Source organism: Muntiacus reevesi, chromosome 1 (genome assembly GCF_963930625.1).
Source record: "Muntiacus reevesi chromosome 1, mMunRee1.1, whole genome shotgun sequence".
Lineage (NCBI taxonomy): Eukaryota > Metazoa > Chordata > Mammalia > Artiodactyla > Cervidae > Muntiacus > Muntiacus reevesi.
The window spans coordinates 178,872,446-179,016,624 of record NC_089249.1 but is presented as its reverse complement, the minus strand read 5'-3'; positions in this window follow the sequence as shown (position 1 = coordinate 179,016,624).

Genomic DNA, 144,179 nt, shown 5'->3' with positions numbered 1-144,179 from the left:
CCACATGGAGTTCTCTCCTTAGGCCGCCGTGGGGAGGCCTGTGTGGAGTCCTGGTCGGGGGGTGGTACGGAGGCCCCGAGACGGGGTGTCATGGCTGGGCTGGTGCGCTCTACTCGCTGGTGGCTCAGGGCCAGTGCGGCAAAGAGGGTCCCTGCACAAGGACAGTTCTTAGTGACGTGGGCTGAGCACGCACCACTGCCATAATGGTAATTTTATATTCTGTGAGTTTGTCACAGCTAGAAAGAAAAGAACTTGGTTGGGTGTGTGTGTGTGTGTGTATTATAATGGCCTAGAAAGGAAAATTCTCAAGTCAAACAGAGGAATGAATCCTGTGCTAAGCCATAGATGAGTCTCAAAGACATAGCACCACGTGTAAGAAACCAGCATACATGGCCGCTGTTGTACAAACCCGTGCACTTTAAACATGCAGAACAGGCAAGTCATTGGGGACGAAAAGCACACAGATTGTCAGAAGTGGGGGGAAGGTGGGGGCGGAAGTGACTGCTGAATGGAGAGTGCCTTTCTTTGTGAGGAGATGAAATGCTCTGATTTAGGTAGTGGTGATAGTTGCACAGCTTCGTAAACAGATGATAGATCATTCAGTTGTACTTTTTACAGAATAAGTATTGTGTGAATTAGATTTCAACTTAAAAATTGTGATAGATAAAGGATCTTTTTTTTTCTTTTTTAAAGATTTAACACAAGCAGCACTTATTGTTCTGACTTTTATTTGGTTCTCTCTTCTAACATCTGTAGGCAAACAAAAATCACCCTAAAGAGAACGAGCACTGTTTATTGCACTCTTCCTCCATCATGTGAAGGACTCAGTTACCACCCCTTTTCTTCGGCAGAGACTCGGGCATTGAGGTTGCTGTTGTTCAGTCACTAAGTTGGGTCCAACTCTTTGCGATCCCATGGACTGCAGGAAACCAGGCCTTTCTGTCCTTTGCTATCTCCCAGAGTCAAGCATAGGCATGGGAAAGTTTTCTGGTAGAAAAAAGGAAGCATATTGTGATCAGAGATTGTGATGCAAGAAAGCTGGGGGAGGACTGGATAGAAGATGGGTCTCCTCTATGTGAGTTTGAGGGACATATTTGGTTTCCCTCTTTTGCTTCTAAATAGGAAAGATGATTAAAAATAAGGAAGCTGTCAGTTAGTGATTAAATTCTGACTATTGAGGTTTAATACTGTAGGGGTTGTGACTGGGCTTTCTGGGTTGCTTGCTACAGATTATGGATTATGGCTTCAGAGATTGGGCTGAGAAGTTCCTTGGCTCCAGGTGGGTTTAGAAAATTCTGTGTATTGAAACTGTTGTCAAAAGCCAGAACTAAGAGTGTTCCCAGAAACAAAAATGAGCCACACTTCCTGCCTCTCCACCCATATCCAACACACATCAACTTCAATTATCCAAAGCAGGAGTGGTGGCCACTTCTGTATTTTTATACTGACTATAAAATGTCTGAAAGCAAAATTATGGGATTATATTTAATGTATATACATTTGGTGTATGTACATCTTGGTGACTCTAGTGGTAAAAGAACCCACCTGCCAATGCAGGAGTTGTAAGATATACGGGTTTGATTCCTAGGTCAGGAAGATCCCCTGGAGGAGGGCACCCATTCCAGTATTCTTGCCTGGAGAATCCCATGGACAGAGGAACCTGGCGGGCAACAGTCCATAGGGTCACACATAATTGGACATGACTGAAGTGACTTAGCATATGGGCACAAATGTACATCTTGAAATATAAAACAATGTTTGAGAGAGCATGCTGAATGTTTCTTAAATAAACAAATGTATTTTTTATCTTTTCAAATATTCAAAAATTTTTTCTATTTCAAAATTTGAAAGAATTTTTAGTTTATTTTCTAATCCATAATTGTGTAAGTTAAAGTTACTCACTGTAGCATATAAACAAGAAAGTACCAGTTGCATGAACATCATAATATCTTACCTTTACTTGAACAGATGCTTTCAAATATCAAGTGACTCTGCTTGTTGATTTTCTTTCAACATAAGGATTCAGGGGCCATGGTAACTTTGAGTTATAGGTTTGTCATCAACAACCTGTGGCTTCAAATCTGGCCCTGGCACTGGGTCTATTCCGCTCAGCTAGAAAGGGGAAAGGATGCCTTGTGGGACATTTTCAGAGGCCAGGCCTGTTCAGAGCCAATGGAACTTCTACTCAATTTAGCTTGGCCAGAACTCACGGGCATGGCTGTCCCTGGGAGCTGGGTGGCTACGACAAGAGTCTATTGCATGTTGAGTTGGAAAGAAGTGAGAAGCTTGGTGACTAGGACTCTACACTCTGTGTACAAATATTAATGTTAAAACAAATTTCTTTCTTATCCACATTTCATCTGATGAAAAAGGTGACTCACTATCTGATTCTACTAATTAATCCTGGGGAAAAGATCTGTGGGAAAAGAACAAGCATATCTAATAAATCTCTCTGAAAGGAAAAGTCACACTGATTCCCAAGATTAAAGCTGGAAAATATCCAAGATTAAAGGTATCCAAAAGATTTTCCAGATATTCAAGCTGGATTTAGAAAAGGCAGAGGAACCAGAGATCAAATTGCTGACATCTGTTGGATTATCAAAAAAGCAAGATAGTTCCAGAAAATCATCTGTTTCTGCTTTATTGACTGAAAGCCTTTGACTGTGTGGATCACAACAAACTGGAAAATTCTTCAAGAGATGGGAATATCAGACCACCTTACTGCTTCCTGAGAAATCTGTATGCAGGTCAGGAAGCAACAGTTGGAACTGGACATGGAACAACAGTCTGGCTCCAAATCGGGAAAGGAGTACATCAAGTCTGTATATTGTCACTCTGCCTATTTAACTTATATGCACAGTACATCATGCAAAATGCAGGGCTTTTGCATAATTTAAATATGAGTGAATAATTATTTATTTGTAAATATAACTTTTTTTTTTTTTTTTTTTTGCTGAGTGCATCATGCAAAATGCCGGGCTTTTGAATAACTGAAAGATGAGTAAATAATTATTTATATAATAAGATTGAGATAAATACACATAACCTAAACTTTAGCCTCTTAGACACTATAAGTGGCCAGCTCAGCAGTGACCTATACCTTCACATTATTGTGTAATCCAGCTCTAGAACTCTTCTTGCAAAACTCGAGCTCTGCACCCACTGAACCAGTCCCCATTTCCCTATTCCCAGCCTCTGCCCACCACTATCCCACTTTCTGTGTCTATGAATGTGACTACTTTGAGTCATTAAGTACCCTAGGTACCTCATGGGCTTCCCTTGTGGCTCAGCTAGTAAAGAATCGCCCTGCAATGTGGCTGATGTGGTTTCAACCCTGGGTTAGGAACCTCCCCTGGAGAAGGGAAAGGTTACCTACTCCAGTATTCTCGCCTGGAGAATTCAGGCCATGGGGTCTCAAAGAGTCGGACATGACTGAGAGAATTTCACTCCCTGGGCACTTTATATAAGTGGACGTAAGTGTTTACCCTTTTGTGTCTGGCTTATTTCATTTAGCATGATGTCCTCAAAGTTCATCCATGCTGTAGCCTGTACCAAAGTTCCCTTTATGTTTTCAGTCTGAACAATATTCCAGGTTATGCATACACCACATTCTGTTTACCCAGTCATCTGTTACTGGACACTTGGGTTCCTTCCACCTGTGGGCTATTGTGCATCATGCAGCTATGAACCTTGCTGCACAAATATCTTTTCAAACTTCTGCTTTCAGTTCTTTTGAATATACACCCAGAAGTGGAATTCCTGGATCATGTGGTAACTTCAGTTCCAATATTTTAAGGGCTGGCCATGATGCTTTCCACAGTGGCTGTATATACTATATTGTCAGCAACTCTGCACAAGATTCAGTTTTCACCTACATTCTCACCAACACATCTTATTTCTGTCTTTTGATAATTGCTATCCTAATGGGTAACAAGTGGTATCACATTGTGAGTTTTATTTGCATTGAGCATTCTTCTCTGTGCTTGTTGGCCATTTGTATATCTTCTTAGAGAAATGTCTATTGAAGTAAGTCCTTTCAGATCTTCTGTGGATATTATATTTAAGTTGTAGTGAGAACTTTCAACAGTAGTCTAGTGAGATCTACACTCTGAACAAATTTCTAAGTGTAGAACATAGAGTCACTGGGGCTTCCCTGGTGCTCATGGTGAAGAATCTGCCTGCCAGTGCAAGAGACTTCAGTTCAGTCCCTGGATTGGGAAGACACCCTGGAGAAGGAAGTGGCAACCCAAACCCAGTATTTTTGCCTGGGAAATCCCATAACAGAGGATCCTGGTGGGCTATGGTCCACGGGGTCACAGAGTTGGACATGACTGAGTGACTACACAACAACATAGTGTCATTAGTTATAGACAGAGTATATACAGCACATCTCCAGAAGGTGTGTATCTTGCAGAACTGAAACGTCTTACCTGGTGAACAGCAGCTCCCTATTTTCCTTCCCCTGCCCCCGGCAACCACAATTCTACTCTCTGTATAGATGAGTTTGACTATTTTATTCATCATATACATTATACAGGATTTCTCTTTCTGTCTCTAGCTTTGTTCATTTAACATAATGTCCTTCCTGGTTCATACATGTCCCTGCAAAGAGCAGGATTGACTTCGTTTTGAAAACTGAATAATATTTCAGTATATGTGTGTATGAAGTGAAATGAAGTGAAAGGCACTCAGACGTATCCAGCTCTTTGAGACCCCATGGACTATGCAGTCCATGGAATGCTCCAGGCCAGAATACTGGAGTGGGTAGCTGTTTCCTTCTCCAGGGGATCTTCCCAACCCAGGGATTGAACCCAGGTCTCCTACATTGCAGGTGGATTGTTTACCAACTGAGCCACAAGGGAAGCCCAAGAATGCTGGAGTGGGTAGCCTTTCCCTCTTCCATTGGATCTTCCCGAACCAGGGATCAAGCTGGGGTTTCCTGCATTGCAGGTGATTCTTTACCAACTGAGCTATCAGGGAATATGTGTGTATGTACATTATCTTTCTGCATTCATCGGTCAATGGACAATTTGGTTATTGTGAATAATGGTGCAGTCATTTGCCCATTATTTTAGCTCAGTTTGGCCACTTGTTTATTTCCATTTTTAATGATCAACCTGTTAAACACTTTCATAGATTTTGTGATGATGAAAACTAGGTTACAGTAATGTAATTCATGTTAGTTTTAAAACGCAGGTTTGTTGGGGAACTGATGGAGAGTAGCATCTGGGGAAACACTGGACAGAGATTAGAGCTCAAGTCTTTCCTCCTTCAGGGACAAACTTTTCTGAGATCCCCTTCACCAAACAACAAGGGTCCTCAGCCTCTGTAGGAGCTGCTCTCCATGTTCCTGCTGTCCTGCCTCCTCCTTCTCCTCCTCCAGGACTGCTCTGTGGGCTTCCTCCCTCCAGCTCTCCGCCTCCTGAGTTCAGTCTGGGCACCTCTCACTGGTGCTCTTGCTGGGTTCCTGACCACCCTATGGCTGCAGCCTCTCTGCCTCCCGTTAACTTTCTCCCTGTGATAACTCATCTGCTTTAACTGGTTCTCTACTCATAGCATCTGAGTGACTCGTATCTCCCTTGGAAGCAGAGTGGCATCCACGGCCAGGCTCTGACGGCCTTTCACTCTCTCCCCTGCCCCCTTCCTCTGCCAGCCTTCACCCCCTGCATCCACCCCGCAGTCCACACCACCTTTGACATCATCCAGGAGTTTAGATGAATGCTCTGCCTTCACATCTGCCTTCTATGGGGTCTTTCTCTCTCTGCTGCACCTACCGCTGGCCCCTGGCTCTGGGTTCCTGGCTGCTGAACTGCATTTCTCTGAGGCCTTGGCTTGAAAACCAGCGCTCTGCTGATTCCCTCTGACTCCCCCAGGCTGTGCTGTCACTCCTGGTCTTTCCTCTTGTCCTGAGTGCCTTTTCTCGGTGAGCACCTGCCACAAGCTGGGGCACTTATGTCTTCCTGACGCCCCTCTTAGGCCCAGGGCTTCCTGAGGGCTGGAATCCAGTCTCCACACCTCGCTCAGGCCCAGAGGTGCTCACTGCTCACCTGCTCAGAGACTGAGGCCTGTGGCTCCCCTGTCAGGCCTGCAGGGCCCTCTGGGTCTCATCTCAGGCTCTGTCCATGCTGTGGGGGAGCAGCTTTCACCCTAGGAAGCCCCCCTCCCCATGTCCCCATCTCCCAGCAGAGCCCCTCGCCCTCTACTGCACTCACCCCGGCTCCCTCTCCCGGTCACTCTCCAGGGTCTGCTGCCGCTGGGGTGTCGGCGGCCCAAGATCACCGTGTGCAGAGCTCACCAGCCCTGCCTTCCAGGGGCTTCAAACCCAGGGAGGAACAGAGAAAGGACCAAAGGACGTAAATGCCCTGTACCGCTTCACACAGACCCCGTTTACAGGCCACATGGACTTCGGAGCAAGGACAGGCTCCATATCTTGCCCCCTTCCAGCCTGCCGGCGGAGGTGGTGGACAGAAAGAGAGCAGTCCTCTCAGGGTGTCATGGGCCAGCTGCGCCCCGAGCCCCACGGCACCTTCGTCTGTGGAGACGGCCTCGGCCAGAGCCTCCCCACGGGCTCCAGGGGCTGCTCAGGGCCCAGAGCTCACACACCTCTTCTTTTTCAATAATTTTGTTTGTTCATTTATTTTGGCTGTGCCGAGCCTTCACTCCCGTGGGGGCTTTTCTCCAGCGCTGGGGCACGGGCTTCTCTTCGCGCGGCTTCTCGGGCTACAGAGACAGGCTCCGGGAGGCACGGGCGGCAGGAGCTGCGGCTCCGCGCTCTACCGGCGACAGTCGCGGTGCGCGGCCTTAGCTGCTCGGCGTGTGGGGGCTTCCTGGGTCGGACCTGTTTCCTGCGTTGGCAGGCAGATTCCTTACCGCTGAGTCCTGCCCGAGAGCACACACTTCCGACACCTGCCAGCTTTGTTGGGGCCCAAGGACTGTTGAAGCATCAAGGGACCCAAGAAACACCCCAGAACGGCGGGACCGCTCATCTTACCCCCGTGGAAGCTGACCCCAGCGGAGCGCGGGGATGGTGTCCCTCGGCGCGTGGCCCAGCCCGAGCCCGGGGCCCTCACTCCACGCCCAGGGTCTCTCCTGAGCCCACCGCTTCCTCCCCCAGGTCAGAGGAGAACACCGGGGCCCACACCAGGCCTCTCAGGACCCGCGGCCATCGGGAGGCGTGTCTGAAGGTCTTGGGGGTCAGACAGAGCCTTTATCAGAGGAGCTGAGAGGGCGAGGAGCTCGGCTGGCTCCTCTCCTGTGACGCATCTGCGTCTTCTGCAGGCTCACTTTCTACTCCTCACGGGGACCAAGAACTTATAGCTTCCCAAGGAAGTCTCTGCCATATTTTAACAAGTATAGTAAAGGGTCCTTCCTATGTCATTTATGTTTTATTTGTCACCAGAGCTTTGGATAAGCAGTGACACACTCAGTCAAGCCCTCATGTAATTTCAGACACTTCTAAGAAGGGTTCCTGCTGAGCCCTCCAAGATTAATTCAAGATAAAACTTGAAAATAAATAAATAAATAAAAGATTAGACACAATCCAATTAAAAATAATAATAAAACCTGAAAAAAACTCCCAGGCAATTGAACCACTTGAGCTGTGGCATAAAGTCATTTTGTTTTTATCTAGTTTTTTAATTGTGGATAGCATTTCAAAATAATAATTAAAAAATCATAGTGTTATTTTAGTCTTTATTTCTGAAGGTCTTTGCTACTGGGCTCCATGTGTCTGTAGATGTCGGTATATGAACATGAAACCACATCATTTCTAGACTGATGAAAGTTGCCATCTTCCTCTTCTCTGCACAAGGAATCGCCACCTCAGCTCACCCCGCAGCTGTTCACACTGTCAGGAATGGAGGCCAATAAAGCCCCTGTGCTGTGCTCATCATAATTGTAACCGGATCCCTTAGAAGCCAGCCCAGTTCATCTCCAACCTCAAGAGCTTTAACACCTTGCTACTCAAAGTGCAGCCAGGAATCTGCAGGAATTGGCATTTCCTGGGAGCTTATGAGAAATGCAGAACCCCAGGCCTATCCCATCTGCTGTATCCAAGGCTGTATGTACCCTTTCCATTGATGAGAGGAAGGAAGACTGCAGACCCTGATGCAAAGCTCAGTGCTTAATCTTTCTCAGCAATTGTGAGAGTGCATATCATCCTTCCACCTTTTTCGTGTTTTTGTTAATTGATGCATAGTTGACTTTTATCTTTATATTAGCTTTCTGTGTGCAACATAATGATTCCTTACCTGTATATATTCTGAAATGATCACCATGATAAGTCCATCTCATGTCCATCATCTTGCATACCTACAACTTTCATGTGTGTGATGAAGACTTTTTAGATCCACTCTTTTAGGAACTTTTAAGTGCACAAAGGAAAAATAAATAGTATTATTAGCTATAGTTGCCATGCTACACATGATGACCCCATGAGTTACTTTTCTATAATTGCAAGTCTGTTCCTTTTGACCATCTCCGCCCACTCACACCCCCACAGCCTGCCCCTTGCACCACCATTGATGACCTTGGTGCTCTCTTTTATATTTATTTATTTATTTTAAGATGCCATGTGTAAGTTGGATCACCCTTTTTCTGTCGGCCTGCAGGACTAGTGCAGGTCTTCGTAGGTCCTGGATCAGTTACCCTCCCAACATTCCATGTGGAGTCTTGGGGCTGCCTGTGAGAATGATCATTCAGTGGATGGTAAACTTGCTGAGATAGGAATGTGATCTCCTCCCACCGCCTGTCGTGGGGCAGATTCTCCCAGCCCTAGTGTGTGGCTCTGGGGCATTTCCACTCCACATCAGAAAAGGGTGTGGTCATTCAGTAATGACTCTGAACATCATCAACAATGGTGATAATGGACATCACCTTTGATAAACACTGCATTAATTAGAGCAACTGTTTGGAAACACAAATCCAGACTTGAACCTCTCTCCTTGGAGTATGAAACATCTGGCAGGAAAACAACTCCCAAAGAGACTTTCCCCAGATTTTAGCCACAGAGTCAGCTGACCATGTGTTCTATAGGCCTTTACAGAAGGTTGTTTTTACATTAAACCACAAGAGTGGGTTTGAATCTGCCCTAATCCTAGGTGATGCAGAACTGACTTCTGTAACTCAGGAAACATTAATTGTGATCTTGGAATCTATGGACAGATATGAATGAGAATCCACTCATATAAAAAGCCAAAAGCAAAATTTTAATTGCAAGTATAGCTGGCAGAGTTTTGCCCTGTATGTTCCCCATTTCAGAGGATGTTGAAAGCTTTGAATAAAGTGACATTCCCATGCGGAGGATCCCTTTCATTTCTAGAGTACAAGTTTTAACCTGCTTGATTAGTCCCCTTGGAGGGTCATCTATCACTTTCCAGTGTCTATATTTAGCAAAAGATAAAAACTGCCATAAGTTAAGTTCTCCATTGGCCAAATGTGGCTAGTTCCCCGATCTTCAGAGACAACACTTGGTTCTTTGGCTATGGTAATTTAGTACCCAGGAAACTATCTGGCCAAGTGCATGACTATGTGATTGTGGTGGCTATTCTCTGAATTGTGTAACTGAAAGAAGATCACAGAAATTATGTAGATTATTTTATGTGTGTACTTATCTGCAACCAAACTGTTGTCACTTTTAACTTTTTTATCCACAGCCTAATCTTGAATCTCAAGTCACCGAGTACAACCAATTTTCAGCCAAATATCCAGGAGCAAATGGAAGAGGCTGGGGCATAATACCAAATATTAATACATGTCAGAGCTGATGAATGTTAGAGATTACCTAGGTCAATCTCCAAATCCTCCGAAGATATGTGGCATCTCCAGATCATTGCAGAGCCAGGCCCTTTCCAGCACACCCCTGTCACTCTCCTTCAATCATCCATTCAATAGTGACTGAGAATCAACTCATGTCAGGGCCAGGAAAGGACCATGAGCAAGACACAGCCCTGCTTTCATGAAGTTTTCAGTTCAGCAGGAAATCACATAAGAACTGACAATCTGATGAATGCTACAGAGGGTGAATACAGGTGCTCTGGGAGCTGATGGAAGGGTTAGGGAAGACGCCCCTAAACAAGGGGTATTAGACATGAAGGTGAAATGATGGGGAGCTGGTGGAAGAAGGGGTAGGGAGAAGAGCTCCCCAGGCAGGAGGAACAGCATAGATAAAGTCTTGAATCAGGGGGAAATGTATAATGCCAGGTACTAAAAGTCCAGAATGGCTGAAAGAGTAGAGTGAGGACAAACGTAGGGGTCCTTCATGGAAGTTCCTAGAATCTTGGGCCTGGTGGTAGTGAGAAACAATTGAAATTTTTAAAGGAGGTTTTGGTGTTTTCTATCTTTTCTTTGTTTCTTTTTTTTGTTTGTTTTTTTTTAAGTAACATTTTCTGTTGTAGAAAAGATAGATTAGAAGGAATGTAGAAAGACCCTTTGGGGGCAGGGGAGAGGCAGATGTGGAATATTTGACAAATCAAGGCAGAAAAGGGTGGGAGATTCAATTAAGGATTGACAGTTGAGACAGAAAGTAGAGTAAACATCACTCTGAGAACTTGATTCAACTTGACCATTCTCCTAAGAGGTTTTCCTGGTGGCTCAGATGGTAAAGAATGAGGGAGACCTGGGTTTGATCCCTGGGTTGGGAAGATCTCCTGGTAGAGGAAGTGATAACCCACTCCAGTATTGTTGCCTGGAAAATTCCGTGGACAGAGGAGCCTGGAGGGATACAGTGCATAGAGTCACAAAGAGACACAACTTAGCAACTGAGTGGCAACTGAGTGCACAGGCTCGGTGTTTGTTCTGAGATTACTGAGAGTGATGTAACCAGTTTTACATCTACCTAGAGGAGGTTTGTCTCAAAGGACAAAATTCACAGTGTAACTGTTTCTAAAGTACAGCTCTCAGCATATTAAAAAAAAAAAAAAAAAAAAAAAAAAAAAAACTACCATATTTTTAGAGCAGAGGTTGGAAAACATCTGTAAAGATCCAGAGAGTAAATATTTTAACTTTGCCATATGACATCTGTTGCATCTACTAAGTTCAATCAGTGTATCCAAGAAGCACCAAAGATAAAAGGTACATAAAAGAGCCTGTCTCAATAAAGCATTACTTATAGACAAGGAAATCCAAATGAATATAATTTTCATGCTGCAAACATTATTTTTAAGAATTTTTTCAACCACTTAAAGATATAAAAACCAGTTTTAGCTTTCAGGTCCCAGCAGCACAATCTGGGAGCAGAATTTGGTTCATGGGATGTGAGATGCACGGCCTATTCTATCCAGTTATAGTGGAATCTCCCACCCGTAGAGCCAACCATTCCAAGACAGAGTGATTGTACTAGCCATGTGCTGAAACTATGAAACCTATTATCAAAAATCAAAAACCATACTACCAAAAGCTGCCTGAGGCGTGAGGGGACCAAGTCCTCCCCCTGGGGATGCTCCATCCCCCGGCCCCTCCCCTACTCATGCATGGCCACCTTGTTACTGCCAAAATCTCGCCTTTCTCTACCCACCTCATTAAAAAATACGGACACGAAATTTTGGAGGAAGTAGCTGGCTTTACTCCTCAGCTGGCCAAGGGGCACACAGTGGGCTAGCACCCCAGGAACAGTGCCCTGTCCCCACCTGGGGGAACTGAGAGGCTGTATACCGCCTGGGTCTCCTGGGTCCCTCAGCCTGCCACCTTCCTTCTGAGATGCAAACAGCTCTACGGGGTGACTTGCCACAAGAGGGTGCAGGGAGAGCAAAAATGTGGTACAGGATGAACATTACGTAGAATTAGGGGACTTCTGGTTACAAACACTGCAGGCTGGTAACACTTAAAACTAGGAGAGATTAACTCTTTGACGACCAGTCATGTTTCTTCTCTAGTCTCTTCGCTGTTTACTTTCCTTGTTCTCAGGAGAGGGGAAGCTTCATTTCTATTTTTGCTGCAACAACCTCATCTGTGCGTCCCCAGACTCCAGCAGGGGGTGAAGCTGCCCCGTCCGGTCCCCCCTTTCCTGCTGCGCGCTGGGCGCCCATCGAGTTCTGAGCAGCAGTTCCTCTCTGGGCACAGTCCCTCAGCCATCAAGTCACCAGTACCTAGTGAGGCTCCCAGAGGGCCAGAAGCCGCCTTTCCAGCCCCAGCCCTGGAGCTGGAGTCCAGCCCTGAGCGTCTGACTCGCTGGTGGCTGATGACCAGCCGTGGCGGCAGTGTTCTGTGCCCGCGCACCCAAAGGGGTCGGGACTGACACCTGCCTTTCAGGCTCACCGCCAACAGTGGGTGACCGTGGTGTTTCAAATCACACACCATCTTATTTTGGCAGCGGAAAGAACGCCTTCTACAAAACATTTATAAAGAAAATTTTTTCGGCCCAGGGTGGGAGATCTGGGCCCTTTCACACGAGAGACATGGATAACTGCGCGAGCAGTTAACCCCAAGTCGTAGTTTCGGGGCCGCGCCTGAGCTCCACGAGCAGACGGTGAAGCGGCTTCGCGCGGTGTCCTCCGGCCCTCGGGCTGCAGACGGGGCGGCCGGCGAGGTCAGGAGAGGAGGCGGCCCCATGTCTCCGCCCGACAGCGCCTCCGGCGGTCGCGTCTCCGCTACTGGGGTTGCCGCTCGGCCGGCCGCTCCGGGAAGCCGCGCCCGCGGGGCAGACGACTCGCACGGAGGGCCCGGGAACGGGCGGGATCCGGAGTCCCGTCCCCGCAGGAGCTACGGGTCCCTGGCCGCCGCTGCGGGCGCGGGAACCCGGCAGCCAGGTGCGCCCCGGGAAGCCGGGAGGAGGCGAGGAGAGAGCCGCGCGGCCTCCGGGCCCCGGAGACGGTCCCAATCCCCCGCGGGCCGGGAAGGAGGACCCGGGGACCCCGCCGGCGGTACAGCGGCTCCTTTGTCGGGCTAAGGACTTCCGATCGAACGGGCTCGGCCCCGCGGGGAAAAACTGCACCTGCTCTCCGCACGCGACAACCGACGGGGCCGCGCGTCCCTCGCCCGCTCACCTCCCCGGCCCGACCTGGGGCCTCGGCCGCCGCCGCGGAAACGTGCGGGCGGAGGAACGGGAGAACCGGTGCGCGGCCTGTCCCCGAGCTCGGTGGCTGGGCTCAGGGCTCAGACGTGCGGGCACCGGGGCCTCCCCCGCAGAGGACCCGAGCGGGTAGCTCCAGGGCTGGGGATCACCGAGGGGCGGGGCGGGAGGAGTCCCCCCGGGCTCCGGATTCAGCGGCGGTGCTCCGTTTCTCACGTGCTTCTTGATCTCAGCGGCCCGGACCTCCCTCTGCAGTCCCTGCCACGCTGCTGTTAAAACGTTGTGCTTTTGTGTTGAATGGACGCTACAGATCAGGACATCACGCGGTAACTAGGAGTTAAAGACGGTGGGCACTTGCACAAATAGGTGGTGAGAAGCCTCAGCATCTCAGGGACCCCCACACCGGCAGTCACATCCTGCCCAGCCAGCTCCCGCCCTGGTGTCTGGGGTCCTCCTGCCTGAACCCGCTGCAGGCCTCGCTGTCCGGTGGATTCTGGGCCTGCGGTCACTGGCACCTCTCCGGGCTCAACCCTGTCTGTGCGGACCCCACACACCCTCCTCGACCTCATGCTTCAGGACACGGCCCTGAGAGGTGTCACCCAAATACAGTCTGATCATTGTTTCTTGCTGGTGAAAATTTAGGAAAGCATTCTTCCAGGCCTGTTTATTCTGACCCGCATTATGACCCAATTCTTTTATTATCTGTATATCATATTTTAGTAGTTGATTATACTCTGAGCTCTTGTGAAGCTGCTTTGCAATTGTTTAAAGTAATTTTCTTTCAAGTTGTGCAGAACGAGTAGTGTGATCAACAGCTCCCCTCCCCCCAAAGATGTCCGGGTCCTAATCCCCAGAACCTGTGACTGTGTTAACTCACGTGGCAAAAGGCACGTGTGTGGGTGTGGTTGCAGAAAGGACCTACACCTGGGAGGCCCTTCTGGGTTACTGGTGCGAGTGCAATGTGGTCCCAAGGGTCCTCAGAAGTCAGAGCGGGAGTCAGGAGGGTCACAGCTGGTGAAGGAGACGTGCGGACACGAGCCACAGCGGGACCGAAGTGGTTGCTGGGCCCACAGGTGAGCAGTGCGGTGACCCCTAGGAAGAACAGACCCCGATCCTCCAGAAGGAGCGCAGCCCCGCCGACGCCTCGATGCCCACACAGCGAGATCCATATTGGACCTCTTCCTAGGATGAGAAAATGAGCTTGTGCTCCTTTCTTATACCAGCAATAAGAAATGAGCAGGTAGGGAAATGTATCTTTTTAAAGATACATGGGCTCATACTAGTAGGAAGAATTTCTTCAAAATTTAACATTTTTTCTTTAAAAAAATGTATCTTTTTAAAAGACACATGGCCCCCCTAGTATTAGGAAGAATTTCTTTGTATCAGGGAGTTAGAACGAGGAAAGGTAATTCGATAATATGTATCCTCTGAAAAGCAATTCAGAAGCCACTCTCCTGAGAGAGAGGGAAGGGAAGATGTGGGTAAATAGGAGAGGCCCTCCGTGTGGGCAAGAAGGGACTGCAGGCAGAGGCGCCTCAGGGAAACAGTGGGAGGGCTGTGTTTTAATGATCTCACTTAGATCTGGAGATGCTCTGGAGACAGCTGAGCTGAGACGGTGATGCCCAAAGTGGCTCCTGGGGCCTTGCACCTGCATCTTGACCACCAGCCAATCACCGGCCGACAAAGATGAGCATCCAGAACTAGGAGGGATCACCACTGGAAGAAAACAACACTAACCAGGGGAAAATGACCTGATATTGCAACATGTCCCATGTAAACTTAGTTTTCCATCTTTCTCTTCCTTCTGACACCTAGTTGAAAGTGACAGCAATATGCTGTCAAATGCTGAGGTAAGAAGCCAGTCATTTTCAGCCCCCAAGCCTGAAGTAAACTGTGCTTGTGTGAGTCAGGGTGAATGCATTTAGAAACAGGGATGCTGGGCGGATGGACACAAGCTGGCTCTGAGTTACACAAACTTCCACATCCTATCGCTACTCTGTCTACTTGTGTGATTTTGAACAGGATACCTACTGTCTTTAATCACCTGTTTCTTTACTTCTAGAACAGAAATGACAATCGTATTGCATCATAGACCTGTGTGGGAAATTACGTGAGATAAGACATATATTGGCACTCATATGAGGGTAGCTCAGTTCAGTTCAGTCACTCAGTCATGTCCAACTCTCTGTGACCCCATGGACACCAGGCCTCCCTGTCCATCACCAACTCCCAGAGCTTACTCACACTCATATCCATCGAGTCAGAGATGCCATTGAACCACCTTCTTGCCTGTCATGCCCTTCTCCTGCCTTTGATATTTCCCAGAAGCATCGGGGTCTTTTCCAATGAGTCCATTTGTCACATCTGTGAGGGTAGCTAGTAGAATGATGGTTTCCTCGCATAGTGAGGGTAGCTAGCAATCCCTCAAATCCCAGAGAATGACTCGTGATACTGAGCACAGGGTGATCATGCTTAGCATCCTTTGGATTCTGGTCCTGCTTTGGATTCTTTCCATCTCTCTGGCCTGTTTCTACTTCTGCATCTCCCCTGATTCAAAAAGACCTTATTACTCTCAATTTTAAAAATCTCTTCTTTCTAATTGTACAAGATTGGAGGAGTTGGTGAGAAGCAGCCTTTCTCTGTGCCCACTCTGACACCTTTGAGTTCTGGCAACAAGGTTCTGAGGCAGCTGACTGAACTCAGACTTCAGTACTTTCAGAAACCCAGCCAAGGTTGGAGAGCAAGTGAGAGTGCCCACGGTTCAGATGCAGATGGGCCTGTCCTGGCCTCAGACCCCCGGATGTCCACTTCCCAGCCTACTCAGACCCCTCAGCAGTTGCTTTCATGCTGCTTTTGAAGTGATTTATAGACTTCTTGGGCTTCCCTGGAGGCTCAGCTGTAATAAACCTGCCTGCAGTGCAGGAGACATGGGTTCCATCCCTGAGTCAGCAAGATCCCCTGGAGAAGGAGATGGCAATCCACTCCAGTGTTCTTGCCTGGGAAATCTGTGGACAGAGGAGCCTGGAGAGCTACAGTCCATGGGTTCACAAAGAGTCAGACACAACTTAGTGACTAAACCACCACCACATTATTATCAAAGCAATCTATATTTTATCATACCAAACTTTGAAAAATATTGGTGACAATGAAAGACAACATTTAAATTTACCTGCATACAGCTCAGAAAATCTACTATCAGAGATGAGCTTGCTTCATATTCTGGTTTATGTTCTTTCCAGTTTAAACATTTCCATGGTGTGAAAGCTGCTATACTTTCTTGAACCAAATCTTTATGTTGAGAGTAAAGATTATAAAGTAAAATAGTCAAAATTTTTACCTAATTACTTGGTATAAATTCCCAGAGGTAAGACTTAAAATTTCGATGCCAAATATAAATCATTTTTACAGCTTTTGATCTGTATGTGCTGTCAAAGGACCAAACAAGAAGGAATACTGAATACTTAGATCTGCTAAGGATGATAGCTACAATCTTTGTTAAATGTGTGTGCTATTATTTTATGAGGCGTTTGTCTCTTAATAGAAGACAAAATAATATCTCAACCTTAATTTGTTGATGGAAATTACTCTTTTATTCTATTTTCTAACAAACATTTGTATTTTTTTATATGAACATTTCAGCCTATGTATCTTGCCAAACTTTTTACTAGATTACTTGTTTTATTACACACTTGTAGGAGTTATTTATTGGTAATGTCAGGCTTTTGTCAAATGTGTTCTAGTTTTCTGAGTTTGTAATTTTCCTTTTATTTTTTGATGTGTAAGTGTTTAGCAATGTTGTAGTAAAACCCATAAAGACTTTTCTATTTAGTTTGGCATTCAATGTAATGCTTATATATTAGTTTTCTGGGGCTGCCATAACAAAATAGTATATCCCCAGAAGCTTGAACAACAGACATTTGTTTTCTTACAGCTCCAGAGGCTGGACATCCAAGATCACAGTGTGGTTGGGCTTGAGTCTCTCGAGGACTTGCTCCTTGACTTGCAGATGATCACTTTCTCTGGGTCCTCACTTGCCCCTTCCTCTGTGTGCACCCATCCCTGGGGTTTCTTTTTGTGTTCAATTTCCTTTTCTTACAGGGACAAGAATCATATTGGATTAGGGCACAACTTAAAGGCCTCAATTTATTTACCTCTTTAAGAACTCTATCTGTAGATAGAGCCACATTCTGAGTCTCTGCAGGTTAGAACTTCAAATCATCAACCTGGGTGGACAAACCCAGTCCATCAGAGTTTATCAAGGTCTTCCCCATCCCAAGCTTGCATATATATTTATATTTTATTATCAAGGTCTTCCCCATCTCAAAATTGCATACATATTTATGCTTTATTCTTAAGGTTTATGGTATCAAATTTTATATTAAATGCCACTTGGAATTTATTTTGATGTGTGGCACAAATCTTTCTGAGAAATAAAGTATACAAAGAAAAGCTTGTAGGTAATATAAGTTCACAATTTGCAAAATAATAGTAAAGCAAATTCTCATGTTCTCAACATCCACTCTCATTTAAAAAGATTCTAATTTTTCCATATATCTCAATTCTATGTCATTCCCTGCCTTTTATTTGAGAGTTGCACATGCATATGAGTTCCTAAACAGTACAAAGGATTTTTCTCTTTTGTCCCTTTATGTAAGTAGAATCACAGTGATTATCCTTTTGTGAAATAATATTTATTTTGTGTGTGGTATTGGTTTCTGAGGTTCAGTTGTTCGTATGCATGCTATGGAATTACTTTTACTGCTATATAGTAGTCCATATTTTAAATGAGCCAAAATGTATCCATTCTATTGTTGCTGGATGTTGGAACTGTTTACAGCTCTTTGCTGTTAGGAATATCATTCACATGCATCTACTTTATGAGCTGGATGGCAATTAATGAAACTAAAGGTGTGAACTTGTCCAGCTGAGCTATGTTACAGCAGTCAACATTCCGATTAACAAGGAATGACAGTTTCTTTTGTTCCACATCTGAGTCAGCCTTTTCATAGTCACTCATAAATGTTCGCTCAACTGTGAGGTATGAGATGGTGTTTTGTTGCAATTTTAATTAGTATTTACTTTATAACAAATGAAATTGATCACATTTTAAATGTTCATTGGACTTCCATGTTTCACCTTCCATGCAATGCCTGTTAATGTGTTTTTGACATCTACTTTTTAAACATTTTTATTGGTGAAAGATCTTTACACATGTTGCACATGTCACTTCCCACTCCCTGGCTTTGTTTTACTCATTTTATGATGTCTTTTGATGAGCAGCAGTTGTCACTTGTAACATGGTCATATTTATCCATCTTTTGCTCACCCATTTGTTTGGCTTTTTAAAGAAGTCCTTAATCCTCCAGACATCATAATAGCATTCTGTTATGTATGCTTCAGAAGGTTTCATGGTTTTTTGTCTTTCACACTTAATGTTTAATTTATTAATACATTCAAATTAAGTTTCAATTTACCTTCAGCTTATATTCATACCTTGTCTCTGAAGAAAAACAGCTTCTATTCCAGCAAAGCCTGTGGAGAGTAGATAGCACCCTACCCTCTCCCCACATCTCCCTTCACCAGAGCCCCATTCCTAGAGGCTGTCAGAGATACAAAAAATAAGAGAGAAAATGAGAGAGCAGGACAAGTGGACAGAGAAAGATGGAGCCGATGCTTTCCTTGTATGGTGTGGAATCTCTTCCCAAGGAGGGAGCTTTTAAGTGTAAACCTAAGCCAGTGAAGGAATGAGCTTTCTATCCCTGGAAGAGAAGTGTGTTTCAGGGGAATCACAGAGAAAAAGGAAATGCTCTATGCATGGAGGGTGCGTGGAGATTTCAAAGAATAGCCCAGGGTGCCGTGCTATCTGAGCACCTGAGAGGAGAAGGGGGGAAATGAGGTTCATTTTTACAAATGCTCTTGCTCTTCACACTAGCTGCCTCCACCTCCAGGTAAAAAAATCTCACTTTTAAAGACTCACCTGAACATTCCCTCCCCTATGAGACTGTCAGGACTTCCAGTCTCCTGGGCGGAGCAAGTGGACTCTCCACTGCCCTGTGGTAAGGGTTACTTTCTGTATTACCAGCAGAGAATGAGTTTCTCTAAGAGAGATTTGGTTTTTATCACTAATGATAAAAAATGTCCAATAAATATTGGATAAATTTACAAATGAATCCAAGAAGGAATGATGCTAACATCTTCTGCCATCTTCACCTTGGCCCATGAGAAACTGGGTATAGTAGGAACCCTGGGCTTCTGTTAAAATAATCTAGTAATGGTCAGGTCAGTCTTTAACCTTGTAGGTAGGTCCTAGGGATGAGACTCAGGCCAAAGCTTCCCACCCTCTCCCCTCACTGAGAGTTGGTGACCGGTCAGTCCTTCTCTCTGTGTTCGCCCCAGTGGGTGTCAAGGTCTGCAGGCTCCATGGGCTGACCGTGCACCTGGCTTGGCTCTCCGTGGCCATCCCAGATTCACAAGTGCCCGCCTTGTACAAGGGCGAAGAACCTGGAGTCATTACCTGCTGTGAGTCACAGCCCTGGGACCCCGGCTGCTTCACGTTTGCTTCTGGCAACAAGGGTGTCCGCCTGCCCCTGAACAGAGGGGCTGGCCACGCCGCCCTGGTCAGCTTCCCACACAGACAGCCTCCTGTCATTTCTCCTTGACTCAGCCTGTCACTCTGCCTAACTGGGACGTCCTGCCTGTCACAGCCACTGCTGTTCCTCACCCTGAATGAGGAAGTAGATAAGCTCTTATGATCCCAAGAATCACAAATGGTGAATTATGTGGCCATCCCTGGCCTTAGCACCCCAGGATGATCAGTGACCTAGCCCGCACTGCACGCAGTCGATTTGTTCTGCCTGAGAGAGAGGAGGAGAGGGCAGACTTGGGGTGGGCCCTGAAGGTATGTACTGAGTCAGAGATGCTGAGATCAGGTCTGGTTTTCCTGGTGGGGAATCTGAACCATCACTGAAAGACCACAGCCTTCCCCACAGTCTGGGGCTCAGGAAGCCCAGCCAGCCTGAGGGCCCTCTGCTGCCCCCGGCTGAGCCCGCAGACAGCTGCTCCGGGGTCCGTGGGCTGCGCTCCTCTTGGGGTTTGCTGATTGTTTTGGTTCATTGCTACCCTCACCTCTCCTTGGACTGTTCAGCAGAAGTGATGTGTACCTGTTCCCTGAGACGCTGAACACTAACTAGGAATTCCTCCTTTTCTGTGACCTGGAGTTTTGTCAGCACTCTAAATATCTAACAGAATCAGGTACAAAATGTCAGAAGAAGAATGAAAATAAAAAGAAATGTCATTCCTTTTCTTTTCCCTGGACTCAGTCTTTTAAAAGTTAACTAGTTTCTTTTGGCTGCTCTGGAACTTCACTGCTGCACACCAGCTTTCGGCAGTGTGCCCTTCATGCCTGCAGAGGCGCCTCTTCACTGCGCTGCCTGGCTTCTCTCTGTGGTGGCTTCTCCTGTTGTGGAGCGCCTGCTCCAGGGTGTGCACACTTCAGTAGTTGGGGTGCACAGGCTTTGTTGCTCTCTGGCATGTGGGATCTTCCCAGACCAGTGATCAAACCTGTGTCCCCTGCATTGGCCGGTGGATTCTTAACCACTGCACCACCAGGGAAGTCCCTGACTCAATCTTTCTGAAAAAAACTGAATTTAGTTTCAAAAGGGAAGTATAACAGTGGCAAATGAGGCCAATGGTGGTTGAGGAACCTTTAAAGATCTACTCTAAAGGAAGTCCTAGGATGGCTAGAAAGAGTGCTCATGGTAAAACAGACAAAAAAAGAAGCCAGGCCCAGAAATAGAGCTGCTGGAGGAAAGGATGGGGCGGTGCTGGGCCTCTGGACACACTCTTCTCTTTCACATCAGCTGCTGCCCACAGACATCATTTAGGATGATAACCCTGAGGGGAGGGAGGCTTGGCAGGAGATTAGTTGGGGAGGGAACCCAAGGTTTGTCACCACACTGGGGAGAGTTTCTCATTCTCCTAGGGCCACTAGGTCATCTCAGGTATTTATTTCAAGGGCTGAACTTGTGGTTGAGGCCTGAGCTCTCTTACGAAGACAAGAGAGTAGGTGGGACTTGCACTCAGAGGAAGCACACCCTTCTGGGACAATGGGAAACCTGGAGATGAGCAGGGCGAAATGAAACAAATGATTATATTTCTTATCTTTTTTTGTTGTTGCTTTGTCATACATTGTTATGAATCAGCCTATTTCTTATCTTTTAAGAAGATGGAATGTCAACTAAATGTCAGAATACATTTTGAGTGAGCACACAGATTTGTACAATGAAGAAAGTAATTAGCTTATTTTTTCTTCCTTAGAGACAAATACCTGCCTATACAAAAATTATGAAATGAAGAATGTTTCTGCCAATAATATTTAGTTGGGCAGAAATCCATGTAGTGTTTCACCAATGCCTCTGAAGCTGTCAACTAAATTTCACCCCAAATTAAACTTCCTCTGCATTTGATGAGGGTGCCGGCCCTGTGGGACTCTGACACCCACCAGGGGCCTTATGGTGTACATGCTCCTGCTTATTTCCTGTGCAAGGGGCTTTGAGAGCATATCTGTGTGACCAGAGTGCCTGAACTTCCACCAACACATGACCCCTTAGACTGTTTCATCCACCATTGAAAAGGTTGAGAGTGGCTTGGCAATATATCTGAGGCCAAGGATGATGGAACTAAGGTTAGGGTTCCAAAGTTGCCTGATTTCCACATGCGGAGGAGTCAAGATGACTGAAGGCAGTTGCATCCAGAGGGTCAGGGGAGGGCACAGCAGGAAGGACGGGGGACTCTAAACCACTTCGGTGGGTATTGGAGAACAAAGCCTGGTGCATTTGATCAAGAATTAGTTATGGAAATGTTTGAGAGTGGTGTTTGTTTTGTGGAGTCATGATTCTCCAAGTGATCACCGTGAGGGTTTCCTGGGATTTGGTGTAAATATCAGGAATTGAATATTAATTAAATAACTCTGAACAAATAGGTCTAATCAGAGTTTAACAGCTCGTGATTTTCATTTTTTTCTGTTCGAAATGGAAACATTACTACCCTGTTTGTGTGGGGAGTAGCCCATAGTGCTTTGACCCCAGAGAGAGGAGGGTTCACCATATCTCTGCATGCCCGTGGTTTGGTAGGAGGCCACCCCCCCCCCCCCAGGTGAGTGGTTGGAGACTCATGCCTGGGGCATCTAGCAGGGCTCTGGAGCCTTGGCTCTCATGACTGTTTTCTGTCTCCTCACCTTATCTGGTCAGTATCTCAACCGTCCTGCATGAGGATGCAGAGGAGGACGGTGGTGGCTGAGTCTTGACATTGAAACAATGAGAGACTTTCTCTCATTCCTGGTTTTATCTGTCTTGCCAAATTGTCCAGCTTCTGCTTTCAGCCTGGATCTTCTAATGCCACCCAGGAAATATTAATGCCAGTACCATCCACCACTCTTTTAGACATATGGCAGCTCAGGGACTGATATGGAAACAGCCTCTTTCTATCATTCACACCCACTTGTTACAGCATCCGTAAAGGCTGTGACTTTGAGCACAGATGGGAGAAGTTTCTATTAAAAGAAAAAAAAAAAAAATGCATCCCTCAGGCTCAGTGGAGAAAAATCCCCTGATTTACCATGTGAAGGGCTACCTTGGCCTCAGGTGTGTAGTGAGCATAGATGACAGTGATGAGTGTGAAAGAAGTCTCCAAACCAGGAGAACAGGCATGTCATCGGGTGAGCCCAGTGTTACAGAAGCTGGGGTAGAGGTGGGTGATAGGCAAAAAAGAGTCACGAGGAATCATTTAGTTTTCCTGATTTTTAAAAATAGTAAGCTTTTATACTATATTTGAACATATCAGTAGCTACAAGAAAAGATAAATAAAATTTCCTCACTAACTTATCCACAATAACTCAGTTTCTTTCTGTGTTCTTTAACTTTGTTCAGATTTGAAAATTGAATGTGATGTGTGCAGATTCTTATTTCTTAATGGTGACTGTGTATTGAGGAGAAAGGGTAGAGTGGAATGAAGAAAGCACAGGGTGCTGGACAGCAAACCACAGACTAGGGAGCTCCAAGCCCGCACTCTCCACAGTGAAATCGGTAAAACAGGCTCTGTCAGTGCAGAGGACACGAGAAGTAGCAACAGTGATGTCTTTCCCGCTCCCACCATTGCCAGCCCTAGCAGGAGTACAGATTAGCTCCTGAGTATGTGAGTGCCTCTATGTACGTGTGTGTGTGTACTTCGTATTCTTCCTGCCACAGAAGTGAGCCTGGATACTTCAAGTAAGCAACTGCCGTGTCATGCATGCAGCACCGTGGGCTCTGTTGCTCTCGTGTCTTTGCGAGTTGAGTGCACGCAGTTAGTATAATGAGTCCAGGTGCAAACTTCCAGTTTGTCCCCATGGCTCATACCTGCTTTGTGAGAGGAATGGTTTTCCCTTCGGATATCAGCTCAAAGTTTATGAAGAGAAGGACTACACGGTGTATGTTAGAGCCAGCATCTCTGAGCCTGGATGGTGGGCAAACAAGTGAATTGCTACAGGCTCCTGATATGAAGGAAGAGACTGTGGACATAGGGATCCCAGGCCTGCAGAGTCAGAGTTCTGATTGCCGGCAGTGGCTCTGGGTGTTAGTGGAGCAGAGAGGTGGAGGGGCTGAGATGCCAGCTGCCTGTCCCAAGACAATAGTAGGAGGGAACAGAAAAGCACATAGTGGGGCCCATCTTTGTTTCTAGCACACTTATCTTTCTGTCTAGACTCTAGTCTATACGGAAGCCTTGATTCTTGCTTTTTAAAATTGCTTTAGCTGTTCTCTTTACTTTTCCACTTCATTTTTTAAAAACACAAGTGCATGTATCTGCACCACTGGAAGCGCTAAAACTTTCTATTTTCACTTAACAGTTTGCCATCGGCATCTTTCCAAGTCAATACCTATAGATCTAGCTCATTATTAAAAAAAAAAAAAAAGCTATAAACCAAAAAGCAAATTGATTGTCTTGTGCCATGTAAGTGCAAGGAAAATTTAACTGATTCCTTTGTATGTTTACTAAATAATCTGTTATAAAGTAATGCTGATATCAACATTCTTATTATACATGTAGTAGCACAAATGTTCCCGCACGTACCTTTCTTGTCATCTGGTTTTGCTTAGTAAAGACCAATTATGCAATTAGCTTAATTACGATTAAGCTAATAGTAAGGACCAATTATGTGGTCGGGTTTTCAATGGTTTACCTTGTGGCTTCTGAGCCTTGTTTTTTTTTATACTTCAGTAACATCTGAACTCTGAAATTAGTCAAATGTCTTCCGCTTGCTTTCTTTCTGTTTTGCTTTCACTGTTTCAGCTTATAGTTCCCACCGTCCAATCCCCTGCAGTTTCCCTGGTTCAGGTTGGCCTGCGGCCCTGCAACCTCGCGGGGAGGGCCTCTCCTCCACCGCAGCCTCCCGCTCTCCGCCCGCCCTCGTCTGTTGCCGGGACCGCTGCGCGTCGCCGCATCGCGCTGTTTGAGCCGGGCGCCCCCTCCGAGGCAGAGTCCCTGGGTGAGCACGGGTGTTCGGGCGACCGGTGCCGCTGCGGCCTGCCGGCGACGGCGACTCGTCCCGTGGACGCTCGAACCGGTTGTCGGGCGCCCCTGGTGGCGGCTTTCAGATCGTCCCTTCCCTTCGGCGACCATCACAAGGGCTGCGATTCAGCCGGCAGATGCGGAGCAGAGCTCCAGACTCCGTCAGTACTGGCGGCGATAACCCCGGAGACGCAGAGGCCTGAGTAGGCCTCCTGCTTCTGAAAATTGCTTCTGCAGGTTTTCGTGAGGTGGCTGACGTTACGGTCCTGAGGGGTGGGGGTGACGGTTGCTCTGGTCGACCAGTATTTCCCCGCGCCTTTTCTTCCGTTGGAGCTCCGGAGAGGACTGGGAGAGTGTCTTGACGACGGAGCTCCTGTGGCTCGGCGGGCGTCCACCTGTGTCGCTGTTAGGCGCGTTCATTTCCCCTCATCGATCACCCCGCTCCAGGCTCCGGGACTGGGCAAGCACGGCCGGGTCCATGCTCGTTGACGTGTGCGCCGGGGCTTCGTCCCCGCGCCCTGGACGCGTCCTACTCCCGCTGGATTTGAGCGCGCAGATTTGCGAGGCGAGGGCGAGCCACCGTTGTAGGCGGTCCATGTGTTTCCTCCGCGCGCGGGGGCCGCCTAGGCTACCGCTTGTGGCCAGGAGCGAGTGATCGTGCCCGGTGTGGAGTTCTGTGTCACATTTTCCAGTTTTCCCGTCTCGGCTAGGAGTAGCCGTGTGTCTCCATCTGCGGACGAAGCTGGGTTCCGTCAGCCGTTCCTGGATTCCGGGCGTCCTACCCCGTAGTTTGGCAAAGCCGGATGCGCGGAACAAAGCGGCGCTGGGCTGTGTGCTCGGCCGGCACCGCGGTCCCCGGGCTCGGTTCTCAAGGCTGCGCATCCTTTCCGCCTGGGGTACCAGGTTCGTCCAAGGGCCGGGCGCCGGGGAAGCGGTTCCACGACGGCCGCTATCGTGTTCCCGTGCTCTGTGATCGTCCAAGGCCTGGCTGCGCCTTCCCGGGGAGCCTGTGGTCCCTTCCGTTCTCTTTGCAGGCTCGGCAGTTGTGTGAATTACACACACGGTTTCCTCACTGCAGGTGACAACACGGAATGTCGAGGGTGAATAGAGCGATCGCCCAAGGCACGGCCCCAGTCCTGCCCGGGCGCGGTGGTCAGAGGCGCCAAATATCTGAGGCCCGGAAAGCAACCTGTGCCGTCCGCTGAGGCACCAAAGAGACGCGACCCTAACGCGTTCTTAGTGCCTGAAGTGCTTCTGAACTCGCGTTGACGGGAGGACGCGGGAGACAGATAATGTAACCTGCAGGGGACGACGAGGAAATGAGTGAGGAGCGGGGTACTGTGCTTTTGCATCCCTGCATCGCTTTGTCCTGATGGCGTTGAAGCTATTTCGTTGTAGCTAAGCGATCAGCGCTGAAAGGTCGACCAGATAGCTTGTGGCTTTGAAATTTGCTGTACCATGAACTATAGGCGTTGAAGAATATTCAAATTATAATTACTAACATTACTATTATTATTCAGCGTTACTCTTATTACCAGTGTCTGTAATTAATGATAAAGTTTACCCACAGAATAGCGAGCTGATTTGTTGAAATGACGAAAGAGGAGTTTTGGTATTGAAAGAATCTGAAAAACACCATGAAATTCCCTGGCCTGTGTAAATTTTCCACTTGCGCAGAACTTCCCGTTTGCAAAATAAGGATAGAGAAATGTAAACGGAACGTCTATAGGTTTCCCAATAACTGCACAAACAAGCCTGCTGTTTTCCGGAACCAACTGACGTCAAGCACCTGTACTCACAGATAAGATGACCCCATATGATACACATTATGTTACTTTTATGTTACTCATTCACTGTACTGGATGTGCTGACAATGTGACTTCTGCCTATAAAAGTCAGCTTACACTGCTGTACGGTGCGACTCTGCCTCCGAGGAGACTAGAGTCGCCCGGCTTGCGCAAACCGACAATAAAGCCTCTTGCATATTGCATCTGCTGGACTGTTTATTGAGTCGCGGGAGCTCCTCTCCGGAACAGAGACCTGACGTTTGGGTCTTACAGTATGTTTAAATATTTGTTTAAACGCAAAGAAGACTCTCTACAACCCACAAGGCCCTGCCCCATGCCCAGCAGCAACCATTGTGGAACTCCAGACCCCCAAACTGCAGCAATAGGCCCCAAGGCCAGGTGTTGGTGGAGGGCTGTTTGCTCCTGTATCCTTCCCAATTAGAAACAAACGGGGGGGGGGGGGGGGGAATACGCTCCTCTCAGCAATCCCATGGGTGACCCTCTTCCCCTCAGCCTGCCTCCAGCTTCCCTACATCACGAGCCCTGAGAAGGACATGCCTTCCTATTTTGCTGCCGCTCCTGTGTGTACCCCTAGCCTCAGCCTAATTCAAGTGGTGCTGGCTGACCCCTTGCAATGCAGAGTAGCTACTAAATGCACTTACTGATCTGTATTTTAAAATCTTCCTAGACATGATAATAGAAGCATAATATTGAGTCAGGAATGTGTGACATTGTTAACGGATTTCCTGACTATTTAGAGAATAAATGCAGGGCTCCTTATAACTTTTCCATCCTAAAACTAAAGCTATTCAAGGAGGAGGAAGAGGCTCAAGAAGCAAGTGATATATATATAAATATCACATAAATAAATATGGCTAATTTGCTCTGTTGTAGGGCAGAAACCAACACAAAATGGTAAAACAATTTCCCACCAATGGTAAAACAACTTGCCACGAATTAAAAAAAAAATTTAAAGAAAGAATACTAAAGTTATTTGAATACCTTTTGTATGCAAAGATATTTTCACATTACTTTTTTCACTTTCTTAGTAGAATTATAATGACAAGAATGGGGTTATTGATATCTTTTAAAAATTGCTCTGTAGAAATGTACCCAATGTATGTGTGTAACACTCACTAGCCTTCATTTAATTGCCACATTTTGAAAAAAAAATTAATGTAGAAGGAATTGGTTTATTTCTTGCTTGTGAGACCAGTGTTTTGTTTTTGTGTTTTTATTCACTATGGAATCACCTGTGTGTCCTTAGACTGATATTCAATAAAGGCTAAAAGAATCATTAGGCAGGTGTGGAAGTTTCTGAGCTGCTTTCTCTTTTCTGATGTGCTGCCACACAGATTATAGCCTCCCTGGCATCCCAACTCACCAGTGTTCTCAATTCAGATTTTTGTCAGATTGTTTATGGGTCCTGCTACCTGCAGCTGCAGCGTGAAAACTGCCTGAAGGCAGGAGGCTGCGGAGTCGTCAGGTTGATATGTGTGTTCACTTTCAGTCGAGGAACCTAGCCCTCGAACCCTATCTGCCTGCTGTTCAGGGTCTGAGAAAAGTTGTTTCATGTATTTTGTTCAGCTTCCTCATTCCCAATGGTAGATGAAAGTCTAGACACTGTTCCTCTTCGCGTTGCAGGAAGGGGAACCCTTTCCAGGGCCCTACACGGGGCTCACACATGCTGATAAGGCCAGAGACTTGGTTGCAAAAAGGGACTCAGGAGGACAGCAGCAGAGTAAGGAAACCCAAGGGGACGACTCTGCAACGTGACTTGCAGTCTCGGGTTTTATGGTATTGGGGTTAATTTCCAGGTTGTCTCTGGCCAAACAATCTGACTCAAGGATCATTTCATGCACTTTGTTCAGCTTTCTATGACCAGTAGTAGGTGAGGAAGTCCAGAAACAGCTTCTTGCATTTTACAAGCAGAAACCATATTTCATTAAGAGAAAATATACCTTTGAAAAAATAATTAAAAATCGCCTAACACATATGCTTGAAGGTTACTATTGTTTCATATTCTTTGTTTTGTTCATGAACATGGTAAAATGAAATATCAGGAGACACAATTAGATGGCTTATTTCACCACTAGAGAAAATAGGGGCCCTCTCCAACTCAGGGCGGCTTGGTGGCCAGGCGCCAGCCCTGCCGACCCAGGAGCCAAGTCACCCCGCTGGGGCCGCCCAAGCGCCGGCGACGGCCCCTCCGGGACAGAGGGTCCCCGAAGGGCATCCTCACCAGCGGCGCTGGGCCGACAACCTTGCCCTCCGGGTAAGACGTTGAAGGGAGACGGACACGCACCACCCCCGTGCCCAGAAGCAGCCACCGGGTCTCTGCACACAAGGCCCACGAGTCTTTCCATCTCCTCCCTGCAGCTGCACGACGACGCCTCCTCCCCTCAGAGGGTGCTTCTCCGAGAAAGGGCCTGGGCCCCACCCCCTCGGGCCTTGGATGGCTTTCCCACAGCCCCACCCCCGCACGCGCAAGCTCCTCACTGGCTGAGGCGTCCGAGGGCGTGCTCACTCCCACTCCGGACATCCCACCGCCCACACTTTGCTCGGGGAATTCCCCATGATGAAGCCCCGCACGCACTTCCGATCTGGCCCTGGACCAAAGGGCTTAGGATGCAAATGAGTCGGGGGGCCTTTGGCCTTCCAGCCTTGCCCGCTAGAGAGTCACTGCAGGGCTTCCACGTTCAGCACACACATGCGGGCTGGGGAGGAATTCCGTGAGCTCACCCTTCAGATCCTAACTCACTTGTGGAAACATATGTCTGCCCACCTACCCTCTCCCCTTGAGGGGTCTCCGACCCCAGACCCCTGCCTGAGGACAGCCACTCCCTGGAAAACAATAAACCCTTGCCTCAACTTTGCTCTCAACTGAGGTCCATTCCAATTTCTGTGCTTTCTCACTAGCCACTCTTCTAGCGTTCAGGGTCCTAGCATCAAAAGGTGCTGCGAGTGTGGCACATATGCTTTTCTCCCTTCAGGGCCGTTGGTCATGGTCCAAAGCAAGCTCCTTCAGAAAGCCAAAGCCTCGCTGCAACTTTGGATTTATTTCTTCAACACCTTTTTAATCTTAGTTGTCTTTTTTTTCTTTTTTCTTTTTCATTCATTTTATAATTTGTTTCTCTTGTATTTTCTGTTAATGTTATTATTATTTTGTTTGTTTTCCTTCTCTTTATCTATTTTAATGACACTAGTTGACTTATAGAGTCATCTTTCTAATTCACAGGCTCAAAACGCATTATAACTTAAGGTATAAAGAGATTTACCTCCTGGAGGAGGGTGACTGCTGGTTTCCTTCTTGGTGTGTGACATATATGTCTGTCTGCTCTCCCATCCTGGACATTATGCTTGCCTTCTGGCACTATGGGCGTTCCACAGTCCACGGGTTTCCCATAGCTGACGTGTTGACTCCGTTGATCCTTACTAGGAAAAGATGGCCGTGACCCCGCTTTCATCCTTAGCCTCTTGCACCCCTCACACATCCCGCTGCCCCGTCCCATCCCAGGACCCTAGCGCTTTGTGCTTTATGACCCAGGTGCTCACAACCTTGTTGTCCTTTTGCCTCCTTCCCATGGCACAGAGAAGCCAGATCAGCCAGCATTTGTCTCTCTTTTGCACGGATTTGCCCCAGCATCAGGCGACCTTCCCATTCCCTCTGCCACACCATTCCAACCACCATTCTTCTCCTTTTTCACCTGCTTCTCCTTCTCCTTCTCCTTCTTCTCCAGAGGGTGTGGATGGAGCAAGCAGTAAGTCCTTTTAAGGACTTATAAGGTTAATGAGGAATCATGCTATTGCTAGGGTAAAACCGATGTCACCGATGCGGTTATATAGAATTGCTTGCAGGGCCGCTGTATGTGCATCTGCTCGTCCATATCATCACTCAATAAGTAAGAATGATATAATTCCCACGCCTTCTCATACAATAAATAATTGGAATAGATAATTTGCGGTGACGAGAGTAAGTACAGTAATGAGAAAGAGGAGGAGGTTTTTAAAAAATTGGTTAATGTTGGGATCTGAGCTTATATACCATATTGAAAACTCTATAATGGATCATGTGACAAATAAGCTACTGAGATAAATATTATTGAGAAATAACATTTTTTAAAGCTAAGTGATAGTTTGATAGTTTGGATCGTAAGTCAGTGTCAGTTTGAGATAATTATTTCTTGACCTGTGTGAATGAATATTATTGTGGGAATCATACTAGTGATGAAGGCACTTGAGATAGTTGTTTTTACATAGAATATGTAGTTAGAGGTTTTATAGTTTTCAGAACTTGTAGTTATGATGGGGATAGTTAGTAAAAGCAGGGTAACTAATGTGAAGGAAGAGAATAGGTTTATTACTTTTATTTGTAGTTGCACCAACTTTTTGGTTCCTAGGACCAACGGATTACTGCCATTCTCTAAAAGTTCGAAAAAGCCATGTTATTATACATGGGGGCATAGAATTAGCAGTTCTTGCATACTTTTTCAGTAAATAAGAAGATATAAGCTTCTATTATTAGGTTCACAATCTAATGTTTTTTTTTGTTTGTTTTATTTTTTTAGCTATATTTACAGTACAAGGATCCTAGAATAATCTTTGGGTTCAGTGATAATAGTAATAAGGATAAAATGTTTAATGATATGAGGATATTCTTTCGTGTAAAGGAGAGTGAAATATTATTGATATGGTGAGTATATTTACCTCATTGTGTTGTGATTAGTATGTAAAGAGAATATAAGGCAGTAATTACTATATTTAGTCCTATGAAATAATTGTAATATTGGATCATCAAAAAGTAGATATTACTACAAATAGCTCTCCAATCAGGTTAATTGTTGGGGGGAGAGCTAAGTTGGTTAGGCTTGCTAAGAGTCATCAGGTGGCTATTAGTGGAAGGAAGGTTTGTAGACATCAGGCTAGAATTATTGTTCGACTGTGGATTCCTTCATAGTTAGTTTGCTAGGCAGAAAAGTATGGATGAGGTGAGGCCATGAGCAATTGTTAGGGCTGCGGATCCCATATAGCTTCAAGGTGTTTGGATGAGGATGGCTACAATGACAAGTGCTATATGACTGACAGAGGAGTATGCAATTAATGATTTAAGATCTGTTTGGCGGAGGCAGGTTGAGCTGGTCATAATTATGTCCCATAGGGATAGTATAATAAAGGGATATGCTATAAATTCAGTAGGTGGATTTAGGAATGTTGTGATTCGTAGTATGCCATATCCTCCTAATTTTAGTAGGACTGCCGCAAGGACCATGGAGCCTGCAATGGGGGCTTCTACATGGGCTTTAGGCAATCAAAGGTGGAGGCCATATAGGGGTATTTTTACTATGAAGGCTATTATACTTGCTAGTCATACGAAAACATTTGATCAGGAGTTGGATAAAGGCTGTACTCAGTATTGGAGCACTAGAAAGTTTAGGGGTCCAATTATATTTTGGAGATAAACTAATGTGACTGGCAGTGGAAGAGAGCCTACTAGTGTATAAAACAGGAAGTAGAGGCCGGCGTTTAGGCGTTCTGTTTGATTTCCCCATCGAGTAATAACGATGAGTGTTGGGACTAGGGTTGCTTCAAATAGAATATAAAAGAAAATTAGTTCTATGGCAGTGAAGGTCATAATTAGAAATAGTTGTAGCAGAATTAATATAATAATATAGTTTTTTGGGGGTTAGATTTTCTTTTGATAAGTGGTGTTGACTGGCTATTAGTATTAGGGGAAGAAGCCATATAGTTAGAATTAATAGTGGTGTTGACAGGGAATCAGAAAAAATTACTAATGAGAAGTTGAGGCTATTGTCACTAAATTGACTTATAAGGAGAAGGCTTGTGAGGCTAATTAATAGGCTATGAGTTGTAGAATTAATTCAGATCATATTGCCTTTTGATAATCAGGTCAGGGGTATGAGTATTACTGTAGGAATAATATATTTTAGCATTGAAGTAGGTTAAGATTTTAAACGTAATCAGTGCCATATGTATTTGATACTATTACTAGTAGTGATAATCCTAGTGCCGCTTCACAGGCTGCAAAAACTAGTAAAATAAGAGGCATCATGCTTGCTAGGGTAAAGTGTGAATTTAGGATCATTAGGATGGCTATTACGAATAGGGATAATATTATTCCTTCTAGGCATAGGAGGGAGGACATGAGGTGGGATCGATATATTAATAATCTTGCAAGGGATACTATAAATGCTATTATAATATTTATATATACTAGAGACACTTGGTAATTATGAATTTAATCACAATCTAATGAGTCGAAATCATTTATTTTATTTTAAACTAAGTACCATATTTGGTTCATTCTAGTCCCTTTTGGGTTCATTCATAAGCTAGGCTTGCGGCTAATAGTAAAATTAAGAAAAGGGCTGTGGTAAGTATTGTACCTAGATTATTTGTTTATGAGGCTCATGGTAGTGGTAGAAGGAGTGCAATTTCTAGGTCAGAAAGAAGAAATGAGATGGCCACTAGGAAAAATTTTATAGAGAAGGGTAGGCGAACTGACCCTATGGGATCAAATCCACATTCATATGGGCTTGTTTTTTCTGGGTAGACATTTAATTGAGGAAGTCAGAATGCAATAATAAGAAGTAGTGAGGCTAGTGTAAAATTGGTTAGGAGAGCTAGTATTAGGTTTATTATTCTTTTTCAGGTTATACTGAAACTAACTGATTGGAAGTCAGCTGTACTAATTAATACTAAAAGAATATGAGCCTCATCAATAGATAGATACGTAGAGGAATAGTCGTACTACGTCTACGAAATGTCAGTATCAGGCAGCAGCCTCGAAGCCGAAATGGTGGCTGGAAGTAAAGTGGAGTTTTAATTGGCAGAAAAAGCAGACAATTAAGAAAGTGGACCCAATAATATCATGAAGGCCATGGAAGCCTGTGGCTATGAAGAAAGTTGAGCCATAAACTCTGTCTGAGATAGTAAAAGGTGTTTCACAGTATTCTGAGGCTTGTAGCAGTGTGAAATAGACATCTAGTGCAATGGTAATAAATAGGGCTTGTAATATGTGGTTATGGTTTCCCTCTATAAGGCTATGTTGGGCCCAAGTAATAGACTCCTGAGGCTAGTAAGATGGAGGTATTAAGTAGTGGGACTTCTAAGGGGTTCAGTGGGTGAGTGCCTGTTGGGGGCCAGCAACCGCCTAATTCGGGTGTTGGGGCAAGGCTTGAGTGATAGAATGCCCAGAAAAATCCAGTGAAAAATAAGACCTCGGAGATAATGAAAAGGATTATTCTATAGCAGAGACGTTTTTGGACAGTTGGAGTGTGGTGTCCTTGGAAGGTGCTTTCTCGGATAATATCTCGTCATCATTGATACATTGTAAGTACATTTGTTGTTAGGCTGCGTGTTAGTAGGATTGTTGAGTTGAAGTGAAATCATATAATTAAACCAGAGGTTATTAGGAGGGCTGATAAAGCTCCTGTTAGGGGTCAGGGACTTGGATTTACTATATGGTAGGCATGGGTTTGGTGTGTCATTATGTGTTGTCCTGTAGGTAACGCCTGCATGGGATGGTAAATACGTAGGCTTGAATCATAGCTATTGCAAACTCAAGAACTGTAAGTGGTACTAGAATAATAAATGTAATGAGGGCTATTATGGTATTGATATTTATTAGTACAAGTGTGGCTCCTCCAATCAGGTGAATTAGCAAATGTCCTGCAGTAATATTGGCTGTTAGTCATATGGCTAAGGCAATTGGTTGAATAAAAAGGCTAATAGTCTCAATAATGACCAGTATAGGTATCAATGGGGTTGGTATTCCTTGTGGAAGAAACTGGGTGAGTGATGCTTTAGTTTTGTTGCAGAAGCCCGTAACTACAGCTCCTGCTCATAGGGGACTAGCCATACCCAGGTTTATTGATAGCTGTGTGATTGGTGGAAATGAGTGGGGAATAGACCTAGGAGATTTGTTGACCCAACGAATAAAATTAAAGACATAAGTATTAATGTTCATGTTTGTCCTTTGGCATTATGGATTCCTATTATTTGTTTTGATACAAGTTGAAGTATTCACTATTGGAGAGAACTAAGATGATTATTTACTAGACGATTTCATGTTGGAAACAGTAGGCTAGGGAACACAACAATGAGGGTAGCAAGCGGAAAGCCTAGGATTATTGGGGTAATAAAAGAGGCAAATAAATTTTCATTCATTTTGTTTCTCAAGGGGTGTTTTGTTTTTGTATTTTGGTTGATGTGGGTTCTGGGTTAAAATGGAAACTGTGTTTTGAAATTTTTAACTGAAAAATAATAAAGAGGACTAGAAATGTTGATGTAGTTATTATAAGTCATGCTGCTGTATCTAGTTGTGGCTTATCATTAAGGAGAGTATTTTGCTCTCAGTCTCCAGCTTAAAAGGCTAGTGCTATTTTAGCTTCTTAACGATTTTATAGTATTGATGTGGATCATTTTTCAAAATATTTTAGTGGGACTAGTTCAAGAACAATGGGCATGAAGCTGTGATTTGATCCAAAGATTTCAGAACATTGTCTGTAGTACAGACCTGGTCGAGTTGACATAAGAGTTGTTTGCTTTAGGCGGCCTGGGATTGCGTCTGTTTTTAGTCCTAAAGAAGGTACGGGTCAAGAGTGTAGTACATCTTCAGAAGAAACTAACGTTCCAATTGCTATTTCTATTGGTAGAACAACATGGTTATCTACTTCTAGTAGTCGTAGTTCTCCTGGTTTTAATTCTGATGTTGGAATCATATAGGAATCGAAGCTTAAGTCTTCATAGTCTGTATATACATAGCTTCAATATCATTGATATTCTATAGTTTTTACTGTGAGAGATGGGTTGTTAATTTTGTCTATCATATATAAGATTTGCAAAGATGGGAGGGCAATTAAAATTAGGATAATGGCTGGTAAAATAGTTCAGACTGTCTCTACCTCTTGGGCGTCTGTAGTACTGGTGTGAGTTAGTTTTTCATTAGCATTAATGAGATGATGTAGAGTACTAGTGAGCTGATTAGAAAGACAATTATTAGTGTATGATCATGAAAATGTAATAGTTCTTCTATGATAGGTGATGTTACATCTTGGAAGCCTAGTTGTATGGGGTAAGCCATATGAGGTATACGGAGTTTTCACCTGTATCTGAACTTTGACAAAGTTATATAATGTTTTACTAACACCTCATCAATTGAGAAAGACATAGTGGCTATGATGTTGGCTTGAAACCAGCTATGGGGGGTTCAATTCCTTCCTTTCTTATTTTAAGTTGACATATGTAGGTTCTTCAAATGTATGATATGGTGGAGGGCACCCATTTAGTCACTCTAAATTTGTTGTTGTCAGTTCTACGGTTAGGACTTCTCGTTTAGATGCAAACGCTTCTCAGATAATAAAGATTATTAGTATGACTGCTGTTAAAGAGATAAACGAGACTATAGATGAGATGGTATTTCACATTGTATATACATCTGGGTAGTCAGAATAGCGTTGTGGTACACCAGTCAATCCTAGGAAATGCCGTGGGAAAAAGGTTATATTTACACCTACAAACATAATTATGAAATGGATTTTGGCTCACGTATTATTAAGGGTATAACCTGAGAATAGTGGAAATCAGTGAACAAATCCCCCTATAATAGCAAATACAGCCCCTATTGTTAATACATAGTGGAAATGTGCAATTACATAGCATGTGTCGTGGAGAACAATATCGAGAGAAAAATTGGCAAGAACAATTTCAGTTAAGCCTCCAACTCTAAAAAGGAAAATAAAGCCTAGAGCTCATACTATAGCAGGTGATCATTTAATGTTGCCTCCGTGAAGTGTTGCTAATCAACTAAAGACTTTCACTCCAATTGGGATGGCAATAATTATGGTAGCTGATGTGAAATAAGCTCGTGTGTCAACGTCTATTCCAACTGTGAACATGTGGTGGGCTCATACGATAAACCCTAGAAATCCAATTGATATTATAGACCAGACTATTCCCATGTACCCAAATGGTTCTTTTTTTTCCTGAATAATAGGTTACAATGTGAGAGATTATACCAAACCCGGGTAAAATAAGAATATATATTTCAGGGTGTCCAAAGAATCAGAATAAGTGTTGGTACAGAATAGGGTCTCCGCCTCCTGCCGGGTCAAAGAAAGTTGTATTTAAATTTCGGTCTGTTAGTAGTATTGTAATTCTGGCTGCTAGTACAGGGAGTGAGAGAAGCAGTAATTAATACAGATCACAGGAATAGGGGGGTTTGATATTGTGATATAGCAGGGGATTTTATATTAATGATTGTTGTAATAAAATTAAACGCCCCTAGAATTGAAGAGACACCTGCCAGGTGTAGAGAAAAAAATAGTTAGATCCACTGAAGCCCCTGCGTGGGCTAGATCACCAGCTAGAGGGGGATATACAGTTCAGCCTGTTCCTGCTCTGGCTTCAACTATAGATGATGCTAGAGGTAGTAAAAAAGAAAGAGGGAGGGAGGTGTCAGACACTTATATTATTTATCTGAGGAAATGCTATGTTTGGGGCACCAATTTTTAGGGGACCTTGTCAGTTGCCAAATTATCCAATTATAATTGGCATTACTATAAAGAAAATTATTACGAATGCACGTGCGGTTACAACTACATTATAAATTTGGTCGTCTCCAAGCAGGGCTCCAGGTTGACCCAGTTCAGCACGGATCAATAGGCTTGGGGCTGTTCCTACGATGCCTGCTCAGGCACCAAATATTAAATACAGGGTGCCAATGTCTTTATGATTAGTTGAAAATGATCAGCGGTTGATGAATGTAGGTAAAATGGCTGAGCGAAGCACTAGACTGTAAATCTAAAGACAGGTTTATACTCCTCTGTTTACCAAACCCTGTGATGAAACTATATGTTGAATTGCAAATTCAAAGAAGCAGCTTCAATTCTGCTGGGGCTTCTCCCGCCTTTCTTTCCTCGAGGCAGGAGAAGTAGATTGAAGCCAGTTGACTAGGGTGTTTAGCTGTTAACTAAATTTTCCTGGGGGTGGAGCCCGCCAATCTAGTGAGGATTTAGCTTAATTAAAGTGGTTGATTTGCATTCAATTGATGTAAGATATGGTCTTGCAATCCTTATCAGGAGCTAAGTATATTATACTTGCTTAGGGCTTTGAAGGCTCTTGGTCTAGGTTAACCTAAACTTCTCTTCTAGTACTGATAGAATTGGTGAGAGTGGTAGTAGTATGGTAGATAGCACAACTATTGTAGGTAGGAGGGTTATTTGTTTTGTAGTAGAAAATTGTCATTTTATTTTTATGTTATTTGTGGAGGGGAATATTGTTAGTGTGGTGGAATATGTAAGTCGTATATAAAAATATAGGTTTAGTAGTGCTGTAATTGCTATGAGGGTGGGTAAGATGAGGCTATTATTTTTTGTTAATTCTTGGATAATTATTCATTTTGGCATAAATCCTGATAGTGGGGGAAGTCCTCTTATTGATAAGAGCGTGACGAGGATTAGGACGGTTATTACGGGTATTTTATTTTGTGTATGTGATAATGATAGTGTAGTGGTAGCTGAATTGGCTATAAATAGTGTAAACATGGTGGAAGTTATAATAATGTAAATGATCAGATTTAGTAATGTTATAGTGGGATATTTTGATAAGACTGCTGTTATTCAGCCTATGTGGGCGATTGATGAGTAAGCTATGATTTTTCATAGTTGGGTTTGGTTTAGTCCTCCTCAGCCTCCGATCATAATTGACAGGATGGAAATGGTTAAGATTATGTTTAGATTAATGGATGGAAAGATTTGGTAGAATGCAGATATGGGTGCTAGTTTTTGTCATGTAAGCAGAATTAGGCCTGATGACAAGGGGATGCTTTGTGTTACTTCTGGGACTCACAAGTGGAATGGGGCTATTCCTAATTTTATGGTGAGGGTTATTGTTATGTGTATTGATGCTATTGGGTTAAATAGTTTTATTACAGCTCATTGACCTGAAAATATTAGGTTGATAACAATGGCTATTATTAGTAGTATTGAGGCTGTTGATTGGGTTAAAAAATATTTGGTTGATGCTTCTGTAGCTCATGGGTTATGCTTTTTTATTATAATAGGAATGATAGCGAGTATATTTATTTCAAATCCAATTCAAACAAGTAGTCAAAGGGAGCTAATTATAACAATGATAGTTCCTAGTATTATTGTTGATAAGAATAAAGATGATTGGGTTTATTAGTATGGGAAGGATATAAACCAACATTTTCGGGATATGGCCCTGATAGCTTAATTAGCTGACCTTACTATTAGAATCTGGTATAATTGGGAGCACGAAGAGTTTTGGATTCTTAGGAGTAGGTTCAATTCCTATAGTTCTAAAAATAAGAGGGCTTAAACCTCTATTATTTACTCTATCAAAGTAAATCTTTTGTCAGACATATTTCTTATGTTTGTGGGAGGATGCTTGATAGGAAAATGGATAGTGATACGTGTCATATGCATAGGGCTAGTGTTAGAGGTAAAAAAAATTTTCATAATAGATGCATTAGCTGGTCATAGTGAAATCAAGGATAAGATGCTCGGATTCATAGGAAAGAGATTGTTAGTAGCAGAGATTTAATAGTAAAATGGATTGTGTAAAGTTCTGGTAGGATTGGATTATGAAATGCTCCTACAAATAGAATTGTTGTGAAGATATTTATTATAATAATGTTTGCATATTCTGCCATGAAAAATAGGGTGAATGGTCCCGCTGCATATTCTACGTTAAAGCCTGAGACGAGTTCTGATTCACCCTCGGTGAGGTCAAATGGGGCTCGATTTGTTTCTGCTAGTGTTGAGATGAATCATATTATTGCTAAGGGTCATGCAGGAAAAATTAGTCACACTTGTTCTTGTGTAATATTTAGAGTGGAAAGTGTGAAGGACCCATTTATTAGGAGAACAGATAATAGGATAATCGCTAGTGTTACTTCATATGAAATTGTTTGTGCTACTGCTCATAGGGCTCCAATTAGTGCATATTTAGAATTGGAGGCCCAGCCTGAGCAAAGGATAGAATATACAGCTAGGCTTGATATTGCTAGTATAAATAAAACTCCTAGGTCTATGTCGATGAGAGGATATGGCATGGGTAGGGGGATTCATATAGTTAGGGCTAGGCTTAGGGCTAAAATAAATATTGAAATTGAGGATGTGGCGGGTCATAATGGTTTTTTAATAAAAAGTTTAATAGTATCTGCAATAGGTTGGAGTAGGCCGTAGGGGCCTACAACATTCGGGCCTTTCCAAAATTGCATATATCCTAGGACTTTCCATTCTGCTAGTGTGAGGAATGCTATGGCTAGGAAAATAGGAATAATTAGTATTAAAATATTAATTATAAACATTTTGTTTAGGAGAGGATTTGAATCTCTGATTATAAAGGTTTAAGTTTTACGCAATTACCGGGCTCTGCCACCTTAACAAAACCCTTTTCTAGGGGGAAGTTTGTTTGTGAAATTAATTAAGATAAGATCATTAATTGACTTAAGGCGCTTGTTTGAAGTTGGCCTTATTTCTCTGGTCCTTTCGTACTGGGAGAAACACATTATAGATAGAAACCGACCTGGATTACTCCGGTCTGAGCTCAGATCACGTAGGACTTTACTCGTTGAACAAACGAACCTTTGATAGCGGTTGCGCCATCAGGATGTCCTGATCCAACATCGAGGTCGTAAACACTATTGTCGATATGGACTCTTGAATAGGATTGCGCTGTGATCTCTAGGGTAACTTGTTCCGTTGATCAATTTTTTGGATCAATAAGCGATTGTGTGATTTGACTTGTGGGTCTATAAAATCGCTCAGAGGACTTTTTGTTCTCCGAGGTCACCCCAACCAAAGCTGTTAGCCCATAAAGAGTGTTGTTGTTTCCTTAATAATTAAGTTTGCTTCTTTGGGCTAAGTAGTTAAAGCCCCATAGGGTCTTCTCGTCTTACTGGCATATTCCCGCCTCTTCACAGCAAGGTCAATTACACTGATTGAAAGTAAGAGACAGTAAAACCCTCGTGTGGCCATTCATACAAGTCCTTATTTAGAGAACAAGTGATTATGCTACCTTTGCATGGACAGGATACAGTGGCCGTTTAACGGTTGTCACTGGGCAGGCAGTGCCTCCAATACTAGTTATGCTGGAGGTGATGTTTTTGGTAAACAGGCGGGGTTTAGTGTTTTCCAAGTTCCTTTTACTTAATCTTTCCTTAAGTGCATTCCTGTGTTGGATTAACAGTGTGATTAATAAGCTATTTATAGTTAGGCTATTCTTATTTTGCTGTTAATAGTCAGAATATTATCAGGCACTGACTTAAACTCAGGCAGGGAGAAGGTACTTCTTGTTACTCATATTAACATTACTGCTTCTATTTTTAATAGATTAGTCCAGTATTAGGCTAGGAGTTGATTATTTATTATTGAAATTAATGTAATTTTATTGTTGAGTTTTAACGCTTTCTTAATTGGTGGCTGCTTTTAGGCCCACTATGGTGTTGTCAAGTTTTACTCTCTAGTTAAGGTTGTATTCATTTCTAAAAGGCTGTACCTTTTGAGACTAACTTTTAAAAATACAGTATAATTTGCTCATATTTTCGGTATTTTTAAAGCTAAACTAATATTCATTTTCTGGACAACCAGCTATCACCAGGCTCATTAGGTGTATCACCTCTACTTATAAATCTTCTCACTATTTTGCCACATAGATGAGTTGGTTCTTGCTAAATTGTTCATAAGTAGCTCATCTGGTTTTGGGGTACTTAGCTGAAATTCATTTTGTTAAGTTTTTACCAGTTAACTCATTATGCAAAAGGTACAAGTGATAATCTTTGCCTTTATGTACTTTAATTTTTTTTTTCTTTCATCCTTCCCTTGCGGTACTTTCTCTATAGCGCCATATTTAAAATTTCTATCTCCTATACTTTTAATAATAGGTAAATATTTTATTTATAGTATTTTGGTAATTTAGTGTAAATGAATTTGTGGCTAGAATTGGTTCAAGATATTCATGACATGTGAAATCTTCTAGGTGCTTTGTTTAAGCTATATCTTGATTTATCCAAGCACACTTTCCAGTATGCTTATCTTGTTACGACTTGTCTCCTCTCATATAATTAATACATATAAATAAGTTTAAGTGTATTGTGCCTATTTGAGGAGGGTGATGGGTGGGGTGTGCGTGCTTAATGGCCTAGTTCAACTAAGCACTCTATTCTTAGCTTACTGCTAAATCCTCCTTTGGTTATTAATTTCATAATAACTTTCGTATTGGATTTTCTTAAGTTAGAAAATGTAGCCAATTTCTTCCCATTCCATAGGTTACACCTTGACCTAATTTTTTATGTATTATAATTGTGCTTACTTTTGTTCGTTTTTAGGGTTTGCTGAAGATGGCGGTATATAGACCGTATTAGCAAGGAATGGAGAGGTCTATCGGGATTTATCGATTATAGAAGAGGCTCCTCTAGGAGGGTATAAAGCACCGCCAATTCCTTTGAGTTTTAAGCTATTGCCGGTAGTACTCTGGCGAATAGTTTTGTTTATGCAACTATTTGTGTTTAGGGCTAAGCATAGTGGGGTATCTAATCCCAGTTTGGGCCTTAGCTATCGTGTTTCAGCAGCTGTAGAGTTACTTTCATTATTTATTTTTCTTGCAATTATGGCTTTTTACAGCTTAATTGGAATTTAACTTTATTTGATGTGGTGCTTTAACACACTTTACGCCGTGTGCCTATTAACTTGGGTTAATCGTATGACCGCGGTGGCTGGCACGAAATTTACCAACCCTAATTAATATGACTTAGTCAAACTTTCGTTTATGGCTTAATTTTTATCACTGCTGTCTCCCGTGGGGGTGTGGCTAAGCAAGGTGTCATGAGCTACAGGCGTGTGCTTGATACCATCTCCTCTTAGTCTTATTAACTCAGAGGGCATTTTCACTGGGGTGCGGATGCTTGCATGTGTAAGCCTATTAAGAGTTAATAGGAAGGCTGGGACCAAACCTGTGTGTTTATGGAGTTGATACACTCATCTAGGCATTTTCAGTGCCTTGCTTTGTTGTTTAAGCTACATTAACTATGCATAATTGAGGGAGGACGGGCGCTTAAATATTTACCTCATCCTGGAGTGATAATCTGAGTATTGGAAATGTGATAAATTTAAAATATTATCTAGGGAGAAGTATGTTAAAAACAGTGATAACTATATAAGGGGGGAAAGAATGGAGGGGGGAAAGAGAATTATAAAGTTGAGTCGTGAAATAATAATTATGTCCTGTGACCATTGACTGTGATGCCCGTGCCTACCATTATGATGATGCTCAAGATGCACTTAAGTCCAGTTACAGTTCATGCTCTGTGTCAGGGCCTTAGATGGCCATAGCTGAGTCCAAGCATCTCCCCCAAAATTAAAAATACCAAATGTATGACACCACAGTTATGTGTGAGCATGGGCTGATTAGTCATTAGTCCATCGAGATGTCTTATTTAAGAGGAAAGAGTAGGCAATTTTAGGTGAGATGGCCCTGAAGAAAAACCAGATGTCTGATAAAGTTCATTAAATAGCTACCCCCACAGTATATGGGCCCAGAGCGAGAAGAGGGATCCTTGCTAAGTGGGTTGTTGGTTTCACGCAGCATGATGATCAAGCTCCTGATCTAGAGGACGGTATATGCCTGTTGACAAGGACGGATTTGACTTAATGTACTATATATGATCAATAAGTACATGTACTATGTACTATTAATAATAGTATGTACATGCTTATAAGCATGGGGCATATAATATAATGTACTATTATACATAATATGTCCCAATACATTAATTCTATGTACTATAAGCGCATGAAGTTGCATTATGTGTATTGCTATGTAGTTTGTGTAGTTAATGGCATATAAATATAAAAGTATATAAATATATATAAGTATATAAATATAAAAAGTATAAATATGGCTGTTGAATGTGAAGCTGTATTAAATTGTTAAAGGTTTTTAGGAATTTAATACTGATAAAGTTCTTGATTTTTGTGGAGCTATATTAATAATGGTATCAGGGAATAGTTTAAATAGAACTTCAGCTTTGGGTGTTGATAGTGGGGCTATGGCTTCTTCCTTGAGTCTTAGGGAGGTTGGTTGTTCTCCTTTTCTGGTTTACAAGACCAGTATATTAAGTTTACTACAAAGACTTGTCTTCACTTTAGGAGATTATTTTCGATTGTGCTAGTAACTGGTGTAAGTACTAGAATAATGAGAAAATATAAGATAGATGTTAGTTGTCCAATGATAATGAAGGGGTATTCAACTGGTTGTCCTCCAATTCATGTAAGTGTTAGTAGGTCTGCTACTAAAATTCAGAACAGGCATTGACTAAATGGTCGGAATATCATGCTACGTTGTTTGGATGTATGGAGGAGGGGTATAAGAATTAGGACTAAGATAGATGGGACTAGGGCTAGGACTCCTAGTTTATTGGGAATTGATCATAGAATTGCATATGCAAAGAGGAAATATCATTCGGGCTTAATATGAGGGGGTGTATTGAGTGGGTTTGCTGGAGTATAGTTATCTGGATCTCCGAGCAAGTCTGGTGCGAATAATACTAACAGTATTAAGAAGAGAATTAGAAGTAGGACACCTAGAATATCTTTGATGGTATAATAAGGATGGAATGGGATTTTGTCTGCATCTGATGGAATTCCTGTTGGGTTATTGGACCCTGTCTCATGGAGGAAGAGTAAGTGGACTATAGCAAGTGCTGCGATGATAAATGGGAGAATAAAGTGGAAGACGAAAAATCGGGTTAGGGTTGCTTTATCTACTAAAAAACCTCCTCAAATTCATTCAAATAAGTTTGTGCCGATATATGGAATTGCTGAGAGAGTAAGGTCCTCCTGAGCAATATAACTTATCTCCCCTCCTACCCCATAGGGAGAACGTCTTTGCCTTACTCTCCGCCCTCCCCCTTCCCCCCAGGAGATGTGCCTCATCCAATCAGCAAATGACCGGCAAGACCCCTATCCTGCTCCCTGCACCCCGGGTATAACATTGGACTAAGGACCCCTGTTCAACGACGGCTCTCTCTTGAGCTGGCCCGCAGTTCCAATGGTGTCTCCCACTCTAATAAACTTTATTTCCCTCTCACTCTGTCTCAGTCAGGAAATTCTTTTCCAACTGGCACCCAGACCATGACAATTTTCCTTACTGTTGTTACAAAATACTGATTAAATTTTCCTATGTAAAATAGGAATGTCTGCTTTACTTAAAGGGATGACTGTAACTGACACAGGAAACCCCACGAGGATATTAGTGGATTTCTCAGAAGAAAACTACATGCCAGCAGAGAGTAAAATGAAATATTCAGAAGGCAGAGCAATAAAAATTGCCAACCAGGGAAACTCTATTCACCAAACTGATCCTTCAAATATGATGGGAAAATAAAGGCTTTCTTAAACAAAAGCTGAGGGAGCTCATTGCCACCAGACCTGCCTTGCAAAGAATGCTGGAGATGTTCAAGCAGAATGAAAAAGATGCAAAGTAACACATGAACACACACAAGAGTATATAACACACTAGGTAAGGTAAAAATACATAGTCAGATTTAGTTAATTCCAATTACTTAGAACAACGGTACATTAGCAACTTCAAGTATAAAGTAACTACAGCTAAAATACGTTATTAACAAACGAACAGCATAAAATGGAGAACTGTGACATCAGAACATTACAGAGGAAGAGTTAAATGGTGGAGCAACTTTATTGGCTAATAAAGAGAGGCTGCAATCAGCACAAGACAAACTGTTTTAGGTATAAAATTTTAATGTAAGCTTCATGGTAACCAGAGTAAAAGTCTACAGTAGAAATATAGAAAGGGGAAACAATACCATGATGAAAAGCCACCAATTTACAAAAGTAGGCAGAAACAAAGGGAAAAGGAATCAATGGAGACAAAAAACAACCAGAAAGCAATCACTCAGATGGCAGGAGTCAGTTCTTACATATCAATATCCAGTCTAAATGCAAATAGAGTGGGTTCACCAATAAAAAGACGTAGATGATTAAAAAAAAAAAAACAACTATATGCTATCTACAAAAAACCCACTTCAGCTTTAGGGATACAAAGGTTCAAAGTGAGGGAATAGATAAAGGTATTTCACAGGAATAAAAACAGAAAGAAAGAGGGCATAGCAATTCTTATATCAGACAAATAGACTTTAAGAAAAAACAATAACAAACATTAAAGGAGGCCATTATATGACAAAGGAGTTAATACACCAAAAAGTATACATACATGTACACGTGCACACACACACACATATACATATGCAAATATATGAAACAACAATGGACCACCTAAGTATTTTAAGCAAATAATAACAGATCTATATGGAAAAAATACAGACAGCATTACAAAAAAGTAAGGGTTTTCAACATCTCACTCTTAGCAATGGATAGATCATCCAAACAGAAAATCAAGAATGACATGTTGGAATTAAACCAAACTTTAGACCAAATTGAATTAAGAGACATATATAGAACATTCCATCCAACGAAACCAGAATACATATTTTATCAGGTCTACATAAAGCATCCTCCATGGATAGATGTGATAGATAAGACATAAGCAAGTCTAAGCAGATGTCGTTGTTGCAGATGCTGTTATAAGTCACTTAGCTGTATCTGGCTCTTTGCGACCCCGTGGACTGTAGCCCACCAGGATCCTCTGTCCATGAGATTTCCCAGGCAAGAATCCTGTAGTGGGTTGCCATTTCCTTCTCCAGCGGATCTTCCTCACCTGCTGCAGGAAGGGGGGCCCTTCCAGGGCCCGAAAGTGGGCTCTTGTCTAACACTCGGAACTGAATTGTCCGAGGAGACACATGTGCTGACGAAGGAACGGATTATATTGGGAAAGGGCGCCCGGGCAGAGAGCAGGCGGTAAGGGGACCCGGGAGAACTGCTCTGCTGCGTGGCTCTCAGTCTCGGTTTATGGTGATGGGATTCGCTTCCGGGTTGTCTTTAGCCAATCATCTGACTCAGAGTCCTTCCTGGTGGTGCACGCATTGCTCAGCCAAGATGGATATCAGAGAGGAGGATTCTGGGAGGTGGTCGGACACGTGGTGTCTCCTTTTGACCTTTCCCGCACTCTTCCGGTTGGTGGTGGCTTATTAGTTCTGTGTTCCTTATCAGGACCTCCTGTCGTAAAACAACTCATGCAAATGGTTACTATGGTGCCTGGCCAGGGTGGGTGGTTTCAGTCAGCGTGCTTCCCCGAACAGACCCAGGGATCAAACCTGAATCTCTTGCATTGGCAGGTGGATTTTTTACTATCTGAGCCACCACAGAAGCCCCCTAAGAAGTATATATTACAAATATTACAAATAATTTTATTCCTTTAAAGACAGTGAAGTCCTTGCTTAAAAATTATGCACAACCTAAAAGTTTAGAGTTAAGTTTTATTTAGCAGGAATTTTTAGGACTTCAAGACAGGGAGGCAGCACCTCAAGAAAACCTAAGGGAACTGCTGTGAGGTGAGAGAGGAGTCAGGTTATATAGAAGTTTTGCAACAAAGGGCAAGTAGTCAGAACATCAAAGATTCTTGTTAATTAAGAGAAAACCAGATATCTCAGGTGAATGAATTTAGCATTTTTCTATGTATGGGAAGATACAAGAGTCTGGGCTCACTGAAATCATTCCTTTGATATGCATCTCAGCTGTTTGGGGCCAGAATTCTGTGTTTTTGTTCTGGAAGGAATATCAGTCTTTTTATTTATTTATTGACTTGGTTGTGCCAGGACTTATCTGTGGCACATGGGATGTTTTAGTTGTGGCAAGTGGGATCTAATTCCCTAACCAGGGATGGAACCTGGGCCCCCTGCACTGGGGGCACAGTCTTAGTCTTGATGTAGGATCTTATTTCCCCTTCTAGGAAATGAAGGATTTTAGCACTTTTCTAGAGATGAGGAGACACTAGAGTTGGCCTTATAAACTGGATTCCTGAAAATGTGTCTCTGAAAACTTGTTCCACCAGTTTTTCCCACAGCACAGAGGGCTTCATTTCTGCTCTCCACCCTGAGCTCCTTTCAGGGGGTATTGAAAATCAGCAGTTACAGCAACACATTATTTAATCCTTGTAGAGGTAGATGGCAAGTGACCATTGCAAGTGCCATTTTGTGGTTGACACCTAACAGTGCGTTTTAATGCATCTGTTATACTTTTTCAATATTTTCTCTACTACTTCCACATGATATCTCTGCCAACTAAAAATTGGCACTTGTGAACAGCATTGCCAAAGGCTGAACTACAACAGGGGAGAAGGAAGTGGCATCCCTCTTCAGTATTCTTGCCTAGAGAAATCCTTGGACAGAGCAGCCTGGCGGGCTGCTGTCCATGGGGTCGCACAGAGTCGGACACGACTGAAGCGACTTAGCATGCCTGCACGCATTGGAGAAAGAAATGGCAAGCAACTCTAGTGTTCTTGTCTGGAGAATCACAGGGACAGAGGAGCCTGGTGGGCTGCCGTCTCTGGGGTCGCACAGAGTCAGACACGACTGAAGCGACTTAGTAGCAGCAGCAGAACTACAACAGGGAATTTGCCAGCTGCTTCAGCGGAGATTGAACACTGTGCTGCTGAAGTGGACAGCCTTCAGCATCCGCTGAGGGAAATTCACGGTGGAGAACAAAACACTCTGTGTTCCAGGGAAACTGGTCTTTTAGAGAGTCAGATATTTTCAGGAACTGATTTCTTGATTTAATTCTTACATTTCTTCATATCTAGAAAATCACTAAATCCCTTCATCGTGACATTAACTCCTCGTGACCAGCAGAAAACCTTTTGTAAAATAAGTGCTTGATTGCACTGAACTCCCCTTCACCAAAGTCTTATATAGTGACCTTCCCCCACTGCCTCTTTGGAGCAGTCTCTCAGAGGTATCTGAGGTACTGTCTCCTAGGCTGCAGTCCCCATTTTGCCCCAAATAAAATTTAGCTTGGCAACAATCACATTGTCCATGTCTCCTTTTTTTTTTCAATGATAGCACTTCTCTTTCCCATTTTATTGCTTTCCTCTATTTCTTTGCATTGTTCAGTTAAGATTCTCTTCTCTCTCCTTTCTATTCTTTGAAACTCTGCATTCAGATGGGCATATCTTTCCTTTTCTCCATTGCCTTTCACTTCAGGTCTTTTCTCAGTTCTTTGTAGGATCTCCACTGACAGTTCTTTTTGGGGGAAGAATTTTGGTCTCTGTTTCCTGTAAAATTTTAATAACATCCATCTGTAGTTCTTCACACACTCTATCAGACCTAAATGTGTTAAATTTACTTATTTGCTCTAATGTATAAACACAAGGGATTTTATTACAACATGCATAAACACTTGTGACAATGTAGCTCTGTGACTGAGTTTCACTCCAATTTCTATGGTTTCTCACTAGCCAATCTTCTAGCGTTCAGTGTCGTAGCACCAAAAGATGCCAGTACTGTGGCACAAATGCTTTTCTCCCTTCAGGACCATTGGTCATGATCCACACCGAGCTCCCTCAAAAAGCAGTAGGTGAGCTGTAAAGTTGGATTCATTTATTCAGCTCCATTACAAGCTTAGTTATCATTTTCTTTCTTTTTTCTTATTCTTTTTGGTTGGTTTTTTGTTTTTTTTTTTTCTTTTTCGTACATTTTTAAATTCTTTTTTTAATAATTTTTTTATATTTTCTGTAGAGGAAAATGACTGTTGGTTTCCTTCTTGGTGTGTGACATGTATGTTTGTTTCCCTTCTTTCCAATTCAGGGGCTACAAACGCACTGTAACTTAAGACCACGAGTATTCCAATGTCTTACCTGCAGCTGCACGATGACACCTCCTTCCCTCAGAATGTGCTTCTCTGAAAAAGGGCCTGGGCCTTGCACCCTCGGGCCTTTGATGGTTTTCCCACAGCCCCACCCCCGCACGCACAAGCTCCTCATTGGCTTAGGCGGCCGAGGGCGTGCTCACTCCCACTCCCGATATCACACCACCAACACTTTTCTTGGGAAATTCCCCTTGACGAATCCCCATGCACACTTCCCATCTGACCCTGGACCAAAGGGCTCAGGATGCAAATGATTCGGGGGGTTTTGGCCTTCCAGACTGCCTGCTAGAGCGTCCCTGCAGGGCTTCCATGTTCAGCACACACATGCGGGCTGGGGAGGAATTCCGTGGGCTCACTCTTCAGATCCTAACACACTTGTGGAAACATATGTCTGCCCCCTTACCCTCTCCCCTTGAGGGGTCTCCCCACCCCAGACCCCTGCCTGAGGACAACCTCTCCCCGGACAACAATAAACCCTTACCTCTACTTTGCTCTCGACTGAGGTCCACTCCAATTTCTATGCTTTCTCACTAGCCACTCTTCTAGCGTTCAGGTCCTAGCACCAAAAGATGCTGCGAGTGTGGCACATATGCTTTTCTCCCTTCAGGGCCGTTGGTTATGGTCCAAAGCGAGCTCCTCCAGAAAGCCATAGGCTCGCTGCAACTTTGGATTCATTTTTTTCAGTTCTTTTACAAGCTTAGTTATCTTTCTCTGTCTTTCTTCTTCTTCTTCTTTTGGAATTTTTGTCAATTTTTAATTTTTTTTCTTGTATTTTCTGTTCATTTTTTCTTTCTTTTTTTTTTTTTTGCTTGTTCTCATCCTCTGTTTCTACTTTAATTACACTACTTGACTTCTAGAGTGATCTTTCCAAATCAAGCGTTAAAACACACTATAACTTAAGGTATAAACAGATTTCCCTCCTGGAAGAGGATGACTGTTGGTATCCTTCTTGGTGTGTGACATGTATGTTTGCCTTCTCTCCCATGCTGGACGTCATGCTTGCCTTCCAGCACTTCGGGTGTTACACAGTTCACGGGTCTCCCATAGCTGACGTGTTGATTCCGTTGATCCTTGCTAGGAAAAGACGGCGCTGACCCCGCTTTCTTCCTCAGCCTATTGCACCCCTGCCACCTCCCGCAGCCGCATCCCATCCCAGGACACTACCGCTTTGTGCTTTATGACCTATGTGCTCACAGATGTGCTGTCCTTTTGCCTCCTTCCTATGGCACAGAGAAGCCATATCAGGCAGTATTTGTCTCTCTTTTACACGGATTTTCCCCAGCATCAGGCGACCTTCCCATTCCCTCTGCCACTCTACTCCAAGCACCATCCTTCTCCTTCTTCTCCGTCATGTCCTTTCTCTCCTTCTGCACTTTCTTCTTCTTCTCCGTCTCCTTCTCCTTCTTTTACATCTTCTTCTTCTTCAGAGGGTGTGGATGGGGCAAGCAGTAAGTCCATTTGAGGCAATGGGGCAGAGGAAGATTGGTGGTGATAATGAGGGTGGCCTGTGGGTGGCTCGACTTCCCCATCCAGGGCACGCTTGGTCGTGTTCTTGGGCGAAGATACTGCTCATCATCCTTTTTCCTCTCTGCGCTTGGAGGGCGCGGTGCATTGTAGGTAACCGTCCGGGGGGAAAAAGCCAGCGGAAATTTCTCTGTTCCTTGCCAAGTCGACGAGCGCGGTCAGGAGGCACACTTGGCCCTCTAGGTCTGAGATGCTAAATCGCTAATTCCAGGTCCACCGTTTGATGGAGGGTTTGGGGTTTGAAGCCGGCAACCAAGAGAAAGAAAGGAACCGCAAGAAGGGATCGATAAGGGTCCTCAGGCATCCCTCCACCAGTTCGCGGGATCACGAGGCAGGCGGGAAAGTAGCTAGGAGAGGACAGTTTCCCCACCGCCCCAGACAATTCGGAGGCCGGCCACGTCTCATCGCGTGCAGCGGCGTTTGTCCGGGGCCAAGCGGGACGAGACAACTGACGGACGGATAGGATGGGCTGAGTCGGATGTCCAGTTGTCTTGCTCTCACCATCTAGGGCAGACTTGGGTCTTTCCTCAGTGCGGGGAGGACCTTTGCTTTCAGAAATGAACGGTTGCATGAGCCATCTCCACTTAGGCACCTGTGCCATGCTGGTGGAGAAGTTTCTTTGGGACTCGAGGGGTTGCCTTTCTCCCCTTGGCCGTCGAGTTTGTACTGGTGGTGGTGCTCGTGGCACGGTGAATCGCTTCTCCCATTTGGCACTTGGAGGTTCTGCAGCAGACTCCTTGCACCAGAAATGGAGCCCCAGGCAACTCTGCGCACGGGCGTCCTGCCGGTGACGAGCAGATCCCCGAGTCATTCCTACCGGAGGTCCCTTTCCCAAGTAGCACTACGCCTCCCAAGGACATGCCACCCATAGAGCCTGGTCGCCCATCTTCTCCCCAGACCCTGCTCGACGTTTGGGGTGTTTTCGAGACCCTGACAGGCTGGAAGGACACAATTCACGGACCTGCACCCGCTCCTCCCGGCCCCCGAAGGGTTCAGGAGATGGGCTCCTTGCTCGGCTGGCTGTGGGCAGACTGGGAGGCGTCTCCCTGCCGTGTCACTCACCAGAGGCCAGCGGTGCGGCCAGAGAAAGCAGACGGGGAAAGAAAGGCAAACCCACACCCAAAGTCCCATCCAGAGAGGACTCTCCCAGCCCCGCAGAAGCGCGAGGACCACGGACCGTGCTCAGACCCCGTCACGCACCCCATCCTCTCCAGTCACTTCCCAGCAGAGGCAGCCCGCGAGAGCTCGGCAGCTCAGCAGGATCCAGGTGAACAGCGTGGCCCCGGGCACACTACAGGCCCCGCCTCTTCCCAGGAGGCTGCACCAGCCACACCGCCGAGAGGAGCTCGCTCCTCGCCGGGACTCTTGGTGGGTCACACAGGGCGTGCCGCACGCAGAGTGTGCGTTGGCTTCTGCATGCATGTGCCTCCGAGCCTACCTACCGCCACAGCCCCAGAGATGGCCGAGGCTTCTTTTTCTTCCTCTTGGTCGCTCGGGCCCTCCCGCTGGCACAAGGGCCATTACCAACGCTCGTCGGGCCCGGGGGCGGGCTGTCCCTGCTGGGACGGTCGAGCCGCTGGTGCTCCTGTCCAGGCAGCTTGCGTTTCTCCCTCCTCCGTGTTTGGACTGGTGAATCACGGCTGCGCCGACTGCATCTTCCGGACATCAAAGGCTGGCTTCGCGGCCGGTTGTGCTCTTGGAGGCGTCTCCACCGCTCTAAGCTGATTCCTTCGACCTCTGTGTCCCCCGGGGACACCTGCGACCCAGGAGCTCTGCCCCTGGTGTCTACCGCATGGTCCCCAGGGCCAGCGGGGTTAGGTTACCTGGGGTGTGTGGGGCTAGACGTGAGGGGGGCTGCTGCCCCTCCCCTAGCACCGGCTTGCCACGCACCCTCCCGGGAGTAGAAGAGGATGTAGGCGCTCTGGCTCAGGGCAGCACTCTTGTCACAGGAGCTCACCTTGGCATCGTCCATCTTATACCACTGGCCGTTGCCCGCTCGCACATAAGAAAAGTCGTGTCCTCACTCACAACTCCACCCAGAGTGCACCAGCATGGCATAGAGCATGTAACCCAGTGGCCCTGCCTTCCGCTCAGACGTGTAGGGCTGCAGGTCGAGGCACTGGAGATAGCGCACTTCCTGAGCCCATTTGGCCCCACTCACCTGTGTGAACCGCTTCAGCACCAGCACCAGGACCTGGGACGTGCTGTGCAAAGTCAACCTCTTGGTAACAGGCACCTTCCAGAGACAAACACCACAGTCATAGGCATTTTCAGTGTCCAGCTTCTCAGGCTTCACCAGCTCTCTCAGAGCTTGCTCCACACTCTGAGCCACCGTGATATCCAGGCTGATGTCCAGATAAGGGTCGAATGTGTCCGAGACACTGAGGCAGTGAATACACTGAATCTGAGACCTCCAAGTCCCGCAGAAGATCTGACGGATGAGGGTGGTGTCTTCGGAGGAATGCCCCGATGGCTGGGATGCACTCAAGCAAACTTGCTGCATGGCATTCAGAGTGAACATCAGAAACTCATGGGCATCTTCCTGCTGGTGTCTGTGGAAGCCCGCCAGCAGGTCCTTGCGGGGCCGGATCACCTCTCCCAGGTGAAGGAAGGCTCGGGTCACGTGAGCTCACATGGCACAGAGCATGCAGGAGGCACGGGCCGGACAGAGGGTGGTGTGCTGCTGGGACACCACCCAGCTGGCCAGGGGCGGCGTGTGGCTCAGACACTGCAGCGCTGCATTCACGTAGCAGGTGTTCCCCAGATTCTGAAGCCCAGCCCCGACCCCCCACTGCCCCCTCCAACTCAGGGCGACTTGGTGGCCAGGCGCCAGCCCTGCTGACCTAGGAGCCAAGTCACACCGCTGGGGCCGCCCAATCACCAGCGACGGCCCCCAAAGGGCTGCACCATCGGTGCTGGGCCGACAACGTTGCCCTCCAGGGAAGACGTTGAAGGGAGACGGACACTCACCACACCTGTGCACAGAATCAGACCCCGCGTCTCTGCAAGCAAGGCCCACGAGTCTTTCCATCTCCTACCTGCAGCTGCACAATGACACTTCCTTCCCTCAGAGGGTGCTTCTCGGAAAAATATCCTGGGCCCCGCCCCCTCGACCCTCTGATGGCTTTCCCACAGCCCCACCCCTGCACGTGAAAGCTCCTCATTGGCTGAGGCGTCCGACAGCGTGCTCACTCCCACTCCTGGCATCCCAACACCGACACTTTTCTCGGGGAATTCCCCATGACGAAGCCCCGCATGCACTTCCGATCTGGCCCTGGACCAAAGGGCTCAGCATGGAAGTGATTCGGGAGTCTGTGGCCTTCCAGCCTTTCCCACTAGAGAGTCACTGCAGGGCTTCCAAGTTCTGCACACACATGCGGGCTGGGGAGGAATTCCATGGGCTCACCCTTCAGATCCTAACACACTTTTGGGAGCATATGTCTGCCCACCTACCCTCTCCCATTGAGGGGTCTCCCCTCCCCAGACCCCTGGCTGAAGACAACCCCTCCCCGGACAACAATAAACCCTCGCCTCAACTTTGCTCTCAACTGAGGTTCACTCCAATTTCTATGCTTTGTCATGAATCACTCTTCTAGCGTTCAGGGTCCTAGCACCAAAAGATGCCTCGAGTGTGGCACATATTCTTTTCTCCCTTCAGGGCCGTTAGTCATGGTCCAAATCGAGCTCCTTCAGAAAGCCATAGTCTCGCTGCAACTTTGGATTCATTTCTTCAGCTCCTTTTCATTCTTAGTTGTCTTTTTCTTTCTTCTTCTACTTTTTAAAATTTTTTTTAATTTTCTGTTCATTTTATTTATTTATTTATTTTTGCTTGTTTTCATTCTCTTTTCCTATTTTGATTACACTAGTTTACTTCTAGTGTCATCTTTCCAATTGAGGGGCTCAAAACGCACTATAACCTAAGGGATAAACACATTTCCCTCCTGGAGGAGGATAGCTGTTTGTCTCCTTCTTGCTGTGTGACTTATTTGTTTGCTCTCCCATCCTGTACATTATATTTCCATTTCAGCACTACAGGCGTGGCTCTGAGGAGGTCCGGGCCACAGTCCCCCTTCTCCTGTCACTATAGCCAGGCACCTAGGAGGGTCGTTAACAACATACACAGTTGTCAGTCCTGAACCTGCACACCCAGCTCACTGTTGCCTCCTGAGGAGTCACAGTAAAGCCCCCTGTACTGAATCCCCCTCCCTCCCTCTCCAGACAAGCTGGTCCTTTCCCGTGTGGCCCAATGGCTTGGCCTGTCCCTCCTCTTGGGAGCTGTAAGCCATCGACTCTCTTTACAATGACAGTTCTCTCCTTATCTGTTTACCTTATTATGTCTCTAATTTCCTATTAATACACTCTATTTTACAGTGGCCAAGACTCACAGCAGACTGTAGACAATTACGTGTGGACAAGTGGAAAACGAAGGAGTATGACTGGCTGCAATGCCCTCGGTCAGTTTGCTATTTTATTGTGCGTTAAGTGTGTCTGTGTTTTCCTGCCTGGTTAGGATCTTCTGGGTCAGCCGTGCCTCCATTCACCAGCTGTTTGTCCTCACAAAGTGAAAGCACAACTCAAATTCAGAATATGTTCAAATTGTTCCCTATATGGCAGGCATCTTAGAGCAAAACAAATGTGGCACTGATAAGGCGTTCATGTCTTTCTCCAGTTGGCTAAGAACGAGCACAGTAGTAGGGATGTAATGTTAGTCCCTCCACCGTGTCCAGCTCTTTGTGACCCCTCCTTTGAGAGAAGCCTGGCAGGCTACACAACCTGGGGTCCCAAAGAGTTGGACATGTGTCTTTGAGAGACTATATATTCTTTCAGATTCTTTCCCATTATAGACCATTGCAAGATATTGAGTATAGCTCCCTGCACTACACAGTAGGTCTTTGTTTTCCACCAAGTTTCTGTACAGTATTGTGTGCATATTGATTCCAAACTCCTAATTTACCTCTCCCCACAGCCCCCGGTGATCCTCTTTGGTAACCATAAGCTTGTTTTCTATGTCGGTGACTCTACTTCTGTCTTGTAAATAAGTTCATTTGTATCATTTGTCAATATTCCACATATGTGATATCATATGAGGTTTGTCTTTTTCTCTCTGATTTCGCTTAATATGAAATCACCATGTTCATCCATGTTGCTGTGAATGGCATTATTTCATTCACTTTTATAGCTGAGTAGTTTTCCATTGTACATATATTCCACATCTTCTGGAGCAAGCACTTCTTAGAATATACAACTTGACTTACTTTCAAAGAACAAAAATTGTGAGTAAACCTAAGTTTTTTAGAGATGGAGAATTTCTCTGCAAATGTTCATATATCATTTATTAGTATTTAATAGATTAGGATTTTGAGGCCAAGAACATTAGGTAAAATTTGTGTGTGTTTTGTTTTCTGTCACTTATGTCAAGTTCTCACAGCAGAGTTAAATTATATTCACAAAATACAGATTTCTTCTGTTCTTCTATTCTTGATTCTCTAAAACTATGTGGTACTTTTGTAGCCAGTTGTTCTTTGCTTGCATAGCTTTTACATGATTTTCAGAAGTAATTCTCGAAAAAATTTACTTTATAGCCTTCCTTGCTTATTTTTCTTTTGCTTTAGTTGCTTTAAATAATGGTCTTGACAATTCATATTTTTCCAAAAAGTAGTCAATTTCTTGAATATTCTAAAATATTTGAAGTGTGTATAAAGGGGTTTACATTCATTTTTTATGGGGGGGTATGAGATAATATGAAATATACATCAGACCTGCTGCCTGACACAGGACTCCTAAATGTCTTAAAGTTTTCTGGGTGATAGAAATGCTTTTGTTTTGTTTTATTTATATGTTTTCTGAAGTGTTAATTTATTTTTTTCCTGGTGGGCAATGGTTACTTGCATAACAAACACTTTTCAGGATTATTGCTAAGGTTTGTTAGTACAATTCTATGTGCCCTTTATTTTAAGGTTTGTGATTAGTTTCATCTCTCTCTCTCTCTCTCTCTCCCCTCTTTCTTACTTTTTTTTTTTTTTTTTTCATTTCTTTCTCTTCAGCTGTAATACATGCATTTTTTGTGCCTTGGTTGATTGACCCACATATTCAAGGAGGCTTCTTCACTCTGGCTGGTGAGGATTCTCAGTCCCACATGATCATTGGACATTATTCAATGCATTAGAAATTTATAAATTTTCCTGCAGTGGAATAACATAGGCTAAGATTATGCATTACATTCTTTTTTGTGATGTCAAGATGTAATTGAATATTAGTATTTATGCCAGTGTAGACCAGTAAAGTGTGTTATAGTACCTCATCCATTCAGTAGACTGATTGGCAGAAAATAGTGTCCCAAGAGATTTCCCGAAGATATTGTCAGCTGAATATAAGCAAGTTATAATAAAATATTGTGCACAGTTTCATACCATTTATGGTTTTAAATGTGGTTGTGTGCTAACTCATTCAGTCATGCCTGACACTTTGTGACTCTGTGAACTGTAAGCCAACAGGCTCGTCTGCCCCATGGGGATTTTCTAGGCAAGAATACTAGAGTGGATTGCCATTTCCTTCACCAGAGGATCTTCCAGACCCAGGGATTGAACCCGAGTCTCTTCTGTCTCCTGCATTGGCAGGTGGGATCTTTACCACTAGAACTACCATGTAGAATGAAGAAGAAACAGATATTCACAGTTACTTGTGTCTGCATAAATGACATTCTGGGACATCTCTCCTGGTCCAGTAGCTAAGACTCTGCACTCTCATTGTAGGGGCCTGAGCTCAGCCCCTTGTCAGCAAACTAGGCCCCACATGCCACAGCTAAGAGTTCCCATAGAAAAGGTCCCGCAGGCCACAGCTAAGACCTGGCACAGCCAAATAAATAATTTTTAACAAATTCAAAACTCTGGAAAGATTCCTGGGAAACGAAACACTATGATTGACTGTGAAAGCAGCAAAGCTTTCACAAGAAGGGAGGGGTAGGAGGAGAAAGGTAATATGAAATATTTTAATTTTTTTAGGTACTTAAACCTTCCACATATATCATAAATTTCTCATAAATGTCAAAACATTATAAAAAATGTTAAATCTCTAAAGAGTAAAGCTCATAGTGTTATTTCTACCAACTGAATGAAAATCAAGTTTGTTTTATCAGAAAGATTACCTGGCTTCTCTAAAACATCTTCTCAGGCTTTTTCCACACTACCCACACAGTGGTCCATATGGCACTGTCTGGATTCTTGTCATAACTTCAAGTGAATCTTTTACACTATTCTGGGTCCTTGATGTCCGGCAAATGAAGGGGGACATCATCACCTTCCTTGCAGCAGGAGCCCACTTAGGCGGCACCAACCTTTCTTCCCAGTGGAGCAGTACATCTGCAGAAGGAAAAGTGAGGGCGTCTACATTAGGAATCCGAAGAGAACCTGGGAGAAACTTCTGTCGGCAGCTCAGGCCATTGTTGCCATTGAAACCCCAGCTCTGTCACCGTTGCGTCCTCCAGGAACCCTCGCCAGCGAGCTGTGCTGCGGTTTGCTGCCGCCGCTCCTGTGGTCGGCCGCTTCACTCCTGGAGCCTCCACTAGCCAGCCCCAGGCAGCGTCCAGGAGCCAAGACTCCTGTGAACTTCTCACCATAGGTCTCTGTGACACAGACTCTCCCCTGCATTCTGGAGACGACCCATTCCCGGCACAAAGGGGGCTCAGTCGGTGGGTCTGATGGCGGGTGCTCACCCGGGCACTTCTGCCCGTGTGCGGCACCGTTTCCTGTGAACACTCAGGAGGTCGTGTCTGATCGCCACGTCTGCACACTCTGAAGAGATTAAAAGGGAAAGGCAGGCGGCAGTAAGCAGGCTCTGACCAAGGAGGACGTCACGTGAATGGGTGACGTCAGCACCTGGGTGCAGCGCGGCTCCATCTGAGGTGGTGGCCTAGTCCACAGGCGGGCAGGCGGGCTCGCTGCCCACTCCGCAGTGCCCCCGAGGGCTGGCCTGCAGCGCCCACTTCTCAGGCCACGGGGTGGGGAGGGACAGCACGGTGTGGGCTTCGGCTGTTCTTGCACAGGCTCTTTCCTTGGGTGGGGCTGTGCGGGGTCCTTGCTGCTGCTCGGGCTTTGCCCTGGTTGCGGTGAGCGGGGCGCACTCTCTGGGTGCGGTGCACGGCCTTCTCCTCGCAGCGGCTTCTCCTGTCATGGGCTGCAGTAGTGGCAGAGCGTGGGCTCAGCAGCTGTGGACCCCAGGCTCTGGAGCACAGGCTCAATGGTTGTGGTGAAAGGGCTTAGTTCCTCTGACGCACGTGGGATCCTTCTAGACCAGAAATTGAAGTCATGTCTCCTGCATTGGCAGGATTCTTTACCATGAGCCATCATGGAAACCCCACAAACTCTTAAAATGGAAGTAGACTGACAGAAAACAAAGAGTTTATAGGTAAATAAATATGTCTACTCATGAGAATGTTCTGTGACTTTTGATTTTTTCCTTTTACATAAGAGGAAAATTTCCTAATTCATAATTCCTTATGTTCTTCCCTCAAACAACATTTGCCACTGCTAGTTTTATTAGCTAAGCTCGATCCAATTTTTAAAACACTTTTCTCCCGCTTTCCCCTATGCACTGTATATTCATTATAAATTGAGATAATATTTTATCACTACTCACTCACTCAGTCATGTCCAACTCTTCCTGACCCCATGGACTGCAGCACTCCAGGCTTCCCTGTCCTTCACCATCGCCCAGAGACTATATTTATAAACCTCATATGGATAGGATAATCATTTGACTACATACTTGAATTATTCCTCTGAATCTGACATATTAATATGCTAGTAAGACATAAAACACTTGACTGACTTCAGCACAATGAAAAATATAAGAATCAGGTGATCATATCTTAAGACTGATTACAAAACCAGCAGCCATGTTGATGAGGAGCAGTGACACATGGGGGGACATTTTATGTGGTGAGAGAGAGGAGCGCTGCCCTCTGGGATTTAAAGGGCTGTTTGAAAACAGAGTAAAACTAGGCTCAGTGGTTGGACCTCATGGGAGTCACTTCCCCAGGACACATGGGATGGAGTCCTGAGCATCTTGAATCCCCACAAGGTGGTCTGAAATGGTGGCCAGGGCACCCCTCTGTGTATCAGTGGAGATGGTATTTGTATTGTGTGTCTGTTCAAGTCTGTATAAGGTGATCTGGCATGCAGAAAAGTAAGTTTGACTAAATGGCAGATGACCTCAGCTCTAATAATAAGATCTTTTCTTGAATCAATTTGTTTCTCCTCTCAGCTTCTCCATCCCAAAGGAGTTACTCTTCATGAGACCCATTCTCTTTTAATTCCATTCTTCAAAGCCTCAAATTTTATAGCTTTTTTTCAGTATCTGCCCATGTTTATTCCTCAGACAAGAAAAGCAAGAGTAAAATTTTCTCATTGGGCTTTAAAGATAAACAAATACGTTTACAATTAGACTTTCTAAAAGTTCTAAATTCATTCATGTTCTCACATTGGTATGTTCAATCCTAAGTCTGTAATGAGCATTTTTACCTGATTCAAACACAACTCTCGAGAGTGGATTGCTGGTGGAACTTCACAGACCACTGGAATTTTGAACTCTTCACAGGTAGATCTCCTTTTACAGAAATGTTAGCAGCCAATAGAACAAGGAGCATATAGTGCCAGATTACAGGGCTGACAGCAAGGAAAAGACAGTTTATGGATGACAGAAAAGATCTGCCTTCTGACAAGCAGTCGCCTCTCACAGTGAGGCAAACCGGAAGTGCCTGCAGACGCAGAGACGCGCGCGCAGGGAGCAGGACGCTTCAGCCATGTCCGTTATCAGCACAGCCGGAAGTGGGTCGTTCCTTGACTGACTCGTGCTTCCTGTCTCTTTAGCTCCTTCGTGCTTCCGGGCAGCTCGGCTGAGTTGGACTCCCCTTTGCTTTTCCTAGATCTCCTTGGGGCCTTCTGACAACACCGGGCAGCAGGCAGGAAGCAGCAGGCTATTGGACAGGGCTGCACCTGTAACTCGTCTGGCAGCCGTGAGGCTGGGACAGCGTGTGAGCGTCCACCGTCCCTCTTAGGGGTGAGGCTATGATGGGACCAGAGGCTGGAATGGGCAAGATGGAAAGGTTGCCTTTGTTTTCTTTCACTCCTGGGCCAGGAGCTCTTAACCTGAGGGATTTGGAGAGCCTAGGGAGCCTGTGTCCGCCCTGAAGTGATGCATAAAATGCATCGGTACACAAGCTTTTGTTCAGATAAGATTAAATGCCCTGGATTCACCCCTTCAGAATGATTTATCATTGTTCCTAGTCTGTCCGAATCCTGTGCATTGGAGCAGAACACTGCTGCAGTGATTTCATCACACTTCCACTGCTACCAGTCCCTAGTAAACCCAGCTTTCAGAATCAAGAGAATCTGGTAGCTAACAAGGCTTAAAAACATCCTATGAAGTACCTAGAATCAACAGCATTTGATTGTATGTTACTGGAACATTTTATGGTCTAGTAGTTTGCTTTTCACTTGTGAGCTGGGTGAAATTGTTTCCAATCAAGAAAAACCAAACTTTATAAAGTCTATGTGTCTGACCATGGTTACAGGACACAAACTAGTTTAGGACAGGGCCTAGGTCGACCTGAGATTCTGTCATTACCAGAAATTAAAGCAGCAAAGAGCATTTGTGACACAAACACCAAAAGCTTTTTATTACTGGATAATTTGGGTTGGGGAGATTCCCTAGATGCCGAGGTCCAGCCCCGGCAGCCCCAGGAATACCCAAGGGATGAGTGGCTTCGGTGAGGAAGAAGACAAACACACAGAAGGTGGTATACAAGGGGTAGCTTTTTTTTTTTTTTTTTTAGGATAGCTCAGTTTGTATAGAATGAACATTACCTCCCCCTTAAGTCACCACATGTTGCATCCGATATAGTTTCGTGCATCTGTCAATATTTCTCTTTCCCGTGTTTTCCCCTGTGCATTCATCTAGCATGTTTCAGATTACAGGGTTTATTTTTAAATGCCCCGTACATAGTCTTCTTGCCTCGATGGCCTAACATTTTCACTCTAACAAAAACAATGTCCTACAACTCTCAGGCACAGTGTAAATTCTTTGGACAATAAAACAATACATGGGAAGGGTCACAGTAACATGTTTGACATTTCTGAGAATAGTGCTATGAGAAAAAAATCTGATAATTTTCTTTACCAGAAACCACAAAATCTCAATTTACAGTGATTAACTATTAAACAGCAAAAGCACCTCTAAAGTAGCAAAACACGTATATTAATAGTGAGATAATGGCAGTGAAGCTGGTTAATATAAATCTTCTATTGAAATCTAGGTACCCCATTTCCTAACTCTACAAAACTACCCATAATCTCATGTTGTTTAAAGAAAGGGAAACAATGAACAAATAGCAGCAAGGAAATAGCAATAATGAAACCCCTCTCAACCAAGGAGCAAGTAAACTGATGCAGTACATCTACTCCTAAATCTAAATTCCTCTACTCTTTTCTATTCTAGAACATTATAATCTTTTAAGGAAGCAGCCAAACTATACCTGTGGCCTTTTCTTTGCTGACTTGATGTTTATGGTCGTGTCCTGAGCCAGAGCAATCATGAGCATTTCCAAAAAAGGCTTGGACTTTTCCAGGGAGGACTTATTAGTATATATTATATTACCAAAAATTAATAGAAAGCCCAACAACAGTAAGACAGAAGGAAGAAAGGGACATACCGGGCCCCCGGGACAACCTCAAGGGGAAGAGCTGCCTTGCAGATTCCTTTCTCATCTCGGCGGCTCCTGAGGGGACATATTGGGGCCCCCGGGGCAGCCCCGTGTGAGAAAGAGCTGCCTTGCTGGTTCCTCTCTCGTCGCGTGACCTTGTCACAGTTTGGGTGCACCCCAGCGGCTCCTGACACCTAGAGAAGGGAATGGCAACTCACTCCAGCATTCTTGCCTGGAGAATTCCATGGGCAGAGGAGCCTGACGGGATTACAGTCCAAGGGTCACAAAGAGTCGGACATGACTCAGTGACTTTCACTTTCTTTTTGCAGTTTGGATCTATAGAGAGGTAAAGCCTTTTCTGTGGTTATTTGTAGATGCTTCCTACAGATTCAGTTAAATGGCTTTGTGTTCTGAAATTGCTCCCAAGACATTGATCTGGACTTCATACAGTTATGTACTAAATCGCTTTGTTTTCTGTGCAATGGTGGTAAAACAGTTAAAAAGCAAGCAAACAAGCCAAAGCTGGTGAATTATTTTTTAAACAGGCTGAAAGTGCCACCTACTGTCCATTCCGTAGAAATGCCCAAGGAATGTAGTCTGAGCCTTATGGACTGAGAGCCACAGGAACTAGGATATTAAGGTAAGTTAGACTCACACCTAACTACACTTTCTACTTATATGCTATTTACAATGAGTTATGTCGTTATATTTATGCTGTCTCTTGAGCATTCTCAATATTTGCTTACAGAAAGTAAGATATTGAAAATCATTGAACTGCAGCAGTTGTAAGAAACAGTATCAGACTGTCATATTCTTTCCACAGGTCCAGATTATCCAACACCAAAATGCCTTTTGGCATTTTGCTCTTTGCCACTTTAACTCCTAGTAAGGACTGAGGCCCAGAGCTCACTCAGTAACAGCTCCTGCTGGGGACTCCACTGTATTTATTTTGCATGTGGTTAAGAGATGACAGAAAAAGAGAAAGCTCTAAAATGGCAAAAGCTTTAAGGTACACCAAAACGGTGGTTTTAAATGTTGGTTTGGGTGTTTTGTTTTTAATGAAATAATCCATTATAGAACAGGCCAAAATAAGTTTTGAGAATAAAGTGTACATTTTCTTCCCCTCAGATATATTGGCAGCCAAATTGTTGCAGGAAGGGGGCCCCTTCCAGGGCCCGAAACTGGGCTCTTGTCTAACACTCGGAAATGAATTGTCCGAGGAGACACACGTTGACAAAGTAAGAGATTTTATTGGGAAAGGGCACCCGGGTGGAGAGCAGGAGGGTAAGGGAACCCAAGAGAACTGCTCTGCCATGTGGCTCGCAGTCTTGGGTTTTATGGTGACGGGATTCATTTCCGGGTGGTCTTTGGCCAATCATTCTAATTCAGAGTCTTTCCTGGTGGCGCACGCATCGCTCAGCCAAGATGGATGCTAGCGAGAGGGATTCTGGGAAGTGGACGGACAGGCAGTGTCTCCTCTCGACCTTTCCCGAACTCTTCCGGCCGGTGGTGGCTTATTAGTTCCGTATTCCTTATCAGGATCTCCTGCCGTAAAACAACTCATGCAAATGGTTACTATGGTGCCTGGCCAGGGTGGGAGGTTTCAGTCAGTGTGCTTCCCCTAACAACTCCCCCCTAAGAGACTTCATACTCAAGATGCTTCTTGGGAATTGGGGCGAAGATCTCTTTCTTCTGTAACTTCCTCCTGCTGTGCCTGGGCGTAGGCCTGCCTAGCAGAGCAGAAGTCTCTCTATACCTGACCTAAGTTGGGGTGTTTTATATCTGAAACCAGCTTTTACTCTTGTAATAACAGCAACTTAGTTTGAAACTGTCAGCGCCTCTTAGAAATAAAATAGACAGGGACCAAACAGGAGACATAACAAGATGGTCATCACTGGTCCCCAGAAACAGGAGGCACCACTGGGATGATTGGCTGGTGGTCAAGCAACAGAGCTGTGTTCTAAGAATCTTATGTTTAGTCTGAAGTTACCATCTTCTACCTGGGTGGGGGCTCTAGTTTTGTAGAAGAACTCAAAAGACATTGTTAAGCATATTTTTTTTTTTTTTTAGTACGAACCAAGACCCGTCTCAAGGCTGTACTGCCATTTGATTGTTTTCTCTCTGTTTTTGTATTTTTTTTTTTTTTTGATTGGCAATTGTTTGAGTCTACCCTTTGGAACTCAGAAAAGGTCAGGGAGGCTGAATAAAGCCTATATTTTACAGTACAGCAGATCTGTACTCCAGAGTCACCACCCCGCAGAGTCCTGTTCAGTTTTATTTAGGGAACAGGGCAACTATGACTGTGATAACTTTTTGTCAAAATGGGGCATAGGACCGCCTCAGCTTGGAGAAGAGACACTGAATTGGAAGTATTCCTGAGTTCCAAGTCTTAGATCTGAGCCTTGTATGATTAAAATCTCAATCCCTTGGTCTGCCATTTTGTTGAAACATACCCAGTTAGTAGTAGCTGGAGAAGGGATAACTGGAGTTTTAATAGACAAAGTAAATCTCTTTTTTTTAGAAGAATAGGCCTGAAATCTAGTCTGGACCTGGCACTTTAGGGAGACTTGTAGCCAGGTGGCCAGTTGCCTAGTTTTATAAAAAGTAAGGTAGAAGTTACTAGCTTCCAGCAGACATTGTTTTGAGAATGGTAGCATCTAAGCCTGACACGACTCAGAAAACTCAAGTGTTTAGCAATATAATGTCTAATCTGAAATTACACCCATAGTAACACCTGGTTATTTCCCAGGATGTCTGAACCATAGCTGAGTACTCTATTTTGACTTTTAATTTTAAAATTGTTTTTTAATAGCCAAAGCAAATGGCACCATTAATGATGTCAGTGTTTCTCTGGGTATGAGAAGATGCAAGAATTGGGACTCATAAAATCTCTTGAAAAGATCTAACTATCTGAAGGCCTGTTCTGCCAGTTTTTCCCAGAGCACGGAACTCCTCATTTTTGATCTTCACCCTGAACTCCTTTTAGGGCTGTTGAAAGTCAGCAGTTGCAGTGGCCATGATATAATCGCTGTAGATGTAGATGGCAAGTGCCAATCTTTAGTTGGCAAAGCCCCTTTTTGCTCACAAACTTGACGACGACTTTGAGGGGGGCATTTTATGACCATTTTATCTCATGGTGCTGAGAACGTCCATTCTCAGTTTTGGCAAAGATGTTGTCGACCGGCTTCTCAATGTGCTGTTACTGGATTAGGCCATAAAACAGTATCTAAAATCTTCTGGACCGCCTGTCTTACTAGCCTCTTGGTCCAGGAAAACATTTTCTCTTGTTGCTTTTTTTCATATCTAGAGTTACACTGTTATCATCATCAATTTCTTAGGGAACTATATATTATTCTATCAGAGACCTCAGTCACACATTTGGCACTGTAACAAATAGCAATTTTGTAAAACAGGTGAAATACAAAGAATGTAGCCAGTAGTACTAGTAAAGTCACAAGTAAGACCTAAGAACTTCTATTAGATGTAGCCCAGTATATCCCAGGTCATCTGACTTAGTCTACTCTGTACGAATCTTTATCTTTCAGGGAAATTATACATTGGCACCACCATCTATAAGGCACACAACCCAGTTTTCTAGTGTTACTAGACTGATTATCTTTAGTATGATTTAATTGTTTTTAACACAGAGGAGACTTTAAACCTAAATTACCATAGCTTAGTGTTATCTATATAAATCTATCTCATAATGGTGGGAGATTTTTTTTTTCTTTTGCTAAAACTTTTTGTGTTGCTCTGATTGAGCTTGAGGAATAGAAAAAGGCTCAAATTTATGGCCAGAGTCAGAGTAGGCATTATTAATTGGCCCAGTGAGGGGATCCCGTCTGGTAGTGTCATAGTAACCTGAATATGACTATAACTTTTCCAAGTAAATTTTCTCAGGGCCAACCAGTTAGAGTCTTGTAGTAGAGAAATTTACCAAGGTAACCCAGAGCTAGACACAGATAATTGGCCACAAACCCAACAATTGGATTGATTTTTGAAACTAGCATAGTATCAGGCCTATGATAGAAAAGCATTTGATTTATATGCAAAGGTCTAAGAAGTCAAGAAAGCATTATAAATGATCATATGAATCAGGTCCAGCATCTTGGACAAGCTGTCTACCTCTGATGTCGTTGTCGTCTCATCCTGCTGTACTGTAGTTTTTCTTGTTTGAGCATCATTTTAAGGTGAGATCAGGTCAGCTGTCTTTTTTATAGACCAATCTAGTGTAGGGGCCGTTGGAAGTGGGAATTAATCTAAAAGTTAATTTTTCTTCAGTTTCATTGTGCGTGAGCTAGTTAAGAGTACCTGATAAAAAGTCCTTCCATCCAGGTTGGAGACAGTCCCTTAAATTATGTCTTTTTCCAGTCCTGGTTGCAGGTCATGAGGCATCTGATCTTCATCCAAAGATAGATTATTGAGGTAAGCTTCGGAAAACAAACTTAGGGTGTTTTTTAAGAATTTAATTAAATTTTGCATTATTATCACATAACAGCAAAGAACTATCTAAGAAGTGACTCTTACTACATGCAGACCTCCATGAACAAACTGGGACTTAACATTTTTTGAAATATCTTTTCCCCCAAAGTTACCCTCATTTTTATCAAATATAACCAAATTAAGGCTATTTTGTTTGCAAAATAGGTTTGTTCTCATAATTTTGGTGTGATGAATTATATAACCATAATTGATTATAGACTTTTTATTTTGCTGAAACACTTATAGAATCTCAGACTGAACTTTTAATATAAAACAGGGCTGGGAAACTCACACCAAAGGCTTATTACAGATTTTGAATAACAAATTTAGGTGAACTCTTCTCTTTTTAAGGTCTCAAAAATTCCTTGAGATTTTTGTACCTGTTAGTGAGATAACCTTTCTAGCTCATTTGATAAACTTCCTGGAAACTTAAGAGTTTCAAATTTCTGGAGGAGTCAGATAGAGAGAAAATATAATTGTTTTGTTCATAATGTATAATTTTACCAAATTATTTTCATAATTAGTTTGAGAGGAATGTTTTCCTTACTCCCGGAAAACACAAGATTTAAACCTGTAATTTTTTAGATAGAAACCATAAAAATTATAAGCATATTCGCTGGTTCATTTAGTTTTTTGTTAACTTTTGTAAAGTCATCAGGTTTCTCATTAGAACACCAAGACATTTCAAAATGTTAAGAACTCTATATAATTTTTAGGATATCTGTGTTAGTAATTTTATCATACATTATAACATGGGCAGATTTATTGCTCATTTGATAATCTTTTTTATGTAATTTAACCAACCAAATAAACACAGTTCAATATCTCTTTTTGGGATGTTTTAGGGGCCCTCTGAAGCACCCCAAAGTAAGCTAGAGGTCAAAGGAACTTTAAAAGAATTTGATTTAGGAATTTTTATCAAAAAGATCAATTAAAAGCGTTTAGAACATTTGGTCAGATTTAGTCAATGTTGATGGCTGTATCATTTAACTTGTTGATATGTCACAATGGGCGTAAATACCAAGGCTCAAGGTCTAGTGAAAGTCAGCTCCGCCATCTTGGACCTAATTGGCTCTAAGCAGTTTTCTTACAACCATGTCATTCCTAACAAATCTACTTATCTAATTGTAATCCAATTTTAGAAAATCTTGATTATGCATAACTCTTTTTAGTACTTTTTTCATACTTTTTACTGAATGCACACTTCCTGCTTTCCTTTAGCAACCAAGAGCTAGCTTTTATATTAGCATTTTATAGATTGGTGAGCATAAATACCAGTGATAAATTCTAAAACCCTTGCTTTTTAAAAACATTTTAGGATGGCATCAAACATTATTCATTTATGGTCCCAAATCTCTTTAGTTTTTCTGTAAAAGGAAATCAGTGTTTAGTAGTAAATGTTTTAAAATCTTATTTCATTTAGAAATGACCTAACTATTTAATAGACTTCCAATATTTAGTTTAGCACAACCCTTAGAAATTTTTATTACGCCAATCTGGGGAGACTATTGTAGACAAATATTTTTAAAGAATACAAAGTCATATCTCATTTGCATTTTTTAGAAGTTTCTTTACTCGAGGTAATTTCCTTGTTGACAAACTTGTAACAGATATAATATTTAACTTATATTAAACCTAGGTTTAATATTCTTTTTGATGTTAATTACTCTAAGACATGTCTACATTAGATAGGTCAACAAACAAACATTAATATCAGGTATTTAATACTGAATATTTCCCAGTTCACCTGAACCTGGAATTTATTGTTTAATTTAGAATTATTTGATTTGTAAGCACTTACCTTTTTTAAGCCAATTAAATAGAGCTCATTTACAAATTAACCTAAAAAATATTACCCAGAGACAAAAACATACCAAGACATATTTAGACAGACACACTGCAAGATCTAGCTTCATTTTCTAAGTTTGGTCATGAATTAGATATTACAATGTAAAATTTAAATAACATTTTAAAAGGCTTTTTTCCTTTTCCTCTCAGTCTCAGGAGTTAGAGATGGTCTAGATAAGTGTTCCTGAGAGCCCTGGTCGCAAGGCACAGGGAAAGAAAATCAAGTTTTAACAAAATGGGGGCAGGTCTAAATGGTGGCCAGACAAAGCAAAACGGCCGTCACAAATCACAACACAGAACAGAGTTAAAACACACACATATAAACCTGGCAGTCCTCATCAGACACTCCCTTAAATACAAGAATGCAGTCTCTCAGAAAACCTTCTATAGAGACACAGAACTTCAGATGTCTTCAAAGATTTCAAAAGGAGGAAAGGAAGCCAGGTTGAAAGAAGGGGGAGGAGGCGGGAAAGGGGGGCAAAAGGGGTGGCCTTATAGACGTCTCCTGCCACCTGCAGACACCCAGGCGTTACGGGACTTTTCCCTGGGCTTCCAGAGAAGGGAGGACTGGAACTCGGCCCTACCAGAAACCAGATCAGAAAATTCGAGTTCTCTGCCAAGAGGAGGTGATCAGTCTCCAATCCACAGCTCAGGCTGAGGCCCTTCGACCAGATTCCTGCGTCCAGGACCGGGGGACTAGAAAAACGGGAAGGATAGGAAGGGCTAAGGAGAGGAGAGAGGGAAGGGGAGGGAGGTCAATAAAATCTCTTGTTCCTTACCAGTCGGGGCACTCTGGCCAGTTGTCCGCGTCAGGAGGAGACCAGGGACAAAAGGGTCCCAGTTGCGGCCGCTGGGTCTGGTCCATTGGCAGGCAAGCTGGCCCCTGAGTACCCCGAGTGGTCAGGATGTCAATCTCAGCGAAGAAGATGTCCCTTCGTGGTCGCCATTTGTTGCAGGAAGGGGGACCCCTTACAGGGCCCGAAACTGGGCTCTTGTCTAACACTCGGAAATGAATTGTCCGAGGAGACACACGTTGACAAAGCAAGAGATTTTATTGGGAAAGGGCACCCGGGTGGAGAGCAGGAGAGTAAGGGAACCCAGGAGAACTGCTCTGCCGCGTGGCTCGCAGTCTTGGGTTTTATGGTGATGGGATTCATTTCCGGGTAGTCTTTGGCCAATCATTCTAATTCAGAGACTTTCCTGGTGGCGCACGCATCGCTCAGCCAAGATGGATGCTAGCAAGAGGGATTTTGGGAAGTGGACGGATAAGTAGTGTCTCCTCTCGATCTTTCCCGAACTCTTCCAGCTGGTGGTGGCTTACTAGTTTGGTATGCCTTATCAGGATCTCCTGCCATAAAACAACTCATGCAAATGGTTACTATGGTGCCTGGCCAGGGTGGGCGGTTTTAATCAGTGTGCTTCCCCTAACAAAATTATTTAAAACATGTCTTTACTATGGGCCTGGCATAAATTCTGACTTGCCTTGGACAGGTAACTGATTTACAGGCTGACTTAAACCCAGCAAGTGTTCAAGGGATGTTCTAGTGACTGGAGGAGACAGCAGTGTGCAGCCCGCCTTTCATTGATTGGGCTGCTCGTGTGCTCACTCTCTCTTTAATACTTCAGGAGATATTCAGTCTCTTCCACAAGCTTATCATTTGTTTGACTCTGAAATACATTAGTTCGGTTTTTATGATAAGCTAGTTCTGTACAATCATATGTAAAGTGTTTATTTAATACAAACAGTATACACTCTTGTTCAAGTTCATCCTGAATTAAAAGTACACACCAAAAAAACTGGATAATTTAGAGTAAAAGTAAAATTTCTCTTTCTTCCCTATCAAGGTATCTGTGGTTCATTTGTATATATTCCTCCAACTTTTTAAAAAACGTTTTCAAATATATATAAATATATATATATATTTACACAGATAATATAGTATCATGTTTTAGTTCAGTTAGACAAATAATGTGTGTTGTTTTACAACTTGCTTTTGTCGTGTGACAGTATGACTTTGAGGTGTCACCATTTCCTGTTTGGGGGAATATAAAAATCTTTGTTTAGAACAATATGATTCTGCTCTAAGCAAACCAGGTTCATCTAGCATCCACATTCAGGGAATTCAGAAATGTCTTTAACTGCCCTGCACATCTCAGCATCTGCAAGGGAGGAATCTGAGAGCAAGGGAAGCCTCAGTAATGAACCCCAGGCACCCCATTAACCCAGCTCTCAAGGAGGAGGGCGGGGCAAGGACAGCTCACTGGCTGGAGGGAGGTCTTGTGATGCCTGCGTCTCCAGCCTGGCCGGTAGCAGCCCAGAGAACAAGGAAGGGAAGGGAAGAGAGCCGGTAGGAGACGAGTGGAGGGCAGTGGAGGGCCTGCTGGCAGCAAAGGACAAAGGCTGCAGCACAGATTGGGGAGGATGAGAGGGCCCGGGGAGGAGCCGGAGGGGAGACCCCTGGAGGAGGCTTCCTCCTGCTCAGCCTCCCCAGGAGGGGCCGAGGGGCCAGGTGAGGGGCCGCATCCGCTGCCCTCACTGAGCCTGCAGTGCAGGTTGGTCTCGGGAGCACACTCCTTTCACCTGAGTGATGCAGCTGTGTCTCCCCTGTAATTTCAGGATGCGTCTTCTCTGCCTGCCTTCCCCTCACGTTCACTCTGGCCTCAGTTCTCATTGTTTTCTGGCAAACAAAATATGGTCAGTAGGAAGAGTTGACCATACAAAAGGCAAAGGCCTGCCTCTGAGGAGTAATATATTCTCATATTGTTATGCTAGTTTATTTATATTTGTTAATTTAATTTATTTTAACATAATGTTATATAAACATATGCATATATAATGCAAGTAAATATTAAATGTGATGTACTATTATTATTTTATTATAATAATATCTATAAACCAATAATATATGTAAATATTAATAATATATAGGCTGATCTAGTTAACGACACCCCTGGTGAGAAAACTAATGAAGACTAAAGAAATCAGAAAAAATCAGCAATCTGAAGATCTTTGAGAACTCCGTGCTCACGATGTAAATGGTGACGCGTGCATGAAGGTTCTTCGCCAGGGGTCCTCACAGGCTTTTCCAGGCCCCTGTTACAGGTCAGCAGGGAACTGGGGAGCGAATGTCTGGGCAAAGCCCCCAGGCTGAGGCCAGGCCGGGTCTCCCGCCAGTCTCCTTCCTTCCATCACCGCGCGTCACCTCCTCACTTACACGAGTGCAAGCGACTGTTATCACTTCTCTTACAGAATGAAGGCGTGTGTTGCAGGAGAGCTGGAGTGAACTCACGAGTGACATAAATTTAAAACTACACCAAGAGGGAGATGGAGGGAGGGAGACACATAAACAGATATCATGTGCCCTGGCTTTAGTCTATAGTGCAAAATTTATGAAAACAGAAAATGATATTAAAACCGGTTAGTCTTCAGCTTGTATTTTTATCGGTGCCTATATTAAACAACTGATCAGTCATCTAAATATCGTAGATTCAAAATAATAAACTAGGATTTTAAAACACTGTGGTTTTCTTTGTTACCAAAATGTACTTTTGAAGCCAATGTCCAAATCATCCAGTGTCTTCTTTTCGTGAGTGGTCACGTATTGTTGTCTTTCTAACTTTTGTTTTTATTTGAGGCTTAGCAAACAGTGCTGTGATAGCCTCAAGTGAACACCAAAGGGAACAATTCAACCGTTCACATGCATGTGTCCTTTCTCCCCCAAACTTCCCTCTCATCAAGGCTGCTACATAGCATGGGGATCCATGTGCCAAACAGTGAGTCCTTGTTGATTCTTAACCAAACCGGACCTCTGTTGCATCATCAGACACCCTGTCAGAATGTTTCAAAGAGATTAGAGAGGAGTTCCCTGGGAAATACTCAGCCCACCCCCTGTTGCCAGATGAAGGCTGTTTGTATATGGGTGCTAGTTTTGAGAGGGCTTGGTGAGCTGGAGCAGCTCCTACAGAGATGGAAAGAGCTTGTCACCATCAACATTCCCCAGTAGGTTCAGCCTCCCCAAATGTGCCCTGAGTCCTGACCGCTGAGCAGGCCAAGCTCCGTCCGCCCTCTGCCCCCAGCGCCTCCTCCCCCAGGGCTGCGGGAGACAGAGGAACTGATCGCTTGTCCCCTCCTACCCCCCCCCCACTCCCAGGCGTGGACGAGCCCAGCTCCCTGCTCTGGTTGAAGGAGGAAGAAGGCCCAACAGCAGCCCCAGAAGAAGCGCAGGGGGGCCCCTCCATTCCCAGGGCTGTGGGCTCATCCTGCAGGGCCGAGGGGACACGGGGGCGGGAGGAGCCTCAGCGCCAGACACTGTGGGAGCTTGTCTGCTTAACTGACTCAGGGACTGTCTGCTGGCTGTGAGATCTGGGGAACCGGAGGGATTTGGATGGATTGGGGATAGATGGGAGGGTTTCTCATGTCTAAAGCACAGGCTGTGTCTCTCTGGGTTGGAACTATTAACCTCTGAGCACTAGATCCCACCAAAAGCAGAGTATTGGTTAGAGGTGTCCTGACACATGAGAGTTTCTTAGGGAGATGAGAGGAGATACTAGGAGGATGTGAAATGCCTCGTAGAGCCTGAACCATACACCCAGGCTTCTGACCCCAGTTTTTGGGAGGTGGCAGTTTCTTATGGGTGTCTCTGGTAGCTTACATGGTAAAGAACATGCCTGTAATGTAGGAGACCTGGGTTTGATCTCTGAGTTGAGAAGATCCCCTGGAGAAGGAAATGACAACCCACTCCAGTATCCTTGCCTGGAGAATCCCATGGACAGAGGAGCCTGGCGGGCTATAGTCCATGGGGTCACAAAGCTTCAAACATAACTCAGAGCCTGACCCCTTTCAGGTGAGGCAGCTGGTGTCCTCGGGCCTGATCAGGGAGGAACATGGCTGACTGTTGCTTCTGACAGCCCTGTCCCAGAGAAGAGCGCAGACAGGTGCCCCGTGGAGTCAAGGCACAGGCTGCTTCCTCATCAGGACTGTGAGGGGTGGAGTGGGCACCCCGTGGGGCCTCTCCCCACTGCCCCCGTGTGCCCTGCAGTTCCGAGCTTTGGCCTGAATGCGTCATAGACAAGGACCCTTCATAGTCTACCTACTATGAGGCAGTAGCTAAAGGAATGTTGCCTATAAGCTTATACTTAAAGTTCCATCTCTGGGAACCCTGCATCCCAGGTAATGGGCACCAAGCTAAAATAACTTTGTTCAGTTCACAGGAAACCTCCTGAGCAGACCCTCCTGTGAGTCACAGCAGGGAGGCAGAAATGAACCCATCCCCTCTGGAGGCTGCTTGAACGAAGAAATATTTGACTTTCCTCCCCCTCCCTCCCACACCTTTTAGTATAAATATGAAAGAAGCCTGAATTCTAACTCAGGTAAGATGGGTCCTAGGGGGAAGAGTCCCGGGTTTCTGAATAAAGCCACTGTTCCTTGCACCAACAGCTCATCTCTCAATTAGTTGGCCTGTCATGAGGTGAGCAGTACAAGCTTGGACTCAGTTACAGAAGACCTGGCACTCTTGCTCTCTCGGGAAGATGTCCACTTTCATTCATTTAGTCATTCATCGTGTATTTGAGTCCTGCTCAGAGCCAGGCCCTAGCTAACTGATCACTCACCCTTGGAGACCCAGTTCAGACCTCATCTGGTCCACTATGCCTTTCTCCATCCCTTGCTCTGCCCCCACAATTTTCTGCCTCACCCAGGGCCCCTCACGTGTTTAACCACACTTTAATGAGCTCTCTAGCTTGTGAGCCCTGTGAGGACCTCGACAATGCAGAATGGGGCTCAGAAAATCTGATGATGACAAATGATCAAATCAATGAGCTGGTTAAACACAAACCAGGCTTAGGTCACATTCACCAAAGGTGTCACCCTTCTTCTCCCTCTTTCCAGGGCCAGAGTTTCAGGGGGACCTTTACCCAGAGCCCAAGGATCTTCTCTGACACTAACCTCATCTAAAATATTACCTCTCTGGATGGATTTTATTTTCAGTTTTATTTCTTTTTACACTTGATGTCACTTCATGACTATTCCACTGAATATTGAGTAACTGAATGATCACTTCTGCTGTGTCTGGGCCGAGAAAGCCCAATATGGGGTAGGATATTGAGGAGGAGAAGGTCAGGGGAGTGGGGGGTGGGAAACCAACGGAAGCAGGCAGATCCCACCCCCGTTCCCACGGCCCCACCACACCCCCTTTGCCCGTAACCAATCTGACTGTGATTACCAGGGGTCAGTTTGTCTCCTCGCTAGATGGTCCATCCTTTAGAGACAGCTGTAGAGGGCACAAGACAAGCCTAAGCTCTGAGGCCCCTGTGTGATCCAGGAGCAGGCCCCTGTGCCTTCAGAGGGTCACTTTCTGACCCACAGTGATGGTCTCCCAGAGTCGAGGGTGCGTTGTGGCCAGCCCTGTTCACCATGAGACACTGCAGCTCTTGCTCTGCCCTGAAACCCCTCCCTGCAGCCTGGCTGTATTTGGGGGGACGCCTGGACAAAGCAAGGCATGAGCGAGTAAGAGAAAGTGGGCGCTTCAAGAGCAGAAGAGATACAGAGAAACTTGGTCTCACTGTGGCCACTTCCAACTGGTCCCAGCCTAATGTCTGACTGTTTCTGATCCCAGCAGTTAAGCAGGGCTGGTCTGACGAGCATGCCACTGAGCCTTGGGAGCTCAGCATGGGAGGCTCTTCCACCTGCCCCTCCTGTCCTTCTCCTGGGTCTCTCTCTCCTTCGCCACCACTGCTCCCCCCCTCCCCCCATGGAGTTCTCTCCTTAGGCCGCCATGGGGAGGCCTGTGTGGAGTCCTGGTCGGGGGGTGGTACGGAGGCCCCGAGACGGGGTGTCATGGCTGGGCTGGTGCGCTCTACTCGCTGGTGGCTCAGGGCCGGTGCGGCAAAGAGGGTCCCTGCACAAGGACAGTTCTTAGTGACGTGGGCTGAGCATGCAATACTGCCATAATGGTAATGTTATATCCTGTGAGCTTGTCACAATTAAAAAGAATAGACCTTGGTTGTGTGTGTGTGTGTGTGTGTGTGTGTATTATAATGGCCTAGAAAGGAAAATTCTCAAGTCAAACAGAGGAATGAATCATGTGCTAAGCCATAAATGAGTCTCAAAGACATAGCACCACGTGTAAGAAACCAGCATACATGGCCGCTGTTGTACAAACCCATGCACTTTAAACATGCAGAACAGGCAAGTCATTGGGGACAAAAAGCACACAGATTGTCAGAAGTTGGGTGAAGGTGGGAGGGGAAGTGACTGTTGAATGGATATTGGCTTTCTTTGTGAGGAGATGAAATGCCCTGATTTAGGTAGTGGCGATAGTTGCACAACTTTGAAAACAGATGATAGATCATTCAGTTGTACATTCTACAGAATAAATTTTGTGGGAATTAGATTTCAACTTAAAAATTATGATAGATAAAGGATCTTTTGTTTCTTTTTTAAGATTTAACACAAGCAACACATATTGTTCTGACTTTTATTTGGTTCTCACTCTTCTAACATCTGTAGGCAAAGAAAAGTCACCCTAAAGAGAATGAGCACTGTTTATTGCATTCTTGTTCCATCATGTGAAGGACTCAGTTACCACCCCTTTTGTTTGGCAGAGACTCGGGCATTGTGGTTGCTGTTGTTCAGTCACTAAGTTGGGTCCAACTCCTTGCGATCCCATGGCCTGCAGGACACCAGGCCTTTCTGTCCTTTGCTATCTCCCAGAGTCAGGTATACACATGGGAAAGTTTTCTGGTAGAAAAAAGGAAGCATATTGTGATCAGAGATTGTGATGCAGGAAAGCTGGGGGAGGACTAGATAGAAGATGTGTCTCATCTATGTGTGTTTGAGGGACATATTTTGTTTACCCCTTTTGGTTCTAAATAGGAAGGGTGATAAAAAAATAAGGAAGCTGTCAGTCAGTGATTAAAGTCTGACTATTTGAGGTTTAATACTATAGGGGTTGTGACTGGGCTTTCTGGGTTGGTTGGTACAGATTATGGATTAAGGCTTCACAGATTGGGCTGAGAAGTTCCTTGGCTACAGGTGGGTTTAGAAAATTCTGTATATTGAAGCTGTTGTCAAAAGCCAGAACTAAGAGTGTTCCCAGAAACAAAGATGATCCACACCTCCGGCCTCTCCACCGATACGCACCACACATCAACTTAAATTACCCAAAGCAGGAGTGGTGGCCATTTTTGTATTTTTATACTGACTATAAAATGTATCAAAGCAAAATTATGGGATTATATTTAATGCATATACATCTTGGTGTATGTACATCTTGGTGACGCTAGTGGTAAAAGAACCCACCTGCCAATGCAGGAGTTGTAAGATATACGGGTTTGATTCCTAGGTCAGGAAGATCCTCTGGAGGAGGGCACAGTAACCCGCTCCAGTACCTTGCCTGGAGAATCCCATGGACAGAGGAACCTGGCTGGCTACAGTCCATAGGGTCACACATAATTGGACATGACTGAAGTGACTTAGCATGCGGGCACAAATGTACACCTTGAAATTCCTAAACAATGCTTGAGAGAGCATGCTGAATGTTTCTTAAGTAAATAAATGTATTTTTTATCTTTTTAAATATTCAAAAAAATATTTTTTATTTGAGAATTTGAAAGAATTTTTAGTTTATTTTTTAATCCATAATACTGTAAGTTAAATTTACTCACTGTAGCATATAAACAAGAAAATATCAGCTGCATGAACATCATAAATTCTTACCTTTACTTGAACAGAGGTTTTCAAATGTCAAGTGACTCTGCTTGTTGATTTCCTTTCAACAAAAGGATTAAGGGGCCATGGTACCTTTGAGTTATAGGTTTGTCATCAACAACCTGTGGCTTCAAATCTGGCCCTGGCACTGGGTCTATTCCGCTCAGCCCAATAGGGAAAAGGATGCCTTGTGGGACATTTTCAGAGGCCAGGCCTGTTCAGAGCCAATGGAACTTCTACTCAATTTAGCTTGGCCAGAACTCACGGGCATGGCTGTCCCTGGGAGCTGGGTGGCTACGACAAGAGTCTATTGCATGTTGAGTTGGAAAGAAGTGAGAAGCTTGGTGACTAGGACTCTACACTCTGTGTACAAATATTAATGTTAAAACAAATTCCTTTCTTATCCACATTTCATCTGATGAAAAAAAGTGACTCAGTATCTGATTCTACTAATTAACCCTGGGGAAAAGATTTGTGGGAAAAAGCCAAGCATACCAATCAATGCTCTCTGAAAGGAAAAGTCACACTGATTCCCAAGAGTAAAGCTGCAAAATGTCCAAGATTAAAGCTATCCAAAAGATTTTAAAAGATATGATGAATGTGTTTAGAAATATTTAAATATGAGCTGCCCTTGGTGCAATAGAATGGGAAAGACTAGAGATTTCTTCAAGAAAATTAGAGATACCAAGTGAACATTTCATGCAAAGATGGCCTCAATAAAAGACAGAAATGATATGGGCCTAACAGAAGCAGAAGATATTAAGAAGAGGTGCCAAGAGTACAAAGAAGAATTGTACAAAAAAGATCTTCATGACCCAGATAATCACGATGGTGTGATCACTCACTTAGAGCTAGATATCCTGAAATGTGAAGTCAAGTGGGCCTTAGGAAGCATCAGGATGAACAAAGCTAGTGGAGGTGATGGAGTTCCAGTTGAGCTATTTCAAATCCTAAAAGATGATGCAGTGAAATTGCTGCACTCAACATGCCAGCAATATTGGAAAACTCAGCAGTGACCACAGGACTGGAAAAGGTCCATTTTCATTCCAATCCCAAAAAAATCCATGCCAAAAAATGTTCAATCTACCACACAATTGCACTCATCTCACTCACTAGCAAAGTAATGGTCAAAATTCTCCAAGCCAGGTTTCAATATTACATTAACCATGAAATTCCAGGTATTCAAGCTGGATTTAGAAAAGGCAGAGGAACCAGAGATCAAATTGCCGACATCTGTTGGATTATCAAAAAAGCAAGAGAGCTCCAGAAAAATATCTGTTTCTGCTGTATTGACTATGCTGAAGCCTTTGACTGTGTGGATCACAACAAACTGGAAAATTCTTCAAGAGTTGGGAATATCAGACCACCTTACTGCCTCCTGAGAAATCTGTATGCAGGTCAGGAAGCAACAGTTGGAACTGGACATGGAAAAACAGTCTGGCTCCAAATCAGGAAATGAGTACATCAAAGCTGTATATTGTCACCATGCTTATTTAACTTATATGCAGAGTACATCATGCAAAATGCAGGGCTTTTGCATAACTTAAAGATGAGTAAATAATTATTTATTTGTAAATATACTTTTTTTTTTTTTTTTGCTGAGTGCATCATGCAAAATGCCATGCTTTTGAATAACTGAAAGATGAGTAAATTATTTCTATATTAAGATTGAGATAAAATACACATAACCAAAAAATTAGCCTCTTAGGCACTTTAAGTGGCCGGTTCAGCTGTAACCTGTACGTTCACATTAATGTGTAACCCAGCTCCAGAAATCTTCTTGCAAAACTCGAGCTCTGCACCCACTGAACCAGTCCCCATTTCCCTATTCCCAGCCTCTGCCCACCACTATCCCACTTTCTGCATCTATGAATTGACTACTTTGAGTGATTAAGTACTCTAGGTACCTCATGGGCTTCCCTTGTGGCTCAGCTAGTAAAGAATCGCCCTGCAATGTGGCCGACGTTGGTTCAACCCTAGGTTAGGAAGCTCCCCTGGAGAAGGGAAAGTCTACTCACTCCAGTAGTCTGGCCTGGAAAATTCAGGCCATGGGGTCTCAAAGAGTCGGACATGACTGAGAGAATTTCACTCCCTGGGTACCTTATATAAGTGGATGTAAGTGTTTACCCTTTTGTGTCTGGCTGATTTCATTTAGCATGATGTCCTCAAAGTTCATCCATGCTGTAGCCTGTGCTGAAGTTCCCTTTATGTTTTCATTTATGTTTTCAATATTCCAGGTTATGCAGTCTGTTTATGCAGTCATCTGTTACTGGGCACTTGGGTTCCTTCCACCTGTGGCCTATTGTGCATCATGCAGCTATGAACCTTGCTGCACAAATATCTGTTCAAACTTCGGCTTTCAGTTCTTTTGAATATACACCCAGAGGTGGAATTCCTGGATCATGTGGTAATTTCAGTTCCAGTTTTTTAAGAATTGGCCATGATGCTTCCACAGTGGCTGTATATACTATATTGTCAGGAACTCTGCACAAGATTCAGTTTTCACCTACATTCTCACCAACACATCTTATTTCTGTCTTTTGATAATTGCTATCCTAATGGGTAACAAGTGGTATCTCATTGTGAGTTTTATTTGCATTGAGCATTCTTTATGTTTGTTGGCCATTTGTATATCTTCTTAGAGAAATGTCTATTGAAGTAAGTCCTTTCAGATCTTCTGTGGATATTATATTTAAGTTGTAGTGAGAACATTCAGCAGTAGTCTAGTGAGATCTACTCTCTGAACAAATTTCTAAGTGTAGAACATAGTGTCACTGGGGCTTCCCTGGTGCTCATGGTGAAGAATCTGCCTGCCAGTGCAGGAGACTTCAGTTCAGTCCCTGGATTGGGAAGACACCCTGGAGAAGGAAGTGGCAACCCAACCCAGTATTTTCGCCTGGGATCCTGATGGGCTATGGTTCACAGGGTCACAGAGTCGGACATGACTGAGTGACTACACAACAACATAGTGTCATTAGTTATAGACAAGTATATACAGCACATCTCCAGAAGGTGTGTATCTTGCAGAACTGAAACGTCTTACTTGGTGAACAGCAGCTCCCCATTTTCCTTCTCCTGCCCCCGGCAACCACAATTCTACTCTCTGCATCGATGAGTTTGACTATTTTATTCATCGTATATATTATACAGGATTTCCCTTTCTGCCTCTGGCTTTGTTCGCTTAGCATAATGTCCTTCCTGGTTCATACATGTCCCTGCAAACAGCAGGATCGACTTCTTTTTGAAAAGTGAGTAATATTTCAGTATATGTGAGTATGAAGTGAAATGAAGTGAAAGGCACTCAGACGTATCCAACTCTTTGAGACCCCATGGACTATGCAGTCCATGGAATGCTCCAGGCCAGAATACTGGAATGGGTAGCTATTTCCTTCTCCAGGGGATCTTCCCAATGCAAGGATTGAACCCAGGTCTCCTACATTGCAGTTGGATTCTTTACCAACTGAGCCACAAGGGAAGCACAAGAATGCTGGAGTGGGTAGTCTTTCCCTTCTCCAGTGGATCTTCCCGAACCAGGGATCGAACTGGGCTCTCCTGCATTGCAGGTGGATTCTTTACCAACTGAGCTATCAGGGAATATGTGTGTATACACATTATCTTTCTGCATTCATCTGTTAAGGGACTACTTGTTTATTGTGAATAATGGTGCAGTCATTTGCCCATTATTTTAGCTCAGTTTGGTCACTTGTTTATTTCATTTTTAATGATCAAGCTTTTAAACACTTTCATAGCTTTTGTGATGATGATAACTGGGTTACAGTAGTGTAATTTGTGTTAGTTTTAAAACACAGCCTTCATTGGGGAACTGACAGAGAGTAGCATCTGGGGAAACACTGGACAGAGATTAGAGCTCAAGTCTCTCCTCCTTCAGGGACTGACTTCTCTGAGCTTCCCTTCATCACCAAACAACAAGGGTCCTCAGCCTCTGTAGGAGCTGCTCTCCATGTTCCTGCTGTCCTGACTCCTCCTCCTCCTCCTCCAGGACTGCTCTGTGGGCTTCCTCCCTCCAGCTCTCGGCATCCTGAGTTCAGTCTAGGCTCCTCTCACTGGTGCTCTTGCTGGGCTCCTGACCGCCCTATGGCTGCAACCTCTCTGGGTCCCATTAGCTTTCTCCCTGTGATAACTCATATGCTTTAACTGGTTCTCTACTCCTAGCATCTGAGTAGCACGTATCTCCTTTGGGAGCAGAGTGGCATCCACAGCCAGGCTCTGACGGTCTTTCAGTCTATGCCCTGCCCCCTTCCTCTGCCAGCCTTCACCCTCTACATCCACCCCGCAGTCCACACCACCTTTGACATCATCCAGGAGTTTAGATGAATGCTCTGCCTTCACATTTGCCTTCTAGGGGGTCTTTATCTCTCTGCTGCACCTACCGCTGGCCCCTGGCTCCGGGTTCCTGGCTGCTGAACTGCATTTCTCTGAGGCCTTGGCTTGAAAACCACCGCTCTGCTGATTCCCTCTGACTCCCTCAGGCTGTGCCGTCACTCCTGGTCTTTCCTCTGGTCCTGAGTGCCTTTTCTCGGTGAGCACCTGCCACAAGCTGGGGCACTTACGTCTTCCTGACGCCCCTCTTAGGCCCAGGGCTTCCTGAGGGCCGGAATCCAGTCTCCACGACTCGCTCAGTCCCAGAGGTGCTCACTGCTCACCTGCTCAGAGACTGAGGCCTGTGGCTCTCCCGTCAGGCCTGCAGGGCCCTCTGGGTCTCATCTCAGGCCCTGTCCATGCTGTGGGGGAGCAGCTTTCACTCTAGGAAGCCCCCCTTCCCGTCTCCCCATCTCCCAGCAGAGCCCCTCACCCTCCGGTGCATCCACCCCGGCTCCCTCTCCTGGTCATTCCTCAGGGTCTGCTGCCGCTGGGGTGTCGGCGGCCCAGGATCACCGTGTGCAGAGCTCACCATGCCTGCCTTCCAGGGGCTTCCAAGCCGGGGAGGGACAGAGAAGGCACCGACAGAGGGAAATGCCCTGTGCCGCTTCACACAGACCCCATGTACAGGCCACACGGACTTCAGAGCGAGGACCGGCTCCATGACTTGCCCCCCTGCCAGCCTGCCGGCGGAGAAGGTGGCAGGAGGAGAGCAGTCCTCTCGGGGTGTCAGGGGCCAGCTGCGCCCCGAGCCCCACGGCACCTTCGTCTGTGGAGACGGCCTCGGCCAGAGCCTCCCCACGGGCTCCAGGGGCTGCTCAGGGCCCAGAGCTCACACACCTCTTCTCTTTAAATAATTTTGTTTGTTCATTTATTTTGGCTGTGCCGAGCCTTCACTCCCGTGGGGACTTTTCTCCAGCGCTGGGGCACGGGCTTCTCTTCGCGGCGGCTTCTCCTGCTGCAGAGACAGGCTCCGGGAGGCACCGGCAGCAGGAGCTGCGGCTCCGCGCTCTACCGGCGACAGTCGCGGTGCGCGGCCTTAGCTGCTCGGCGTGTGGGGGCTTCCTGGGTCGGACCTGTCTCCTGCGTTGGCAGGCAGATTCTTTACCGCGGTCACACACTTCCGACATCGGCCAGCTTTGTTGGGGCCCAAGGACTGATGAAGCATCAAGGGACCGTAAGAAACACCCCAGAGCAGCCGGGTCGCTCATCTTACCCCCGTGGACGCTGACCCCAGCGGAGCGCGGGGATGGTGTCCCTCGGCGCGTGGCCCAGCCCGAGCCCGGGGCCCTCACTCCACGCCTAGGATCTCTCCTGAGCCCACCGCTTCCTCCCCCAGGTCAGAGGAGAACACCGGGGACCACACCAGGCCTCTCAGGCCCCGTGGCCCTCGGGAGTCGTGTCTGAGGGTCTTGGGGGTCAGACAGAGCCTTTATCAGAGGAGCTGAGAGAGCGAGGAGCTCGGCTGGCTCCTCTCCTGTGTCCCGTCTGCGTCTTCTGCAGGCTCACTTTCTACTCCTCACGGGGACCAAGAACTTATAGCTTCCCAAGGAAGTCCCGGACATATTTTAACAAGTGTAGTAAAGGGTCCTTCCTATGTCATTTATGTTTTATTTGCCACCAGAGCTTTGGACAAGCAGTGACACACTCAGTCAAGCCCTCATGTAATTTCAGACACTTCTAAGAAGGGTTCCTGCTGAGCCCTCCAAGATTAATTCAAGATAAAACTTGAAAATAAATAAATAAATAAAAGATTAGACACAATCCAATTAAAAATAATAATAAAACCTGAAAAAAAACTCCTAGGCAATTGAACCACTTGAGCTGTGGCATAAAGTCATTTTGTTTTAACCTAGTTTTTAAATTGTGGATAGCATTTCAAAATAATAATTAAAAAACCATAGTGTTATTTTAGTCCTTATTTCTGAAGGTCTTTGCTACTGGGCTCCATGTGTCTGCAGAGGTTGGTATATGAACATGAAACCACATCATTTCTAGTCTGATGAAAGTTGCCATCTTCCTCTTCTCTGCACAAGGAATCACCACCTCAGCTCACCCCGCAGCTGTTCACACTGTCAGGAATGGAGGCCAATAAAGCCCCTGTGCTGTACTCATCATAATTGTAACCGGATCCCTTAGAAGCCAGCCCAGTTCATCTCCAACCTCAGGAGCTTTAACATCTTGCTACTCAAAGTGCAGCCAGGAATCTGCAGGAATTGGCATTTCCTGGGAGCTTATGAGAAATGCAGAACCCCAGGCCTATCCCATCTGCTGTATCCAAGGCTGTACGTACCCTTTCCATTGATGAGAGGAAGGAAGACTGCAGACCCTGATGCAAAGCTCAATGCTTTATCTTTCTCATCAATTGTGAGAGTGCATATCGTCCTTCCACCTTTTTCGTGTTTTTATTAATTGATGCATAGTTGACTTTTACCTTTATATTAGCTTTCTGTGTGCAACATAATGATTCCTTACCTGTATATATTCTGAAATGATCACCATGATAAGTCCATCTCATGTCCATCATCTTGCATACCTACAACTTTCATGTGTGTGATGAAGACTTTTTAGATCCACTCTTTTAGGAACTTTTAAGTGCACAAAATAAATAGTATTACTAGCTATATTTGCCATGCTACACATGATGACCCCATGAGTTACTTTTCTATAATTGTGAGTCTGTTCCTTTTGACCACTTCCGCCCACTCCTCACACACTCACAGCCCACCCCTTGCACCACCAGTCTGTGTCCTGTATTGATGACCTTGGTGCTTTCTTTTATATTTATTTATTTATTTTAAGATGCCATGTGTAAGTTGGATACCCTTTTTCTGTTGGCCTGGAGGGCTAGTGCAGGTCTTAGGAGGTCCTGGATCAGTTACCCTCCCAACATTCCATGTGGAATCTTGGGGCTGCCTGTGAGAATGATCATTCAGTGGATGGTAAACTTGCTGAGATAGGAATGCGATCTCCTCCCACCGCCTGTCGTGGGGCAGATTCTCCCAGCCCTAGTGTGTGGCTCTGAGGCATTTCCACTCCACATCAGAAAAGGGTGTGGTCATTCAGTAATGACTCTGTTTCCAACAATGGTGATAATGGACCTCAACTTTGATAAGCACTGCATTAATTAGAGCAACTGTTTGGAAACATAAACTCAGACTTGAACCTCTCCCCTTGGAGTATCAAACATCTGGCAGGAAAACAACACCCCAAGAGACTTTCCCCAGATTTTAGCCACAGAGTCAGCTAACCATGTGTTCTATAGGCCTTTACAGAAGGTTGTTTTTACATTAAACCACAAGAGTGGGTTTGAATCTGCCCTAATCCTAGGTGATGCAGAACTGACTTCTGTAACTCAGGAAACATTAATTGTGATCTTGGAATCTATGGACAGATATGAATGAGAATCCACTCATATAAAAAGCCAAAAGCAAATTTTAATTGCAAGTATAGCCGGCAGAGTTTTGCCCTGTATGTTCCCCATTTCAGAGGATGTTGAAAGCTTTGAATAAAGTGACATTCCCATGGAGAGAATCCCTTGCATTTCTAGAGTACAAGTTTTAACCTGCTTGATTAGTCCCCTTGGAGGGTCATTTATCACTTTCCAGTGTCTATATTTAGCAAAAGATAAAAACTGCCATAAGTTAAATTCTCCCTTGGCCAAATGTGGCTAGTTCCTAGACCCTCAGAGATAACACTTGGTTCTTTGGCTATGGTAATTTAGTACCCAGGAAACTATCTGGCCAAGTGCATGACTATGTGATTGTGGTGGCTATTCTCTGAATTGTGTAACTGAAAGAAGATCACAGAAATTATGTAGATTATTTTATGTGTGTACTTATCTGCAACCAAACTGTTGTCACTTTTAACTTTTTTATCCAACAGCCTAATCTTGAATCTCAAGTCACCGAGTACAACCAATTTTCAGCCAAATATCCAGGAGCAAATGGAACAGGCTGGGGCATAATACCAAATATTAATACATGTCAGAGCTGATGAATGTTAGAGATTACCTAGGTCAATCTCCAAATCCTCCGAAGATATGTGGCATCTCCAGATCATTGCAGAGCCAGGCCCTTTCCAGCACACCCCTGTCACTCTCCTTCAATCATCCATTCAATAGTGACTGAGAATCAACTCATGTCAGGGGCCAGGAAAGGACCATGAGCAAGACACAGTCCTGCTTTCATGAAGTTTTCAGTCCAGCAGGAAATCACATAAGAACTGACAATCTGATGAATGCTGCAGAGGGTGAATACAGGTGCTCTGGGAGCTGATGGAAGGGTTAGAGAAGACGCCCCTAAACAAGGGGTATTAGACATGAAGGTGAAATGATGGGGAGCTGGTGGAAGAAGGGGTAGGGAGAAGAGCTCCCCAGGCAGGAGGAACAGCATAGATAAAGTCTTGAATCGGGGGGAAATGTATAATGCCAGGTACTAAAAGTCCAGAATGGCTGAAAGAGTAGAGTGAGGACAAACGTAGGGTCCTTCATGGAAGGTCCTAGAATCTTAGGCCCGGTGGTAGTGAGAAACAATTGAAATTTTTTAAGGAGGATTTGGTGTTTTCTTTCTTTCCTTTCTTTCTTTCTTTTGTTTTTTTAAGTAACATTTTCTGTTGTAGAAAAGAGAGATTAGAAGGAATGCAGAAAGACCGTTTGGGGGCAGGGGAGAGGCAGATGTGGAAAATTTGACAAATCAAGGCAGAAAAGTGTGGGAGATACAATTAAGGAGTGACAGTTGAGACAGAAAGTAGAGTAAACATCACTCTGAGAACTTGATTCAACTTGACCATTCTCCTAAGAGGTTTTCCTGGTGGCTCAGATGGTAAAGAATGAGGGAGACCTGGGTTTGATCCCTGGGTTGGGAAGATCTCCTGAAGGAGGAAGTGATAACCCACTCCAGTATTCTTGCCTGGAAAATTCCATGGACAGAGGAGCCTGGAGGAATACAGTGCATAGAGTCACAAAGAGACACAACTTAGCAACTGAGTGCACAGGCTCCTTGTTCTAACTGAGATTGCTGAGAGTGATGTAACCAGTTTTACATCTACCTAGAGAAGGTTTGTCTCAAAGGACAAAATTCACAGTGTAACTATTTCTAAAGTATAGCTCTCAGCATATGTGTTAAAAAAAAAAAAAAAAACACTACCATATTTTTAGAGTGGAGGTTGGCAAACTTCTGTAAAGATCCAGAGAGTAAATATTTTAGCTTTGCCATATGACATCTGTTCCATCTACTCAGTTCAGTCATTGTATCCAAGAAGCACCACCGAAAAAAGGTACATAAAAGAGCCTGTCTCAATAAAGCATTACTAATAGACAAGGAAATCCAAGTGAATATAATTTTCATGCTGCAAATATTATTTTTAAGAATTATTTTCAACCATTTAAAGATATAAAAACCATTTTCAGCTTTCAGGTCCTACTAGGACAATCTGGGAGCAGAATTTGGTCCATGGGATGTGAGATGCATGGCCTATTCTATCCAGTTATAATGGAATCTCCCACCTGTAGCGCCCACCATTCCAAAGCAGAGTGATTGTACTAGCCATGTGCTGAAACTATGAAACTTATTATCAAAAATCAAACACCATACTACCAAAAGCTGCCTGAGGCATGAGGGGACCAAGTCCTCCCCCGGGGATGCTCCATCCCCCGGCCCCTCCCCTGCTCATGCGTGGCCACCTTGTTACTGCGAAAATCTCACCTTTCTCTACCCACCTCATTAAAAAATACGGACATGAAATTTTGGAGGAAGTAGCTGGCTTTACTCCTCAGCTGGCCAAGGGGGCACACAGTGGGCTAGCACCCCAGGAACAGTGCCCTGTCCCCACCTGGGGGAACTGAGAGCCTGTATACCGCCTGGGTCTCCTGGGTCCCTCAGCCTGCCACCTTCCTTCTGAGATGCAAACAGCTCTACGGGGTGACTTGCCACAAGAGGGTGCAGGGAGAGCAAAAATGTGGTACAGGATGAACATTGCGTAGCATTAGGGGACTTCTGGTTACAGACACTGCAGGCTGGCAACACTTAAAACTAGGAGAGATTAACTCTTTGACGACCGGTCATGTTTCCTCTCTAGTCTCTTCGCTGTTTACTTTCTTTGTTCTCAGGAGAGGGAAAGCTTCATTTGTGTTTTTGCTGCAACAACCTCATCTGTGCGTCCCCAGCCTCCAGCAGGGGGTGAAGCTGCCCCGTCCGGTCCCCCCTTTCCTGCTGCGCGCTGGGCACCCATTGAGTTCTGAGCAGCAGTTCCTCTCTGGGCACAGTCCCTCAGCCATCAAGTCACCAGTACCTAGTGAGGCTCCCAGAGGGCCAGAAGCCACCTTTCCAGCCCCAGCCCTGGAGCTGGAGTCCAGCCCTGAGAGTCTGACTCGCTGACGGCTGATGACCAGCCGTGGCGGCAGGGTTCTGTGCCCGCGCACCCAAAGGGGTCGGGACTGACACCTGCCCTTCAGGCTCACCGCCAACAGTGGGTGACGGTGGTGTTTCAAATCACCCACCGTCTTATTTTGGCAGCGGAAAGAACGCCTTCTACAAAATATTTGTAAAGTACATTTCTTCGGCCCAGGGTGGGAGATCTGGGCCCTTTCACACCAGAGACATGGATCAAAGAAGCGGCGCGCGTGCAGTTGACCCCAAGTCGTAGTTTCGGGGCCGCGCCTGAGCTCCACGGGCAGACGGTAAAGCGGCCTCACGCGGTGTACCCCGGCCCTCGGGCTGCAGACGGGGCGGCCGGCGAAGCCAGGAGCAGAGGCGGCCCCGTGTCTCCGCCCGACGGTGCCTTCGGCGGCCGCGTTTCCCCGACTGGGGCTGCCGCTCGGGCGTCCGCTCCGGGAAGCCGCGCCCGCGGGGCAGACGACTCGCACGGAGGGCCCGGGGCGGGCGGGATCCGGGGTCCCGTCCCGCAGGAGCTCCGGGTCCCTGGCCGACGCTGCGGGCGCGGGAAACCGGCAGTCGTGTGCGCCCCGAGAAGCTGGGAGGAGGCGAGGAGAGAGCCGGATGGCCTCCGGGCCCCGGAGACGGTCCCAATCCCCCTCAGGCCGTGTAGGAGGAAGACCGGGGGCCCCGCCGGCGGCACAGCGGCTCCTCTGCCGGGCTAAGGACTTCCGACCGAACGGTCTCGGCCCCGCGGGGAGAAACTGCACCCGCTCCCCGCACGCGGCCACCGACGAAGCCGCGCGTCCTCCGCCCACTCGCCTCCCCGGGCCCGACCTGGGGCCTCGGGCGCCGCCGCGGGAACGTGCGGGCGGAGGACCGGGAGAATCGGCGTGCTCGGCCTGTCCCCGAGCTCGGTCGCGGGGCCCAGGGCTCAGACGTGCGGGCGCCCGGCGCCTCCCGCGCAGAGGACACCAGCGGGAAGCTCCGGGGCTGGGGATCACCGAGGGGCGGGGCGGTCGGAGTCCCCCTGGGCTCCTGGCTCAGCGGCGGTGCTCCGTTTCTCACGTGCTTCTTGATTTCAGCGGCCCGGACCGCCCTCTGCAGTCCCTGCCACGCTGCTGTTAAAACATTGTGCTTTTGTGTTGAATGGACGCTACAGATCAGGACATCACACGGTAACTAGGAGTTAAAGACGGTGGGCACTTGCACAAATAGGTGGTGAGAAGCCTCAGCATCTTAGGGACCCCCACACCCGCAGTCACATCCTGCCCACCCAGCTCCCGCCCTGGCGTATGGGGTCCTCCTGCCTGAACCCTCTGCAGGCCTCGCTGTCCGGTGGATTCTGGGCCTGCGGTCACTGGGACCCTCGGGGCTCAGCCCTGTCTGTGCGGACCCCACACACCCTCCCTGACCTCACGCTTCAGGACACGGCCCTGACAGGTGTCACCCAAAGGCAGTCTGATCATTGTTTCTTGCCGGTGAAAAATTAGGAAAGCATTCTTCCAGGCCTGTTTATTCTGACCCGCATTATGACCCAATTCTTTTATTATCTGTATATCATATTTTAGTAGTTGATTATACTCTGAGCTGTTGCGAAGTTACTTTGCAATTGTTTAAAGCAATTTTCTTTCAGGTTGTGCAGAAGGAGTAGTGTGATCAACAGCTCCCCTCCCCCCAAAGATGTCCGGGTCCTAATCCCCAGAACCTGTGACTGTGTTAACTCACGTGGCAAAAGGCACGTGTGTGGGTGTGGTTGCAGAAAGGACCTACACCTGGGAGGCCCTTCTGGGTTACTGGTGCGGGTGCAATGTGGTCCCAAGGGTCCTCAGAAGTCAGAGCGGGAGTCAGGAGGGTCACAGCTGGTGAAGGAGACGTGCGGACACGAGCCACAGCGGGACCGAAGTGGTTGCTGGGCCCACAGGTGAGCAGTGCGGTGACCCCTAGGAAGAACAGACCCCGATCCTCCAGAAGGAGCGCAGCCCCGCCGACGCCTCGATGCGCACACAGCGAGATCCATATTGGACCTCTTCCTACGGATGAGAAAATGAGCTTGTGCTCGTTTCTTACACCAGCAATAAGAAATGAGCAGGTAGGGAAATGTATCTTTTTAAAGATACATGGGCCCCTACTGGTAGGAAGAACTTCCTCAAAATTTAAAATTTTTTCTTTAAAAAATGTATCTTTTTAAAAGATACATGGCCCCCCTAGTGGTAGGAAGAATTTCTTTGTATCAGGGAGTTAGAATGAGGAAAGGCAATTCGATAATATGTATCCTCTGAAAAGCAATTCAGAAGCCACTCTCCTGAGAGAGAGGGAAGGGAAGATGTGGGTAAATAGGAAAGGCCCTCCCCTTGGGCAGGAAGGGACTGCAGGCAGAGGCGCCTCAGGGAAACAGTGGGAGGGCTGTGTTTTAATGATCTCACTTAGATCTGGAGATGCTCTGGAGACAGCTAGCTGAGAGGGTGATGCCCAAGGGGGCTCCTAGGGCCTTGCACCTGCATCTTGACTGCCAGCTGAGCACCGTACCACAAAGATGAGCATCCAGAACCAGGGGATCGCCACTGGAAGAAGACAACATTAACCAGGGGGGAAATGACCTGATACCACAACGGGTTCCATGTAGTTAGTTTTCCATCTTTCTCTTCCTTCTGATACCTAGTTGAAAGTGACAGCAAAATGTCAAATGCTGAGGTGAGAAGCCAGTCATTTTCAGTCCCCAAGCCTGAAGTAAACTGTGCTTGTGTGAGTTGGGATGAATGCATTTAGGAACAGGGATGCTGGGCAGATGGACACAAGCTGGCTCTGAGTTACACAAACTTCCACATCCTATCGCTACCCTGTCTACTTGTGTGATTTTGGACAGGACACCTACTGTCTTTAGTCACCTGTTTCTTTACGTCTAGAGCAGAAATGACAATCCTATTGCATCATAGAGCTGTGTGGGAAATTACACAAGATAAGACATATATTTACACTTATATGAGGGTAGCTCAGTTTGGTTCAGTCACTCAGTCATGTCCAACTCTCTGTGACCCCATGGACACCAGGCCTCCCTGTCCATCACCAACTCCCAGAGCTTACTCACACTCATATCCATCGAGTCGGTGATGCCATTGAATCACCTCATTGCCTGTCATCACCTTCTCCTGCTTCGATCTTTCCAGCATCGGGGTCTTTCCCAATGAGTCCATTCATCACATCTGTGAGGGTAGCTAGCATAGTGAGGGTTTCCTTGCATAGTGGGAGTAGCTAGCAACCCCCCAAATCCCAGGGAATGACCCGTGATACTGAGCACAGGGTGATCATGCTTAGCATCCTTTGGATTCTGGTCCTGTTTGGATTCTTTCCATCTCTCTGGCCTGTTTCTACTTCTGCATCTCCCCTGATTCAAAAAGACCTTATTACTCTCAACTTTAAAAATCTACTTCTCACTGTACAAGGTTGGAGCAGTTGGTGCGAAGCAGCCTTTCTCTGTGCCCACTCTGAGCCCTTTGAGTTCCGGAAACAAGGTTCTGAGGCAGCTGACTGAACTCAGACTTCAGCACTTTCAGAAACCCAGCCAAGGTTGCAGAGCAAGTGAGAGTGCCCACGGTTCAGATGCAGATTGGCCTGTCCTGGCCTCAGACCCCCACAGGTCCACTTCCCAGTCTACTCAGACCCCTCAGCAGTTGCTTTCCTGTTGCTTTTGAAGTGACTTTATAGACTTCTTGGGCTTCCCTGGAGGCTCAGCTGTAATAAATCTGCCTGCAGTGCAGGAGATATGGGTTCCATCCCTGAGTCAGGAAGATCCCCTGGAGAAGGAGATGGCAACCCACTCCAGTGTCCTTGACTAGGAAATCTGTGGACAGAGGAGCCTGGAGGGCTACAGTCCATGGGTTCACAAAGAGTCAGACACGATTTAGCGACTAAACCACCACCACATTATTATCAAAGCAATCTATATTTTATCATAGCAAACTTTGAAAAACATCGGTAACTATGAAAGATGACATTTAAATTTACCTTCATACAGCTCAGAAAATCTACTATCAGAGAAGATCTCGCTTAATATTTTGGTTTATGTTCTTTCCAATTTAAACATTTCCATGGTGTGAAAGCTGCTATACTTTGTTTAACCAAATCCTTATGTTGAGAGTAAAGATTATAAGGTAAAATGGTCAAAATATTTACCTAATTATTTCGTATAAATTTCCAGAAGTGAGACTTAAAATTTCCATGACAAATATAAATCATTTTTACAGCTTTTGATCTGTATGTGCTGTCAAAGGACCAAACAAGAAGGAATGCTGAATACTTAGATCTGCTGAGGATGATAGCTACAATCTTTATTAAATGTGTGTGCTATTACTTTATGAGGCTTTCGTCTCTTAATAGAAGACAAAATAATATCTCAATTTTAATTTTTGTTGGAAGTTACTTTTTTTTCTATTTTCTAACAAGCATTTGTATTTCTTTATATGAACATTTCAGCTCATGTGTCTTGTCAAACTTTTTACTAGATTACTTGTTTTATTAAACACTTGAAGGAGTTATTTATTGGTAATGTCAGGCTTTTGTCAAATGTGTTCTAGTTTTCTGAGTTTGTCATTTTCCTTTTATTTTTTGATGTGTAAGTGTTTAGTAATGTTGTAGTAAAACCCGTGAAGACTTTTTATGTAGTTTGGCATTCAATGTAATGCTTATATATTAGTTTTCTGGGGCTGCCATAATAAAATAGCATATCCCCAGAAGCCTGAACAACAGACATTTGTTTTCTTACAGCTCCAGAGGCTGGACATCCAAGATCATAGTGTGGTTGGGCTTGAGTCTCTCGAGGACTAGCTCCTTGACTTGCAGATGATCACTTTCTCTGGGTCCTCACTTGCCCCTTCCTCTGTGTGCACCCATCCCTGGGGTTTCTTTTTGTGTTCAATTTCCTTTTCTTACAGGGACAAGAATCATATTGGATTAGGGCACAACTTAAAGGCCTCAATTTATTTGCCTCTTTAAAAACTCTGTCTGTAGATACAGCCACATTCTGAGTCTCTGCAGGTTAGAACTTCAACACATCTACCCAGGTGGACAAACCCAGTCCATCAGAGTTTGTCAAGGTCTTCCCCATCTCAAGCTTGCATACATATTTATATTGTATTATCAAGGTCTTCCCCATCTCAATCTTGCATACACATTTATATTGTATTATCAAGGTCTTCCCCATCTTAAGATTGCATACATACTTATACTTTATTCTTAAGGTTTATGGTATCAAATTTTATATTAAATGCCACTTGGAATTTATTTTCATGTGTGGCACAAATCTTACTGAAAAATAAAATATACAAAGAAAAGCTTGTAGGTAATATAAGTTCATAATTTGAAGAATAATAGTAAAACAAATTCTCATGTTCTCAACATCCACTCTCATTTAAAAAGATTCTAATTTTTCCATATATCTCAATTCTATGTCATTCCCTGCCTTTTATTTGAGAGTTGCACATGTATATGAGTTCCTAAACAGTACAAAGGATTTTTCTCTTTTGTCCCTTTATGTAAGTAGAATCACAGTGATTATCCTTTTGTGAAATAATATTTATTTTGTCTGTGGTATTGGTTTCTGAGGTTCATTTGTTCATATGCATGCCATTGAATTACTTTTACTGCTATATAGTAGTCCATACTTTAAAGGTACCAAAATCTTTCCATTCTATTGTTGCTGGATGTTGGAACTGTTTACAGCTCTTTGCTGTTAGGAATATCATTCACATGCATCTACTTTATGAGCTGGATGGAAATTAATGAAACTAAGGCTGTGAACTTGTCCAGGTGAGCTATGTTACAGCAGTTGACATTCCGATTAACAAGGAATGACAGCTTCTTTTCTTCCACATCTGAGCCAACCTTTTCATAGTCACTCATAAATGTTCACTCAAGTGTGAGGTATGAGATGATGTTTTTGTGGCAATTTTAATTTGTATTTACTTTATCACAAATGGAATTGATCACATTTTAAAGGTTCATTGGACTTCCATGTTTCACCTTCCATGCAATGGCTGCTAATATGTTTTTGACATCTACTTTTTAAAAATATTTATTGGTGAAAGATCTTTACACTTGTTGCACATGTCACTTCCCACACCCTGGCTTTTGTTTTACTCATTTTATGATGTCTTGTGATGAGCAGCAGTTGTTACTTGTAACATGGTCATATTTATCCGTCTTTTGCTCACCCATTTGTTCGGCTTTTTAAAGAAGTCCTTAATCCTCCAGACATCATAATGGCATTCTGTTATGTGTGTTTCAGAAGGTTTCATGGTTTTTTGTCTTTCACACTTAATGTTTGATTTATTAATATGTTCAAATTAAGTTTCAATTAACCTTCAGTTTATATTCATGCCTTGTCTCTGAAGAAAAACAGCTTCTTTTCCAGCAAAGCCTGTGGAGAGAAGATAGCACCCTACCTTCTCCCCACATCTACCTTCACCCACAGCCCCATACCTAGAGGCTGTCAGACATACAAATAATAAAAGAGAAAATGAGAGAGTCGGACAGTGGACAGAGAAACATGGAGCTGATGCTTTCCATGTGTGGTGTGGAAACTCTCCCTAAGGAGGGAGCTTTTAAGTATAAGCCTAAGCCAGTGAAGGAATGAGCTTTCTATCCCTGGAAGAGAAGCGTGATTCAGGGGAATCACAGAGAAAAGGGAAATGCTCTGTGCATGGAGGGTGCGTGGAGATTTCAAAGAATAGCCCAGGGTGCCATGTTATCTGAGCACCTGAGAGGAGAAGGGGGAAAAACAGGTTCATTTTGACAAATGTTCCTGCTCTTCACACTAGCTGCCTCCACCTCCAGGTAAAAAAAGTCTCACTTTTAAAGACTCACCTGAACCTCCCCTCCCCTATGAGACTGTCAGGACTTCCAGACTCCTGGGCGGAGCAAGTGGACTCTCCACTGCCCTGTGGTGAGGGTTACTTTCTGTATTGCCAGCAGAGAATGAGTTTCTCTAAGAGAGATTTTGTTTTTTAATCACTAATGATAAAAAATGTCCAATAAATATTGCATGAATTTATCAATGAATCCAAGAAGGAATGATGCTAACATCTTCTTCCATCTTCACCTTGGCCCATGAGAAACTGGGTATAGTAGGAACCCTGGGCTTCTGTTAAAATAATCTAGTAATGGTTAGGTCAGTCTTTAACCTTGTAAGGTAGGTCCTAGGAGTGAGACTCAGGCCAAAGCTTCCCACCCTCTCCCCTCAGTGAGAGTTGGTGACTGGTCAGCCCTTCTCTCTGTGTTCGCCCCAGTGGGTGTCAAGGTCTACAGGCTCCACGGGCTGACCATGCACCTGGCTTGGCTCTCCGTGGCAATCCCAGATTCACAAGTGCCTGCCTGATACAAGGCCGCAGAACCTGGAGTCATTACCTGCTGTGAGTCACAGCCCTGGGACCCCAGCTGATTCGCGCTTGCTTCTGGCAACAAGGGCGTCCGCCTGCCCCTGAACAGAGGGGCTGGCCACGCCGCCCTGGTCAGCTTCCCGCACAGAGAGCCTCCTGTCGTTTCTCCTTGACTCAGCCTGTCCCTCTGCCTAACTGGGAAGTCCTTCCTGTCACAGCCACTGCTGTTCCTCACCCTGAATGAGGAAGTAGATAAGTTCTTATGATCCCAAGAATCACAAGTGATGAATTATGTGGCCTTCCCTGGCCTTAGCACCCCAGGATGTTCAGCGACCTAGCCCACACTGCATGCAGACGATTCATTCTGCATGAGAGAGAGGAGGAGAGGGCGGACTTGGGGTGGGTCCTGAAGGTATGTACTGAGTCAGAGATGCTGAGGTCAGGTCTGGTTTTCCTGGTGGGGAATCTGAACCATCACTGAAAGACCACAGCCTTCCCCACAGTTTGGGGCTCAGGAAGCCCAGTCAGCCTGAGGGCCCTCTGCTGCCCCCGGCTGAGCCCGCAGACAGCTGCTCCGGGGTCCGTGGGCTGCGCTCCTCTTGGGGTTTGCTGAGTGTTTTGGTTCATTGCTACCCTCACATCTCCTTGGACTGTTCAGCAGAAGTGATGTGTACCTGTTCCCTGAGACGCTGAACACTAACTAGGAATTCCTCCTTTTCTGTGACCTGGAGTTTTGCAAGCACTCTAAATATCTAACAGAATAGGTACAAAATGTCAGAAGAAGAATGAAAATAAAGAGAAATGTCATTCCTTTTTTTTTTTTCTGGACTCAGTCTTTTAAAAGTTAACTAGTTTCTTTTGGCTGCTCTGGAACTTCACTGCTGCACAGCAGCTTTCGGCAGTGTGCCCTTCATGCCTGCAGAGGCGCCTCTTCACTGCGCTGCCTGGCTTGTCTCTGTGGTGGCTTCTCCTGTTGTGGAGCGCCTGCTCCAGGGTGTGCACACTTCAGTAGTTGGGGTGCACAGGCTTTGTTGCTCTCTGGCATGTGGCATCTCCCCAGACCAGTGATCAAACCTGTGTCCCCTGCATTGGCCGGTGGATTCTTAACCACTGCACCAATAGGGAAGTCCCTTACTCAATCTTTCTAAAAAACTGAATTTTGTTCCAGAAGGGAAGTATAGAAGTGGCAAATGAGGCCAATGGTGGTTGAGGAACCTTTAAAAAACTACTCTAAAGGAAGTCCTAGGATGGCTAGAAAGAGTACTCATGGTAAAACAAAAAAAAAAAGAAGCCAGACCCAGAAATAGAGCTGCTGGAGGAAAGGATGGGGCGGTGCTGGGTCTCTGGACACACTCTTCTCTTTCACATCAGCTGCTGCCCACAGGCATCATTTAGGATGATAACCCTGAGGGGAGGGAGGCTTGGCAGGAGATTAGTTGGGGAGGAAACCCAAGGTTTCTCACCACACTGGGGAGAGTTTCTCATTCTCCTAGGGCCACTAGGTCATCTGAGGTATTTATTTCAAGGGCTGAACTTGTGGTTGAGGCCTGAGCTCTCTTACGAAGACAAGAGAGTAGGTGGGACTTGCACTCAGAGGAAGCACACCCTTCTGGGACAATGGGAAACCTTGAGATGAGCAGGGCGAAATGAAACAAATGACTATATTTCTTATCTTTTTTGTTGTTGTTTTGTCATACATTGTTATGAATCAGCCTATTTCTTATCTTTTAAGAAGATGGAGAATGTCAACTAAATGTCAGAATACGTTTTGAGTGAGCACACAGATTTGTTCAATGAAGAAAGTAATTAGCTTATTTTTTCTTCCTTAGAGACAAATACTTTCCTATACAAAAATTATGAAATGAAGAATGTTTCTGCCAATAATATTTAGTAGGGCAGAAATCCATGCAGTGTTTCACCAATGCCTCTGAAGCTGTCAACTAAATTTCACCCCAAATTAAACTTCCTCTGCATTTGATGAGGGTGCCGGCCCTGTGGGACTCTGACACCCACCAGGGGCCTTATGGTGTACATGCTCCTGCTTATTTCCTGTGCAAGGGGCTTTGAGAGCATATCTGTGTGACCAGAGTGCCTGAACTTCCACCAACACATGACCCCTTAGACTGTTTCATCCACCATTGAAAAGGTTGAGAGTGGCTTGGCAATGTATCTAAGGCCAAGGATGATGGAACTAAGGTTAAGGTTCCAAAGTTGCCTGATTTCCACATGCGGAGGAGTCAAGATGACTGAAGGCAGTTGCATCCAGAGGGTCAGGGGAGGGCACAGCAGGAAGGACGGGGGACTCTAAACCACTTCGGTGGGTATTGGAGAAGAAAGCCTGATGCATTTGATCAAGAATTAGTTATGGAAATGTTTGAGAGTGGTGTTTGTTTTGTGGAGTCATGATTCCCCAAGTGATCACCGTGAGGGTTTCCTGGGATTTGGTGTAAACATCATTAATTGAATATTAATTAAATAACTCTGAACAAATAGGTCTAATCAGAGTTTAACAGCTCGTGATTTTCATTTTTTTCTGTTCGAAATGGAAACATTACTACCCTGTTTATGTGGGGAGTAGCCCATAGTGCTTTGGCCCCAGAGAGAGGAGGGTTCACCATATCTCTGCATGCCTTTGGTTTGGTAGGAGGCAGCCCCCCCAGGTGAGTGGTTGGGGACTCATGCCTGGGGCATCTAGCAGGGCTCTAGAGGCTTGGCTCTCATGACTGTTTCCTGTCTCCTCACCTTATCTGGTCAGTATCTCAACTGTCCTGCATGAGGATGCTGAGGAGGACGGTGGTGGCTGAGTGTTGATGTTGAAACAATGAGAGACTTGCTCTCATTCCTGGTTTGATCTGTGTCTTGCCAAATTGTCCAGTTTCTGCTTTCAGCCTGGATCTTCTAACGCCACCCAGGAAATATTAATGCCAGTACCATCCACCACTCTGTTAGACATACGGCAGCTCAGGGACTGATATGGAAACAGCCTCTTTCTATCATTCACACCCACTTGTTACAGCATCCGTAAAGGCTGTGACTTTAGAGGGCAGATGGGAGAAGTTTCTATTAAAAGAAAAAAAAAATGCAGACCTCAGGCTCACTGGAGAAAAATCCCCTGATTCACTGTGTGAAGGGCTACCATGGCCTCAGGTGTGTAGTGAGCATAATGACAGTGATGAGTGTGAAAGAAGTCTCCAAACCAGGAGAACAGGCAGGCCGTCGGGTGAGCCCAGTGTGACAGAAGCTGGGGCAGAGGTGGGTGATAGGCAAAAAAGAGTCATGAGGAATCATTTAGTTTTCCTGATTTTTAAAAATAGTAAGCTTTTATACTATATTGGAACATATCGGTAGCTACAAGAAAAGATAAATAAAATTTCCTCACTAACTTTTCCACAGTAACTCACTTTCTTTCTGTGTTCTTTAACTTTGTTCAGATTTGAAAATTGAATGCGAGGTGTGCAGATTCTTATTTCTTAATGGTGACTGTGTATTGAGGAGAAAGGGTAGAGTGGAATGAAGAAAGCACAGGGTGCTGGACAGCAAACCACAGACTATGGAGCTCCAAGCCTGCACTCTCCACAGTGAAATCGGTAAAACAGGCTCTGTCAGTGCAGAGGACACGAGAAGTAGCAACAGTGATGTCTTTCCTGCTCCCACCATTGCCAGCCCTAGCAGGAGTACAGATTAGCTCCTGAGTATGTGAGTGCCTCTATGTACGTGTGTGTGTGTACTTCGTATTCTTCCTGCCACAGAAGTGAGCCTGGATACTTCAAGTAAGCAACTGCCGTGTCATGCATGCAGCACCGTGGGCTCTGTTGCTCTTGTGTCTTTGCGAGTTGAGTGCACGCAGTTAGTATAATGAGTCCAGGTGCAAATTTCCCGTTTGCCCCCATGGTTCATACCTGTTTTGCGAGGGGAATGGTTTTCCCTTCGGATATCAGCTCAAAGCTTATGAAGAGAAGGACTACACAGTGTATGTTAGAGCCAGTATCTCTGAGCCTGGATGATGGGCAAACCAAGTGAATTGCTACAGGCTCCTGATGTGAAGGAAGAGACTGTGGACATAGGGATCCCAGGCCTGCAGAGTCAGAGTTCTGATTGCCGGCAGTGGCTCTGGGTGTTAGTGGAGCAGAGAGGTGGAGGGGCCGAGATGCCAACTGCCTGTCCCAAGACAATAGTAGGAGGGAGCAGAAAAGCCCATAGTGGGGCCCATCTTTGTTTCTAGCACACTTATCTTTCTGTCTAGACACTAGTCTGTAGGGAAGTCTTGATTCTTGCTTTTTAAAATTTCTTTAGCTGTTCTCTTTACTTTTCCAGTTCATTTTTTAAAAACAGAAGTGCATATATGTATATCTGCACCACTGGAAGCACTAAAACTTTCTATTTTCATTTAACAGTTTGCCGTCGACATCTTTCCAAGTCAATACCTATAGATATAACTCATTAATAAAAAAAGAACAACAAACAGCAATAACCCAAAAAGCAAATTGATTGTCTTGTGCTATGTAAGTGCTAGGAAAATTTATTTAACTGATTCGTTTCTATGTTTACTAAATATTCTGTTATTAAGTAATGCTGATATCAACATTCTTATTATACATGTAGTAGCACAAATGTTCCCGCACGCACCTTTCTTGTCATCTGATTTTGCTTGGTAAAGCCCCGTTATGCATTTAGCTTAATTACGATTAAGCTAATTCTAAAGACCAATTACGTGGTCGGGTTTTCAATGGTTTACCTTATGGCTTCTGAGCTTTGGTTTTTATTATATTTCAGTAACATCTAAACTCTGAAGTTACAGCAAAATGTCTTCCGCTTGCTTTCTGTTTTACTTTCACTGCTTCAGCTTACAGTTCCCACAGCCCAATCCCCTGCAGAATCTCCCTTGTTCAGGTTGGCCTGCGGCCCTGCAACCTCGTGGGGAGGGCCTCTCCTCCACCGCAGCCTCCCGCTCTCCGCCCGCCCTCGTCTGTTGCCGGGGCCGCTGCGCGTCGCCGCATCGCGCTGTTCGAGCCGGGCGCCCCCTCCGAGGCAGAAGCTCCGGGTGAGCTCGGGTGTTCAGGCTGTGGTCTGCCGGCGACGGCGACTCGTCCCGTGGACGCTCGAACCGGTTGTCGGGCGCCCCTGGTGGCGGCTTTCAGATCGTCCCCTCCCTTCAGCGACCTTCACAAGGGCTGCGATTCAGCCGGCGGATAGGGAGCAGATCTCCAGACTCCGCCAGCACTGGCGGCAGTAACCCCGTTGATGCAGAGGCCTGAGTAGGTCTCCTCCTGCTGAAGATTGCTTCTGCAGGTTTGTGTGAGGTGCCCTGACGTTACGGTTCTGAGGTGGTGGGGTGACGGTTGCTCTGGTCGACCAGTATTTCCCCGCGCTCTTTCATCCGTGGGGCCTCCGGAGAGGACTGGGAGAGGGTCTACATGCCAGAGCTCCTGCGGCTCGGCGGGCGTCCACCTGTGTCGCTGTTAGCCGCGTTCATTTCCCTCAGCGATCACCCCGCTCCAGGCTCCGGGACTGGGCAAGCCCGGCCGGGTCCGTGCACGTAGTGATGGTTAGCGTGTGGGCCGGGGCTTCGTCTCCGCGGACCGGACGCGTCCTACTCCCGCTGGATTTGAGCGCGCAGATTTGCCAGGCGACGCCGTGCCACCGTGGAAGGCGGTCCGTGTGTTTCCTCCGCGCGCGGGGGCCGCCTGGGCTACCGCTTGTGACCGGGAGCGAGTGATCGTGCCCGGTGTGGAGTTCTGTGTCACATTTTCCAGTTTTCCCGTCTCGGCTAGGAGTAGCCGTGTGTCTCCATCTGCGGACGGGGCTGGGTTCCGCCAGCCGTTCCTGGATTCCGGGCGTCCTACCCCGGAATTTGGCAAAGCCGGATGCGGGGAACAAAGCGGCGCTGGGCTGTGTGCTCGGCCGGCACCGCGGTCCCTGGGCTCGGTTCTACAGGCTGCGCATCCTTGTTCCCTGGAGTCCCAGGTTCGCACCGTGGCCGGGTGGCGGGGAAGCGTCTCCTGACGGGCGTTATCGTGTCACTGATTTCTGGGATAGTCCAAGGCCCGGCTGCGCCTTCCCGGTGAGTCTGTGGTCCTTTCTGTTCCCCTTGCGGGCCCGGCAGTTGTGTGAACCCCACACACGGTTTCCTCACTGCATGGGACAACACGGAATGTCGCGGGTGAATACGGCGGTTGCCCAAGGCACGGCTCCAGTCCTGCCCGGTCGCGGTGGTCTGAGGCCATGAAAGCGACCTGTGTTGTCCCCTGAGGTACCAGAGACGCGAGCCTCGCGCGGTCTTTAGTGGCTGAAAAGCCTCTACTCTTCAGAGCCTCTGAACTCTGCGTAGACGGGAGGACGCGGGAGACAGATATGCAACCTGCAGGGGACTCGCAGGAAATGAGGGAGGAGCGGTAGTACTGTGCCTTTGCATCCCTGCAATCCTTGCTTGTCCTGTTGGCATTTATGCTATTTGGTTGTAACCAGGCGATCACCGCGGAAAGGTCGACCAGATAGCTTACAGCTTTGAACATTGCAATGTGGCAAATTCTAATAGAGCATTAAAATTACTATTATTACTCAACGTTACTCTAATTATTCTGATTGTCTAATTAATGATAAAGTTTACCCATAAAATAGCGAGCTGATTGGTTGAAGACGAAAGAGGAGTTTCAGTACGTGCAAATATTTGTTTAAAAGGAAAGAAAACTCTCTACAACCAAGGCCCTGCCCCATGCCCGGCAGCAACCATTGTGGAACGCCAGACCCTCAAAGTCTGCAGCAATGGGCCCCAAGGCCAGGTGTTTGTGGGTTACTGTTTCCTCCTGCATCCTTCCCAATTAGAAACAAACGGGGGGGGCATATGTTCCTCTCCGCAGTCCCATGGGTGCCCCTCCTGCCTCCAGCTTCCCTACATCACAAGCCTGAGAAGGACATGCCTTCTTATTTTGCTACCACTCCTGTGTGTACCCCTAGCCTCAGCCTAATGCAAGTGGTGCTGGCTGACCGCTTGCAATGCAGAGTAGCTGCTAAATGCACTTACTGATCAGTATTTTTAAATCTTCATAAACATGATAATGGAAGCATAATATTGAGTAAGGAATGTGTGACATTGTTAACGATTTCCTTACTATTTAGACAATAAATACAGGGCTCCTTATAACTTTTCCATCCTAAAACTAAAGCTGAGGGGAAAGAGGCTCAAGAAGCAAGTGATATATACAAATAATCACATAAATAAATATGGCTAATTTGCACTGTTGTATGGCAGAAACCAACACAAAATGGTAAAACAATTTCCCACCAATGGTAAAACAATCTGCCACGAATTAAAAAAAAATTTTTAGAGAAACAATACTAAAGCTATTTAAATACCTTTTGTATGCAAAGACATATTTCCACATTACTTTTTTCACTTTCTTAGCATAATTGTAAAATTAGAATGCCAAGATGGGGTTATTGACATCTTTTAAAAATTGCTTTCTAGAAATGTACCCATTTATGTATGTGTGTAATGCTCACTAGCCTTCATTTAATTGCCACATTTTGAAAAAAAATTTAATGTAGAAGGAATTTGTTTATTTTTTGCATGTGAGACCAATGTTTTTTGTTTTTATTCACTATGGAATCTCACCTGTGTGTCCTTAATTGATATTCAATAATGGCTAAAAGAATCATTAGGCAGGTGTGGAAGTTTCTGAGTTGCTTTCTCTTTTCTGATGTGCTGCCACACAGATTATAGCCTCCCTGGCATCCCAACTCACCAGTGTTCTCAATTCAGATTTTTGCCAGAGTGTTTATGGGTCCTGTTATCTGCAGCAGCAGCGTGAAAACTGCCTGAAGGCAGGAGGCTGCGGAGTCGTCAGGTTGATATGTGTGTTCACTTTCAGTCCAGGAACCTAGCCCTGGAACCCTACCTGCCTGCTGTTCAAGGTCTGAGAAGAGTTGTTTCCTGTATTTTGTTCAGCTTTCTAATTCCCAATGGTAGATGAGGGAGTCTAGACACTGTTCCTCTTCGCGTTGCAGGAAGGGGAACCCTTTCCAGGGCCTTAGAGTGGGCTCAGAATGCTGACAAAGCAAGAGACTTGGTTGTGAAGAGGTACTCAGGAGGACAGCAGCAGAGTAAGGAAACCCAAGGGGACGTCTCTGCAACGTGACTTGCAGTCTCGGGTTTCATGGTGATGGGGTTAGTTTCCAGGTTGTCTCTGGCCAAGCAATCTGAATCAAGGGTCATTTCATGTATTATGTTCAGCTTACTAATGACCAGTAGTAGGCGAGGAGGTCCAAAAACACCTTCTTGCATTTTACAAGCAGAAATCATATTTCATTAAGAGAAAATATACCCTTGAAAAATAATTAAAAATCACCGAACACACATACTTGAAGGTTACTATCATTTCATATTCTTTGTTTCCTTCATGAACATGGTAAAATTAAATACCAGGAGACACAATTTGATGGCTTTTTTCACAACTAGAAAACATAGGGGCCCCCTCAATTCAGAGCGTGTTGGTGACCAGGCGCCAGCCCTGCCGACCCAGGAGCCAAGTCACCCCGCTGGGGCCGCCCAACCGCCTGCGACGGACCCTCAGGGACAGAGGGTCGCCGAAGGGCATCTGCACCAGCGGCGCTGGGCCGACAACCTTGCCCTCCGGGTAAGACGTTGAAGGGAGACGGACACGCACCGCCCCAGTGCGCAGAAGCAGCCCCCGGGTCTCTGCACACAAGGCCCACGAGTCTTTGCATCTCCTACCTGCAGCTGCACGACGACGCCTCCTCCCCTCGGACGGTGCTTCTCCGAAAACGGGCCTGGGACCCGCTCCCTCGGGCCTTTGATGACTTTCCCACAGCCCCACCCCCGCACGCACAAGCTCCTCATGGGCTGAGGCGTCCGAGGGCGTGATCACTCCCACTCCTGACATCCCAGCACCCACATTTTGCTCGGGGAATTCCCCATGACGAAGCCCCGCACGCACTTCCGATCTGTCCCTGGACCAAAGTGCTCAGGATGCAAATGATTCGGGGGGCCTTTGGCCTTCCAGGCTTGCCTGCTAGAGAGTCACTGCAGGGCTTCCAAGTTCAGCAGACACGTGCGGGCTGGGGAGGATTTCCGTGGGCTCACCCTTCAGATCCTAACACACTTGTGGAAACATATGTCTGCCCACCTACCCTCTCCCCTTGAGGGGTCTCCCCACCCCAGACCCCTGCCTGAGACAAGCCCTCCCTGAAAACAATAAAGCTCCCTCCCCGGACCACAATAAACCCTTGCCTCAACTTTGCCCTCGACTGAGGTCCACTCCACTCTTCTAGCGTTCAGGGTCCTAGCGTTCAGACCACTCTTCTAGCGTTCAGGGTCCTAGCACCAAAAGATGCCGCGAGTGTGGCACATATGATTTTCTCCCTTCAGGGCCATTGGTTATGGTCCAAAGTGAACTCCTTCAGAAAGCCATAGACTTGCTGCAATTTTGGATTCATTCCTTCAGCTCCTTTTTAATTTTAGTTGACTTTTTCTTTCTTTCTTCTTTTTTTTTTCTTTTTGGCGTTTTCGTTCATCTTTTATTTTTATTTTTTGTGTGTTGTCTGTTCAGTTTATTATTTTTTCCTTGTTTTTATTCCCTTTTGCTACTTTAATTACACTAGTTGACTTCTAGAGTCATCTTTCCAATTGAGGGCCTCAAAACATACTATAACTTAAGGTATAAAGAGATTTCCCTCCTGGAGGAGGATGATTGTTGGTTTCCTTCTTGGTGTGTGACATTTATGTTTGTTTGCTCTCCCGACCTGGACATTATGCTTGCCTTCCAGCACTATGGGGGCGCCACAGTCCACGGGTTTACCCATAACTGACATGTTGATTCCGTTGATCCTTACTAGGAAAAGACAACCCTGATCCCGCTTTCTTCCTTAGCATATTGCACCCCTGCCACCTCTCGCTGCCCCACCCCATCCCAGGACCCTACTGCTTCGTGCTTTATGACCCACGTGCTCACAACCTTGCTGTCCTTTTGCCTCCTTCCCATGGCACAGAGAAGCCAGATCAGCCAGTATTTGGCTCTCTTTTGCACGGATTTCCCCCAGCATCAGGCGACATTGCCATTCTCTCTGTCAAGTCATTCCAATAACCATTCTTCTCCTTCTTCTCCTTCTTCACCTCCTTCTCCTTCTCCTTCTCCTTCTCTTTCTTCTTTCTTCTTCTTCTTCTTCTTCAGCTGTGGATGGGGCAAGAAGTAAGTCCATTTGAGGCGATGGGGCAGAGGAAGATTGCCGGTGATAATGAGGGCGGCCTGAGGGTGGCTCAACTTCCTTGTCCAGGGCACACTTGTTGGTGTTCTTGGGGGAAGATACTGCTCATCATTCTTTTACCTCTCTACGGGTGGAGGGCACAATGCGTTATAGGTAACCGTGCGGAGAGAAAAAGCCAGCGGAATGTTCTCAGTTCCTTGCCAACCTGACTAGTGTTGTCAGGAGCCACAGTCATCCCTCTAGGTCTGAGATGCTAAATCACAAATTCCAAGTCCACCATTTGATGGAGGGTTTTGGGTTTGAAGCCGGCAACCAAGAGAAAGAAACAAACCGCAAGAGGGGATCGATAACAGTCCTCGGATGCCCCTCCACCAGGTCGTGGGATCAAGAGGCAGACGGGAAAGCAGCTAGGAGAGGACAGTCTCCCCATCGCCCTAGACACTTCAGAGGCCGGCCGCGTCTCATTGCCTCCAGTGGTGTTTGTCCGGGGCCAAGCTGGACGAAACAACTGACTGACAGATAGGATGGGCAGAGTCGCATGCCCAGTTGTCTTGCTCTCATAATCTAGGGCAGGCTTGGGTCTTTCCTCAGTGCGGGGAAGACCTTTGCTTTCAGAAATGGACGGTGGCATGACCCATCTCCACTTAGGCACCTGTGCCATGCTGGTGGAGAGGTTTCTTTGGGACTCGTTAGGTCGCCTTTCTCCCCTTGACCTTCGTGTTGATGCCGGTGGTGCTGGTGGTGGTGTTTGTGGCACGGTGAGTCGCTTCTCCCCTTTGGCACTTGGAGGTTCTCCAGCATAGTCCTTGCACTGGAAATGGAGCCCCAGGCAACTCTGCGGAAGAGTGACCCGCCAGTGACGAACAGATCCCCGCCTCATTCCTGCCTGAGGTCCCTTTCCCAAGTAGCACTACGCCTCCCAAGGACATTCTACCCATCGAGCCTGGTCTCTCATCTTCTCCCCGGACCCTGCTCGACGTTTGGGGCGTTTTTGAGAGCCTGAGTGGCCACAGGGAGAAGATTCACGGACCTGCACCTGCACCACCCTGACCCCGCAGGGCTCAGGAGACCGTCTCCTTGCTCGGCTGGCTGTGGGTGTACTGGGAGGCGTCTCCCTGCCGCATCACTCACCAGAGGCCAGCGGTGTGGCCAGAGAAGGCAGACGGGGAAAGAAAGGCAAACCCACACCCCAAGTCCCATCCAAAGAGGACTCTCCCACCCCCGCAGAACTGCGAGGACCACGGTCATGCACCCCATCCTCTCCTGTAACTTCCTATCGGAGCCACCCCTCGAGAGCTCGACTGCTTAGCATGATCCAGGTGAACAGCATGGCCCTGGGCACACTGCAGGCCCGGCCTTTTTCCAGGAGGCTGCACCCTCACCGGAACTCTTGGTGGGTCACACACGGCGTGACGCACGCAGAGTGTGCGTGGGATTCTGCACGCGTGTGCCTCCGAGCCTACCTACCGCCACAGCCCCAGAGATGGCCGCGGCTTCTTGTTCTTCCTCTTGGTCGCTCGGGCCCTCCCGCTGGCACAAGGGCCGTTGCCAAAGCTCGTCGGGCCCGGGGGCGGGCTGTCCGTGCTGGGACGGTCGAGCCGGTGGTGCTCCTGTCCAGGCAGCTTGCTGTCTCCCCCTCCTCCGTGTTTGGACTGGTGAATCACTACTGCGCCGGCAGGCAGTGCCGACGGCATCTTCCGGAGGTCGAAGGCCGGCTTCGACTGGTTGTGCTCTTGGAGGCGTCTCCACTGCTCTAAGCTGATTCCTTCGACCTCTGTGTCCTCCGGGGACACCTGCAACCCAGGAGGTCTGCCGCTGGCGTCTCCTGCGGGCTCTCCGGGGCCGGCGGAGTCAGGCTCCCCGGGGTGTGTGGGGTCGGCAGTGAGGGGGGGCCGCTGCCCCTCCCTCAGCACCGGCTTGCCACGCACCCTCCCGGGAGTAGAAGAGGACGGAGGCGCTCTGGCTCAGGGCAGCACTCTAGTCACAGGAGCTCACCTTGGCATCGTCCATCTTATACCACTGGCCGTTGTCAGCTCGCACGTAAGAGAAGTAGTGTCCTCGCTCACAACTCCACCTGGAGTGCACCAGCACGGCATAGAGCACGTAGCCCAGTGGCCCTGCCTTCCGCTCAGACGTGTAGGGCTGCAGGTCGAGGCACTGGGGATAGCGCACTTCCTGAGCCCTTTTGGCCCCGCTCACCTGTGTGAACCGCTTCAGCACCAGCACCAGGACCTGGGACGAGCTGTGCAAAGTCAACCTCTTGGTGGCAGGCACTTTCCGGAGAAAAACGCCACAGTCATAGGCATTTTCAGCGTCCAGCTTCTCGGGCTTCACCAGCTCTCTCAGAGCTTGCTCCACACTCGGAGCCGCCGTGATATCCAGGCTGATGTCCAGATAAGGGTTGAACGTGTCTGAAACACCGAGGCAGTGGAGACACTGGATCTGAGACCTCCAAGTCCCGCCGAAGATCTGACAGATGAGGCTGGTGTCCTCGGAGGGATGGCCCGACGGATGGGTGCACTCAAGCAGCCTTGCTGCATGGCATTCAGAGTGAACATCAGGAACTCGTGGGTGTCTTCCTGCTGGTGTCTGTGGAAGCCCACCAGCAGGTCCTTGCGGGGCCTGATCACCTCTCCCGGGTGAAAGAGTGCTCGGGTCACGTGAACTCGCATGGCACAGAGCGTGCAGGAGGTGCGGGCCGGACAGAGGGTGGCCTGCTGCTGGGACACCACCCAGCTGGCCAGGGGCGGCGTGTGGCTCAGACACTGCAGCGCTGCATTCACGTAGCAGGTGTTCCCCAGATTCTGAAGCCCAGCCCCGACCCCCCACGGCCCCCTCCAACTCAGGGCGACTTGGTGGCCAGGCGCCAGCCCTGCCGACCCAGGAGCCAAGTCACCCCGCTGGGGCCGCCCAACCGCCTGCGATGGCACCTCAGGGACAGAGGGTCCCCAAAGGGCATCCGCACCAGCGGCGCTGGGCAGACAAATTTGCCCTCCTGATAAGACGTTGAAGGGAGACAGACACGAACCTCCCCCGTGCGCAGAAGCAGCCCCCGGGTCGCTGCACACAAGGCCCACGAGTCTTTGCATCTCCTACCTGCAGCTGCACCAGGACGCCTCCGCCCCTCAGACGGTGCTTCTCTGAGAAAGGGCCTGGGCCCCGCCCCCTCGGGCCTTGGATGGCTTTCCCACAGCCCCACCCCCGCACGCGCAAGCTCCTCATTGGCTGAGGCGGCCGAGGGCGTGCTCACTCCCACTCCCGACATCCCGCCACCCACACTTTGCTCGGGGAATTCCCCATGACGAAGACCCGCACTTCCGATCTGGCCCTGGACCAAAGGGCTTAGGATGCAAATGATTCGGGGGGCCTTTGGCCTTCCAGCCTTGCCTGCTAGAGAGTCACTGCAGGGCTTCCAAGTTCAGCAGACACGTGCGGCCTAGGGAGGATTTCCGTGGGCTCACCCTTCAGATCCTAACACACTTGTGGAAACATATGTCTGCCAACCTACCCTCTCCCCTTGAGGGGTCTCCCCACCCCAGAGCCCTGCCTGAGGACAACCCCTCCTGGACAACAATAAACCCTTGCTTCAACTTTACCCTCCACTGAGGTCCACTCCAATTTCCATGCTTTCTCACTAGCCACTCTTGTACCCTTTAGGATCCTAGCACCAAAAGATGCCGCGAGTGTGGCACATAGGCTTTTCTCCCTTCAGGGACATTGGTCATGATCCAAAGCAAACTCCTTCAAAAACCAATAGACTTGCTGTAACTTAGGATTCATTTCCTCAGCTCCTTTTCAATCTTAGTTGTCTTTTTCATTCTTTCTTCTTCTTCTCCTTTTTGATTTTTGTATGTGTGTGTGTGTGTGTGTTTTCGTTCATTTTTAAATTTTTTTTTGTATTTTCTGTTCATTTTATTTATTTATTTTTTGCTTGTTTTCATTCTCTTTTGCTACTTTAATTACACTAGTTGTGTTCTAGAGTCATCTTTCCAATTTAGGGGCTTAAAACGCACTATAACTTAGGGTTTAAACAGATGTCCCTCCTGGAGGTGGATGACTGTTGGTTTCCTTCTTGGTGTATGACATGTATGTCTGTCTGCTCTCCCATCCTGGACATTATGCTTGCCTTCCAGCACTACGGGCCTGTCTCTGTATAGGTAACATTTAAGCTGTGCTCCGGGCCTCTTTCCCCCTTCCTTGTCACCAGAGCTGGGCAGCTATGATGGCCGCTATCACCACATGCACTAGTCAGTCCTGAACCTGCGCACCCAGCTCACTGAGGTCTCCTGAGCAGTCACAGTAAAGGTCCGTGTACTGAATCCCCCTCCCTCCCTCTCTGGACAAGTCCGGTCCTTTCCCATGGGGCCCAATGTCGTGGCCTGTTCGTCTACTTGGGAGCTGTAAGCCATTAACTCTCTTATCAATGACAGTTGCCTTTGGATCTGTTTGCCTTATTATGTCTGAAATTTCCTATTAATTCACTCTATTTTACAGTAGCCAAGAATGACAGCAGACTGTAGACAATTACGTGTGGACAAGTGGAGAACGAAGGAGTATGACTTGCTGCAGTGTCCTCGGTCAGTTTACTATTTTATTGTGTGTTAAGTGTGTCTGTGTTAAGTGTGTTTGTGTTTTCCTGCCTTGTTAGGATCCTTTGTGTCAGCCGTGCCTCCATCCACCAGCTGTTTGTCCTCACAAAGTTCCTTGCAAGCAGAACTGAAATTCAGAGTATGTTAAATTGTTCCCTCTATGGCAGGCATCTTAGAGCAAAACAAATGCGACACTGATAAGGCGTTCATGACTTTCTCCAGTTGGCTAAGATCGAGCGTAGTAGTAGGGATGTAATGTTAGTCCCTCTGCTGAGTCCAGCTCTTTGTGACCCCTCCTTTGAGAGAAGCCTGGCAGGCTACAGACCCTGGGGTCCCAAGGAGTTGGACATGACTCTTTGAGAGACTATATATTCTTTCAGATTCTTTCCCATTATAGACCATTGCAAGATATTGAGTATAGCTCCCTCCACTATACAGTAGGTCTTTGTTGTCCACCTAGTTTATATACAGTAGTGTGTGCATATTGATCCCAAACTTTTAATTTACCTCTCCCCACATCCCCTGTGATCCTCTTTGGTAACCATAAGCTTGTTTTCTATGTCTGTGACTCTACTTCTGTCTTGTAAATAAGTTCATTTCTATCATTTTTCAATAATCCACATATGTGATATCATACGATGTTTGTCTTTTTCTATCTGACTTACTTCGCTTAATGTGAAATCACCATGTTCATCCATGTTGTTGCGAACGGCATTATTTCATTCACTTTTATGGCTGAGTAGTTTTCCATTGTAAATATATTCCACGTCTTCTGGAGCAAGCACTTCTTAGAATATACAACTTGACTTACTTTCAAAGAACAAAAATTGTGAGTACACCTAAGTTTTTTAGAGATGGAGAATTTCTCTGCAAATGTTCATATATCATTTACTAGTATTTAATAGATTAGGATTTTTTGAGGCCAAGAACATTAGGTAAAATTGGTGTGTGTTTCTGTTTTAGGTCACTTATGTCAAGTTCTGACAGCAGGGTTAAATTATATTCACAAAATACAGATTTCTTCTGTTCTTCTATTCTTGATTCTCTAAAACTATGTGGTACTTTTGTAGCCACTTGTTCTTTGCTTGCATAGCTTTTACATGATTTTCAGAAGCAATTCTCGAAAATTTTTATTTTATAGCCTTCCTTGCTTATTTATCTTTTGCTTTAGTTGCTTTAATTAATGGTCTTGACAGTTCATATTTTTCCAAAAAGTAGTCAATTTCTTGAATATTCTAAAATATTTGAAGTGTATATAAAGGTGTTTACATTCATTTTTTATGTGTGGGTATGAGATAATATAAAAAATACATCAGACCTGTTGATTGACACAGGACCCCTAAATGTCTTAGTTTCCTGGGTGATAGAAATGCTTTTGTTTTCTTTTATTTATATGTTTTCTGAAAGTGTTAGTTTATTTTTTTCCTGGTAGGCAATGGTTACTTGCATAACACGTTTCAGGATTATTGCTAAGGTTTGTTAGTACAAGTCTATGTGCCCTTTATTTTAAGACTTCTGATTAGTTTCATATATATCTCTCTCTCCCTTTTTTTCTTTTTTTTCTTTTTTTAGTTTCAGCTCTAATACATGCATTTTATGTGTCTTGGATGAACTCCCCTCATATTCAAGGAGGTTTCTTCACTCTGGCTGGTGAGGACTCGCAGTCCCACATGAACGTTGGACATTATTCAATGCATTAGAAATTTATACATTTTCCTGCAGTGGAATAACATAGGCTAAGGTTATGCATTACATTGTTTTTTGTGATGTCAAGATGTAATTGAATATTAGTATTTATTCCAATGTGGATCAGTAAAGTGTGTTATAGTACCTCATCCATTCAGTGGACAGATTTGCAGAAAATAGTGTCCCAAGAGAGAGTTTTCCCCAAGATATTGTCAGCTGAATATAAGCAAGATATAATAAAACATTGTGCACAGTATACTGCTAATTATGTCTTTAAATGTGGTTGTGTGCTAAGTCATTCAGTCATGTCTGACAGTTTGTGACTCTGTGGACAGTAGGCCACCAGGCTGCTCTGCCCCATGGAGATTCTCCAGGCAAGAATACTAGAGTCGATCGCCATTTCCTTCACCAGAGGATCTTCCAGACCCAGGGATTGAACCCGAGTCTCTTCTGTCTCCTGCATTGGCAGGTGGGTTCTTTACCACTAGCACCACCATGTAGAATGAAGAAGAAACAGATATTCATAGTCGCTTGTGTCTGCATAAATGACATTCTGGGACATCTCTCCTGGTCCAGTGGCTAAGAGTCTGCACTCTCATTGTAGGGGCCTGACTTCAATCCCTTGTCAGGAAATTAGGCCCCACATGCCACAGCTAAGAGTTTCCATGGAAAAGGGCCCGCAGGCCACAACTAAGACCTGGCACAGTCAAATAAATAATTTTTAAAAACTTCAAAACTCTGGAAAGATTCCTGAGAAGCGAAACACCATGACTGACCATGAAAGCAGCATAGCTTTCACAAGAAGGGAGGGGGTAGGAGGGAAAACGTAATATGAAATATTTTATATTTTTAGGTTCTTGAACCTTGTACATGTATTATAAATTTCTCATAAATGTCAAAACATTATAAAAAATGTTAAACCTCTAAAAAGTAAAGCTCATTGTGTTATTTCTACCAACTGAATGAAAATCAAGTTTGTTTTATCAGAAAGATTACCTGGTTTCTCTAAAACATCATCTCAGGCTTTTTTCACACTACCCAGACAGTGGTCCATACGGCACTGTCTGGATTCTTGTCATAACTTGAAGTGAATCTTTTACACTATTCTGGGTCCTCGATGTCCGGCAAATGAAGGGGGACATCATCACGTTCCTTGCAGCAGGAGCCCACTTAGGTGGCACCACCCTTTACTTCCCAGTGGAGCAGTACATCTACAGAAGGAAAAGTGAGGGCGTCTACATTAGGAATCCGAAGAGCAACTGGGAGAAACTTCTGTCGGCAGCTCATGCCATTGTTGCCATTGAAACCCCAGCTCTGTCACCGTTGCGTCCTCCAGGAACCCTCGCCAGCGAGCTGTGCTGCAGTTTGCTGCCGCCGCTCCTGTGGTCGGCCGCTTCACTCCTGGAGCCTCCACTAGCCAGCCCCAGGCAGCGTCCAGGAGCCAAGACTCCTGTGAATTTCTCACCATAGGTCTCTGTGACACAGACTCTCCCCTGCATTCTGGAGACGACCCATTCCCGGCACAAAGGGAGCTCGGTTGGTGGGTCGGATGGCGGGTCCTCACCCGGGCAGTTCTGCCCTGTGCCTGGCACAGTTTCCTGTGAACACTCGGGAGGTCGTGTCTGATCGCCACGTCTGCACACTCTGAAGAGATTAAAAGGGAAAGGCAGGCGGCAGTGAGCAGGCTCTGACCAACGAGGACGTCACGGTGAATGGGTGACGTCAGCACCTGGGTGCAGCGCGGCTCCATCTGAGGTGGTGGCCTAGTCCACAGGCGGGCAGGCGGGCTCGCTGCCCACTCCGCAGTGCCCCCGAGGGCTGGCCTGCAGTGCCCACTGCTCAGGCCACGGGGCGGGGAGGGTCAACACGGAGTGGGCTTCGGCTGTTCTTGCACAGGCTCTTTCCTTGGGTGGGGCTGTGCTGGGTCCTTGCTGGTGCACGGGCTTTGCTCTGGTTGCGGTGAGCGGGGCGCACTCTCTGGGTGCGGTGCACGGCCTTCTCCTCGCAGCGCCTTCTCCCGTCATGGGCTGCAGTAGTGGCAGAGCGTGAGCTCAGCAGCTGTGGACCCCAGGCTCTAGAGCACAGGCTCAATGATTGTGGTGAAAGGGCTTAGTTCCTCTGACGCACGCGGGATCCTCCTGGACCAGGATTGAACTCATGTCCCCTGCATTGGCAGCATTCTTTACCATGAGCCGTCATGGAAACCCCACAGACTCATAAAATGGAAGTAGGTTGACAGAAAATGAACAGTTTATAAATAAATAAATATGTCTTCTCATGAGAATGTTCTGTGACTTTTGACTTTTTCCTTTCACATAAGAGGAAAATTTCTTAATTCATACTTCATTATGTTCTTCCCTCAAACAACATTTACCACCGCTAATTTTATTAGCTAAGCTCAATCCAATTTTTAAAATACTTTTCTCTCACTTTTCCCATGCACTGTATATTCATTATGAATTGAGATAATATTTTATCATTGCTCAGTCACTCAGTCATGTCCGACTCTTCCTGACCCCAAGGCCTGCAGTACACCAATCTTTCCTGTCCTTCACCATCGCCCAGAGACTATATTTATATACTTCATATGGATAGGATAATCATTTGACGTCATACTTGAATTATTCCTCTGAATCTGACACATTAATATGCCAGTAAGACAGAAAACACTTGACTGACTTCAGCGCAATAAAAAAATGTAAGAATCAGGTGATCATATCTTAAGACTGATTATAAAACCAGCAGCCATGTTGATGAGGAGCAGTGACACATGAGGGGACATTTTATGTGATGAGAGAGAGGAGCGCTGCCCTCGGTGATATAAAGGGCTGTTTGAAAACAGAGTAAAACTAGGCTCAGCGGTTGGACCTCATGGTAGTCACTTCCCCAGGACACATAGGACGGAGTCCTGAGCATCTTGAGTGCCCCACAAGGTGGTCTGAAGTGGTGGCCAGGGCACCCCTCTGTGTATCAGTGGAGATGGTATTTGTATTGTGTGTCTGTACAAGTCTGTATAAGGTGATCTGGCATGCAGAAAAGTAAATTTGACTAAATGGCAGATGACCTCAGCTCTAATAATAAGATCATTTCTTGAATCAATTTGTTTCTCTTCTCGGCTTCTCCATCCCAAAGCAGTTACTCTTCATGAGACCCATTCTCTTTTAATTCTATTCTTCAAAGCCTCAAATTTTATAGCTTTTTTTCAGTATCTGCCCATGTTTATTCCTCAGACAAAATAAGCAAGAGTAAATTTTCTCATTGGGCTTTAAAGATAAACAAATACGTTTACAATTAGACTTTCTAAAAGTTCTAAATTCATTCATGTTCTCACATTAGTATGTTCAATCCTAAGTCTGTAATGAGCATTTTTACCTGATTCAAACACAACTCTGGAGAGTGGATTGGTAGTGGGACTTCACAGACCACTGGAATTTTGAACTCTTGACAGTTAGATCTCCTTTTACAGAAATGTTAGCAACCAATAGAACAAGGAGCATATAGTGCCAGATTACAGGGCTGACAGCAAGGAAAAGACAGTTTATTGATGACAGAAAAGATCTACCTTCTGACAAGCAGTCGCCTCTCTCGTTGGGGCAAACCGGATGTGCCTGCAGACGCAGAGATGCGCGCGCAGGGAGCAGGACGCTTCAGCCACGTCTGTTATCAGCACAGCAGGAAGTGGGTCGTTCCTTGACCTGACTCGTGCTTCCTGTCTCTTTAGCTCCCTCGTGCTTCCAGTCTGCTCTGCTGAGATGGACTCCCCTTTGCTTTTCCTAGATCTCCTTGGGGCCTTCTCACAACGCCCAGCACCAGGCAGGAAGCAGCAGGCCGTTGGGCTGTGTTGCGCCTGTAACTCGTATGGCATCAGTGCACCTGGGGCAGCGTGCTGAGTGTCCACCGTCCCTCTCAGGGGAGAGGCTGTGATGGGACCAGAGGTCGGAATGGGAAGATGGAAGGGCTGCCTTTGTTTGCTTTCACTCCCGGGCCAGGAGCTCTTAACCTGAGGATTTTGGAGAGCCCATGGAGCCTGTGGCCACCCTGAAGTGATGCATAAAATGCCTCGGTGCACAAGCTTTTGTTCAGATAATATTAAATGCCCTGGATTCATCCCTTCAGAATATTTTATCATTGTTCCTAGTCTTTCCAGATCCTGTGCATTGGAGCAGAACAGTGCTGCAGTGATTTCATCACACTTCCATTGCTACCAGACCCTAGTAAACCCAGCTTTCAGAATCAAGAGAATCTGGTGACTGACAAGGCTTAAAAACATCCTATGAAGTACCTAGAATCAACAGCATTTGATTGTACTCTACTGGAACATTTTAAGGTCTAGTAGTTTGCTTTTCACTTGTGAGCAGCTGGGTCAAATTGTTTCCAAACAAGGAAAACCAAACTTTGTAAAGTCTATGTGTCTGACCAGGGTTACAGGACACAAACTAGTTTAGGACAGAGCCTAGGTCGACCTGAGATTCTGTCATTACCAGAAATTGAAGTAGCAAAGAGCATTTGTGACACAAACACCAAAAGCATTTTATTACTGGATAATTTAGGCTGGGAAGAGTCCCTAGATGCCGAGGTCCAGCTCTGGCAGGACCAGAAATAACCAAAGGATGAGTGGCATCGGCTAGGAAGAAGACAGACACACACAGAAGGTTGTGTAGAAGAGGCAGCTTTTTTTTATTTTTAGGATAGCTCAGTTTTATAGAATGAACATTACCTCCCCCTTAAGTCACCGCATGTTGCATCCGATATTGTTTCATGCTTCTGTGAATATTTTTCTTTCCCATGTTTTTCCCCTATGCATTTATCCAGAATGTTTCTGACTACAAAGTTTATTTTTAAATGCACGGTACATAATCTTTTTGCCTCAATGGCCTAACATTTTCACTCTAACAAAAACAATGTCCTACAAATCTCAGGCACAGTGTAAATTCTTTGGACAATAAAACAATACATGGGAATGATCACAGTAACATGTTTGACATTTCTGAGAATAGTACCATGAGAAAAACCTGATACTTTTCTTTACCTGAAACCACAAAATCTCTATTTACAATGATTAACTATTAAACAGCAAAAACACCTCTAAAGCAGCAAAACACCTCTATTAATAGTGAGATAATGGCAGTGAAGCTGGTTAATATGAATCTTCTATTGAAATCCTATGTACCCCATTTCCTAACTCTACAAAAATACCCATAATCTCATGTTGTTTAAAGAAAGGGAAACAATGAACAAATAGCAGCAAGGAAATAGCAATAATGAAACCCCTCTCAACCAAGGAGCAAGTAAACTGATGCAGTATATCTACTTCTAAATCTAAAAGCCTCTACTCTTTTCTATTCTAGAACATTATAATCTTTTAAGCAAGCAGTCAAACTATACCTGTGACCTTTTCTTTGCTGAGTTGATGTTTATGGTCATGTCCTGAGCCAGAGTAATCATGAGCATTTCCAAAAAAGGATTGGACTTTTCCAGGGAGGCCTCCTTACTATATATTATATTTCCAAAAATTAATAGAAAGCCCAACAACAGTAAGACAGAAGGAAGAAAGGGACATACCGGGCCCCCGGGAACAACCTCGAGGGGAAGAGCTGCCTTGCAGATTCCTTTCTCATCCTGGTGGCTCCTGAGGGGACATATTGGGCCCCCAGGGCAGCCCCATGTGTGAAAGAGCTGCCTTGCTGGTTCCTCTCTTGTCCCATGACCTTGTCACGGTTTGGGCGCATCCCTGCGGCTCCTGACACCTAGAGAAGGGAATGGAAACTCACTCCAGCATTCTTGCCTGGAGAATTCCAAGGGCAGACGAGCCTGACGGGATCACAGTCCAAGGGTCACAAAGAGTCGGACATGACTGAGTGACTTTCACTTTCTTTTTGCAGTTTGGATCTGCAGAAAGGTAAAGTCTTTTCTCTGGTTATTTGTAAATGCTTCCTACAGATTCAGTTAAATGACTTTGTGTTCTGACATTGCTCCCAAGACATTAATCTGGACTTCATACACTTATGTACTAAATCGCTTTGTTTTCTGTGCAATGGTGGTAAAACAGTTAAAAAACAAGCAAAGAAGTCAAAGCCGGTGAACTGTTTTTTAAACAGGCTGAAAATGCCACCTACTGTCCACTTTGTAGAAATGGCCAAGGAATGATATCTGAGCCCTATGGACCGAGAACCACAGGAACTAGGATACTACGGTAAGGTAGATTCACATCTAACTACACTTTCTACTTATATGCTATTTATAATGAGTTATGTCGTTATATTTATGCTCTCTCCTGAGCATTCTCAATATTTGCTTACCGAAAGTAAGATATTGAAAATCATTGAACTGCGGCAGTTGTAAGAAACAGTATCAGGCTGTCATATTCTTTCCACAGGTCCAGATTATCCAACACCAAAATGCCTTTAGAATTCTGGAGCAAAAATGCTCTTTGCCACTTTAACTGCTAGTAAGGACTGAGGCCCAGAACTCCTTGAGTAGCAGCTCCTGCTGGGGACTCACCTGTATTTATTTTGCATGTGTTTAAGAGATGACAGAAAAAGAGAAAGCTGTAACATGGCATAAGCTTTAAGGTACAGCAAAACGGTGGTTTTCAATGTTAGTTTGAGTGTGTTGTTTTTAATGAGATAATTCATTATAGGACAAGCCAAAATAAGTTTTGAGAATAAAGTGTACATATTTTTCCCCTCAGAGATATTGGCAGCAAAATTAGTTAAAGCATGTCTTTACTATGGGCCTCGCATAAATTCTGACTTGCCTTGGACAGGTAACTCATTTCCAGGCTGACTTAAACCCAGCAAGGGTTCAAGGGATGTTCTAGTGACAGGAGACAGCAGTGTGCAGCCCGCCTTTCATTGATTGGGCTGCTCGTGTGCTCATTCTGTCTTTAACCCTTCAGCAAATATTCAGTCTCTTCCACACAGCTTATCATTTGTTTGGCTCTGAAATACATTGGTTCAGTTTTTATGATAAGCTAATTCTGTACAATCATATGTAAAGTGTTTATTTAAAACAAACAACATACACTTTTGTTCAAATTCATCCTGAATTAAAAGTACACACAGAAAAACTGGATAATTTAGAGTAAAAGTAAAGTTTCTCTTTCATCCATATCAAGGTACCTGTGCTTCATTTGTATGTATTCCTTCAGTTTTTAAAAATCATTATATATATATATATATATGTTTGTGTAAATATATATAATTACACAGATAATATAGTATCAATTTTTAGTTCAGTTAGACAAATAGTGTGTGTTGTTTTACAACTTGCTTTTGTCGTGTGACAGTATGACTTTGAGGTATCACCATTTCCTGTTTGGGGGAATATAAGAATCATTGTTTCGAACAATATGAATCTGCTCTAAGCAAACCAGGTTCATCTAGCATCCACATTCAGGGAATGCAGAAATGTCTTTGGTTGCCCTGCACATCTCAGCATCTGCAAGGGAGGAATCTGAGAGCAAGGGAAGCCTCAGTAATGAACCCCAGGCACCCCATTAACCCAGCTGTCAAGGAGGAGGGCGGGGCAAGGACAGCTCACTGGCTGGAGGGAGGTCTTGTGATGCCTGCGTCTCCAGCCTGGCCGGTAGCAGCCCAGAGAACCAGGAAGGAAGGAAAGAGAGCCGGTAGGAGAGCAGCGGAGGGCAGCGGAGGGCAGTGAACGGGCCTGCTGGCAGCAAAGGACAAAGGTTGCAGCAGAGGCTGGGGAGGATGAGAGGGCCCGGGGAGGAGCCAGAGGGGAGACCCCTGGAGGAGGCTTCCTCCTGCTCAGCCTCCCCAGGAGGGGCCGAGGGGCCGGGTGAGGGGCCGCATCCGCTGCCCTCACTGAGTCTGCAGTGCAGGTTGGTCTCGGGAGCACACTCCTTTCACCTGAGTGATTCAGCTGTGTCTCCCCTGTAATTTCAGGATGCGTCTTCTCTGCCTGCCTTCCCCTCACTTTCACTCTGGCCTCAGTTCTCATTGTTTTCTGGCAAACAAAATATGGCCAGTAGGAAGAGCTGACCATACCAAAGGCAAGGCCTGCCTCTGAGGAGTAATATATTCTCATATTGTTGTGCTAGTTTATTTATGTTTATTAATTCAACTTATTTTAATATAATGCTATATAAACATATGTATATATAATGCAAGTAAATATTAAATATGATGCATTATTATTTTATTAAAATAATATTTATAAATCAATAATATATGTTAATATTCATAATATATAGGCTGATTTGGTTAACGACACCCCTGGTGAGAAGACTAACGAAGACTAAAAAAATCAGAAATCTGAAGATCTTTGGGAACTCCGTGCTCACGATGTAAATGGTGACGCGTGCATGAAGGTTCTTCGCCAGGGGTCCTCACAGGCTTTTCCAGGCCCCTGTTACAGGTCAGCAGGGAACTGGGGAGCGAGTGTCTGGGCAAAGCCCCCAGGCTGAGGCCAGGCCGGGTCTCCCGCCAGTCTCCTTCCTTCCGTCACCGCGCATCACCTCCTCACTTACACGAGTGCAAGCGAGTGTTATCACTTCTCTTACAGATGAAGGTGTGTGTTGCAAGAGAGCTGGAATGGACTCACTAGTGACATAAATCTTAAAATTACAGAGAGAGGGAGATGGAGGGAGGGAGACACATAAACAGGTATCATGTGCCCTGGCTGTAGTCCATAGTGAAAATTTTATGAAAACAGAAAATGATATTAAAGCCAGTTAGCCTTTAGCTTGTGTTTTTATCGGTGCCTGTATTAAACAATTGATCAGTCATCTAAATATCATAGATTCTAAATCATAAACTAGGATTTTAAAACACTGTGGTTTTCTCTGTTACCAAAATGTACTTTTGAAGCCAATGTCCAAATCACCCAGTGTCTTCTTTTCCTGAGTGTTTGGTCACGTGTTGTTGTCTTTCTAACTTTTGTTTTTATTTGAGGTATAGCCCTTTAGCAAACAGTGCTGTGATAGTCTCAAGTGAACACCAAAGGGAACAATTCAGACGTTCACATCCATGTGTCCTTTCTCCCCCAAACTCCCGTCCCATCAGGGCTGCTACATAGCATGGGGATCCATGTGCCAAAGAGTGAGACCTTGTTGATTCTTAACCAAACCGGACATCTGTTGCATCATCAGAGACCCTGTCAGAATGTTTCCCAGAGGTTAGAGAGGAGTTCCCTGGAAAATACTCAGCCCACCCCCTGTTGCCAGATGAAGGCTGTTTGTATATGGGTGCTAGTTTTGAGAGAGCTTGGTGAGCTGGATTAGCTCCTACAGAGATGGAAAGAGCTTGTCACCATCAACATTCCCCAGTAGGTTCAGCCTGCCCCGAATGCGCCCTGAGTCCTGACTGCTGAGCAGGCCAAGCCCTGTCCGCCCTTCGCCCCCAGCGCCTCTTCCCTCAGGGCCACGGGAGACAGAGGGACTGACCGTTCGTCCCCTCCTACCCCCCCCCCCCACTCCCGGGCGTGGACGGGCCCAGCTCCCTGCTCTGGTTGAAGGAGGAAGAAGGCCCAACAGCAGCCCCAGAAGAAGCGCAGGGGGGCCCCTCCATTCCCAGGACTGTGAGCTCATCGTGCAGGGCCGAGGGGACACGGGGGCGGGAGGAGCCTCAGCGTCAGACACTGTGGGAGCTTGTCTGCTGAACAGACTCAGGGACTGTCTGCTGGCTGTGAGATCTGGGGAACCGGAAAGATTTGGATGGACTGGGGCTAGATGGGAGGGTTTCTCATGTCTAAAGCACAGGCTGTGTCTCTCTGGGCTGAAAATATTAACCTCTGAGCACTAGATCCCACCAAAAGCAGAGTATTGGTTAGAGGTGTCCTGAGACATGACAATTTCTCAGGGAGATGAGAGGAGATACTAGGAGGATGTGAAATGCCTCGTAGAGCCTGATCCATACACCAAGGCTTCTGATCCCAGTTTTGGGAGGTAGCAGTTTCTTATGCATGTCTCTGGTAGCTCAAATGGTAAAGAATATGCCAGTAATGTAGGAGACCTGGGTTTGATCTCTTAGTCGAGAGGATCCTCTGGAGAAGGAAATGACAACCCACCCCAGTATCCTTGCCTGGGGAAACCCATGGACAGAGGAGCCTGGCAGGCTATAGTCCATGGGTCCCAAAGCTTCAAACATGACTGAGAGCCTGACCCCTCTCAGGTGAGGCAGCTGGTGTCCTCGGGCCTGATCAGGGAGGAGCACGGCTGAGTGCTGCTTCTGACAGCCCTGTCCGAGAGAAGAGCACAGACAGGTGCCCCGGGGAGTCAAGACACAGGCTGCTTCCTCAGCAAGACTGTGAGGGGGTGGAGTGGGCACCCGCGGGGCCTCTCTCCACTGCCCCCATGTGCCTGCAGTTCCGAGCTTCGGCCTGAATGTGTCATACACAAGGACCCTTCATAGTCTACCTACTATGAGGCAGCAGCTAAAGGAATGTTGCCTATACGCTTATACATAAAGTTCCATCTCTGGGAGCCCTGCATCCCAGGTAATGGGCACCAAGCTAAAATAACTTTGTTCAGTTCACAGGAAACCTCCTGAGCAGACTCTCCTGTGAGTCACAGCAGGGAGGCAGACATGAACCCATCCCCTCTGGAGGCTGATTGGAATGAAGAAATATTTGACTTTCCTCCCCCTCCCCCCACACCTTTTAGTATAAATATGAAAGAAGCCTGAATTCTAACTCAGGTAAGACAGGTCCTTGGGGCAAGCGTGCCAGGATTCTGAATAAAGCTGCTGTTCCTGCCCCAGCAACTCATCTCTCACTTAATTGGCCTGTCATGAGGTGAGCAGTACAAGCTTGGACTCAGTTACAGAAGAGCTGGCAGTCTTGCTCTGTCGGGAAGATTTCCACTTTCATTCATTTAGTCATTCATCGTGTATTTGAGTCCTGCTCAGAGCCAGGCCCTAGCTAACTGATCACTCAACCTTGGAGACCCAGCTCTGACCTCACCTGGTCCACTATGCCTTTCTCCATCCCCTGCTCTGCCCACACTATTTTCTGCCTCACCCAGGGCCCCTCAAGTCTTTAACCACACTTTTATGAGCTCTCAAGCTTGTGAGCCTTGTGAGGACCTCGACAATGCAGAATGGGGCTCAGAAAATGTGATGATGATAAATGATCAAATCAATGAGCTGGTTAAACACAAACCAGGCTTAGGTCACATTCACAAAAGGTGTCATCTTCTTCTCCCTCCTTCCAAAGCCAGAGTTTCAGGGGGACCTTTACCCAGAGCCCAAGGGTCTTCTCTGACACTAACCTCATCTAAAACATTACCTGTCTGGATGGATTTTATGTTCAGTTTTATTTCTTTTTACATGACTTTTCCACTGAATATTGAGTAACTGAATCATCACTTATGCTGTGTCTGGGCCAAGAAAGCCCAATACAGGGTAGGATATTGAGGAGGAGAAGGTCAGGGGAGTGGGGGGTGGGAAACCAATGGAAGCAGGCAGGTCCCACCCCCGGTCCCACCACCCCACCACACCCCCTTTGTCCTTAACCAATCTGACTGTGATCACCAGGGGTCAGTTTGTCTCCTCGATAGATGGTCCATCCTTTAGAGACAGCTGGAGAGGGCACAAGGCAAACCTCAGCGCTAAGGCCCCTGTGTGGCCCAGGAGCAGGGGCCTGTGACTTCAGAGGGTCAGATTCTGACCCACAGTGATGCTCTCTCAGAGTCGAGGGTGAGTTGTGGCCAGCCCTGCTCACCATGAGACACTGCAGCTCTTGCTCTGCCCTGAAACCCCTCCCTGCAGCCTGGCTGTATTTGGGAGGACACCTGGACAAAGCAAGGCCTGAGCGTAACAGAGAGTGGGCGCTTCAGGAGCAGAAGAGATACAGAGAAACTTGGTCTCACTGTGGCCACGTCCAAGTGGTCCCAGCCTAATGCTGCTTGTCATACATCCTGAGTGGATACAGTCTCCTGGGAGCTCAGAGGACTCTCCTGAGAGCTGGGAATGTGACACTCTGGAGGGTGTGGCTGGCATAGCCCCCCACATGAGGCTGGGGCTCTGGGGCTCTGCAACTGGCCCGGGGACTGAAGCTGGGCCTGGCAGGTTTGCAGTGTAGACTGTCAGGGTGTCTGGCTGAAGCTGCTGGCGTCCATGGTCACACCTCCCCCACCCGTCTGACTGGTTTTGACACCAGCAGTTAAGCAGGGCTGGTCTGGTGAGCATGTGACTTAGCCTTGGGAGCTCAGCATGGGAGGCTCTTCCGCCCGCCCCTCCTGTCCTTCTCCTGGGTCTCTCTCTCCTTCACCACCACTGCCTCCCCCCCCCACCCCCCCCGCATGGAGTTCTCTCCTTAGGCCGCTGTGGGGAGGCCTGTGTGGAGTCCTGGTCGGGGGGTGGTACGGAGGCCCCGAGACGGGGTGTCATGGCTGGGCTGGTGCGCTCTGCTCGCTGGTGGCTCAGGGCCGGTGCGGCAAAGAGGGTCCCTGCACAAGGACAGTTTTTAGTGATGTGGGCTGAGCACGCAACATTGCCACAATGGTAATGTTATATTCTGTGAGCTTTTCACAATTAAAAGGAAAAGAAGTTGGTTGTGTGTGTGTGTGTATTATAATGGCCTAGAAAGGAAAATTCTCAAGTCAAACAGAGGAATGAGTCCTGTGCTAAGCCATAGATGAGTCTCAAAGACATAGCACCACGTGTAAGAAACCAGCATACATGGCCGCTGTTGCACAAACCCGTGCACTTTAAACATGCAGAACAGGCAAGTCATTGGGGACAAAAAGCACACAGATTGTCAGAAGTTGGGGGAAGGTGGGAGGGGAAGTGACTGTTGAATGGATAGTGGCTTTGTTTGTGAGGAGATGAAATTCTCTGATTTAGGTAGTGGTGATAGTTGCACAACTTTGTAAACAGATGATAGAACATTCAATTGTATTTTACAGGATAAATTTTATGTGAATTAGATTTCAACTTAAAAATTGTGATAGATAAAGGATTCCTTTTTTTTTTAAGATTTAACAAAAGCAACACATATTGTTCTGACTTTTATTTGCTTCTTACTCTTCTAACATCTGTAGGCAAACAAAAATCACCCTAGAGAGAACAAGCACTGTTTATTGCACTCTTGCTCCATCATGTGAAGGACTCAGTTACCACCCCTTTTGTTCAGCAGAGACTCGGGCATTGTGGTTGCTGCTCTTCAGTCACTAAGTTGGGTCCAACTCCTTGCGATCCCATGGCCTGCAGGACACCAGGCCTTTCTGTCCTTTGCTATCTCCCAGAGTCAGGAACAGGCATGGGAAAGTTTTCTGGTAGAAAAAAGGAAGCACATTGTGATCAGAGATTGTGATGCAGGAAAGCTGGGGGAGGACTGGATAGAAGATGGGCCTCCTCTATGTGTGTTTGAAGGACAGATTTGGTTTCCCCCTTTTGGTTCTAAATAGGAAAGATGATTAAAAATAAGGAAGCTGTCAGTCAGTGATTAAAGTCTGACTATTGAGGTTTAATACTGTAGGGGTTGTGACTGGGCTTTCTCAGTTGGTTACTACAGATTGTGGATTAAGGCTTCACAGATTCGGCTGAGAAGTTTCTTGGCTCCAGGTGGATTTAGAAAATTCTGGATATAGAAGCTGTTTCTTCTTGATCTTCAATCAGATGCTCTTGGGATTGAGAAATATTATTCAGAGTTTTTAATGATATAATAACTAAAAATAACTGCAAGCAACACAGTTACAAAGATAACAATTACTGGGTCTCCCTGATGTCTCAATGGTAAAGAATCAACCTGCCAGTGCAGGAGAGGCAGGTTCGATCCCTGGGTCAGGAAGACCCCCTGGAGAAGAAGATGGCAACCCACTACAGTATCCTTGCCTGGGAAATCCCATGGACAGAGGAGCCTAGCAGGCTACAGTCCACAAGGTTGCAGAGATTTGAACATGACTTAGCAACCAAACAAAAGAAACAAATGCTCCCACCTACCCAGCCATATGGTCAACCTTCCAGGATGTTTCAAAAGTTGCTGCTTATAAAGATCCTGTTGTCAAAAGCCAGAACTAAGAGTGTTCCCAAAAACAAAGATGAGCCACACCTCCTGCCTCTCCACCCATGTCCACCACACGACAGCTTCAATTATCTAAAGCAGGAGTGGTGGCCACTTTTGTATTTTTATACTGACTGTAAAATGTCTGAAAGCAAAATTATGGGATTATATTTAATGCATATACATCTTGGTGTATGTACATCTTGGTGACTCTAGTGGTAAAAGAACCCACCTGCCAATGCAGGAGTTGTAAGATATACGGGTTTGATTCCTAGGTCAGGAAGATCCCCTGGAGGAGGGCACAGTAACCCACTCCAGTATTCTTGCCAGGAGAATCCCATGGACAGAGGAACCTGGTGGGCTACAGTCCATAGGGTCACACATAATCAGACATGACTGAAGTGACTTAGCATGTGGGCACAAATGTACACCTTGAAATTCTGAAACAATACTTGAGAGAGCATGCTGAATGTTTCTTAAATAAACAAATGTATTTTTTATCTTTTCAAATATTCAAAAAATGCTTTCTATTTCAGAATTTGAAAGAATTTTATTTTTTATTCCATAATTCTGTAAGTTAAAGTTACTCACTGTAGCATATAAACAAGAAAATATCAGCTGCATGAACATCATAAAATCTTAACTTTACTTGAACATAGGCTTTCAAATGTCAAGTGACTCTGCTTGTTGATTTCCTTTCAACAAAAGGATTCAGGGGCCATGGTACCTTTGAGTTATAGGTTTGTCATCAACAACCTGTGGTTTCAAATCTGGCCCTGGCACTGGGTCTATTCCGCTCAGCTAGAAAGGGGAAATGATGCCTTGTGGGATATTTTCAGAGGCCAGGCCTGTTCAGAGCCAATGGAACTTCTACTCAATTTAGCCTGGCCAGAACTCATGGGCATGGCTGTCCCTGGGAGCTGGGTGGCTACAACAAGAGTCTATTGCATGTTGAATTGGAAAGAAGTGAGAAGCTTGGTGACTAGGATTCTACACTCTGTTTACAAATATTAATTTTAAAACAAATTTCTTTCTGATCCACATTTCATCTGATGAAAAAGGTGACTCACTATCTGATTCTACTAATTAACCCTGGGGAGAAGATCTGTGGGAAAAGACCAAGCATATCAAACAATGCTCTCTGAAAGGAAAAATCACACTGATTCCCAAGAGTAAAGCTTGAAAATGTCCAAGATTAAAGCTATCCAAAAGATTTTTAAAGATATGATGAATGTGTTTAGAAATATTTAAATATTCGTTGCCCTTGGTGCAATAGAACGGGAAAGACTAGAGATCGCTTCAAGAAAATTAGAGATACCAAGGGAACATTTCATGCAAAGATGGGCTCAATAAAGGACAGAAATGATATGGACCTAACAGAAGCAGAAGATATTAAGAAGAGGTGGCAAGAGTACAAAGAACTGTACAAAAAAGGACCTTCATGACCAAGATAACCACGATGGTGTGATCACTCACGTAGAGCCAGACATCCTGAAATGTGAAGTCAAGTGGGCCTTAGGAAGCATCACTATGAACAAAGCTAGTGGAGGTGATGGATTTCCAGTTGAGCTATTTCAAATCCTAAAAGATGATGCTGTGAAAGTGCTGCACTCAACATGCCAGCAAATTTGGAAAACTCAGCAGTGACCACAGGACTGGAAAAGGTCCGTTTTCATTCTAATTCCAAAAAAGGCACTGCCAAAGAATGCTCAAACTACCGCACAACTGCACTCATCTCACTCACTAGCAAAGTAATGGTCAAAATTCTCCAAGCCAGGTTTCAATAGAACAGGAACCATGAATTTCCAGATATTCAAGCTGGATTTAGAAAAGGCAGAGGACCAAAGATCAAGTTGCCGACATCCATGATTATCAAAAAAGCAAGAGAGTTCCAGAAAAACATGTTTCTACTTTATTGACTACGCCAAAGTCTTTGACTGTGTGGATTACAATAAACTGTGGAAAATTCTTAGAGATGGGAATACCAAACCATCTGACCTGTCTCTTGAGAAACCTGTATGCAGGTCAGGAAACAACAGTTAGAACTGAACATGGAACAAGATGAGTAAATAATTATTTATATATTAAAATTGAGATAAAATACACATAACCTAAAATTTATCCTCTTAGCCACTTTAAGTGGCCAGTTCAGCAGTGACCTGTGCATTCACATTATTGTGTAACCCAGCTCCAGAACTCTTCTCGCAAAACTCGAACTCTGCACCCACTTAACCATTCCCCATTTCCCTATTCCCAGCCTCTGCCCACCACTATTCCACTTTCTGTGTCTATAAATTTGACTACTTTGAGTCATTAAGTACTCTAGATACCTCATGGGCTTCCCTTGTGGCTCAGCTAGTAAAGAATCCCCCTGCAATGTGGCCGACGTGGGTTCAACCCTGGGTTAGGAAGCTCCTCTGGAGAAGGGAAAGTCTACTCACTCCAGTATTCTGGCCTGGAAAATTCAGACCATGGGATCTCAAAGAGTCGGACATGACTGAGAGAATTTCACTCCCTGGGTACCTTATATAAGTGGACGTAAGGGTTTACCCTTTTGTGTCTGGCTTATTTCATTTAGCATGAAGTCTTCAAAGTTCATCCATGCTGTAGCCTGTGTCAACGTTCCCTTTATGTTTTCAGTCTGAACAATATTCCAGACTGCAGTCTGTTTATGCAATCATCTGTTACTGGGCACTTGGGTTCCTTCCAACTGTGGGCTCTTGTGCATCATGCAGCTATGAAATTTGCTGCACAAATATCTGTTCAAACTTCTGCTTTCAGTTCTTTTGAATATACACCCAGAGGTGGAATTCCTGGATCATGTGGTAACTTTAGTTCCAATTTTTTAAGGACTGGCCATGATGCTTTCCACAGTGACTGTATATACTATATTGTCAGGAACTCTGCACAAGATTCAGTTTTCACCTACATTCTCACCAACACATCTTATTTCTGTCTTTTGATAATTGCTATCCTAATGGGTAACAAGTGGTATCTCATTGTGAGTTTTATTTGCATTGAGCATTCTTCTCTATGTTTGTTGGCCATTTGTATATCTTCTTAGAGAAATGTCTATTGAAGTAAGTCCTTTCAGATCTTCTGTGGATATTATATTTAAGTTGTAGTGAGAACATTCATCAGTAGTCTAGTGAGATCTACTCTCTGAACAAATTTCTAAGTGTAGAACATAGTGTCACTGGGGTTTCCCTGGTGCTCATGGTGAAGAATCTGCCTGCCAGTGCTGGAGACTTCAGTTCAGTCCCTGGATTGGGAAGACACCCTGGAGAAGGAAGTGGCAACCCAACCCAGTATTTTCGCCTGGGATCCTGATGGGCTATGGTTCACAGGGTCACAGAGTCGGACATGACTGAGTGACTACACAACAACATAGTGTCATTAGTTATAGACAAGTATATACAGCACATCTCCAGAAGGTGTGTATCTTGCAGAACTGAAACGTCTTACTTGGTGAACAGCAGCTCCCCATTTTCCTTCTCCTGCCCCTGGCAAACACAATTCTGCTCTCTGCATCGATGAGTTTGACTATTTTATTCATCGTATATATTATACAGGATTTCTCTTTCTGCCTCTGACTTTGTTCACTTAGCATAATGTCCTTCCTGGTTCATACATGTAACTGCAAAGAGCAGGATCGACTTCTTTTTGAAAAGTGAATAATATTTCAGTATATGTGAGTATGAAGTGAAATGAAGTGAAAGTCACTCAGACGTATCCAACTCTTTGAGACCCCATGGACTATGCAGTCCATGGAATGCTCCAGGCCAGAATACTGGAATGGGTAGCTATTTCCTTCTCCAGGGGATCTTCCCAATGCAAGGATTGAACCCAGGTCTCCTACATTGCAGTTGGATTCTTTACCAACTGAGCCACAAGGGAAGCACAAGAATGCTGGAGTGGGTAGCCTTTCCCTTCTCCAGTGGATCTTCCCGAACCAGGGATCGAACTGGGCTCTCCTGCATTGCAGGTGGATTCTTTACCAACTGAGCTATCAGGGAATATGTGTGTATACACATTATCTTTCTGCATTCATCTGTTAAGGGACAACTTGGTTATTGTGAATAATGGTGCAGTCATTTGCCCATTACTTTAGCTCAGTTTGGTCACTTGTTTATTTCATTTTTAATGATCAAGCTTTTAAACAGTTTCATAGCTTTTGTGATGATGATAACTGGGTTACAGTAATGTAATTCATGTTAATTTTAAAATGCAGCCTTCGTTGGGGAACTGACAGAGAGTAGCATCTGGGGAAACACTGGACAGAGATTAGAGCTCAAGTCTTTCCTCCTTCAGGGATTGACTTCTCTGAGCTTCTGTTCATCACCAAACAACGAGGGTCCTCAGCCTCTGTAGGAGCTGCTCTCCATGTTCCTGCTGTCCTGCCTCCTCCTCCTCCTCCTCCAGGACTGCTCTGTGGGCTTCCTCCCTCCAGCTCTCCGCCTCCTGAGTTCAGTCTGGGCTCCTCTCACCTGCGCTCTTGCTGGGCTCCTGACCGCCCTATGGCTGCAGCCTGTCTGCCTCCCGTTAGCGTTCTCCCTGTGATAACTCGTCTACTTTAACTGGTTCTCTACTTATAGCATCTGAGTAGCTCGTATCTCCTTTGGGAGCAGAGTGGCATCCACAGCCAGGCTCTGACGGTCTTTCACTCTCCCCTGATCCCTTCCTCTGCCAGCCTTCACCCCCTGCATCCACCTCGCAGTCCACACCACCTTTGACATCATCCAGGAGTTTAGATGAATGCTCTGCCTTCACATTTGCCTTCTATGGGGTCTTTCTCTCTCTGGTGCACCTACCGCTGGCCCCTGGCTCTGGGTTCCTGGCTGCTGAACTGCATTTCTCCGAGGTCTTGGCTTGAAAACCACCGCTCTGCTGATTCCCTCTGACTCCCTCAGGCTGTGCCGTCACTCCTGGTCTTTCCTCTGGTCCTGAGTGCCTTTTCTCGGTGAGCACCTGCCACTAGCTGGGGCACTTATGTCTTCCTGACGTCCCTCTGAGGCCCGGGGCTTCCTGAGGGCCGGAATCCAGTCTCCACGCCTCGCTCAGGCCCAGAGGTGCTCACTGCTCACCTGCTCAGAGACTGAGGCTTGCGCATCCCCCGTCAGGCCTGCAGGGCCCTCTGGGTCTCATCTCAGGCCCTATCCATGCTGTGGGGGAGCAGCTTTCACTCTAGGAAGCCCCCCTCCCCGTCTCCCCATCACCCCAGCAGAGCCCCTTACCCTCCGGTGCACCCACCCCGGCTCCCGCTCCCGGTCACTCAACAGGGTCTGCTGCCGCTGGGGCATCGGGGGCCCAGGATCACCGTGTGCAGAGCTCACCAGCCCTGCCTTCCAGGGGCTTCCAAGCCAGGGAGGGACAGAGAAGGCACCGATAGACGGAAATGCCCTGTGCCGCTTCACACAGATCCCGTGTACAGGCCACACGGACTTTGCAGCGAGGACAGGCTCCATGACTTGCCCCCCTGCCAGCCTGCCGGCGGAGAAGGTGGCAGGAAGAGAGCAGTCCTCTCGGGGTGTCAGGGGCCAGCTGCGCCCCGAGCCCCACGGCACCTTCGTCTGTGGAGACGGCCTCGGCCAGAGCCTCCCCACGGGCTCCAGGGGCTGCTCAGGGCCCAGAGCTCACACACCTCTTCTCTTTAAATAATTTTGTTTGTTCATTTATTCTGGCTGTGCCGAGCCTTCACTCCCGTGGGGGCTTTTCTCCAGCGCTGGGGCACAGGCTTCTCTTCGCGCGGCTTCTCCGGCTGCAGAGACAGGCTCCGGGAGGCACGGGCGGCAGGAGCTGCGGCTCCGCGCTCTACCGGCGACAGTCGCGGTGCGCGGCCTTAGCTGCTCCCGCGTGTGGGGGCTTCCTGGGTCGGACCTGTCTCCTGCGTTGGCAGGCAGATTCTTTACCACTGAGTCCTGCCCGAGAGCACACACTTCCGACATCTGCCAGCTTTGTTGGGGCCCAAGGACTGTTGAAGCATCAAGGGACCCAAGAAACACCCCAGAGCGGCCGGGCCGCTCATCTTACCCCCGTGGAAGCTGACCCCAGAGGAGCGCGGGGATGGTGTCCCTCAGCGCGTGGCCCAGCCCGAGCCCAGGGCCCTCACTCCACGCCCAGGGTCTCTCCTGAGCCCACCACTTCGTTCCCCAGTTCAGAGGAGAACACCGGGGCCCACACCAGGCCTTTCAGGACCCATGGCCCTCGGGAGTCATGTCTGAGGGTCTTGGGGGTCAGACAGAGCCTTTATCAGAGGAGCTGAGAGGGCGAGGAGCTCGGCTGGCTCCTCTCCTCTGGCCCATCTGCGTCTTCTGCAGGCTCACTTTCTACTCCTCACGGGGACCAAGAACTTATAGCTTCCCAAGGAAGTCCCTGCCATATTTTAACAAGTGTAGTAAAGGATCCTTCCTATGTCATTTATGTTTTATTTGCCACCAGACAAGCAGTGCCACACTCAGTCAAGCCCTCATGTAATTGCAGAGACTTCTAAGAAGGGTTCCTGCTGAGCCCTCCAAGATTAATTCAAGATAAAACTTGAAAATAAATAAATAAATAAAAGATTAGACACAATCCAATTTAAAAAATAATAAAACCTGAAAAAACCTCCCAGGCAATTGAACCACTTGAGCTGTAGCATAAAGTCATTTTGTTTTAATCTTGTTTTTTAATTGTGGATAGCATTTCAAAATAATAATTAAAAAACCATAGTGTTATTTTAGTCTTTATTTCTGAAGTTCTTTGCTACTGGGCTCCATGTGTCTGCAGAGGTTGGTATATGAACATGAAACCACATCATTTCTAGTCTGATGAAAGTTGCCATCTTCCTCTTCTCTGCACAAGGAATCACCACCTCAGCTCACCCCGCAGCTGTTCACACTGTCAGGAATGGAGGCCAAGAAAGCCCCTGTGCTGTACTCATCATAATTGTAACTGGATCCCTTAGAAGCCAGCCCAGTTCATCTCCAATCTCAGGAGCTTTAACACCTTGCTACTCAAAGTGCAGCCAGGAATCTGCAGGAATTGGCATTTCCTGGGAGCTTATGAGAAATGCAGAACCCCAGGCCTATCCCATCTGCTGTATCCAAGGCTGTACATACCGTTTCCATTGATGAGAGGAAGGAAGACTGCAGACCCTGATGCAAAGCTCAATGCTTAATCTTTCTCAGCAATTGTGAGAGTGCATATCGTCCTTCCACCTTTTTCGTGTTTTTATTAATTGATGCATAGTTGACTTTTACCTTTATATTAGCTTTCTGTGTGCAACATAATGATTCCTTACCTGTATATATTCTGAAATGATCACCATGATAAGTCCATCTCATGTCCATCACCTTATATACCTACAACTTTCATGTGTGTGATGAAGACTTTTTAGATCCACTCTTTTAGGAACTTTTAAGTGCACAAAATAAATAGTATTACTAGCTATAGTTGCCATGCTACACATGATGGCCCCATGAGTTACTTTTCTATAATTGCAAGTCTGTTCCTCTTGACAACCTCCGCCCACTCCTCACATCCCCACAGCCCGCCCTTTGCAAGCACCGATCTGTGTCCTGTATTGATGACCTTGGTGCTCTGTTTTTTATTTATTTATTTATTTTAAGGTGCCACGCGTAAGCTGGATCACCCTTTTTCTGTCGGCCTGCAGGGCTAGTGCAGGTCTTAGGAGGTCCTGGATCAGTTACCCTCTCAACATTTCATGTGGAGTCTTGGGGCTGCCTGTGAGAATGATCACTCAGTGGATGGTAAACTCGCTGAGATAGGAATGCGATCTCCTCCCACCGCCTGTCGTGGGGCAGATTCTCCCAGCCCTAGTGTGTGGCTCTGAGGCATTTCCACTCCACATCAGAAAAGGGTGTGGTCATTCAGTAATGACTCTGTTTCCAACAATGGTGATAATGGACCTCACCTTTGATAAGCACTGCATTAATTAGAGCAACTGTTTGGAAACACAAATCCAGATTTGAACCTCTCCCCTTGTAGTATCAAACATCTGGCAGGAAAACAACTCCCTAAGAGACTTTCCCCAGATTTTAGCCACAGAGTCAGCTAACCATGTGTTCTATAGGCCTTTACAGAAGGTTGTTTTTACATTAAACCACAAGAGTGGGTTTGAATCTGCCCTAATCCTAGGTGATGCAGAACTGACTTCTGTAACTCAGGAAACATTAATTGTGATCTTGGAATCTATGGACAGATATGAATGAGAATCCACTCATATAAAAAGCCAAAAGCAAATTTTAATTGCAAGTATAGCCGGCAGAGTTTTGCCCTGTATGTTCCCCATTTCAGAGGATGTTGAAAGCTTTGAATAAAGTGACATTCCCATGGAGAGAATCCCTTGTGTTTCTAGAGTACAAGTTTTAACCTGCTTGATTAGTCCCCTTGGAGGGTCATTTATCACTTTCCAGTGTCTATATTTAGCAAAAGATAAAAACTGCCATAAGTTAAGTTCTCCCTTGGCCAAATGTGGCTAGTTCCCAGACCTTCAGAGATAACACTTGGTTCTTTGGCTATGGTAATTTAGTACCCAGGAAACTATCTGGCCAAGTGCATGACTATGTGATTGTGGTGGCTATTCTCTGAATTGTGTAACTGAAAAAGATCACAGAAATTATGTAGATTATTTTATGTGTGTACTTATCTGCAACCAAACTGTTGTCACTTTTAACTTTTTTATCCACAGCCTAATCTTGAATCTCAAGTCACCAAGTACAACCAATGTTTAGCCAAATATCCAGGAGCAAATGGAACAGGCTGGGGCATAATACAAAATATTAATACATGTCAGAGCTGATGAATGTTAGAGATTACCTAGGTCAATCTCCAAATCCTCCAAAGATATGTGGCATCTCCAGATCATTGCAGAGCCAGGCCCTTTCCAGCACACCCCTGTCACTCTCCTTCAATCATCCATTCAATAGTGACTGAGAATCAACTCATGTCAGGGGCCAGGAAAGGACCATGAGCAAGACACAGCCCTGCTTTCATGAAGTTTTCAGTTCAGCAGGAAATCACATAAGAACTGACAATCTGATGAATGCTACAGAGGGTGAATACAGGTGCTCTGGGAGCTGATGGAAGGGTTAGGGAAGACGCCCCTAAACAAGGGGTATTAGACATGAAGGTGAAAGCTCCCCATGATGGGGAGCTGGTGGAAGAAGGGGTAGGGAGAAGAGCTCCCCAGGCAGGAGGAACAGCATAGATAAAGTCTTGAATCGGGGGGAAATGTATAGTGTCAGGCACTAAAAGTCCAGAATGGCTGAAAGAGTAGAGTGAGGACAAACGTAGGGTCCTTCATGGAAGGTCCTAGAATCTTGGGCCTGGTGGTAGTGAGAAACAACTGAAATTTTTTAAGGAGGATTTGGTGTTTTATTTCTTTCCTTTCTTTCTTTTTTTTTTGTTTTTTTAAGTAACATTTTCTGTTGTAGAAAAGATAGATTAGAAGGAATGCAGAAAGACCGTTTGGGGGCAGGGGAGAGGCAGATGTGGAAAATTTGACAAATCAAGGCAGAAAAGGGTGGGAGATTCAATTAAGGAGTGACAGTTGAGACAGAAAGTAGAGTAAACATCACTCTGAGAACTTGATTCAACTTGACCATTCTCCTAAGAGGTTTTCCTGGTGGCTCAGATGGTAAAGAATGAGGGAGACCTGGGTTTGATCCCTGGGTTGGGAAGATCTCCTGGAAGAGGAAGTGATAACCCACTCCAGTATTCTTGCCTGGAAAATTCCATGGACAGAGGAGCCTGGAGGGATACAGTGCAGAGTCACAAAGAGACACAACTTAGCAACTGAGTAGCAACTGAGTGCACAGGCTACTTGTTCTAACTGAGATTACTGAGAGTGATGTAACCAGTTTTACATCTACCTAGAGGAGGTTTGTCTCAAAGGACAAAATTCACAGTGTAACTATTTCTAAAGTATAGCTCTCAGCATATGTGTTTAAAAAAAAAAAAAAAAAACTACCATATTTTTAGAGTGGAGGTTGGCAAACTTCTGTAAATATCCAGAGAGTAAATATTTTAACTTTGCCATATGACATCTGTTCCATCTACTCAGTTCAGTCATTGTATCCAAGAAGCACCACCGAAAAAAGGTACATAAAAGAGCCTGTCTCAATAAAGCATTACTTATAGACAAGGAAATCCAAATGAATATAATTTTCATGCTGCAAATATTATTCTTAAGAATTATTTTCAACCATTTAAAGATATAAAAACCAGTTTTAGCTTTCAGGTCCCAGCAGCACAATCTGGGAGCAGAATTTGGTTCATGGGATGTGAGATGCATGGCCTATTCTATCCAGTTAGAGTGGAATCTCCCACCCGTAGAGCCCACCATTCCAAGACAGAGTGATTGTACTAGCCATGTGCTGAAACTATGAAACCTATTATCAAAAATCAAACACCATACTACCAAAAGCTGCCTGAGGCGTGAGGGGACCAACTCCTCCCCCGGGGATGCTCCATCCCCCTGCCCACTCCTCTGCTCATGCGTGGCCACCTTGTTACTGCGAAAATCTCGCCTTTCTCTACCTACCACATTAAAAAATACGGACACGAAATTTTGGAGGAAGTAGCTGGCTTTACTCCTCAGCTGGCCAAGGGGGCACACAGTGGGCTAGCACCCCAGGAACAGTGCCCTGTCCCCACCTGGGGGAACTAAGAGGCTGTATACCGCCTGGGTCCCCTGGGTCCCTCAGCCTGCCACCTTCCTTCCGAGATGCAAACAGCTCTACGGGGTGACTTGCTACAGGAGGGTGCAGGGAGAGCAAAAATGTGGCACAGGATGAACATCACGTAGCATTAGGGGACTTCTGGTTACAGACACTGCAGGCTGGTAACACTAAAAACTAGGAGAGATTAACTCTTTGACGACCGGTCATGTTTCTTCTCTAGTCTCTTCGCTGTTTACTTTCCTTGTTCTCAGGAGAGGAAAAGCTTCATTTCTATTTTTGCTGCAACAACCTCATCTGTGCGTCCCCAGCCTCCAGCAGGGGGTGAAGCTGCGCGTCCGGTCCCCCCTTTCCTGCTGCGCGCTGGGCGCCCATCGAGTTCTGAGCAGCAGTTCCTCTCTGGGCACAGTCCCTCAGCCATCAAGTCACCAGTACCTAGTGAGGCTCCCAGAGGGCCAGAAGCCGCCTTTCCAGCCCCAGCCCTGGAGCTGGAGTCCAGCCCTGAGAGTCTGACTCGCTGACGGCTGATGACCAGCCGTGTCGGCAGTGTTCTGTGCCCGCGCACCCAAAGGGGTCGGGACTGACACCTGCCCTTCAGGCTCACCGCCAACAGTGGGTGACGGTGGTGTTTCAAATCACCCACCGTCTTACCTTGGCAGCAGAAAGAACGCCTTCTACAAAACATTTATAAAGAACATTTCTTAGGCCCAGGGTGGGAGATCTGGGTCCTTTCACACCAGAGACATGGATCAAAGCAGCGGCGCGCGTGCAGTTGACCCCAAGTCGTAGTTTCGGGGCCGCGCCTGAGCTCCACGGGCAGACGGTAAAGCGGCCTCACGCGGTGTACCCCGGCCCTCGGGCTGCAGACGGGGCGGCCGGCGAAGCCAGGAGCAGAGGCGGCCCCGTGTCTCCGCCCAACGGTGCCTTCGGCGGCCGCGTCTCCCCGACTGGGGCTGCCGCTCCGGCGTCCGCTCCGGGAAATCGCGCCCGCGAGGCAGACGACTCGCACGGAGGGCCCGGGGCTGGCGGGATCCGGGGTCCCGTCCCCGCAGGAGCTCCGGGTCCCTGGCCGACGCTGCGGGCGCGGGAACCCGGCAGCCGTGTGCGCCCCGAGAAGCTGGGAGGAGGCGAGGAGAGAGCCGGGCGGCCTCCGGGCCCCGGAGACGGTCCCAATCCCCCGGAGGCCGGGGAGGAGGAGGACCGGGGGACCCGCCGGCGGCACAGCGGCTCCTCTGCCGGGCTAAGGACTTCCGATCGAATGGGCTCGGCCCCGCGGGGAGAAACTGCACCCGCTCCCCGCACGCGGCCACCGACGAGGCCTCGCGTCCTCCGCCCACTCGCCTCCACGGGCCCGACCTGGGGCCTCGGCCGCCGCCGCGGGAACGTGCGGGAGGAGGATCGGGAGAACCGGTGCGCGGCCTGTCCCAGAGCTCGGTCGCGGGGCCCAGGGCTCAGACGTGCGGGCGCCGGGGCCTCCCCAGCAGAGGACCCCAGCGGGAAGCTCCGGGGCTGGGGATCACCGAGGGGCGGGGCGGGAGGAGTCCCCCCGGGCTCCGGGCTCAGTGGCGGTGCTCCGTTTCTCACGTGCTTCTTGATCTCAGCGGCCCGGACCGCCCTCTGCAGTCCCTGCCACGCTGCTGTTAAAACATTGTGCTTTTGTGTTGAATGGACGCTACAGATCAGGACATCACGCGGTAACTAGGAGTTAAAGACGGTGGGGCACTTGCACAAATACGTGGTGAGACGCTTCAGCATCTCAGGGACCCCCACACCCGCAACCACATCTTGCCCACCCAGCTCCCGCCCTAGTGTCTGGGGTTCTCCTGCCTGAACCCTCAGCAGGCCTAGCTCTTCGGTGGATTCTGGGCCTGCGGTCACAGGCACCTCTCCGGGCTCAGCCCTGTCTGTGCGGACCCCACCCACCCTCCCCGACCTCATGCTTTAGGACACGGCCCTGACAGGTGTCACCCAAATACAGTCTGATCATTGTTTCTTGCTGGTGAAAATTTAGGAAAGCATTCTTCCGGGCCTGTTTATTCTGACCCGCATTATGACCCAATTCTTTTATTATCTGTATATCATATTTTAGTACTTGATTATACTCTGAGCTCTTGTGAAGTTACTTTGCATCTGTTTAAAGTAATTTTCTTTCAGGTTGTGCAGAAGGAGTAGTGTGATCAACAGCTCCCCTCCCCCCAAATGATGTCCGGGTCCTAATCCCCAGAACCTGTGACTGTGTTAACTCACGTGGCAAAAGGCACGTGTGTGGGTGTGGTTACAGAAAGGACCTACACCTGGGGAGGCCCTTCTGGGTTACTGGTGCGGGTGCAATATGGTCCCAAGGGTCCTCAGAAGTCAGAGCGGGAGTCAGGAGGGTCACAGCTGGTGAAGGAGACGTGCGGACACGAGCCACAGCGGGACCGAAGTGGTTGCTGGGCCCACAGGTGAGCAGTGCGGTGACCCCTAGGAAGAACAGACCCCGATCCTCCAGAAGGAACGTGGCCCCGCCGACGCCTCGATGCGCACACAGCGAGATCCATATTGGACCTCTTCCTACGGTGAGAAAATGAGCTTGTGCTCGTTTGTTATACCAGCAATAAGAAATGAGCAGGTAGGGAAATGTATCTTTTTAAAGATACATGGGCTCCTACTAGTAGGAAGAAATTCTTTAAATTTTAACATTTTTTCTTTAAAAAATGTATCTTTTTAAAAGACACATGGCCCCCCTAGTATTAGGAAGAATTTCTTTGTTTCAGGGAGTTAGAATGAGGAAAGGTAATTCGATAATATGTATCCTCTGAAAAGCAATTCAGAAGCCACTCTCCTGAGAGAGAGGAAAGGGAAGATGTGGGTAGATAGGAGAGGCCCTCCGAGTGGGCAAGAAGGGACTGCAGGCAGAGGCGCCTCAGGGAAACAGTGGGAGGGCTGTGTTTTAATGATCTCACTTAGATCTGGAGATGCTCTGGAGACAGCTAGCTGAGAGGGTGATGCCCAAAGTGGCTCCTGGGGCCTTGCACCTGCATCCTGACCACCAGTCAAGCACCGGCCAACAAAGATGAGCATCCAGAACCAGGGGGATCGCCACTGGAAGAAAACAGCATTAACCAGGGGAAAATGACCTGATATTGCAACATGTCCCATGTAAACTTAGTTTTCCATCTTTCTCTTCCTTCTGACACCTAGTTGAAAGTGACAGCAATATGCTGTCAAATGCTGAGGTGAGAAGCCAGTCATTTTCAGCCCCCAAGCCTGAAGTAAACTGTGCTTGTGTGAGTCAGGGTGAATGCATTTAGAAACAGGGATGCTGGGCGGATGGACACAAGCTGGCTCTGAGTTACACAAACTTCCACATCCTATCGCTACTCTGTCTACTTGTGTGATTTTGAACAGGATACCTACTGTCTTTAATCACCTGTTTCTTTACTTCTAGAACAGAAATGACAATCGTATTGCACCATAGACCTGTGTGGGAAATTACGTGAGATAAGACATATATTGGCACTCATATGAGGGTAGCTCAGTTCAGTTCAGTCACTCAGTCATGTCCAACTCTCTGTGACCCCATGGACACCAGGCCTCCCTGTCCATCACCAACTCCCAGAGCTTACTCACACTCATATCCATCGAGTCGGAGATGCCATTGAACCACCTTCTTGCCTGTCATGCCCTTCTCCTGCCTTTGATATTTCTCAGAAGCATCGGGGTCTTTTCCAATGAGTCCATTTGTCACATCTGTGAGGGTAGCTAGTAGAATGATGGTTTCCTCGCATAGTGAGGGTAGCTAGCAATCCCTCAAATCCCAGAGAATGACTCGTGATACTGAGCACAGGGTGATCATGCTTAGCATCCTTTGGATTCTGGTCCTGCTTTGGATTCTTTCCATCTCTCTGGCCTGTTTCTACTTCTGCATCTCCCCTGATTCAAAAAGACCTTATTACTCTCAATTTTAAAAATCTCTTCTTTCTAACTGTACAAGATTGGAGGAGTTGGTGAGAAGCAGCCTTTCTCTGTGCCCACTCTGAGCCCTTTGAGTTCTGGTAACAAGGTTCTGAGGCAGCTGACTGAACTCAGACTTCAGCACTTTCAGAAACCCAGCCAAGGTTGGAGAGCAAGTGAGAGTGCCCACGGTTCAGATGCAGATGGGCCTGTCCTGGCCTCAGACCCCCGGATGTCCACTTCCCAGCCTACTCAAACCCCTCAGCAGTTACTTTCATGCTGCTCTTGAAGTGACTTTATAGACTTCTTGGGCTTCCCTGGAGGCTCAGCTGTAATAAATCTGCCTGCAGTGCAGGAGACATGGGTTCCATCCCTGAGTCAGCAAGATCCCCTGGAGAAGGAGATGGCAACCCACTCCAGTGTTCTTGCCTGGGAAATCTGTGGACAGAGCAGCCTGGAGGGCTACAGTCCATGGGTTCACAAAGAGTCAGACACAACTTAGTGACTAAACCACCACCACATTATTATCAAAGCAATCTATATTTTATCATACCAAACTTTGAAAAATATTGGTGACAATGAAAGACAACATTTAAATTTACCTGCATACAGCTCAGAAAATCTACTATCAGAGATGAGCTTGCTTCATAATCTGATTTATGTTCTTTCCAGTTTAAACATTTTAAATGGTGTGAAAGCTGCTATACTTTCTTGAACCAAATCCTTATGTTGAGAGTAAAGATTATAAAGTAAAATAGTCAAAATTTTTACCTAATTAGTTGGTATAAATTCCCAGAGGTGAGACTTAAAATTTCGATGCCAAATATAAATCATTTTTAAAGCTTTTGATCTGTATGTGCTGTCAAAGGACCAAACAAGAAGGAATGCTGAATATTTAGATCTGCTAAGGATGATAGCTACAATCTTTGTTAAATGTGTGTGCTATTATTTTATGAGGCTTTTGTCTCTTAATAGAAGACAAAATAATATCTCAACCTTAATTTGTTGATGGAAATTACTCTTTTATTCTATTTTCTAACAAGCATTTGTATTTTTTTATATGAACATTTCAGCCTATGTATCTTGCCAAACTTTTTACTAGATTACTTGTTTTATTACACACTTGTAGGAGTTATTTATTGGTAATGTCAGGCTTTTGTCAAATGTGTTCTAGTTTTCTGAGTTTGTCATTTTCCTTTTATTTTTTGATGTGTAAGTGTTTAGCAATGTTGTAGTAAGACCCATAAAGACTTTTCTATTTAGTTTGGCATTCAATGCAATGCTTATATATTAGTTTTCTGGGGCTGCCATAACAAAATAGTATATCCCCAGAAGCTTGAACAACAGACATTTGTTTTCTTACAGCTCCAGAGGCTGGACATCCAAGATCACAGTGTGGTTGGGCTTGAGTCTCTCGAGGACTTGCTCCTTGACTTGCAGATGATCACTTTCTCTGGGTCCTCACTTGCCCCTTCCTCTGTGTGCACCCATCCCTGGGGTTTCTTTTTGTGTTCAATTTCCTTTTCTTACAGGGACAAGAATCATATTGGATTAGGGCACAACTTAAAGGCCTCAATTTATTTACCTCTTTAAGAACTCTATCTGTAGATAGAGCCACATTCTGAGTCTCTGCAGGTTAGAACTTCAAATCATCTACCTGGGTGGACAAACCCAGTCCATCAGAGTTTATCAAGGTCTTCCCCATCCCAAGCTTGCATATATATTTATATTTTATTATCAAGGTCTTCCCCATTTCAAGATTGCATACATATTTATGCTTTATTCTTAAGGTTTATGGTATCAAATTTTATATTAAATGTCACTTGGAATTTATTTTGATGTGTGGCACAAATCTTACTGAGAAATAAAGTATACAAAGAAAAGCTTGTAGGTAATATAAGTTCACAATTTGCAAAATAATAGTAAAGCAAATTCTCATGTTCTCAACTCCACTCTCATTTAAAAAGATTCTAATTTTTCCATATATCTCAATTCTATGTCATTCCCTGCCTTTTATTTGAGAGTTGCACATGCATATGAGTTCCTAAACAGTACAAAGTATTTTTCTCTTTTGTCCCTTTATGTAAGTAGAATCACAGTGATTATCCTTTTGTGAAATAATGTTTATTTTCTGTGTGATATTGGTTTCTGAGGTTCAGTTGTTCGTATGCATGCTATTGAATTAGTTTTACTGCTATATAGTAGTCCATATTTTAAATGAGCCAAAATGTATCCATTCTATTGTTGCTGGATGTTGGAACTGTTTACAGCTCGTTGCTGTTAGGAATATCATTCACATGCATCTACTTTATGAGCTGGATGGCAATTAATGAAACTAAAGGTGTGAACTTGTCCAGCTGAGCTATGTTACAGCAGTCGACATTCCGATTAACAAGGAATGACAGTTTCTTCTGTTCCACATCTGAGTCAGCCTTTTCATAGTCACTCATAAATGTTCACTCAACTGTGAGGTATGAGATGGTGTTTTGTTGCAATTTTAATTTGTATTTACTTTATAACAAATGAAATTGATCACATTTTAAAAGTTCATTGGACTTCCATGTTTCACCTTCCATGCAATGCCTGTTAATGTGTTTTTGACATCTACTTTTTAAATATTTTTATTGGTGAAAGATCTTTACACTTGTTGCACATGTCACTTCCCACTCCCTGGCTTTTGTTTTACTCATTTTATGATGTCTTTTGATGAGCAGCAGTTGTCACTTGTAACATGGTCATATTTATCCATCTTTTGCTCACCCATTTGTTTGGCTTTTTAAAGAAGTCCTTAATCCTCCAGACATCATAATAGCATTCTGTTATGTATGCTTCAGAAGGTTTCATGGTTTTTTGTCTTTCACACTTAATGTTTAATTTATTAATACCTTCAAATTAAGTTTCAATTTACCTTCAGCTTATATTCATGCCTTGTCTCTGAAAAAAAACACAGCTTCTTTTCCAGCAAAGCCTGTGGAGAGTAGATAGCACCCTACCCTCTCCCCACATCTCCCTTCACCAGAGCCCCATTCCTAGAGGCTGTCAGAGATACAAAAAATAAGAGAGAAAATGAGAGAGCAGGACAAGTGGACAGAGAAAGATGGAGCTGATGCTTTCCTTGTGTGGTGTGGAATCTCTTCCCAAGGAGGGAGCTTTTAAGTGTAAACCTAAGCCAGTGAAGGAATGAGCTTTCTATCCATGGAAGAGAAGTGTGTTTCAGGGGAATCACAGAGAAAAGGGAAATGCTCTATGCATGGAGGGTGCGTGGAGATTTCAAAGAATAGCCCAGGATGCCATGCTATCTGAGCACCTGAGAGGAGAAGGGGGGAAATGAGGTTCATTTTTACAAATGCTCTTGCTCTTCACACTAGCTGCCTCCACCTCCAGGTAAAAAAAAGTCTCACTTTTAAAGACTCACCTGAACATTCCCTCCCCTATGAGACTGTCAGGACTTCCAGTCTCCCGGGCGGAGCAAGTGGACTCTCCACTGCCCTGTGGTGAGGGTTACTTTCTGTATTACCAGCAGAGAATGTGTTTCTCTAAGAGAGATTTGGTTT